Here is a 106,493-nt window from a genome sequence, read left to right as displayed (position 1 = left end):
GTTCAGCCATCCTCTTGCTGAATAAGAAATTATGTAATCTCTTACAGAGTGTTTCAGAGGCCCTTGGCCTAAGTCTGTGCCCCAGCTCCAAATGAAGGGAAACTTACATGAGCAACATTTTCTGTACCAAGTTTCCTTCATAAGTTCAAAATGTACAATCCCCATACAATAGATGAATAAGCTGAGGTACAGAAATGTTAAGGTCACATGTGAGTTTGGTAATTTCTGACAGCAAAGCCCAGGCTCTTCTGTGTCAGTTCTTCACATCTTCCCTCCAGCCCTAAGCGTCCCCAAGGCCACCCATTCTTAGAACTATTGTGGGGGTTGCTATTTACCTTGGATGTGACTTAACTAGTTTCACCTTTCTCCTTTAGTGTTTACAACTGTAGTGTTTACAACTGTGTTCATTCTTGTTCCCCCCAAAAAAGTGAAAGTTAAATTTTTAAAGCATGTGTTGTGTGTGTGTGTGTGTGTGTGTGTTGAGAACCGAAAGTCAGGGCTTTCCTTTGTCCTGATTCTTGTGTGCATGGGGAAGGGCTTTTCTAGATGGAAAAGAGAAGTGAGATGCAAATGGCTTTCAACTCCACCCTGGTGAGATTGAAGAGCAAATGTTTGCTGACAAACTGGTCACTGATAAGACTGTACAGGAGTCCCAAACACAGGATTTGCAGCAGCCCTCTTGAGTAAGGAAGAAATGGCCAGTCCTGGTGTTATCAGGAGTTAGCCAAGCTGGGGAGATTGATTGGGGTTTTTCCTTGGAAGTGATCAGCAAGAGACTTATTTTCTCCTTTGTCTTATCAGGGGCTTCCTTTGTACTTCAAGAGAGTGCAGATTGCACTTACCAGCCATTTATAAAGTTTAAAGAAAGATACACATGCTCATATTCAATCCACAAAGCCAAATACTATAGAACTCATAATAAGACATGGATAGTATGCTCAGACATTGAGTTCCTTCATCATTAAGGAAAAACATTTCTAGGGTACCATCATGGGTTATGTTGGTGGCCCCCAGGCCTCATGCATTTACATTATGCATTTGTGATTGATTCATTATCTAGTGCTTGGATTGATGGTGTCAGTGCTACACCTACATAGGGTGTAGCCAGCATACAATGTAATGGCAGGAAGAAGGGGTATTTCTCTCTCTTGCCGGTTTCTGCCTTGCTGTTTACAGCCGCCATGAACTGCAGTCCCACCATGCCACCCTGCCTTGGAGCCAACTGAGTATGGACTGAAAACTCAAAAAAAAAAAAAAAAAACTGTAAGAAATAAATGTTTCCTTTCCCAACTTTGGGCATCAAGTATTTTGTCTCAGATACGAGTAAAAAATAACTAAGACAGGTATGTTATGCAGAATCCAGTACTGTGAATGCACAAAGTCTCAGGGCATTGTAATAATCAGTAGTCAATGTAGCATGAAGGTCTACCAGGCCGACTCTCCTTGAAAGAGCATTTGTCTCTTCTTTGGCTAAACCTGGCCCTATTTCCATGTATTGATATGTGCAGAGCTGGCTAGAATATTTCTTTATCCCCTCAACTGGCTTTAAGCAATGCAATAGGTCTAGCCCAGGTGCTGATGTGTAGTCTTTAAAGCAACGTGACAAGTCAGTGATGCCCCCACCTACAGCTCCCAAATAGTATGTGTGAGCTAGGCCGAGAGGCTGAGATTGTGTCTTGAGAAAAGAGACTATGATGTCTCTGGGTATGAAAATAACACATCAAACTGAAGGACTGACCCCAAAACATTAGATATTCCCCCAAATTGTGTTAGAACAGATTACTCTTTCTGCATCTCTCTCGCTGTGTGTCTCTCGGTCTCTCTGTCTCTGTCTCTCTCTGCATATTGCAGACAGCTCTCTTGCCTCCAACCTGGCTCAGCTCACAGTGTTCATGTACTTCCCTCCATTTTTACACACTTATCGCTGAGCCATGCCCTTTGTACAAATTAATAAAGCCCAGTTTAGTCTGAGTGGAGCCCTTGGTTCTGGTTAACCATTGTTCTTGCTGGACTTACCACTCTTTTGGCTCCCCACAATTATAAATATGCCTTAGTGTCTTGATTCTCACCATGGACTGCATTGGAAGGAGTAGTTGGAATTACTTATTGAAATTCCGGTAACTTTTCCCTGAGAGTATAACTGTGAATTCTTTGGATCTTGATGAAGTCCAGGAGGGCTTTCTATAATATAGAATAGGAATCCTAGTTCATCCTTGCAAACTCACAGAGCTGATAGAAAACTAGTTCATCTTTCTATAAAGAGCTTTCAACTCACTCATGGAAAGCTTGGCCAAGAATGAAGTGTTTAGACTGTGATTTATGTGTGCATGTCGATCTCTGAAAATACATCTCATCCTGATGTGACACGGAGCCAGAGTGTGGAATCTCACTCTACTTCATGGGTGCTGTGATCACAGGGATTTAATAACCCCGTGTCAGCAGGATCTTGATTTAACACTTGCCCTGCAATCATTACTGCCAGTGAGTGAAAGAAAGAGAATAGCAGGCTACAACTGTATACTGAGATGCTCTGAAGATGAGTAAATCAATACGTTCTTGAAAAGACCTCCTAATTACTTCCTTCGTGATAAAGTTAAAGCCGTCTCTTTGTTTCTTTGACGCTCAAAAGGAGAGCTTTATTTTCATTAATCACCAAATAGCACAATACAAAAAGCTAAGAAATGATCTAACACTTACAAAGCCCAGAAATATGCTGCTATAATTGATGCACTAAACTTCCACAGATGTTTTCTGTGGAAAATATCTACTATGTTCCAGGTACTCTTCTGGACCCAGGAGATACACAGTGAACTGAGGACATAAGGCACCATCCTCTTGCACCTTCCATCCAGGGCAAGGAAGGAACTTGCACTGCTCCTTCATGCACTTGGGAGTTTATTTATCCAGTGGTTCTCAATATATGAGGCACTCTGCTCCAGGCTGGCGAGACCAAGTTGAATTAGAAAATGTTCTTTGCCTCAAAGCATTGGGAACCCTAAAGAAACTAACCCTTCTAGAGGAGTAAAAGCTCCTCTCAGTTGGTGAGGGCACAAAAATAGGTGTTGAATGGATTTTGTCTGTGAGCCAGTCTTTATCACAGACTCTTGACCTACAGCAGATACAGAGTACAGGGCAGCTTATCAGAGAAGGTGACACGGAATGTAGACTTTTAGGTCATAAACATTAAAAAGTCTAATGACAGGGAAGGGCATTTCAGTTGGAGAAAACAGGGCATTATATAAAATGGCTCAAAAATTAGGATTTAACATACAGTAATTATGTAAAAATAGCAATGTGTTTAAAAGTATTTTAGTGGTGGTTTTTCTTCAAAACTAATAACTTTAGTGGGTTAAGAATAGGACTTCTATAAGTTTTGTGTGGCTTTTTCTTGCTACAAAAAGTATTATGAAATAATTTTAAAAATTAGAATATAATATAAATAAAGGAATGTAAAAATACTATTTCCATCTACATGGAAGAACTACCGATAATATAGTATTATATATATATATATCTTCTTAGAATTCTTACTAATGCATATCCTTATTAATACATATATAACTATTTTTCTATAAAAGGGAACTTACATACCAGCATTAACTCACATTTTATTTTAACAATCGTTGAATATTTAGATTACTATGATTAGTCCTCGTGTTTGGTATTTGGGATATTCCAGCTCATTCTTCTTGGTTCCTTTAATCTTTAACTTTTCCCAAGCCCTTAGAAATGATTGGATGAAAATTCACAGCCAAATATCTGACTCCCTGATACAGTTGTGAGGCATCATTGTGGTACACTAAAACTGAAAATTAAGTTTCAACCAAATTGACATGTTTACAAAATTTCTCTCAGCCAAATTATATGCCTATCTGAACTAAAGAGGCAAGAATCAGTAAGTGCACTTCAAAAAGTAGGTAAAATTTTCTGTGTCTGAACAAAGGCTGATGGACTAAAGATCGAGGAACCTGTCCTGAACAAGTGTAAGCTAGGAATGTGCGCTCACCTAGGAACACCGTGAGAAGATCCGAAGGATCGAAGAATCCTAAGAGAGGGAGTGGGAGTGGTTTTAAAAGTATGGCTTGTGTGACTGAGAAAGGGTGGATGCAGTGCGGCCTGGCGTTGGCAGGAAGATCAGCTAGGCCACTCTTGCAGTGATCTAAGAATGAAGCAATGCAGACCTGAATTGAGACGCCGTGTAGGTATGCACAAGTTGGAACCCATAGAACAAGACCAAAAAAGCACGTTGACTCTGCAGTTTACTCAGTACATGGAAGTTGCAAGGGACAGCAAAATATAGGAGTTCATATTGACACCACAGTCATGGTTGTGCCATTTGAGGGGCCCAAAAATTCCAAATTCCATAGGTCATGTAGTAGGTGCCAGTAGTGGAGGAGGAAGAGAGACTTGGGTTTAAAAAAACCTATTGTATCTGAGATACGTTTGCTAGACTGTGTAGGTCTAGAGTCATGAGGATGGGATTGTCCTGAAAGTAAGAATTTTGAGGGACACGTTCCAGGGTTTGGATAAGTTCACCCAGGAAGAATGTGTAGAGCGTGAGCAGAGGAGGGTGGGAGAAATTAGAAGTAAGAAATATTCCAGAGAGCTGATCAGAGATAGTCAATAGCAAAAATGACTGAGGAAGTCTCAAGAGTTTGTTTTCTGAACTGTTGACCTTAGTGAGAGCAAGGTCATAGGAGATTGGAGACGGAAATAAGATTGTGGGTGTAAAGTGGCATGACTCATTACCAAAACGAAGAGTGCAGTATAATGCTTTAAAAAATGAGTATGCTGCTCTAGTTAAACAGTCAGGGGCCCATAGTGTTTCTGGATGGAAAAAAGACATCCTGGTTGTCCTTTAACTTGATATGAGAAAAAAATTTTCACATATACGTGCACACACACACACACACACACACACACACACACACACAGTCAGGCATGATACGCTGATGTTTTGGATAATTAGAGGCCACACATACAGCAGTGATTCCATAAAACTGAATCTCCTGATGTCATAGCTATCTCACTCTGCTGTTCACACAAGAATAAAATTTCCCAGTGATTGCTTTCTCAGGACATGTCCCTGCCCGTGAGCTTTGCATGACTGTCAAGCTTCTTGATCCTCCCTTCCTTCCTTTCCTCATCTCCTTCCATTGCCCTCATTTACCTTCTTTCCTTGCCCCCTCCCTCCCTCCTTTCCTCCCTCCCCTTCCACCACAGGCCCAGTGTAACTGGTCCATATGATCGTGGACTACAACCTCTAAAACCATGAACCAAAATAAATCTTCTCATCTCAGGTGTTTTGTTACAGTAACGTGAAGCTAATACACTAATGTAGCTTTAATGTTTCTTGTCTAGGTTTTGTCAGCGATCCTTTTCCTCTTCCCCAATTCATGCCTTTATCCATTTCTCCACAACTGGTTGTGAGTATACCTTTTATTCCAAACCTGAGAGTGTCAAGGTACCTCAGTAAACTACAACACTGCTAATATCTGCATCAAGTATATTTATTGGCTTTGAAAATCAGACATTTGGGAATTTCTGAAGATTTGGAAGAACATTTCCTTGTGTTTCAGTTCCTCCTTTTGATTCATGAGTTTGCATTAACATTTATTAAACTTGTATGGCTGAAAGTTTTCTGGGAAAAACTAAAAAAAAAAATATTTTGGTTTTCACCATGCCCATCACTATCCTTGGTTCTGTGGAAAATCTTACCAGCATGACAGTTTATCTTTTATTTTGAGATTCTCATGTAAGAGAAATCATGTGATATTTAAGTTCCTGTGTCTGATTTACCCCAATTAACCTTATGGTGTCTATTTCTCTACAAGTGACTTACGTTTATCCTTCATGGCAGAGAAATATATCACTCCATTGTGTGTATCGCATTTTCTTTAACCGTTCAGCTACGAGCTGCTTCCAAGGTTTAGCTATAAAGAATTGCACCACTCCAAACAAAGAGATGCATGTATTCTTATAACATGATGTCTTTTAACTCTTTCAGAAAGATACCTAGGAAATGAATAGCTAGAGCAAATGGAAATTCCTAGTTTTATTTTTTAAGGAATATTCAACCTGATTTCCATGACTGTACTTATTCACATTCTCACCAACAATGTAGAAATTACTCCCCAAACCGTCTCACCAAATGTATTTGATTTCTTGATAATAGCTATTCTTTCTGGATTGATGGTACCTCAGTGTTTTAATTTGCATTTCTGTAATGGCCAGAGCTGTTTAATATTTTTTTAATGTACTAATTGCCCATTTGTTCTTCTGAGAGGTGTCACTTTAGCTGGCCATTTTTTGACTGGAACTTTTATGTTGGGGTGTCTAGTTTTGAGTTTTTGTACATATTCTAGATTTCAGTTATCTTGAGAAATAGCCAGCAATTATTTTCCCCATTCTCACTAATCTTCAAAAAATTATACGCTTTATATATACAAATTTGCTGTTCTGTTGTTTCTTTAGACTTTTACCCCAGTTAAAGGAAGTTGTTTTCAGGACTGTAGCTGCTATAAAGGTTGAATTGTATTTGCCTTACAACCATACAATTGGGATGTAGCCAGTTCTATTTCCTTGTAGTCAACCTGACATATTTTCCTTTCATTTCCTTTCTTCAGCACGATAAATTCTAGACATAAATCTTATTTTTCTGCCACTTTTCTAGTCCAAAGTATATGCAACCAAATAAGACTCTCCCTTCCCTCAACAATAAAACTGAAAGAAGTTGGGTCAAGTGTTGTTTGTCCTTATATTTCTTAGAGGAACTTCATCTTTTAAGTGACAGTGTAGCTGTTTATTAAAAAAAGTCAGAAAAATTAGTATATTCTCAACTTTTCTATTAGACAAGTTGGCTATACTTACAAAATATTTATCTGCAAGTAAAGACAATGTCTATTTACAACTTTTAGAAACTAATGAAAACAATCTGGATGTATAATCAAAAACTCAACCTCACTTAAGCCCAGTATTGAATAGCCCAAGTACCTTGTGATGTCTCAATGCTTGGGCAATGTCTAAATGATGGCCATCACTGAGCAAACATCACCACATGAACCAGAGGCTGACGCCTCAAAGCAAGCTAGCTTTTCTGGGCAGAAATGGGCATAGGATGCTTATTGGCTTTTATCAACCAACCTCAAATGATATGAGAAGAGATGAAACCTGTAGCTATGAACCATTTCAAAATTAACCAGATCTCTGGCTTACTCTAACAAAACAAAACAAAACAAAACAAAAACCAAAAAAAAAAAAAAAAAGTTTATAACAGAATTATAATGCATGGAAGAGAGCAACTGAATTGCCAGGTCTGCCTTCTTTAAAATTCTTTTTGATTTGGTACATGGCAAACCCCAGAACCACTCAAATATAGTAATTTCATCTTTAAAATTAGTGTAGGCTTGATGCAGTCCATAGGACTCTTAACTTGATGGTCTCTAAATTCATTCCAAATTTGAAATAAATATTCTAGATTTAAACAATGTTAAGTGTGGGTGGGGCTTATCTTACCCCATTGTTACACCTTAATGTTTATGTCCCTAGTTCTTAACAATATTGTTTAGGAATCTGGATAGTTATGCTTTAAAAATCCTTATAATTTGTTTTGATAAAAACCTTCACATATCTAGCAATAATCAGAATGCAACTAAATTTGCACCATGATATGTCAACCAATACAGGACAGAAAATGTCTCATCAGGTTCACAGTGCAACTTGGTAATGCTAATAAAATTTTTTTCTTAAATTTTTACTAAGGTTAATGATTTTTACAGTTGTTAATGCATTCAGGAACAACGTCAAATTTACTAGAATTCCCAAATGCACAAATATCTCAGTCATCACCTATAAACTGCTGTTACACTTTACTCAAAACAGTGGTATGGCAAGTCATGAATTTCGCTAAAAAGTACATCTATAGTTAGCACAATCATCTACTCATCTGTCCATCTATCCATCTATATGCATTTATGACAGGTTGTTGTAGACACATTTTTCAGTATGTTCCTCACAGCAATGGAGGATACTATACATGGTATGTGGAAGTAAAGGAGGTTTTACCATTAACTGCAATGTACGTTCTCTATCGTGTCCAAACTGCCACTTTACATCATGTTTCGGTGGTTTCCCCAACAAACTATATAAATATATTATATATATATGAGAATATACACAGTTACATGAGAACAAGAGCTAATGAAAGAACACATGCTTTAGAGGCAAGATGTGAAAGTGTCAATAAAATAAATGTGTGAGGTAAAATTTCTCTAAAGGATTTTCTACTGTACTACAAATAGTCCTTATCTTTATAGTTGTCCTTTAGCAGGTCCATTCCTAAAGCAGAGTTATTTCAGGAATCTCTCCCCTGATTAGATAAATATCATGTGACTACACAACTGTCAGACACCTTTCTCTTTTAAAAAATTCTCCCAAAGTTAAGCTTATTCTCAAGTGATCACATTTGTAAAACAGAAAGAACTTTTTCATAGAATATAATACTCTTGAAATGTTTCTTAAAAGGAATTCTGTAGCATCTCCTACACTATGAATTCCATAACGCAGTTTAATCTTTATACACAAACTTGTGGCAGGGCCACTGAGACAGAAAATTTATTTATCAAAAACTGAGTTTACTGTTTAAAGTGAGCACCCCTGTGACTGGTGTAACATTCTTTTGCTTACTGTGTTTACTTAACAATAGCATAGTCTAACTCTCAGGGGACGCAATCACAAGACACATCCACCATTATCATTTCTTGCAGTGTACCTTTTACTATATGGCTCTATTTCCTCATTTTTTTAAGTCTATTTTATTCTCTTAAGAAATAAAAACACAGTTTTATATGGGTCAAATTAATTTTATTATGTTCCATGATGAATTGCCACCAGTGCAACATCCCTATTCACTATACATTTCAAAAAAATTCACATACTAAAACAAAATCTCAGTTGATAAATGGAAATGAATGATTGAAAATTTTTATGAATCTCATACATACAATATGTGGCTAGCTGAAATTGTCTATCACATAGCATTTAGATATAAAAAGCCTCATGCTAGTTTGTTAAAGGCAAAGGCTACCAGACAATCATTTAGCTGGAGTATACGTGAGAGGTTTTCAGACAATGCACGGGTGGAGCTGCCCACAGTGCAAGACAGTGGAGGACTGAAACATGCAACCTTACACCTTACTTGGTAAAGCAGATTTGATCTTCATGCCTGGACTGAATTCCACAGCTGTTTCAACCAATAGTAATTTAGACTTTGTGCAATAACAATAGAAAGTCTTCTATTTTGTTTGTTTTTTAAGAAAAAATAAACTCAGTTACCTTGGTAAATCATATATCCATCTTACATGCTGTGTTCCTAACTCAAAGAATTGATATCCTCTTCTCAAAGACACTTCTAATATACATTTATCTTACCAAAGTTAATTGGAAAACCTTCAATTCTTTGACCAAAAATTAAGTGGTACCTTAAATTGGCATTATCTCAAAGATATTTGTATAAAACTTAGAATGTTTTTATAATGTCAAGATAAAAATGCTTTATATTACTTAAAATAAGCATACTGTTCTATTCACTGTTTGCACAAATTCTTAATTACACTGGTCAGTATCTGTCCAGTCTTGTCCACACCAGACTCAGTGAGCTATAGCCACAATTAAAATGATAATAAGCAGGAAAAGGTTTCTAGCAGCAAAGGGCACTGTTTTTACAATAAACAAAAGTCTCGAATCTTCCCCATGTGCTTAAATTACTCTTGCAAGGAAGGCAACATTCTCTGAATAACTTAACTATTTTACTGCACCACTTACTGCTTTCAGCAACTAAACCTTTAAATTATTTTTATGACACCTAGATGAGTGATCACTAGAGTATGTGATAAACAGGTTAAAATTCAAGCCACATCTTGCAGGTCCAGCCTGTCAAGATCAAGCCAATACTAGATTTTGGTCGGAACAATTCTAGATAGCATAATTTTTAGTTGGATATTGTGAATATAGTAATGAAATACATTTGGAACTACATTCTGCATATGACTCAATGTGAGAAAATATGTATTTAAATCAAATAATTTTTTACCTAAAATTTAAGGTAGGAATGATAATTAGCACTATAAATATGAAACAAACCCTTTTAGGCAGATTCGTGTACTGTAGAGAGGCAAGGAAACCCTAATTTAACACATCATTTAGTATGCATAACAAATGTGCAGGTTGCAAATTTTTATTAAACAAAAAATATCAAATCAGTTAAATGTTCCAAGAAATGTGACACTGGACCATCAATCTTTTTTAAAAAAACGTAATGCTTCACCTGATGTTTGATATAAACCTTGAGAAATTGCCAAAATAAAAATATACAGCATGATAGATTCAGCATTTCAGTGCATAATTTTGACAGTAATTTGATTTTTTTATGGTTCATACAAAGTAAAAACTTAAAATAATTCCCTACTATTTAAATAATGCTGATTTGAATAGCATTTTAAGGAAATAGTAAAGTGGTTCACGGATAAAATCCCCAAAGCTCCAACTCAAATAATTTTTTAGAATAATGTCAAAGTATCTTTTTAAAAATTTTTGGCTAAAAGAGCCTGCCACATTTGCTACAACATAAAAATAACCTCAGCTGATCGCACGTATGTAAGGGCTCCTTGTGATTTCAGCCTGTGAATAGCACTGCCGTCCCAGGAACAGGTAACAAGGCTAGAAGAGGTGGTTACTGATTTTCCTCATTAGTATCTCTGCAGTGATTCTGTGAAGTGCATATTGCTAAAATCTGAAAACCTGTATCAATGTAGTAGTGTCTACGGAACTGTGCAATGTATCAGCTTCAACATTCTTATGTAACATTGTATTCAAAATGAAGGGGCTAAAGAAACTAAAGTTTATATCACTTAAAAAAGAATGTAGTGCTATACTAGATTTCAATAAGAAAATTTAGGTACAGAAAAAGTAGGGTATGAAAATAGTGTTTTCCTTCTGGCATTATAACTAAATTACATTAAGGATTTTGTCAGTCTCACACATAATATTTAAACTCCCTTGTTGATGGAATGAAATATATTCACAAATCAAGTGAGCATCCTGGTGTAAACCTGCACACAGTCACAGGGAGTAGCTTTGTAGAGTATTACGACAAACCTTTACAGATTAAATGAGGTATTGCACAGATTAATAAAAAAAAGCAAAAAAGGCAACAAAAATATACAGCAAATTGGTAGAACATTTACATGGTAATTTTACAGAATCCATAGACAGAAAGTAGTGTTTAGTATTTCACCTTAAAAATATATATATATATAATATATATATAATATATAGATCAGTCTTCCCATTCATCATCATCCTCAAAATCTTCTTCATCATCTTCATCTTCATCCTCATCTAGAACAATATCAAAATAAAAAATTAAACATGCTAAAATGACATTACAGAAATGTTGGGTGGTTTTTTTTTTTTTTTTCTTAGCTCATGAAGCAGAAACCATTTAATTTCCAGAGAAGGTTAGTTACTAATATAGTCTAACATCCAAAAAGTACATTTAAAAAGTGTGATGGAAAACTGAAGATTAGAACAGGAGTTCCAAGATTCGGCTCTGTCTCTCAGTTGTATGTAACACATTTTTTACCTATTTGTTCTTTCTCATTTTTATTACATTCTATTGTTCTCAGTACTAGAGGTCCCAGGGCCTCATGCATGCTAGATAAGCTCTCTACTACTAAACTATATCCCAAATCTATTTTATGTGTTTCTTTTAATGTGTAAAAAACTACATTTCGGTCAGTCTTTCTGAATTTCAGACTTGCATGTTATGAATTCAATTTTCTTCCTTTACTCTTCACATAGATTTTCAAGCTCAAAACTTATTATTTTCTTCTTAACCTTCTTCCACTGCTTCCATTCTACTTGGCTCTATCTCAGTTATTGGCACCACTAACTTCTCAAGAGATTATGCTAAAACCCTGGAAATTAATAATGATGCCTCAATCAATCAAATCTGCTCCTGTCTACCACTTCCACGGCAACTTTCCAGACCACCATGGTATCTTGCTGAGATTATGGGAACTCTTGCTTAGATTATGGGAACTAGTCCTTTTGTCATAGCAAGCAATGATATTATTTACATTCTAAATTTTTTAAATAATGTGGTTAGTCTTCTAAAGGCTTCCTGTTGTCTAAATAAAACCTGAAGTGACCTCACCTCAAAGGTGTTACATGACTTAGCAAACCACTCTCTCCTCATTTTTTTTTTTCCCTGTTTGCCTTTTGGATTCATGTTTCTACATGAATCCAGAAATATGCCAACCTTACTCATGCATAGGAGATTTTAAACTAGCTGTTTTTCTGTCTGATTGAGCGTTCCCACCATTTGTTTTTACTCAAAAACCATGTCCACAGAGGCTTTTCCTGATCATCGCGTGTGAAGGATAGCCCTTCTCCAGTCAATAGCCTTGATTTCCCTGTACCACTCTGTCTCTAGATGCCTGGTGTTCACAACAGAATACAAACTCTGAAAGCAACACCTTTGCTTGTCATTGTGCCCTCAATATCACGACAGTGCTCTACAAAGGATGATCAGTAAGTGCTTGCTGAATGAATTAGTATTTCAATGTCATCAAATTCTATGAGCAAATACCTACACTTTACTAACTTTTCACAATTGCTAATCTTGCAAATATCTATCTCTATCTACCTATCTATCTCAAACAAAATTCATAAAGGTCAAGTCGGCCAAGTCCATAACAGCTGCATGTGATAGTAAAGAAGGAGCCAGCAAGAAGGTGAGTATGTGAAACAGATGTACAGAGTATGAAGCAACTGTTTCCTTCTGTTTCCCCCTACAAAAAAAAACACTTTTATGGAAAGGTTCTATAAAGAAGTACTTATGCTCTAATATTAGAACACAGAAATTAGCAGAGGCTAGAGAGTGACACAGATACCTTCCTTTGGTCTATAAACTTAAGTTGATTCTTTCACAATAATAATAATAATTTTATTTAACTAATACTAATGATCAGCACAAACTTATTAGAAAATTTACTTGGAAAGGAGTTTAACTGACTCCATGTTAACTTCTATGTTTAGTTTTCTAGCATAAAAAATAATGTGTTACCCAAAACTTCTGCTAAACACGCTTCTAAAATTTACCTGGATGAAAACATCAAGTATACCTAATTATGTATTTATAGACTGTCAAAAGATAGGGGTTTACAAGCTCTCCACTCCTACCCAGTGAAAAAGAGAAGGCAGCTAGTAATTCTATCCTCATATAATACATAGGAAGTATAAAGAAATGAATCCAAAAATAAATAAAAAATTATGAATGCACTGAGATTAGACAAAATAAATGCTTTGTTATGATCACATTTCACAGAAACTTGCCAATTCCTTTTTCCCTGTCACAGGATGAGAATCAAATCTATTTGATCCTAACACCTTTCAAAATTCCTAAGTGGTTTTTATATCTGAATTTTTATTTTTAATTTTCTTTTCATGTTCAGTTTGAACTGCATTATGGCAGTCAACTGAGTTTACTTTCAAAATCTCAATCAGAATGTTTAACTCTTGCCATTTCAAGCTTTTGCCAGAAGGCTCAAAGTTTTCCATGCCTGTTCTCAATAATATTCTCCTGTGTACCAGTTGCTGAATTCATTTTCTGCTATATTGATGAATGACTCATTTTTCCTGCCTTCAAATATTATGAGTGGGACAAAAAAATACTAAGACCACCTACTAATGTCAAATTATTACAGAATGTGTGTGGTAGCAAACATAGGAAAAATTGTTTATAAACAATTATCAATTTTACATAATAACTGATACTATTATATTGACAGTACTTTATAGTTCTGAAAGGACAGCTCAGTTTTTTAGCATAAAATAAATCAGGAAGTCATGTTATTCAAAGGAAAAAGTTGGACACCTGCCGATGACAATAATGTAAGACAGCAGATGAATGTTTTCTTAAATAAGCTTACAGAGAAATAGTAAAATTTAGAAAAACAAAAGACACTTTAATGAGTATCTTTAAAGAACAGGAAGCAAAAATAAAACTGAAATATATATACACGCTTTCTTTTGGGAGGGGGGTAGCTGGGGATTGAACTCACGACACATTTCCCAGGCAGGCACTGTGCTGCTGAGCTATATCCTCAGTCCCAAATTGATGTATTTTACAGCCTTCGACTCCCACTCTAAATCCAAGAGAGAATCATTCTCTCTTGCATCTAGATATTGCACCTATTGCTGAATCTAAAGCACAGTTCCCTCTATTTATTTTTGAACTATCAGAAACATGTGATGCAGTGATTACTGACTCTTTCAAACATCTGCTTCACCTCGATTCTCTGTACTGTATTCTCCAGGCCTCAGATCTCAAGAGACCTTCTCCTCCCTAAATTAACCTACTCTCATCCACTCTAAAACTTCAATACCATGTAATATGCACAACCTACTGACATGCAAATTTACAACATTAGACATCTTTCAGGAATTCTAGATCAATGACCAACTGTACATTTTAATAAGTATATCAAGTTTAATATGTACAAAAGCCAAACGCTTAGTTTTCAAAATGGTATCTGTAAGGAGATTTTACTCTTCTAACTGCTCAGGTTAAAAACCTGTGAGTTATCATTCACTCCTCATACTTTTAAACCTAATTTCCAATCCATCACCGATCCCAGTGATTTAAAATACACTTATGCACTTTTCACTGGTAATGTCAATCTAATTCAAGTCTCCATGGTTTCTTGTTTGAATCATGGCCACCTTGCAGTAGTTTTCCATCACATTTAAACTAAAAATCAGCCCTATCTCACTCCTTTAATTCTTTCTCTTGCCCCAGCCATACTGGCATCTTTATTGTTTTTCAACTTCAAGTCCACTCCACTTGGTGTTCTTGCACCTGACATGCTTCCCCCAGGTTTCTACAGGTTTTACCCCTTGAATTCCTTCTGGTCTTCTCTCAAACATTATTTAGGCTTATTATCCCACTCCAAACTGAACCTCCCTCCCTCAACTTGTAATTAAACTGTAATTAATCCCCTACTGACTTCCTCAGATAAGCTTTTGTCCTTAAAACCTATCGCCATTTAATATAAATTCTCCCGCCCTGCTCCCTTCACACAGACAGGGAATTTTGTTGTTTGGTTAAAATCTTAGTATTATTCCACAACAAATATTTATGGAATGAATTAGTCTAGTGTCTCTCTCTGTAATGTGATATGGGAATAAATATATCCACCTAAGAAAAACAAATGTTGCCAAGTACCTTAACATATCCATGTTCTAACTGTGTAAACTGACACTTGCCTGTAATCACAGCTACCTGGGAGGCTGAGGCAGAAAGATAACCAGTTTGAGGCCTATTTGGAAATACAGCAAGACCAGAAAAATTTTAGAAAGGGTTGGGTATGTAGTTCAATGGTACAATATATGCCTTGTATGCACAAGATCTTGGGTTTAATCCTGAGCACCCTCCCCCTCAAAATACACTGAGGTCTCTAAAGAGAAAAAGAAAGTAACATTTATTGCGTACCTACTGTGTGCTAAGCAACCTCAACATTAAATACTATTTTAATATCACAGTCATATGTGAATTCTCTCCATGTAACAAAAAAATTGAAGTTCACTGAAATTATATTTGTAATAAAAACAAAGATATGATTGTAGCACATCATGCTAGAGCACTGTAGTAGACCCCAATCACTTCAATCAGCCAAATGCATACTACTGCCTTTTTAAAAGAGCAACATTCATCTATATGGTCATATAGGTATGTTTAACAATTTTAAAGTTTATTCAAATAAACCTTTTAAGCAATGATGAAAGGTAGAGGCACAAGAAAGTATTCTTTAGAGAATTCCAAAATCAAAAAATTAGGAGTCACCTAATTTTTCAGCATTAACCTTAAATAGATTAGAAGATCTTATAGAATTTCTTACGTTATCAAAATATCATAGGAGTAAGGTTCAGAAACTTCAAGTCTCTTCTAGAGGTTGCTTGCCAGGAATTCTACTAGCATTTGTCACCACAGGAAACAAAACTATCATTCTTCCAAAATTTTTTCCCTAGTTTTTTGTTATGGCTGTGGTTCCCTGGCATCCATTAAGTTTTACACAGCCTAGACATATAGACAGTAATTGTTTTGAATACTACCTAGAACCTGCCTCAGTAGTAGTACAAAAAGCTTGTAAGACAATTATAAAATGAACAGTAGCAGAATATGCAAGTTTATTTTACACACACACATGTATGCAAAGAAATACCTGAAGAATGAATGGCTTTGCTCCTTTTCTGCATCACTTCCATCAATGCACCCACAATTCCTGAGGTGGGTGCAGGTGTTGGTGGCGTAGATTCTTGACCATCTGACACCTTGGAAAAGAAAAACATGGAAACTCAGCTGTGGGATGGAGCCGTAGCTCAGTGGCATAGCACTTGCCTAGCACGTGCATCATCTTGGGCTCAATTCTCAGTACCACACAGACACACAAAGACACTGCAACATAAATCTTCAGCAAGAGGCTGTCTCCCCAGAATGCCCTATTTTTTAGAATCACTTCTTATTCTAAAAAGAAAAAATACAAGGAAAAAAAAAAAGCAGGGACATCTGCAAGCCCAAGATACAATTAACCAAATTAAGAAGCAAACTACACTTTTAAAGAACTGTTCAAGAAATACTTTCTTTCCTTCACAGTATCATTAATACATATAATATATCACACATTTCAAAAACACAATGACTATACTTACATAATAATTAAACTCTTGCCTGAATAATACTTGCCCCTTGAAACTTGGGTTACTTCTCCTCAACTGAGCACACAAACCCTTAGAAGACAAAATTTAAAACTACTAGCAAGGGACATGAGTCCATGAACCTAGTGTAATATTTAGATTCCTGCACTTATTAGGTGGGGACCACATTAAGACATCTAAGAGCAAGAACAAGAGCAGAAATTCATGTTTTCCAAGAAAAATTCAGTTGTCTATGTTGTAACTATGTTTTATATAGTTATAATTAATAATGTGTATAGAATATTTCAAAATGAACCTCGCTTCTCTTTCAGGAGACTGAGAAGCTATTAAAATACATCCATCTCACAAGTCAATTAACTATCCCTACTAGATCTATAAAATTAAAAAATTATCCCTATTTCCAATATGCATACTGAAGAAGGAAGAACACAGGAAAAATATTCAGGAAGAAATACAATTTTACATACTGCTTAAGTGACTGCCTAAAACAGGGAAGGACTTTTATATTTTCACTTTGTTATATTTGACTGTAATTATTCCATAAATGTATAATATTGGTATAATTAAAGATGAAAAAGTACAGTTGTGCTAAATAATCATATAAAATTTTAAACATATATTTTTATTTATATGAAATTTTAAATTATTTCCTGGAGAAAATCATCTTAAGACAATTCTTCTCCTAAAATACTTTAAAAACTTTTTCGTTTTTTAAAAAAAATACAGGACTTCCAGGAGAACATGGCGGATAGATAACAGCAGCTACAGAGGCTCTCTGAGATACCCAGCTTAGATTCCAGGAATGGTGCTGTGTGGGGAGTCCTAAGCAGGGGGAGATATACCCTGCTGACGCAGGAATGAACTAAGCTGAGAGAAACCAACTGAAAATGCAATCCCGGTGCTACAACTGGAACACCTAAAGTCTCAGTGTCACCACAGGAACCTGCGCCTCTGGAAACCACAGCTTGAATTTCCTGAAGCCACTGCTGCATCTGAATTGGCACAGCAGGGATAGAGATGGGAAAACTCTGAGAGTGGGAATTGGTAAACTGAATTGAGAGCAGAACTGGCGGGGAGCCCTGCATTGACCTGCGGTGAGAGGAACGGGACCCTTCCATAGACTAGGAAGCTCCAACAGAGGACATTCTGGGACTGGGCAGAGTAGCTGGAACAGGACGCTGCAGTCACATATTCATCACTCAAACGGGATTGGTGGGGGACGCTTGCCCTGAGTGACGCCACAGACTGACTCAGTAGGCTAGACCAAACCAGGTCCCTGTGCCTGGCAGCGCACTCTAATGCAGTGAAGCCTTCAGCAGGTTGACTGACCTGGAGGGGCGGGCCCAGCATAGGCTGCACCGATCTGTGTCTCCCTAGTACACTGCAGTGGGTGGGACCACTTAGCCAGCGCAATTCAAACAAACTGTAACCCACAAAGAAAGAAACTGGGCCTCCTACATATGCTTGTATGGAAGGAACAAAAAGTATGGGAAGAGGGAGCAACAAGAAAGGGTCCTCAGTCCCCAATCCTGAGAACACTGATCCAGGAAAGGTAAATGCAAAGGAAAATGAGGACAGAAAACATGTAATATCAGGCATGGCAACAATAGACATAAAGCAGTATCTCTGGGACCTCATAGACAAGTTCAAAAGTGAAATATTTAATCAACTAAAGCAAGATAGAAGTAGAACAGTTAAAGAAATGCTAAGTACCTCCCAAGAAAAGACAGATGGTGGAATGGAAGAACAGAAAAAAAGGGGAGAATTGTTTGATGGAGAAAATAGAGAAAATGTAGAATACATGAAGCACGTTCAAAGAGATTGCCAGGAAACTGAAAACTCTACTGAAAGCTGGCATAACAGTTTGAAAGAAACTAAGGATAGATTATTTGAACTGGAGGGCAGATTTGCAATGTGAGAGCATGAAAGGAAAAACTTCTTAAAAATAGCAAGGAAAGAAGCAGGAACAATTCAAAGGCTAGAAGATGATAAGAGGATCTATAACTTAAGAATTAAGAATGTAAAAGAAGTAACAGGGATACAAACAAATGAACTGCAAAGGCTATTCACAGAAATAGTCCAGAAGAACTTGCCTAATATGGGTAAAGGTAAAGATACTCAGATGTATGAGGCATACAGGAGCCCAGCCACCTACAACCAAACAGAACTACACCCAGGCATATAATGATCAAAATTCCAGAAATCCAATATAAGAACAGAATATTAAAAGCTGTCAGAGACAAGAAACAGATCACTTACAAGGGAACACCCACTAGAATTACAGCAAACTTCTCAGCACAAACCATCAAATCACGAAGAGCGTGGGGGCAAAATAATTCAAGCTTTGAAAGACAATAACCTCCAGCCAGGATTGATATATCCCTAGAAATTAATGGAGAAACAAGGTGCTTCCAGGATAAAGAAGAACAAGGGGAATTTACAACCACCAATTCAACTCTACAGAGAATACTGCAGGACATTCTAAAAAAGAAAAATACCAAGATTCCAGAAACAGTGGCAGAGAAGCCACAATAAATGGAGCAGAAAGCAAAATGAAGAAGACAAACTGACAACTAATGACAGAAAAAGAGCTCAACAGAAATGAGGCAGAGAAGGTTGAATGGTAGGAACAGCTATTTTGGAGAAAACAAGACATCATAATAGCGAGTGCTGATTTAATATCATCTTGTTTTGAAGTCCCATCAAGCTTGTATTCTTCTGTCTCCATCAGTCTTAATATGTTGTATCTTATTGGATTTTATTATATGTGATAATATAAACAAAAATTTTTATAGACAAGGAGATAATACAGAAACCATTGTTCATTTTCTGTTAGTTGGTGCTAAATACCCTGTAATACTGCCATTCTCCTGAATGGTTTTACATTGTCTTGATATGTTTGATGCTACAGTATACAAAGTTATACTCAAAGATTTCAAGGAAAGAGACACTATGGTAACTACTTTTATGTCGGGTATCTTGTGGTGAAACACTATTTTGCTTAAATGGTTATGTTCTGACCTGTGTTGTTTTGTTGTTATGTCCTCTTTTATCTCAATCTTCATTTATTTTTTTATCTTTTTAATTAAGGGAAAAATAAATAAAAAAGTAGCAGGATATATTATAGTAACCCACTTTGATTTCCTATTAACTTGATTTGAAACACTGTATTGCTCTCACCATCTTGTTTTGACTGATTTTACTCTATTCTGTTTTGCTCCATAGTACCAAGTTGAGAGTATAGGCAACAACTGTGAATACAGTAAGATTCACTATGATGCCCATTCTGGTTTGACTATAATCTTCTTTTGAAGTTCTGTAATGTCTCCAATGTTTTGGTTTTATTCTTTACTATATTATTCAATTTTATTATAACTGAGGATATAGGTAATTCTTTTTAAGATAGCAAGAGGCATTATTGTAACCATTGTTGATCACCTTGTATTCTGTTTTTACATTATGTACTATGTCCATCCTTTTGATTTGACTGACTCTGTTTTGTTATGTCACATTTGGTTTTATTCTCTTCAAAAAAAGGTAATAACTATGGGAGTAATAAAACTCAAAATGTGTAATTGTCATTGTAAACAAGAGAGGAAAAGAAAGTGCTCTAAAGGATAAAACTGCATGTATACTTAAGCATATAAGATACATAACCATATGAGTTTTTGGTGGATCATTGAACAGAACTGTTTGCAATCTCACTGTTTGAATGTCCACTTTATATGCTTTAATTTTGTAACTTGAACAACTATTTCTAAGATGACAATATGTAATCTATTAACTAGTGATTTCCTACTGTTTTTTTTTTTTTAATTCTGTATAACTTGTACCCTTTTTCTGGGTTTTTTTTGGTTTTTTTTTTTTTTTTTTTCCTTTTTCTCCTTAAATAAAATTTAAAAAAAATATATACAGGGCTACCTTGGTTTATGAATCTAATTCTACCATTCTGGTTACAAACCAAATTCAGCACTGTAAATATAAGATATATACTCATTTACTATCAATTAGGTTTTAGGTAACTATTATTTTAGAGACAATTAAGCTTTATGTAACTATTATTAGTAAAGAAGCATCAAAAGTTGGAGAAAGTAACAAAGTTTCAGAGCTTTGTAGTTTTTGCAAGAGGCTCTAACACTAGCCAGGGCTACCTTTAAGCATCTGGTAATACAATGCAGAGAGCACAAAGCAAGAACACAATACAATCATCAAACGTAGTTTTTTAGTAGAGTACTTACTTAGACAAGGTTACCTGAGGTACTGTAAACATGAATTCAAAATATATGCTATGTGAATACTTATATGACTCCTGCTAAGCTCTTTAATTACATCTGTAACTTCATGCTAGTCATATTGATAACAAAATGAACTATGATGCTATATATAGAAAATTTAAAGAAATTAGAGGAATTTCAGATCAAATATATAATTTGCCAATAATTTACCAATTATATACTCTATGATAATACACTGGATGTACCCAAAAGGAAAGCGACTGTTTAGGGTAATAATGATTTAGTATTTTACATTTAGAACAGAAAGCATTTTTTTTTCTAAAAGAAACTTAAAAGCCAATTCACAAGCTATTTCTCTTGGGAAAAAGGGTATAATACAAAGAGGTGAGTACAATAAACTATAGCCTAAGGGCATTTTAAGTCTATTCCATCCCATTTTAAAAAAAGAGTTTCAAAGTTAAAAATGACTTTTACATTTTTAAATTGTTGGAAGAAAAAATAAAAGTAACATGTGCAACTTACAGGTAACTCTAATTTTAGTGAAATAAACAAACTTTATGCGTCATGCCCATTCACTCATTATGTACTCTTGGTGGCCCCTTTAGGTGTAGAATAGCACAACTAATAAGCTTCAACAAGTCACATGACCTCCGAGACTATATATTTACTATCTGGTTCTTTATTTACAAAAAGTTTGTCAATTGCTGAAAGATTCAATGACCTAGAGTTAAATGATCATCTTCTCTGATTCAGAAAATCCAAAATTGTCTGCCATCATCACCAGAAACCCCATTAGAAGTATTAATTTTCTGTGCAGGCTGATTCTTTGCTACTCTAAATTTCAGTGTACGAACACTTTAAAAATATAACTTAGTTTCCATAAAGTTACTGATTTGGATTAACGGAGGTGATCTCAAATGGTCTAAAGTAGGGCTGTTTTAAATTATCCATAGTTTAATAAGAATTTCTAAAAGTATTTTTTTACGTAAAAGTAGAGTCCAGAACAATGAATTGCAACATATTACATAATTCCATTTATATGAAGATTTAGAATAGGCAAAATTAATCTATGAATCAGATCAATCATCATTTTCAGAGGAACAAACTTGGAAGACACACAACTTTCTGGGATGACAGACTATTCTATACTTTGATATAAAAATATGAATTACATAGCTCTAAGATTTTATTATCTGAGCTCAAAATTCACTGATTATATACAAAGATTTAAAAGTTCATAGGGCTAAAAATCTGAATATAACTAATAGAAAAGATAAAAGAATAAACTTTTCAAAGATGCTTCATGAATTACTTTAAAATTTCATTCTGTTAGATAATCTAAAATGAAAAGGTCAGATTACTTACAGATTTCAGTTGAATACCCTGTCGTATCTGGTCTAAAAGTGCATCCCTTCCAGAGCAGGACACAGGTCGACTGTTCTGTTCCACTTTTTTTAGCTGAGCACCCTCTCGAATTTGATCTAAAAGAGCTGCTTTGTTTCCTGCTGGCATTGGAACTTGATGATCCCCATCAGAAGGGAGGCCAGGGGGAGGCGGTGGCCCAGGTGGAGGCGGAGGTGGAGGCGGTGGGGGTGGCACCACTGACCCAGCTGTCACTGACAGAGGTGGAGGTGGCGGTGGAGGCCCTGAAGGTGCTGAGGAGGGAAGGGCTGGAGGTGGAGGAGGATGCATCCTGTTTGGCGGTGGCGGTGGGACACTGGCTCCGGGCCTGGAAGGCGGAGGTGGAGGTGCAGCTGTGGGAGCTCTGGATGGTGGTGGGGGAGGAGCCCCCCTTCCCCTGGCAGGGGGAGGAGGAGGGCCCGAGCTGTGTGGAGGAGGAGGAGGTGGAGGTGGCCCTCCCCCTCGTGATGGTGGTGGAGGTGGTGGTGCTGAAATAAAAACAGGAAAACAATATAAAAGCATCCTTTTTTGCCCCCCTAAACACTCTATTAATAAAGTAACTTAACATGCCAAAAAAACCTCCTAAAAAATAAGACCAAGTAAAGCAGCCCTCATCTTTGCATTTTATATACAAACATTGGCTGAGCACTCATATCTTGCAATTTTATTTGGAAATAAATACTAGCTTAAAGATCATCTTCCTTTGTTTCCTGAAAAATATTAGCTAAAACAATAGAATATAATGTTTGGAACTCAGTATCAGTTCTGAAGATAAGAGCAATAGAATTAAACATTTTCTTTCATAAGCATTACTTGACATTTTAATAAAAACTAATGAATATCTTCTAAGAATCAAATACATTTAAGTTTTTTATATAAAATCAATTAAGATTCAAATTTTACAGTGTGGGCATAATCTATTAGAATTTATTCACATTAAATGTCATCCTAAGGAGGTGTGATGGCACATGCCTGTAATCCCAGCACTCAGGAGGCTATAGCAGGAGAATCTGTGAGTTCCTGGGCTACACAGTGAGACCCTATTTCAAAAACCTAAAAATCAATCAATCTCATCCTAAATTTAAATGTAATGCTTTGTTATTTATAAAAATGTAATCCTTTGTCATTTTACATGCTCTTTTATAATAACGATATTCTACATTTCTAAAAATGGTCAGCAATTTTGAAAGTGGTATTAAGGGAGGTAGGCTGTTCAACAGAAATGTTTAATTACTTATTTAGAACATATGAACTGAGTATGGACAAATTAACTGAGAATTTGTATAAAATGCAAAATTAAACTAGTTACCATTACTCTGAGAATAATGATATTTACATTCTTATTCTACTTATGTGAAAACACAATGGGAACACAAACTCAAAAGCACAGCAACATCAGACCATATGAGAAAACATGAATAAAGAAGTTAAATTTTATTTTTATTATGTTTCTGGAGACATGGCTTTTGCCAACAATATGCAAATTTGTCTAATAATTTATCATTTCTCCGTTGAAATAGCTATCAGAAGAATTAAAATTTCAGATGTAGAGATGTATCAGCAACCCTTACCGCTATTTCTATTTACTGATACAGAACATAATGAGGCACTGAGGAATATTCTTACCTCATATATTAAATTAAAATACCTATCTTAATTACAAACATCAACAGGTTCAGATATTCAACAATGCAATGATACCAAAGAGGAAAAACTTTAAAGGAACAGTATCTTCTGATTTCCTTTGGGACAATCATGGGGATGATGCTATTGAAAAATTATAGTCAAACATTTAAAAATACTGAATGAAACATGTGCAAAACTCACAGGGTGTTTTGGGGGACATATACTTTCCAAGCTGCAAATCACAGATAGTTGTAAGCAGAACAGTTATCTTACATACTAGTGGTCACAGTGATAGAATTGGGCGTCTCTTTCAAGTTATACTAAAAGTCAGGGTGTTACAGCTAAGGCTCACCCAATTTTCTAACTGGACTTAAAGAGATTTAAAACTTGCTAACAGCAGAGTTGTTTTCTAACATATTTTCTATTAAAGGAGAAAAACGAGAGAATGGCATATAATATGTGCATCCTGTGTAAGAATGCGTCAGACCTTTTGAGGAAATACTAATTTAATTTTAATCAGTTTTAGATTTATATTTCAAATTGCAGTGATATTTACCTAAATTGGCATAGTTTACAATTTGCTCATCTCTTATTCACAAGGAACGGAATCCAGGTTATTTTACTATTGTATTATCTTACTATAAAGTCTAATTAGATTATACTATACTGTAAAATCTGAATTTGAATTTATTCTACATTTTAAAAACCTAAAAGTACTGGATTATTTATTTTACTATTATATTATCCAGATTTTAAAGTATTAAGTAATCAAATATGTCACATGATTTCATCAAGAAGTTTAGATTAAAGCTCTTTTGAACCTGCAATAAAAGTACACTGATTGGTATAATTTGGAGTCCAGATAACACCATTAAAACAGACATTAAATTACTGCTTAGAAAAAAGAGAATCCTATTATATAGTGAATAAACTATCAGCTGAATCCAGTTGGAGTGTAGTAAAATTTTATTGTCTTGAAAGTAATGGCAAACTTTTCTGTATTTTCTTAATACACTTATTAGTAACTTTGTTTTAGTAGTTTGCACTATATCTACATAAGGAAAGCATATAAAAGTAAAAAAAATATATCTAATGGTAAAAATATAAGAGAATTAAGGCAGAAAAGGATAGACAACACACTGTTAATGAGAATTACATGCATACCTGAACCAAACCCACACACCACTAGGAGAAATCTAATAGGAATTTTTAAGACTTTCAAGTCAGCATACACACTAGACATTGACAATAGGGTTGGAATTTTAAAAAAAGAGAAAGCAACCAAACACACAAAGAGGTAAGAAAGCATGATACAACAAATGAAAACTGCTCTCACTAGCAAATTTTAAACTTTAAACTTAAGACTTCAGCTAATGGGGAAAAAAAGTTGTCTTAATGACACCCTACAAAGAAATACTGATGAACTTCAAAATAATTATTTCAGGTCAATATTAAGATACTGTTAGACAGTTTTCTGGATACTTCTAGAAACTGGAAAGAAATTATAAAATAATTCATGTTTAAAAGAAAAACAGGGGCTTGGGATATAGCTCAGTGGCAGAACACCTGCCTAGCAAGAATGTACAAGGCTTAAGCACCAAACAGCAACAACAATAACAACAGTAACAGGCAGTAAGAAGGAATTCAAAAAATATTTATGAATCAATCTAATGGACTCTCACCAAGGTAATAAAACAGGAAAATTTTACTATAAATTTTAATTTACAGGAATATTATCAATTTTCCTAAGTTTAAAAGCTGTGTGCTTATGTTTAGTTCCCCTCCCAAAATTAAGTAAACATAAAAATATAAATGAATTTCATTCAGGTTAGCAATTAATTAGTAGTAATACAAACAACAGGGGCCTGGTGACAATAGGTATTTTTTTCTTAATATAGAGAACTTCAATAAAATTGTCTAAACTACAGATGAAATATAAGCTGTGGCTCACACAGAAAGAAACTTCTTTTTTTAAAGATTGTCTATGTCCAAACATTAGTTTGAGTATCCGGCAGAAAACTAGACTGAAAGTAGGACATATAAACTCTCATTCCTCTGAAAATCAACACAGCACAACATGCATAACTTAAGAGCACTGGGTAAAATCGTATGTCCCACATACATACCACTCCACTGTGGTGGACCTACAGGAGAGATTATTATCAGTTAATCTACTTCAAACAATTATACACTCTCAAAGAGATATGGTGGAAATTATAAGTCTATTTGTTTTTACAAATTTCATAACATGACTTTATAAAGTAACAGTCAAGAGATGAGATTTGTTTTTCTTTGTTTTGTACCAGGGATCGAACTCATGACCTCATATTTGCCAGGCAGGCGCTTATGCCACTGAGCTAAATCCCCAACCAAGAAGTAAGATTTGATTCAATAGGTTTCACACAGTATATTTTCAGGACAACTTCATTAACTTCTCCCTTTCAGGTCTGTTTTAAACATTAACTTACTTATGCACTCTATGAATACAAGATTTTAATAAATTGTTAATTTGCCTTGTTACTCTTTCTTCAAAACAAAAGTGTTCTACATTAAAATCATTCCACACTGAAAGTTAGGTTCTTGGGGGCTGGAGATTTAGCTCAGCGGCATAAGTGCCTGCCTTGCAAGCAGGCAGTAGTGAGTTCGATCCCGGTACCGATAAAAAGGAAAAAGACCAAAAAAAAAAAGAAAGTTAGGTTCTTGAATACATAATTTCTACACCTTATACTTTGTTCTCAAAGCACACTTGTTAATCCTGTGACTGTTTTTTTCAATTAAAATCTTGCCAAACTATTTCTAAAGATTGCACAATAAAAAGTAATGATAATAATAGTTTTTTAAAACTTCAACCCAGATAATAAAATGAATATTCCATTACAGGTATTCAGGTGAAAGAGTACCTGCCGCGTTGATTCAAGTAACTCAAGAGTACTATATAACATAAATTCAAAGAGCTGAGACACCACAAGCATCACTGCTAGTATACAGTGAAGGTGGGTGCCAAGAGTGGAGAAAAGGCTTTGAGGAACACACCAGGGTTCTCACTACTTCCCACCATCTGTACACCATGACTAAAGCACTGAAGAACAACCAGGATGCTGTACCCACATGTTTTTTTTAAATTCAAAGGATTTGAAAATATAATTTGTCTGCAAGTAAGTTAACATCATGCTAATTTCAGTAGAACTAGCACAGTTATTTACTATGCTATTTTAGTATAAATTGATAGGCTGTATTTATTGTTATAAAAATGTTGTACTGGGCTGCGGATTTAGCTCAATGATGCAGCACTTGCCTGGCAAGTGTGATTTCCTGAGTTTGATTCCCAGAACCCCCAATGTTATATTAAATTTGTATATAAAAAATTATATATTGCGCTTCCACTGTAGACATCTGTGAGGGAAAAAAATCGTATCTTTACATCTAAACAACCTGAGAGCAGTACCAGAAAAGTAATGTTCACTGAATATATGAAAGAGTGAACCAGCACATCAAAGACTGAATAAATACCAACAGTACAAAGACAAAGCTAAGTCAAAAGCTAACTTAAAATATGAAAGCTGCACTGAAAAATGTATTGCATTCTGATATTAAAACTATTCAGATACAACTAAAATGCAAGGTGTTTGAAATATCAGATCATCAGAAGTTGCAAACTGCTCTCAGGAATCGAAAGAAAACTTCGTACTGTTTGAAGAAAACAATTTATGTTTCAAAATCAATCGAAAGGTTTACAACATTTATATTCTGAAAATCTTTATTGATGAAATAGTGATGTTATGTAAATTACTAGTTCTGAATTACAACAAAAACCACCATAATGGTGTGGTAGTTTCTATGATTAAGTCAAATAGGTAACTGTAACTTTCTACTCTAAAACAGAACAACTGGACTTTCACAAAGTTAATATAAATTTCATAATAATAACAGCAATAAATGCAACCTTTCAATTTACACTAAAATAACACAAATAGTATACCAGGTCAAATACCAGGTGAATGTATAGTGCTACCTGTAAATAAAATTGATTTCAGCAAGTTCAGAAGAAAAGAAAAAAAGAGAGACCCATTTACTTAAACAGAATAAATTACCTTGCCTTCGCAGTTCATTTTTAACAGCTTCTACACCTCCTGTTTTTTCAATGAAGTCATATATAACTTTCGATGTTTCTCTGTCTTTAAGTTGTGCCTCTGAGATGCCACACATATCAAAAAGATTCTTCAATTCTGGATCCAAATTATTCAGCTACAATAGACAAAATAACTATCTATTACGATGGTTTAAAAAATAAGCATGATAAAATGTAATACGTATCTGAGTTCTTATGAAATGACTTTAAGTTTATAAATTTTTAAATGGTTATATTACTTAAGTAACTATAAATTCTTAATCACTTAACTGTTTTCTCTGAGCATCCCTACGACAGCATCTTTATGTACTATTTCAAGTGCTGTTTGGGCAAGTGTCATTTCAACCAACTGATTCTGGTATTGAATAAATTTGGTAAAACTGTGATTTTTACAATTCTTGTTACATTATCTTATAAAAATTAATGAAAAATATGCAATTTTTGGTCATTCTGTATTTAAATAAATGGACTGAAAAGTGGTTAATAAAAAACCACTTTCATAACAGTGCAGCAAAATGGATTTTTCACTTTATTCCATCTTTTTACTCTATGGTCAAAAAACGTGTGTCCCATTTAGATTTCTCCTAACATTCATGATTTAGATACCTCTAGTGTTTCTCTATTCTATCTTGTCCTAGATCTAGGAATAATTATGAATAAATACAAAAAAAAGTAAATCGATTTGAAAATTTATGGGCAAAAACCTCTTTGCATCCAAGTCCAACAGTGCCAAGACTAAGAGGTACTCAGTATGTCTGCAGAGTTATCCTCATGGTTATATAACCAAAGGTCTGTTGGTGCCAGTCATAAACAATAATTTCCCTTTAAAATACTTTATAGAAATTTGGTGGATACATTCATGCAAAATTATCAGTCAGCAAAAATAGCTTCTCTTGGCTTTCCAAACACAAGATTTTATTTATTGAGTATATATAAAGTTAGGGAGCACAAAAAACTTTGTCCTAAAACAATCCTGTGGTTTCAAACATTACTGCTTTATGTACTGAAATACAAGCACCTTCAAACAAGCTGAAGAATTCAGAAAGATTGAAAGAACAGAAAGAAAAAAGATAGGCAAAAGAGAATGACAAAGTCTAAAGACAGTCATAATACACTATATATTTTGAATACTAATAAATATGGCTTCAAAAGATACTTACATCAAAGCCTGTATTTGGATCCCACCCAACATGTCCAATGTGCCTAAAGCAGAAAATTAAACAGAAAAATAAAATGCAGAAAGTGTATTTAAAGCATACTATGTTTGAAATCTTATCTATTCTTGAATTTCTGAATTAATATGGAGTTTTCATAGGCATAACCACATTTTGGGAAAAACTATACACAGAGTCAAGAGACCCGAATTCCAGCTCTGGCCCTGCTACTATTGGAAAAAATTTTTAACAGTCTCTCTGAGCATCAATTTCTTTGACTATTTAATTAGTACAAGCGTACAAACACTATACCTATGATAGAAGAAGTATTTTATAATAAACTAATAAAATCAGCATATGAAAAAGCTTGAAATGATATATAAATACTAAAGATTCTTTTTTTTTTTCTTTTTGGCCTCCTGATGTCTATAGGCATTTCCAAGTACAATTTATAGAACAACATGAGAAATTATTTTTGTGTCTAACAGATGAATAAACAGACTGAATTGTTCTTTTCTAATGAGTAAAATGTTTATCTATAGAGCAACTGTCAAAATAAAACTTCCAACAAAACCTATAGCTTTAAAAAAGTATAAGGTAAGCGTCCTCTCTGAAAGAAAATCAAAGGCTCCAAAAATAAAAAATTAAGAGCAGCAATGAATAAACCAAAGTAAGGCTAAAAACAAAAGAACTGCCTTACTGGAAATTGCTTGGTGTTCCAATATCTGCCTTGGTTAATCTCTTCTTTTTAGCTTTTCCTTTCTTCTTTTCTTTGGTATGGGAGATATTGTTGACTTGTGAACCATAAAACCTATTTGTTGTTATTTCTGGATTTTTTATGTCTACTGTAGCCATGGGTAGATTGGGACCTACAAATAAAGTCAAAATAATATGAAAAAGATATAATTTAAGAAAATAATTATACAGAATTCTTATTTTGAAATCATCTTTTTCTAAAGTAGAATCACTTCATCAACATAAATTATAATGTAAGTCTGCATATTGGTATTTTATAAAGTACTGGCTACATTTCTAAAGACAATAATACTTAAAAATTTTACCAAAGATGCATTACTTTAAATTACAGTTGTACTTTTATAAAATTAAACCTCATAAGAACATGAACTTTGATAGAAATTAATTGATCTGATCCTTTCTTAAATTTTGACTATAATTACTTCATAACCAATACACTGCTCATTGGTAAAATGGCCATTTATATAACACATAAAAATAAGGATGAAAGTATAAAAGCACACAGGTTGAAGCTTTTAAAAAACTGGAAATATTCTTGACATATCTTCTGTAAGCTTCAATGATAAAAATATCTCAGGCACTTTTAGATATCATTGGTAGAATTTTCAAGAAGTGATTAAATAATGTAACACAAAACTTGTCTTTTAATTCAGGAAAATGATTTTAAAGGCATGTATATCTGAATACAATGTTTTTGATATAGAAATTTTTTTTTTTTAAAAATCGGTACCAGGGATCCAACTCACAACTGCGCGCTTGCAAGGCAGGCGCTTATGCCCCTGAGCTAAATCCCCAGCCCTGAATTTAGAAATTTCTTAACAAATTTAACAAAAATATAAAATTTCCTGGTTAAATATTCAATTTTAACAAATGTTCTCTGTCCAAATTCCTCTGAGATGATTACATTAACGACAACTTTCAAAATGTGCAAAATATTATCACCATTTATAGAAAAGGAGTTAACACAGCCAGCTGGAGACTACTATTCAGAAAACATCTGTTTGCAAGAGTGGTTAGCTGGCATTGTGGGCACCTGGATTTCGAGAGAGCTCCCACCACTCCCAGATAAGATAGGTCACACTGTGCCTAAGCCTTGTGCTAACAAAGTGGCTTATACTGAACACCTGCTTTCCTTCTGTGAGTGTGAATCATGGTATGTGCTAGGCAGAAGGTACCTATATGATGATCCCTCATTAAAACTCCTGGATATCAAGTCTCTAACAAGCATTTCCTTTAGGTAATATTTCACATACTGTCACAATTCATTACCAGAGGAATGAAACATTGCCAATGATTCCAATAGCTAAAGTCTCAAAAGTTTGTGCATGTTACTACAGACTATTCCCATGTGTTGTTTCCTTTGCTGATTTTGTTTTATTTTCTTATTGCAATAAATATAAATAGTAAGTACACCTATATACTGAGTTCTGTGAATTCCAGTGAGTCATCAACAATAGGGATGACCCCAGCACAATCATAAAATGACATATAAAAGCAATCTACTTATGATGACCTAACTAGTAATGAAGTTTTGTAAACTTAAGTTTAATAGCTTAAATTATTTAAGCTAGTACATTCTAAGAATTAAATTAAAATTTTTATAAGCTTGATATATATGGCTTGATGGCAAAAGTAACTCAGGTATTCCTGAAGAAAGTTTAAAAGTGAAGAGGATAAAAACAAAATATAAAGTGATAAACAGAATAAATAACAATGTTAATTCATAACATGGTCCCACTGTTTCCCCTTCTCTCTTGACTAAAATATCAAGTATGAATATATTATTATGAATCTGAAAAGCAACTACAAAATATGGAATGATCTCTCTGGAGGACTAATAGACAAATTAGTAAGGTTAAAATATTATTTAAGTATACATAGAAAAATCCAATGATAGAGGAGATAAAAGACTAACATAAATGGGAAATTCAGAGTTTTCTTTGCTAAGTTCTTCATTTTATAAATGAAAACAAGGAGAGAAGAGTCAGATGACCTGTATGAAGTCACATAATTAGTGACAGAGGCAAAAGTTTACTATCTTGGTTCCTAGTCCACTACTTTTTCCATTATTATTTTGCTTTTTATATAAAAGTCAAAATGAATGTAAGGCTAGCATTACAAATATCACCATACATTATTTTATTGTTTTTCCAATTTATTAGTTCTCTCAATTTATAGTCCAACAATTCATTATTCAATATAGTAAAAATTCAGAATTCAGAACACAAATATGCTTAGAAAAGAAAGATTCAAAAGATTCGATGAATGGCTGTATCTGTTGGTAACAATAACTTACTTTAGAATTTGAAGATGTTAGAAAATAAGTTTAAAATGGTTCTAAAGCCTAATTTTCTGTTACAAAAGTGACACACTAAAATATATTAACTTGTATAAAGCACAGAATCATTTTTACACATAATTTAAAGAAGATTTAGTAACAGATTCAAGTCATTGCCAAGGAAGTTTCATTGAGCTACTCATGTGTGAAATCACATTTACTCTAAGAACAACTAGTAGATAATGTATAATGGAAGAGGCCATTTTCCCTCTCCTTCAAAAGATATTCAAATGATAAATTACTTCCTAATGTTCAAGGACAATTATCACAGATAAAGGTTTTTCTTCTGAATAGCAGACATTTCTAGTTACTTTTAAATCAAGAGAATACACCCAAGTTTCTCTTAAATTCTATAAGAAGCAGAAAATTCTAACCAAGGTAAGATAATTGAGCAACAAGTGGTCCAGAGGCTTCTGATGTCGGTAGGAAGTGAGAACAAATCATTGGAAAATATTTGTTTTTTTCACTTGCCAATGATTCCAATAGCTGAAGTCTCAAAAGTTTGTGCATGTTACTACAGACACAAAAAGTGAAACTGACTTCAAAAGAAGTAAACGGCTAGTGAGGAACAGATCAGGTTGCACTTTAGGAATTTATGTGACTTCAAATACGGTGTCTTTTTAAAGATTACAACTTGAAAAGACGCATCTGCGACAAAGCTCTTGCATGAATGTTATGGCCCACCGCCACCTAGTGGTGGTACACCAAATGCAGCAGCTCAGCGATTGCTCTGAAATCCTGTAGTAGTTTCCACACAAGATAATGGGGATAGACAGAGCAAGTTGCTCAACTGAAAAATCTTGAAACATTTACTAATAATTATCTGATTATTATGTACACAATGTACTTATATATATTAAAAATCACAAAACTATTAACCATATCTGCTATATAATTTGGTCTTTAAAGAGCCAAAAGGGAGACAAGTCTCTTCTCCTCCCTTATAGGTTATCTTTAAAGACCAAATTATATAACAGATACAGTTAATAGTTGCTTAAGCAAGACTTTAAAAAATAGTATTAAATGAAAAAAGTTTGGGACCACTACATGAGTTAAAAATAAAGATTTAAAACTATCAGGACTCTGGGAGAAAGAGACTATACTTCGTAAGTGACTCTCAAGGAGGGATAATAAAATGGTGAGACGCCACTATTAAAGAACTTTTAAATTCTATTGTAGAGAAAAAACTTCAATGTTGTACCATTGGTACAATGTCTACACACTTTAAACATGTGTTACTTTCTCCAAAGTGTTTAAGATGGCTACCACTAGGAAGCCTTTCCTTTCGTTACTCAGTATGTGCTCACCAAATGCAAAGTAATTTAATAAAGTCACAAAGAGGCAACATTCTGCGTGCACCATCAAGAAAAAAAAATATCTGAATACTGCACTAAAAGTTCGCAAATGAGTAACGTGACTGCACTGCTTTTGCCTATGCTTCTATTTCACACCAGCTATCTTCAAGCAGCTTATTTATCCTCTCTAGGTCTCAGTTTTTCCTTTAAAACCACCTTAGCATAGTAGTTAAAGGGCCAGTACTCAAGGTGGAATCTTTCTCCAAAAGGTACTAGTTATATGATTGTATGCCTTGTGTCTAGGTATCTTCCCAGCGCCTCATACAGTCACACGTGCGGCTTTTTCAGAGGTAGCTGGATCCAAAGTGTGTGATTAACGCTGTGATTAAGGATGTGTGATTGGTAGATTAGTCTGCTGATTGGTTTTGAACAGCTCTGACCATGGATTACTGGAAGGCCCACCCTTGGTGTGAGTGCTATCTGCCCTAAGGCTGTGTAGCCTGGATAAAATGCAAGAGCCAGAGAGAGGGCTTGCTGTTTGTCCTTTGTAACTTGTTACTTTGCTGCTGGCTACCTTCAGTCTGCCCTGATTTGCCAGGTATTGTTTCTCTTTGTCATGCCCCTCTGCCATGCCGCCTCATCCTCATCTTGAAGCCAGCCAATTATGCACTTAAACTTCTGCAAAACATGAGCTACAATCAGTCTTTCCTCCTTTAACTTTGGGTATTAGGCATTTTGTCTTGACAATGAGAAAAAGTAACTAAGATAGTGACCTTGAACAAATTAATTATCTGTGTGTTTCTTCATCTGTAAGACAGATACAACTGGAGCTACTTCAGAAGGTCCTTAAACCGTGCCTGGCAGGTAGTAAATGACTATTAAATAGAAGTTACTATTAGTGTACTTGTTATTATCCTCATTATGATAACTAATTCTTGCTGAGGACTATGCTAAGCAATTTGATTATATCATTTAAGGCTGATAGTAGCCCTATCAAAGTGTATGTTACGGTTGACACACTGTGTGAATTTGAGAAGTTTAGAAGTTCAACTGAGAGACTCTGCAGGGAGCTAGGATCCTTACTTTGTAAATATCCTCATCTTCTGCTGCAGGAGGGCACAGAGATTTTGTGAGTGCTGCCCTGCCTTGGAGGTGGGGGTGGGGTGGTGTGTACAATACAAAGGAGAAGACGCTTGTCTCACTTTTAGCTCTGGCCGCGGCCTTGAAGTGTTGCCATGGTGCCATACCACCCTGCTTTGAAGCTGATTATGGACTGAAACCTCCAAAAACCATAAGGTAAATAAACCTTTCCTTCCTTAATTTTGGGTCCTGGGCATTGTGTCTCAGCATGGTAAACACTACCAAAGGTAGTTAGCCATTTAAATTTTAATAAGGAAAGCCAGAGGGAGAAGAAGAAAGGGGCTAAAAACAAAGTACATGTACCAACTCCCCATGGTGAATGTAATCATAATGTACAAACGTACTGATAAAAAGAAATAAATAAAATAAACAGATAAAAATGTAATACAGCAATATTTGGTGCATGCTTTTATATCAGGAAAAGAAATTTAAGGATAAAACCAGAAAGCAATAGTCTGTTTCAAAGAAAAAACCTTAACAATCACTAATAATCAACATACAGTAAAAACTCTGTATTATGTAGATTTTTCCTTGCATAATCATTCTAAATTCTAAGAGAAAGATTTGAGATACTTAAAAACAAACAAACAAACAAACAAAAAAAAAAAACCCAGCCACATTCCTCATTATAAAGACGGTTACTGGAGCAATGTCTTTCCCTTCACAAGGTCAGGTACACTCACTTTAATCACGATGAAAGCAATAGATCTCTCCAGAAAAAACAATGTAGACAAGGATAAAATGTACTTCATGATTTGTGAGAAGGTGCATAGAATGTAGGATGAGAACATCTGCCTTAGAGATCTGGGAATTTATCTTTTATAACTCAGATATTCAACAGTAAAAATAAATGAATTCATCAAACAGTAAGTGCTCATCATCAAATTAATGAAGGCTGTATGCAGCTAAACTGACATAAGCAGTCTAAACACATACGTAATGTGTTCATTTTTCAATAAGCTTTAATAACTAGCAAAGAATAAAATATCCTGAAATAAGATAAATCTTAAAGTAGGAAATTAATAAATATACTAGATAAAATCTGATGTCTTTGTGAGGATTTTAAGGCAACAATGTATAGTTCCTAAATTTGGGCAACTGTTTTTAGCCCAGAATTAAGTACTCTACCATATGTATTATTCCTTCATGTTAGAATCATAAAAACATAAACAACAACAGTTAAAAAAAAATAGTGTTTCCACAAGTCTCATTGTCATTTATGATTTAAAATAACATTAAATTTCAGTAGTTGATCAAAGACACAAAATACTACTATATGGAACATATTTCTACAAAAATTAAACTATAGGCCAAATTTTTTTAGTCAATAATTATGAAAGGGCTTACCATTTGGAGGGTCTCGTCTTTTCTCTGTTAGAAAATAAATTATAATATCATTAGACTTATATAATACCAACATCAATAAAAAAAATAATTCACTTAAACCCTGCCAAATCACAGGTCAAAGAAGGTTTTTCTGAAGAACTGATACCTAAATAAAGCGAGGAAGGGAACACTATATTCAAAGGCCTAAGAAAGTCAGCACGAGAGAACCTGTAAACATTAAATGTAATAAATATGATCTAAAAATAAGAATAATAACAATAATGAAAATGGGGACAGTGGCTTTAGAGACAGGTAAATGGGAAGAGGAAAGGGAATAAAAGGAATCAAGATGTGTTATGTACATGTACCTATTCTCTAAGATGAATGTAAACTTCACAGACAACAAGCACGTACTAAAAAAGAAAAAAAAATCATTTTTTGCTCATAACGTTTTTATATGTACAACACTGCTAACACTAGATATGTCATAATAAAAATATACGCGAAAAAAAGGCTGGATTGGAGTGCAAGGAGACAACTCAAGAAGGTCAGGACTGGATCACCTAGAGCAGCACAGTACACAGTAAGGACCACAGAATAAGGACCATTTATTCTGAATATGATAGAAAGCTCTGTCATAGGGCAAGCGACATGATCTCATCTGTGTTTACACGGTTACTGTGTAGAAAAGAGATAGCAGGGGGATAGTGTGGCAGCACAGAGCCTAGCCAGGAAACTTGGGTGGTAGGAGAGATGACCCACTGGTAGCCTGGGTGGCAAAGGTGGCAAAAAATGGTCACATTCAGTACGGACATTTTTTAGGGGGTGGGGGTGGCAGGTACTGGGAATCAAACTCAGGACCTTGCCACTTGCCAGGCAGGCCCCCTGCTTTCTTAGGACTGTTTCTGAAGAAAAAGCCAACAGATAGGATTATGAGATTCATTCAGGTGAAGAAAGGCAGTACTAAATAAATAAAACAAAGTGGGAACCTAAGTACAGTGTTTAATCAAGTTCAGAAATATTTTAACATCAGACAGTACTAGTCAGACATATTTAAACACTACATTTTAAAAAACACGTAATACCTACAGTGGATTTGGAGCACAGTACTCAGGATGATATGTCTAAAAACTATCACAGCAACAGTTTAAAACACTGGATCTAGTTAGGTAAAAGAAGAGAAACCATGCAGAGAACATGCTAACTTCCAAAGTTACACAGCTATATGTGAAAAAATAAAAAATAAAACAATCTATTGCCCCACAAGATGGATCCATGTACTTAAATTATAGAATATGAAAATGGAGTTTGATTCAGCATGCAGGACTACAAATGACAACTCAGCTATCTCTCTAATGTTATGATCCTTTTACTACGGAAACACTGTCTAAAGTTTAGGGACATTATAAAACAGAATTACTATGCCAGGTAAAAGACCTTTAACTTATCCACCAATTTCAAAGCCAATTATTTTTATTTTAAATAATATTTTTGTTCTTTTTCACATGTAAACAAAGTATATTTAAAATGTCACATTTTACTGAGAGAAGCCCCAGAGCGCTCTTGAACTAGTATTACAACATGACACTGAAATATGTACTCAACCATAACCATACCCCTAACCATAATTATCCCAAGGTTGAGGTTTCAATAGAGAACATTAAATCCTTTCCCAATCTCTGATCCCCAGAAGAAGCAGATCCCAAATAATTCTACCATTCATCTATTGTACATAGAAAATAATAAGATGACATTAGTGAAGCAACAACTTGATTTACTCTATTTTCATTTTTATCTCACCTTCCTTTTGGGCTTCCCTAGTAATAAAGTTGTGTAAAACAAAATACATGCTTTTACATCTCTTTTTTGCAGATTCGGTCTTCCTTTACTTGGCCCATTCTGTCTTATTGGTAGAGACTGAATACAAAATCTTCACACTAAGTTAAGATGTACCCCAGGAAGTATCACAAGACTTTGGAGAGTAGAAAGGAATGCCTAGTTTTACAGGATCTGTTTACCAGTCTCAACTCTTGAATATTACCCCTCATAAAACTGACCTGCTTAAAACACGACCTTGGAGAACGTCACCTTTCAGGTATTTTATCTTGACAATGAGAGAAAAGTAACTAAAACAGGCGGAAAAATAACCACAGGTAATAATTTGCATTAATTAATATGGCTGAGCTTCAAAAAAATTTCAAGTTTGAAAATAGCCAATGGATGACATTTGTCCCATGAGACTGAAGATTCCTGGCACATTTCAAGTAACTATTAAAAAAAAGGAAAAGGCAAAAATGGAGGTGTTACCAGATTTCCTTTGTCGCCTGCTCAACAGGTCTGTAACTGCTTTTCGGAACTTTTTTGCTTCTTCTTCATTGGCAAAATTAAGAGCAACTTGACAAGTCTGAAACATTTTCATTAGAGAGAATAAACAACAAATGCAAGAAGTCAGCTTTATTTAACAAAAATGATGGCAAAACTAACCTAAGACGGCAGACAAATAACAAACTGCACATTTATCTTTCAAAAAAATAAAATAGTAAATTGAATTAAATCTTTCAACAGGGTTTTGCAAATAATCTGGACTAGAAAAAGCAAGCGATGGAAAATTTCAACATGGTAATAAAAGAAAATGTGACTTACATCTCCAGCAAAAGTATGAAAATATCCTCTAGGACTATTATATACAAAGTTATTGTATAGTTCTTGTTCCCACAAAAGTTTCCCATCCTAGAAAAAAGGAAAAATTCAAGTAAGAGCTACAAAAAACAAAACTCTCCAGGAATGAAAGCATATTAATACAGTTCTTTATGTTAACTTTTATACATTATGACTCATATTTGTAATATGTAGCTGATATCACAATTTGATAATTTCATAATAAAACAGTAAATACTAGATAACATTTTCTTTCAGAAAATCTATATATCAAATGAGTTCAGTTTAGTAAGCTAAAATATTTAATAGGCCAACTTTGAATATAGTTATTTGGTTAAATACATAACTACAATATCTATTAGATTATCAACATCACATTGAATAAACAGGATATACACAGGTTACCAATTCATGGCTACTTCGGTAATATATACATTGTGTATCATCAAGTATTACAGGAATATTTTATATTCTTTTTCTCAATTTTACACATGTGGAACAGTCCAATATACCTTCTCTATACTGCTCACTAACAATTTCAAATTCTTAACTTTTGCAGAATGGTCTTTTAGTTAAATACTGGTACAAGTAATCAAGCTACAGAAACAGACTAATGATTAAAACACATCAAGGTTAAACTATAGATAAGAGAGCCAAAGTTTATTTCTGTATCTAAAGCTATCACATAAGAAATATAAACTGGGTGTGATGGCACACTCCTGAAATCCTAGCACTTGGGAGGCTGAGGCAGGAGGATCATTGCAAGTTTGAAACCATCCTGAGCTACAAAGTGAGCCCAAGGCCAGCCTGAACTGCACAGCAAGATCCTGTGTCAAAAAGCGCCCCAAAGAAAAAGAAAGAAATATATATTTAACTTTCAAAGGACAGGCAGCTAATTATGAAACACTGTGGAATGATTATCTTCAAATAGAAATGTGATTAGAGAAACTAATAACTTCCCTATGTGCAATACAAGGTTCTACTTACAGTCACAATTTTAAAATATGAAATATATACTGTAGACATCTTATGATCACTGTAATAGAACTGTAATCTCAGTGGAGTGGTGTTCTATTTCTATTCTATTTCTATATAATGATGAGGAATGTATCAAAGAATTTATTTAGGACAGTGATGGTGAATCTTTTAGAGCTTTCTCTGATATGGACAGTCCACTGTGGCATCTTTGCCATCAATAACTTCGGGGTTTGTTTCAAACTATGTATGTGTCACCATTGTCCAGAATCACTGCCACAGTAAGCCACTGCTATTACCAGTAACATGCTGCATCTCTCATAGGAATGGGGTATATGGAAATAGATAGCAACAAGCACCAATTTACAAAGTACAGTAACTTAAACACCATTTAATTTTCAAAAGCTGAAAAATCAGAGCTATGAAAAAGGTCCATACTTGATCTTATTAGTGCACAGCCAAATGCCAGTTTTAATTTTCTATAATTAAAATCAATTCTATGATTGCCACACGTAAATGTTAACTATGGAGGCTTGTCTACACAAAAATTTAAAAAGATATAATGGAAATTTCACTTTAGTGAAATGAAAATATTACTTTCATGATAACTGCAAGACATAAATACCTATAAATGATATCCAATCTAAGATAATATAGATTTATAATTAAAACTGAGGAATATAAAGCTATAAAAATCGCAATATCCCTATAAGAAGAGTAAATAAGAAAAACAGGTAGAAAATATCCTTTTTTTTTTGTCTTTTTCTTTTTTATCGGTACTAGGGATTGAACTCACAACCACACACTTGCAAGGCAGGCACTTCTGCCGCTGAGCTAAATCCCCAGCCCCTAGAAAATATACTTTTATGGATATTATATAATGTTATAAACTTGGCCTAAACAGAACACACAAAATTAGTCTTTTATTATTCCTTGAAATGACTATGTATGCTAATCTGTAATGGATAAGATGGAATAATAGATACCATTGGGGGGAAAAAAATAATAATGGAAGGAATGTCCAGGATCAAAGGAGTATTTTTTACAAAACCTTTAATTCATGGTGACAGTGAAGAGATTAAAACAAAAAAAAAAAAAAACCTATAGTAGTTTCTCATTATCCACAGGACATTTCTAATATATTCATTCCATGGATGCTTGAATCCTTTGGTAGTATCTCAAACCAAACACTTTTTAAAAAATTTTTTTTCCTATACACACACACACTTAAAGTTAATTTATGAAGTGAGCACAGTGAGAGATTAACAATTATACTGTAACAGAACTTATGAATTATTTTAGTAATTTTCCATGTAATATTTGGGACTGTGGCTGATTATAACTGAAACCACATACAAAAACAACTCATTTTTGGCTTAGGCTATGATTCCATATGGTCCCAATATCCACATTTCAGTATCTAATAACCAAGCTTTACATTTCTGCTATTATTTTAAGTGCAATTTAAATATTATATACAAGTTAGATAAATAAATCTATTATTAAATTATAATGGGGCACAAATTCATCTACAGTTTAAAGTAAAAGACAAAACTCACTTTAATGTCATATATTCTTAAAAAATAAGATCTCTGTGGATTGTCCTTAACGAGACAAGCAACACCACTGCACTTCTTCGACCACAAACAGTTCCGATCTGCTGCATATAACTGTACCACTGCGGAAGACATGGTCTGCAAAGCATAAAATTTATAGCCATTAGTTTCAAAGTAACACTCAACTGACAACAGTCTCTGCTATTTTAACAGCAGCCTTATGAGACACACCAAACTGGGACCACCAACTAAGGTACTCCTGAACTTCTAGTTCCCCGAAATGAGGAGATAACATATGTTTACACTTATTTTAAGTCACTGCTTTTCAAGATAATAAATATAACAATCATGTAACAAATTATTAAACACCTACTGACAAATGTGTTAGGAAATGTGCTAAACATTTGTAAATAATTGTTATAATAATTTCATTTTGCACCTGAGAAACCTAATACTTAAAATACTTAGTAATTTGCCCAATATAATAGTAAATGGTAGAGATGAAATTCTAGTCCAGGCAATGTATGAGCTCATATTTTATATTCTTACTTTTTGTGTCATTCTGTATCCAAGAAAATAACATTTGATATGGTTCAGTTCTAACAGACCAAAGACTCAAGTGTTCAGAAGTATGACTTTCAGAGAGTACCTGTACTATGGGAGTGCTATCATCATCAATGGATTAATCTGAGTTCATTATTGAATGTGCTGTTAGGAGGTGGACCCAGTAGGAGGGGAAGGTAGGTCCCTGGGGGTGGGCCTCTGGAGAGTGTATTTCTTGCTCTGGCTCTTCCCTCTCTGTTTCCTGCTACCATGAATGAGCAGACTTGTTCCAGTAGGCCCTTCTTTCATAATGTTCCTGATTTACAAACCTTGGACTGAAACCTTTGAAACTGAGCAAAATAAACCATTTCCCCCTTTAAATTGGGTATATCAGGTACTTTGGTCTCAGCAACGACAGCTGATCAATTTTTTAAGAAATTAATTAAACACTTTACTGTGCAGGAACTAAATCGAACGTGAAAGCAAGAATTGTAATTACTAATTATTAGATATTTTATATATATTATCTTTCAGAAGACAGAATAAAATGTATCTTTAAAAAACTGTTAAACTGAGAGGGTAAGGATTTTAAGTGATTTGCACAAATGCCAACAAGTTTTAAAAGCTATATTAAGGATATGAAAAGTTATTTGAGTGACTATTATCTTGATTTCTCCAAAATTAGTACCTAATTAGAGCCCTTATAAATGCACAAGAGAGGGGCTAATTCATTACATACAATGAACATTCTTGGCATAAGGGTTTTCTAGGACTTCTTGTCATCTAGAACAAGTATCATGAAACAATGGAAACTCTCATTTTATTCTAAATTAAGGTTTTTTTTTCTGATAGTCTAGTATGTAACTATTTAAACTGTTTCTATAAAAAGGTATACACCTTGGACTTCTGGGAGAACATGGCAGGTAGATAACAGCAGCTATGGAGGCTCTCTGAGATAGCCAGCTTAGAATCCAGGAATGATGTGGTGTGAGGTGTCCTAAGCAAGGAGAGATATACCCTGTCGACCCAGGAACGAACTAAGCTGAGAGAAACCAACTGGAAATGCAATCCCAATGCTATGACCTGACAGATAAAACTTCAGTGCCCAAGCTGGAACCCACGCCTCTGGAAACTGTGATTTGAAATTCCTGCCACTGCCGCTGCGTCTGAATTGGCATAGCAGGGATAGAGCTGCAAAAGCTCTGAGAGCAGCAAATGGCGAACTGAATTGAGAGCGGAACTGGTGGGGAGCCCTGCATCGACCTGCAGTGAGTGAGAGGAACGGGGACCCTTCCATAGACTAGGAGGCTCCAACAGAAGACATTCTGGGACCAGGCAGACTAGCCGGAAAAGGACGCTGCAGTGACTTTAGTCTCATATTCCTCTCTCAAGCGGGATTGGTGGGGAGTGCCTGACCTCGATGAAGCTGCAGACTAAGACCCAATAAGCTAGCCCAAACCAGGTCCCAGAGCCTGGTTGTGCACCCTAGCAGTAAAGCCTTCAGTAGACTGACTGACCTAGAGGGGCGTGCCCAGCATATACTGCCACAGTCTATGTCTCCCTAGTACACTGCTGTGGGCAGGAACACCTAGCTAGCAGATTCAAACAAACTGTAACCCACAAAGAAAGAAACTGGGCCTCCTAAATACACCTGTATGGAAGGAACAAAAACATATGCGAAGAGGAGGCAACAAGAAAGGGTCCTCGGTCCTCAATCCTGAGAACACTGATCCAGGAAAGTTAAATGCAAAGGAGAATGAGGACAGAAAACATGCAATATCAGACACGGCACCAACAGACATAAAGCGCTATCTCTGGAGCCTAATAGACGAGTTCAAAAGTGAAGTATTTAACGAAGTAAAACAATATATAAGTAGAATTGTTAGAGAAATGCTAAGCACTGCCCAAGAAAAAACAGATGGTGGAATGGAAGAACAGACAAAAAGAGGAAAATTGTTTGATGGAGAAAATAGAGAAAACATTAGAATAATGAGGCAGGTTCAAAGAGATTACCAGGAAACTAAAAACTCTATTGAAAGCTGGCATAACAGCTTGAAAGAAACTTAAGGATAGATTATCTGAACTGGAGGACAGATTTGTCATGTGGGAGCATGAAATGAAAAACTTCTTAAAAATAACAAGAAAACAAACAGCAATAATACAAAGACTACAAGATGATAAGGAAGAAGTAGTGACAAACAAACGAACCACAAAGGCTATTCACAGAAATAGTCCAGGAGAATTTCCCTAATTTAGCAATAGGTAAAGATACTCAGATGTATGAGGCATACAGAAGCCCAGCCACCTACAACCAAACAGAACTACACCCAGGAATATAGTAATCAAAATTCCAAAAATCCAATATAAGAACAGAATATTAAAAGCTGTCAGAGACAAGAAACAGATCACTTACAAGGGAACACCCATCAGAATTACAGCAGACTTCTCGGCACAAACCATCAAATCACGAAGAGCGTGGGGGCAAAATAATTCAAGCTTTGAAAGACAATAACCTCCAGCCAAGATTGATATATCCCTAGAAATTAATGGAGAAACAAGGTGCTTCCAGGATAAGGAGGAACTAGGGGAATTTGCAACCACCAATTCAACTCTACAGAGAATACTGCAGGACATTCTAAAAAAGAAAAATACCAAGATTCCAGAAACAGTGGCAGAGAGGCCACAATGAATGGAGCAGAAAGCAAAATGAAGAAGACAAACTGACAACTAATGACAAAAAAAAAAGAGCTCAACAGAAATGAGGCAGAGAAGGTTGGATGAGGAACAGCTATTTTGGAGAAAACAAGACATCATAATAGCGAGTGCTGATTTAATATCATCTTGTTTTCAAGTCCCATCAAGCTTGTATTCTTCTGTCTCCATCAGTTTTAACATGTTGTATCTTTTTGGATTTTATTATATGTGATAATATAAACAAAAATTTTTATAGACAAGGAGATAATAAAGAAACCATTGTTCGTTTTCTGTTAGTTGGTTCTAAATACCCTGTAATACTGTCATTCTCTTGAGTGGTTTTACGTTGTCTTGGTATGTTTGATGCTACAGTATACGAAGTTATACTCAAAGATTTGAAGGAAAGAGACACTATGGTAACTACTTTTATGTCGGGATATCTTATGGTGAAACACTTTTTGCTTAAATGGTTATGTTCTGACCTGTGCTGTTTTGTTGTTATGTCCTCTTTTATCTCAATCTCCTTTTTTTATTATTTACTTTTTTATTTTTATCTTTTTAATTAAGGGAAAAAATAAAAAATAGCAGGATATATTATAGTAAAAAAAAAAAAGTGTATACACCTTGACTGATATGGCTCTTACTAAGACTCTGCAAATAATAATCATTTTTCTGAGCCAATAATATTCCTAAAATTAAAAATTAAGGAAGTAAATTAGATAAATTAAGAAAATGACTTTAAGTAAAAATATAAAAAGAAAATATTTATTGTGATCATACACTAATCACGATTTAAAAAAAAAACAGGAGTAATTTAAACAATTACAACCAGGAGCTGATAAAATTATGGTACCCCAGTTCAATAAGAATTTGGGCATTGTGGTAATAAACTATTTTAAAATTTAGAGATAACATTTTTAATTCACTGAACTATGTGCAGGGACTGTCCCCTTTGCTAAGAAGATTTCTTTGAGCTACATACACAAATCTTGTATAGTACTAAGATCAGAAATGTTAAGAGTAACATACTGTTGGGCTGGGGATTTAGCTCAGCGGCATAAGCGCCTGCCTTGCAAGCAGGCAGTCGTGAGTTCGATCCTTGGTACCGATAAAAATGAAAAAGACAAAAAAAAAAAAAAAAAAAAGAGTAACATACTGTTAGGGATCAAAAGATCATACAGACTATCACAGATAACAAAGAATAATGCTGTGATTTTAATTTTTACGACCAAACACATCTTTGAATTTTATACCAAACCATGAACAGGACACAAAGCAAAAGGAATATTTACACAAGAGTTGTTAAAAATTATGAAGATAACTTACACTGAAAAATGTATAGAATAATATGCTGAACTTAATCACAGACTGAAGAAAAACTGGGTATACCTTTGACCTGTTTCAGAGCATTTTTCTGCCAGGTGCTCAAATGCAAGATGGTAGCTCATAACCTTCCTGCCTCTAAGACTTTAGCACTGGGAACTTCAGGAAAAAATGGATTTTGAACATAATTAGCTAAAGGAATCAAATACTATGTTCAAGAACTAAAAAACCAGATGAGGAAATCTGTATTCTAATGAAAATTCATATAAATGACTGTGTTTTTTAGTATATAGTTCTCTCCTTTCTGAAAAGAAAAGCATAGTAAGAAACTAGATGCCAAGACAAAGATTTAAAATTCTTTCTACTCTTACTTTTTAATGAGAAATCAAGAAGTAACAGCATCGGAGAGAAAATAAATGTGTCATTTATAGTCTGAAATTTTATTATAAATATACCCTTCCTAAAAAGTCAAATATTAACATTATAAAACATCATCTTTATATAGTAAATGCAAAGTAACAAAAATTAAAAATGTACATTTAAACGTTTACATAAATTTAAAACACAGATTTAAAACATCTGTTTATGAAATAAAACTCTCAACTTTTTTCATAGTGTTTTCACACAGATATGGTTTGGCATTCATTACAAACCACATCCTAATACTAAAAGAAAAGTCAATTATTCATAAGTAATTTTCAGTTATGAGCTTTTAAAAATTTGCTACAATGTTTTTTCTAAGTGTGTCCATTTTACTCTTTATCTTAATATTGCAAAGTATGCCTTGTAAAGTCTTTTATGTTTAATTCAGAGTATAGTAAATGACAAGCAACTTATACACATTAACATTTAATATGTAAATGCCAGATCATACAGAAACAGTAACTATTCCTGTAAACTCCAGATTGACAATATTTTAATTAAGTTTTTAAAAACATTTTTTCTATTCCTTTAAAGTAATTACAACCAATCAACTCCATTGCTTCTTGTCTGTCATAATCAAGAAGATATGAAAAACTACTGGGAGAAGTACTTAGCAGGGGAACACTCTTAATAGCCCAATAATGTTAACACTAAAATCTGATAATTAAACGGGGAAAAGAGGTACTATACTAACTTTTGTAGAAATAGAATCCACTATATCTTAAGCATTCCAAATAGCTCAGTATTGAGTAACTACAATAACATATTCACATTCATGGTCAAGGACAAATTTAAGAGGGTGGAAGTGAGTTCCCTCCCACTGTCCTTTGGCAGAGTCCTTTACTGTCATCCTGGTTTGGCTGTGCATTAACCCATCATTTTCCTGATTCTCGAGCCTGAAATGACTGTTTTTTTTTCATATTCTAGACCATACATTTTTCTGTATCTGTGAATTACCGTTATGCCACAATCTTACTCTACAATTTATTTTTCTGTGTTAATTTCTTATTCATTAAAGACATGCTAATTCTAAGCACCTAAAATAATTTTTTAAATCCATGTTACTTCACCTATGCTTTTTCTCCAACTAAACAAATTTTGATTAAAAACTGCACCTGATAATTTTCATAAGGATGACATGATAGTACATAACAGAATGGCCTTGATTTTAAAATATATAAAGTAATGTAATGGGGCATTTGGCAAATCTGGATGGAAGATATATAGGAATTCTTTGTATGCTACTTGCAAGTTGTCTGTAACTTTGAGATTATTTTAACACAATTTTTAAAAACTTATGAGATTCACAAAAATGAGGGACTCTTCATGTCTTTGCTTAGTCATGGCAATTTTGAGAGAGCAGCTCTCTTTACTATTAACTTGTTAGTACATCTGCCCTCCAAAATGACCCAAACCTGGGAAAACAAGTACTTACTACTTCTTCCAACTGTTTCTATTCACACATCAACTTTGTTAAAAGGATCTCTATTCTAAGACTTAACTCACAAATATATCAAGCATTTCATAGTTAGAATTCTGTTCAGATGTTTGGAATAATGTTACAAACGGGTTAAAAGAAAAATCTTAGAATAGAAAAATAGGTGTTCTTTTTATTACAGAGAGAACCAGGTAATGATTAGAGAAGGACACCCACAAATTCTTATTAATTTTAAACAAACTGCCTATATACCAAATATTAAGATGAAATATTATCTATAAAAACTATTTTAAATATAGTATCTAAAACCAAGTATGAAAAGTTTTATGACTGACTAAAGTTAAGTCTCTCCTATGATCACACTGGCTTAGATTAAGAGTCAAACACTCCAACTTTGATATGCATGCATGTATGTCTGTAACTGTGTACTGGGTCCCAAAATTTAAAAACTAATCTGGAAAAATCCATGTTAAGTTTTTTATTACATAATAACCAAATTTTAAAGGTGCTTATAGTTGCACTCATGATATAGTCACATGAAATAACTCATTCTCATCTTTAACATTTTAGTCTACATGAGGCAAGACAGAATAAAACTAGGTAGAAAGGAGATCAAGAAATCAAGAATTTAAAATTATACTGTTAGGTCTGAGAAGTGGAGGATGGGGAAGGAAGGAAGGAGTGGGGAGGAAGGAATGGAAGGAGAGGAGTGGAAAGAGTGGAGTGGAGTGAAGTGGACAGCCGTGAAAGGAGTGGGCGGCGGTGGCTGCAAAGATAAGAAGTATAAAATATAAGTAACCTTTATTTCAGGAATGCGGGGAGAGACTCCCCCCCCCCCGCCCCCGGGGCGGTCTCTCTGGAACACACTCACACTCACTCTCTCTAACACATGGAGTGAGGCCCATAAGTAGCCTCTGTCTGGGGTGGACCCCAAGGGGCATTAGGGATGCACAGGTAGCCCACTGGCACAGGCGCCAGAGGCAGGTTCTTAGGGATGGGGATATAGGGTTACAGGTAAATCTCTAAGGGGCGGGGGAGGCAGGAGCTCCTTAATTTGGCTGAGGCTTCTCCTGGTTAAAGTGTCTGGTCTGGGCCAGCAACTCTTTCAAAACTTTTAAGAAAAACAGTAGCTTCAAAACAAGCTCTTTTTCTGCTTCTGGAAGTCACCCTAGCTGTGACTCCCTCCCTGAATTCTTACAGAAAATAGTGTTAAATGTGTAAAGGCCCTTTACAATAACGTGTAAATTCTTAGGCCCTATATCCTTTCATCTGCAAATTGCCTTTTCCTCTGCCCCAGAAAGCAGACAGCACTAAATTCTTTTGTCTTGCAAATTGCCTTTTCCCACAGCCCAGAAAGCATATAGATAGATGGTTTGCACTGTATCCTGGCAGAGAGAGAAACTACCCATTTGAGATCACCTGTATTGAAATAGCTTTTAAATGTGCCCTACCCTGGCTTGTTACCTGCATCATTTCCTTGAGCACCCACACTCCACTCTTGACTGTGTCCTGTATCTACCTCTAATAAACCCTTCTCATGCCTCTTCTCCTGACATGTCCTTAAAATTCCTTTTCCATGACAGAAGTCAGCAAACCTGAATACTTATTATAAAGGATTGGGTTAAGTTCCTTATTTCAGCCTTGGGGACTCAGACTCAGCCCATAACATGTATGGTATAAAAGAAGAACAAAAGCAAAGACACACAAGGATTTGTTTGACTTTCTGTAATCAATTTTGCAGGGACTCAAAGATCAATATTCTAAATAATTAAAAGCACGACAACACCTTACTTTGTGTCAGTGTTAAATATACAAAACAGAAACTGGAATTAAAATAAATAAAAACAACACACATAACAGTAAATAACTCCTGAGTGGTCAAAATCAGTAAAAACTAGGAAAAGCAAGCACAAAATTCACCTTGAAAAGGATGAATCTTATTAACTGGTAATTTTTACAGTAAGAAATGGAAAAGAAACCAAAAGAAAATAGTAGTAATCAAAAATACAGTCAAGAAGATTCCATAAGAAATACTTTCTTTTAAAACATGCTAGAGAAATGGAGGACAAAAGCAAAAGTAACAAATAGAATTCCAACAAGAAAAATGGAGCCAGATACAACAACTGCTGTATTCAAGATTATACACAATGACCCTTTTAAATATACGTAAGAAATAAATGTTTCAGACGTATTTGCTAATTATTGAGTATCTACTGATGTATAAAGAAAGGATGGTGATAAATAGGAGTGAAGGGAGGGTTGAAAGTGGATGAATTAGACCTCACCCTTGTGAAACATACAGTTCAGTAAGATATGCTTTATTTAATAACTACTACGAAGGGCAGGGATATAGCTCAGTGGCATAAGTGCCTGCCAGGCAAGTTTAAGATTCCCAAGTTTGATTTCTGGTATCAAAAACAACAACAAAAAACCAAACCAAACAAGCATAAATTATCTACTATACTATAAAGGGAAAATTCAGTATTCACAAGAAATGTAAGCTCTAACAAGAGCTAGAAGGAGAAGTGATGTTAAGATGTGTTATATATATATGTTCTAACTCCCCATGCTGAATATAATCATGATGTACTGCAAACTACATATAAAAGTGAAAATCTAGAGTAAAAATATTTGAGTCAGGTGCAAAAGGATTGGGGAGGGAAAGTGGGGGAGGAAATAGCATTCTATATAGGCACATCAACAAAGCCTATCATGGGATAGTGCTAGGAAACGTGTGGGTTTGGGGATAAGAAAGAAGCACAGTATGGAATGAATTTACAGATCTAATTTTAAAGTAAGAGCAAATGCTGCTCAATTGTGGTTTGGAGGGATAAACAACCATACACACACAGTCTGGGAGCCTTGGACTGGAGATGCAGTACAGTGGTACGTTGTTCCTGTAATGGTCCTGATACCACTCAATACATAAACTCTTATATATACTCCTTTTGTTGGATGTCTTGTAACTTGCTTTGACTAAAAGGCCATCAGCGAATATAAGGAGAAGTTTGCAAAGTACTTGCAAATTGCTGCCAGCCTATTAACAGTTGCTCTAAACCTGAGATCACATGGAAAACAAGGTCCCAAGCCATCTACCTGTCCTTCCAGTGTCCACACACTTGCTGGTTGAATGTAACTTCAGGAGTGAGTCTCAGTGATACCAGCTAACTACCCATTGAATTTACAGATCATGAGAAACTGACATTAACTCACAAAAGCATAAAGTGGTTGACTGTTTAAAACACTGAGACATAATATCTCTAGCAGACAGATTCAGCTTCTTTTATTCTAGTTATAATGGGTATGTACTTGAAATTGCCAGTAATGTTACAAACATTTTAAAATTAAAAACCATAAAACTTCTAAAACTCTGTTTCATTACCAGCACATATTTGGAGAGGAGAGGGGGAATCATTTTAAAACAACTTTATCAGTGTGTTAAGATGTAGGGGCTGGGGATTTAGCTCAGCAGCATAAGCACCTGCCTTGTAAGCAGGCAGTCGTGAGTTCGATCCCCGGTACCGATAAAAAAGGAAAAAGACAAAAAAAAAAAAAAAAAAAAAAAAAAAAAAAAAAAAGATGTAAGCCAGACTCACTAATACACACACAACCACACAACAATATTATATGGTACATGATTTAAATTCATACATTTAAAAAACTAAATGACTACTATATATGGTACAGACTTCTAGTATTACCTGCAAACAGTCAAAATTACAGATGATAAAACTACAAATGGCAAAGTTTAATGTATTCTGCATTTCCTACTTAATGTCGTCACAAAGAGATAAAGGCAGATGGAGACTCCGTTCATTACAGACTGGATCATATTTGCAAACAGATAAGGACACTGTGTTAAATGGGCATGTAGGTATGGTTTGCAAGTGGACCTGCCCAAAGGAATTTTTCTTCTCTCTCGTCTTCCATCATCTTTTCCTCTTCTTTCAAAGTCAAACAGATAATGGTAAACCTAAAGAAAATGAAGGTAGAAAAGAGGTTTCCCAGAATCCCCAACTCAACTCAACATTAGCAGCTAAGATTCATAGTTGCGATAACAAAGAAAAGGGGAAAAAACACATATATAACTGCTAGCACTGCCCTGAGAACCCTCTCAAGAAACAGCCTGGAATGAGAGGATAGAAAAGTAGATAGTTCAGCAGTTAACAAGGATGCAGTTATTCTGGAATTTGAGAGCTAAATACCACCTGATATTTCATTGTAAATTTTATCAAACACATAATTCAATGTCCTAATTTTACAGATACGTATCTGTCATGTCAGGTATTATACAGCTTTATGTGAGTTTTCTAATCAGCTGCTTATTTTATATGCAAGATAAATTACTCAGTAATTCATCCCAGTTCCAAATCTGCCATAGTTTTGCCCTAAGAAGTATAATCCTGAATATAATTTTATTTCTCTACTGTTGCCCTTTGGTTGGGGTGAAATGAGAGGGAGCAAGGTGATGATGGCATTGGAAGGCAGAGGGTTATTGGTACATGAGCACTGTCTTTTTAAAAGAGAAAATCCATAATCTGTATGTGTTAAGTGATAAAGCAGATTTACCCATGAAGCCTATTAAGTTTCAGGGTTCTTTACCTGGAACAAGGCCTGCCTCATTCTCCTTTGGGAACATACAGAGGTAATGGCAACCCCAATCTCAGAGATAAGGGGCTCCTCTCAAGTTATCATTAAAGAAGATCATAGTACTTTCATCAAAGATGCATTATCTCTGCAGCTGTTCAAATAACCAGTCCCTTCCTTCCTCAGCCACCTGATTTACTCAGACATAATCTTTAACCCCAAGTTAAACAAGCCAAATGCTGCCCAAGCTTCTGTTAGGAGCGTCACACTAAGACTAAACTTCATGGACACTTCTAGGGTGGGGAAGTGGTCCAACCAAGGGTGATCTGCAGATCTTTCTGTGCAAAAAACACTCTTTAAGCAACTACCAATAATAAAGAAATTTTGAGAAATGTTAAATAAGGAGAACTTTTCTACAAAGGGGCAGTTAATATTTTAGGTTGTGAGGGCCATAGAGTCACTTTCGATGGAGCCCTTTCAGTGCCCCAAAGTTGCCCCAGATAATATGAAAATACCTGCATTACAATAAAAACTTCAAAATGAGTGGCTGGATTTGATTCACAAGTCATAATTTACCAAGTATAGTGCAAGACGAAAGATTCTTCCTGTAGAAAATATAAAACTATTATTATGTGAAGTGATTCATGGCCAAAATAAGGAAGTATCAAAGTATAACCTATAATAACAAGTTAAAAGCCATTTTTCTGAATTGTGTGGTGTTTATCGCATTTTTAAGTTGTTTTATTTTTTTCTTGTACTGTACATTTATTTTCATACATAGTTTTAGATGTTTTTTAAGGAGAGCCCTTTCAAATTGTGCAAGATTCAGACCACAAAACTTGGGTCAGCCTTGCTTAGAGTGAGAAAATGATGCAATTTGTGCAATAGCATTTTGCATTTTAAGAAAATGAACAACTATCTAAGCCAATATACTCAACTTGCCAAACCACACTTGATGAAATAACCATTTAATGTACAATGATTAATGTACTTAGTCTAAAGCTAAGCAACTTAAAAAAAAAAACACTAAATGAGATAGGTGGGGAATTCTGATGGGTGTAAATGAAGGCAGAGAATTCTTCTGTATTCAACGTAAGACTTCTTCAGGTAACAAGTTATACAGCATTTGCCTAAAGGCTTGCTGTAATGGGGAGCTCACAACCTCAGGAAAAACTGTCTTGTTCAACAGTAAGACTGCCTTACTCTGTGGCAGCTCAATTATGACATTCTGACTACATACTGACCTGAAACATGTTTTCTCAGCAGGCAACAGGTATTTTATTCTTTCACTTAATATCTGTTAAGTATTTTCTACAGGACAGTCCAGTGGTAGCCGTTCATAGCTAGAACACGTAGCTGTACCAACACATACTCTAATTAAAACATGTTTTATTAATGTGAAGTGGTATAACATTTTCTTTTTTAGATCATCTTTTTCTCAGCTAAGCTTTATTTTTGATCATTCATCTGACCTGTTTATAGACCTCTCATCAGTCTGGCCACTAATTCTTATCTCTTCAGAATAGAATATTAACAAATTGATGAGAGAAATGCCTTGTTTCCAATCAATAAAAAAAATGAATATGCAGCCTAATTTTCATCTATCACATATAATGCTAATGATATATGGTACTGTCTCATATCTGAATTCTCCACTTCAAATTATATGCTCCCTAAAGTATAACACCCCTCATCCCTACAGTACGGGACAGAAGTCTATCCAGAGAGGTCCACAGTGTCTAGGCATCTTCACTATGGTAGTCACTGTACTGTAGTCTTTTTACTTAGGTATCCTCATGAGATAGACACGATGTTTAAACCAGGGTCCTGTTATTTCTGTATTGACCTAACACAATGCCAGAAACATGATATGTAGTTACTTAATTACTAAAAATCTATAAAGATAAGCAACATATGCATGTCTAACAAGACATGTTGGTCAGCTTTAAGAATCAGAAATCTGGAGGAGAAAGAAGTACCTCTTTTTACTGAACCTTACCAAAACAAAAACTACAACAATAAAACTAACTTCAAGGGGCTGGGGATTTAGCTCAGTGGCATAAGCGCCTGCCTTGTAAGCAGGCAGTTGTGAGTTAAAAAAAAAAAAAAAAAAAAAAAAAAAACTAACTTCAAAACAGTTAGTGGACTGATGAGGTAACTAACTACGTTGAGTGGTTAGGTTCATTACTTTTATGTAGGTTGAAAATGCTAAGGATTAAGATACAGAATTTTTTTGTCTTTTTCTTTTTTATCGGTACCGGGGATCGAACTCACGACTGCCTGCTTGCAAGACAGGCGTTTATGCCGCTGAGCTAAATCCCCAGCCCCAAGATATAGAATTTTGAAAACCAATAATAATAAGCAGGAATGTGGAAAGACAATTTATTAGGAAAAAAACTGGACAGCAAAAATTATGATCTCTGATAATAGCTAGTAAAAAGATTTTCACATTAGCAGGCATACACACTAACAACACTCAGGGAAGGAAGCCCTACCAAGTGCTTCCTTAACAGTAGAGCTGCTGTAAATCCTCTCCAGACTAACAGAAGATACAGGTAAGCACTATTCGAACAACACTGCTTATATGAAACAGCAACAAATCTACAAACAATGCAGTAAAACTTTCTGGCAATTACCATGAGATACACTAAAGAATCAAAACAGTAAATTCAGAAAACACAGCAGAATAAGACAATGTGCATCCTACAGTAAAAAATATAAGTAAATAAAAATTCTGGTGCAAGGAAATACAGCAAAATAAAATATACAGTACCCAAATATTTAGAGACAATCATCAAATAAAAGTTAAAATAATTTTAGCAAAGTGTTTGGTCTATTTAAACAAAGGTTAAGGGGTAACACATTTTAGAAACATTCCTATTAAAGTCACTGAGGTATTTTAAATCCTACTAGTTTAAATCTTTAGAACCTCAAAATTATGTAAAATTTATTCAAACAATTAGAATTATTTTAGATCAAGAAAATCATCCACTCAATTCATTAAACATAATAGTTTATCATAAAATATGATAGCATACATCTGTTTAGAAAGCAGCTTCAGCTCCTTAAGTAATAATAAAGATGGATAAGATCGATATTATATGAAAAAAGCAATGAAAGAAAAAGTAGAATATGACATTTGTACATAATAACATGAACCAGAATATGCACTTGCTTATGTAAGCATAGTACTGTCTGAAAAAGAGACAAATCTAGTAACAGTACCTAGAGTCTGTATGCATGTTTTGAGAGAAAAGACATGACTGGGTAATTGTAGGATAAACAGAAGAGAAACTTCACTTATATGTATAACTTTATTCTACAGCTATGTAATATTGTACTTTTTCAAAGATTAAATACTGATTTGAAAAATGCAGAGTAGAGAAAGACCTATTCAAGTCACATCATGGTGTAAGTCTAAAAAAGAAAAATCATCTTCTGACCCAGAAACTGTAATCTAGGAATGATTTTTAGAAGCTTTAGAACTTCCTCCTATAATTAAAAGAGAACACTGCTGAATAACATAAGCCTTACAGTAATACAAAACAAAAACTCTGGCTATTATAGCCAAGCCTATGTTCAAAAAAAGGTCAAACCTCATGAATGAGAGAGAGAGAGAGAGAGAGAGAGAGAGAGAGAGAGAAAGAGAGAGAGAGACAGACAGAGAGAGAGAGGGAGAGAAGAGAGAGAAACATACATTACCATATTCTGCCACTCCTCATTATCGTTAAGGCAGTCTCAAGAGATGTATGTACATACATATACAAACACATAAGCACATTTAAATGCTAAACTTTTATATGTACAATCAAGGTGAGGGAAAGACATGCAAAAGCAAGGTTAATATGCGAACAAATGAGCAAAATATGAGAATCTGAAAGTGCAGGGTAAATGGGAGCGCACTTTTTTTTTTTAAATAAGTAACAGGTTACATTTAACATTAAACCTAATTAAGAAGTTTAAGTACATTTGAAACTCTTGCAATGTATTATACATAAGTAGGCATTAAAAAAAAAACAGTAAGTTTTCTGAAGGTTTTTTCCCCTTGATTTACATTTTATTTACAAACTAAGACACTTAAACTTGAAAGGTGAAATAATGAGCTACTCAATTTTCATAATTATTTAATAACTAAGTTTTATACTTCCTCAGAAAGCTTAATGTTGCTAATTTCAAAAGGCAACTTTTATCCAAATACATAGATTGCTAGTCTAAGTCTGGTTATTATTGCTAAATTCAAAGAAGCATAATTATATGTTCAACTGCTATCCTCAAAAGGAAGTGACTATGGAAAAATAAAGGAAAGTGCTGTGAATATAGCTCAGGGATGGAGTGGTAGCCTAGCTGGCCAGACCACAAATAAACAAAAATCAGATCATGGTTCTTTTTTCCTTTTGAAGTACCTTTAGCATTAGCAAATCAGGAACAGACAGGAAGTGCAGAAGAATGTGAAGATTTTATATAATACTACCCTATACTGTATACTATAAAAGCAAAAAAAAAAAAAAGCTTAAGATTTTCAATGTAAACAGAAAGGGAGATTTTTAAATCTCATATATACATTTAATAATTAATTAAGTGTTCAATATTTTTTAAATGCTTCAATTATTTGGAAAATGATTTCACTTTAAGTCAGACCTTTCGCAAGTCAGACTGTTCTCACAAGTAAGCCCCAGAGCAATTTGGCTATAAGTTGGGCAGGGAAGAGGTGTGGGTACTATTAGATTCAGGATTCATTTTTGCTTCCTAGACCTGTACTAATAAAGTAGTAGCCACTACTTACATGTAGGCATCTTAAATTTAGATTTAAAAAACGCACTTTCTTAATTGTGCTAGCCATATTTCAAGTGTTCAATAACTGCAGCTGAATACCCGTATTGCAAAGTATTACAAAGTGAATACCACATTGGAAAGTATCATAAAATCCTATTGGAAAGTAGTATTTTGGAAAGTTCTAGTGAAGATATTTTATGCAAACATCTATCTAAAATAAGATACCGAATTTATAATGTCAAGGAAAAGTCAAAAGTTGGGAACATTTGTATACAAAGAAATACAGAGAAGAAAAAGAATTAGCAAAATCAGATTTATTCATAAAAAGTCTGGGTAACAGACTAAGTTAGAACTGGGTATTAAATGTAACAAATATTTACATAGAGAAAACTGAAAAATACTTAAGAAATGTCATGTCTTCAAGCAGTTAATGACTTAGTGAAGGAAATAAACAAAATATGATCTAAGTACCAAAACGAAAGTAATAAAAGTATTCAAGTAGTGCTGAAAAGGCAACCCTGACCTTAGGACTCAATGCTGGTGGAGAATCAGGATGTCTAGAGGAAGAATACAACCGAAAGCACTGAGTACAGGACAGATTCCACCACCTGGCCATGTGACTTTATACAATTACTGAACTACCTACCCTATCTCTGTGTCCTCATCTGTCAAATGAGGATAATACTAATTTCATTTAGTTTATATATGTAAAGTGCTTCAAATAATTTATTCTCCACTGACATATTAGAAATAAATGGAAAAATACACAGCATGCATTTGGAGCACTGTTTGACAGTGCATTGAATGTGCATTATGATAACAAATTAGTGGTTGCTGTATTTTTAATTAGATCATTTTAAAGGTTCTAGTTAATGGCTTACCAAAAGTAGAAATTAGAAAACTAATATTTCTTATCTTTCCAGCAAGTCAGTCAAGTAAAATAGTAAGAACCCACCTCTAAAATCAAACAACGAGAAAAACCCTTGTACCTTTATTTCCTGCAAATCTGGAATGAGTTGTAACTAAAAAGTATTTCATTACAGTTGAACGTAAACATTTTGAACAATGGCATTAAAAAGCAGGTCTGGTCAGTAAGGCACCAAATTAATAAACATGTACTATATGCTAACTGTATTTTTACTAACGTCTACATATGACAGCCCTTTTGGTAACACCTACCTGACTTGCATTCCCATAATGTAAATGTTAGGGACACACAGTCTCCTGGGATAAGCACCTTTACTAAACACATGTATACTTCATATGTCCCACTCTATTCAAGTTTATTTGCTCAAGAAAATACTTTAACCTTGCTATGTTCCTACATTTTATTTACATATTCAACGAGGCACAGACCATTGAATGATTTGTTTGTTACAGTTCCCCTGTGAGGTCAGCTTCACAGTATTGTATTACCAGTCTTCAATAGATACTTATCTACTGATAAGGTCTATGTACCCTTAGCTACTAAAATTATATGCATTTTGCACTCTGTCATTTGCTGAACTGAATGAGGTGTCTTTCTTAGAACTATACTGATCACTGCTACATTATTAAAGCCATCTTAAATATTTTTCAGTAGGGTAGAGATTGTTAATCTATGTTATTAAAATTGTTTTTAGCAGAATGATAGCAATTTTCATCCTGGGATTTCAATTAATTCTAAACCAAATTAATGCATGCCCATGCTTAATATTTTGAATGCCACAACCTACAAGAATCTGCTTTCACATCAGTTTCTGACACATAAGGGCTACATAAGAATCTGAGGACCAAAAGAACAGAACAAACTCAATACACATTTTTAAAAAGAAATGCCCTTCTCCACTAATTTTCAAAGGACACCAAGGCCAGATGAGTACAGAAGTAGGAAATACTTGCCAGTATGTTCAGTTAACTGAATGACTGAGGTTTTCAAATTATCATTAAAAGTAGTATTTCATCTTTATGCCCTTCTATAGTGTACGTGCCATATATAAATACAATGTTCTTATCAGTTAGTTACCCAATAAATATTAAATTTGCTCATTATTACTGTGCTTAGGAAATACAAAGTGAAAGCTTTTAAATTTAAGGTGCTAATCTTTAAAGGAAAGGGTATAATCTGCTAACTCTACAGACATACAAAGATAACAAACCACATGAAATTTTACATGCAACTTACACCTCTGAAACAATTTCTATTTTAATTTCCACTGATATAATGTTTCTAAACAAAACCTAATCATTTTCTTGAAATATGCCTTTTTCTTCAATAAAACCAAAAATAAAAGATAATAATTTTCAACAATTTAGAAATGAAGAGTAGTGACTTGGTTACTTTCCCATTGCTGAGACACAACATCCAGCATCCACAATTTAAAGGACAAGAGTTTCAGCTCAGTTTGTAGAGTTTTCAGTCCACAGTTGGCCAAGTAGAAGGCAGGATATCAAGACAGAAGAGTCTTACAGAGGAGAAACAGCTCATAGCCTGGTGGCAAAGAGCAGAAAGAGATCAAAGAAAAAAGGAATGAGATATATCATTCCAGATCACGCCCCTACTGACACACCTCTTCCAATTAGGTTTCACCTTCTAACATCACATTTATTTATAAACACATCAGTGGACCAATCCACTGATAAGTGTCAATCACCATGACTCATTTACCTCCCTGAAGCCCCAGCTATGAATGCGTGAGGCTTTGGAGGGGCATCTAGACATAAATCATAAGTTGTATCATGTACACAGTTAATAATTTTACTTATGTTTTCTTACTCAAATTTCAAGCCTAGAAGGAAATAACTTCATACATAAGGACATTAAAACAATTTAGTAACCTACTCGCAGAAGAAACAGCTGATGGAACAGTAAACTCAAAGTGGCCTTGCTGTAGATACTACTGTGTCAAGCACTGCTCCATCTCTGCAGAAAATACTTGAAACAAATGTCCCACTAGGTTTTCAATGAGGAAGAGAAATTTCAATTCCTTTCCTAACCTAAAACTTCCTACTGAACATTAAGTCTGTATGAATTCCTGACAGGTAATTTTGACCACTAGAAACAAAATCAGGTGTCTGAAACATATAATTTCACAATTACGTATTATCTGGAGATCTGAAATAAATAAATAAATAAATCAGCCAGCCAGTCAGTCAGTACAGGGGTTTAAGCCAGGCCCTTCACATGGAATTACACACTCAATGCTTTTTTATTATGCTTACTTAGAGATCAGGTCTGCCAAAGTTGCTAAATTAAGGAGGATGGGCTTGAATTTGCAAACTTCGTGCTTCAGCCTCCCACAGTGCTGAGATTGCAAGTGTGCCAAAGTTAGCATTAACCTTGTTTGTAAAGCCAGGAGAACAAAACAAAAGATATCACAAGAAAACAAAATGGTCCTCATGAATATGTATGCAAAAATAAAAAATATTTACAAATCAGATTTAGAAATCCATAAAAAAATTGTGACCAAGGGAGTTTAACTCAAGAATAGAAGCTTAGCTTAACATTTTTTAAATGAACTCAATTCATCACAGTAAGAGAAGAAAAAAAGAATCGCCATGATGTTTCTAACCTGGAGTCATGGACTGCAACCTTTGAAAACATGAGTCAGATACATTTCTCCTCACCTCCTTGTAAATTTTGAGAGCCAAGCATTTCAGTGACAGCAATAAAAAGCTAATACACTGTAAAAGTATGCATTTCCCCAAAAACGATCAATAGGTCTACAAAATCCTAATACATTTTGGAAATGGAGTTTGAAAATTTTACTTTAAAACATATATGGAAATATAAAGGGCATACAGTGGCTAAAACAATCTTAAAAAGAGACTCATCATACCTGATTTTAAGATTCAGAATAATTTATACTACAAATCAGTATTATACTGGAAAAGGAGAAAAATTTAATGATGCAAGTCAGAATCAAGAAGTACATTCAAACCTATATGGTCAACTAGTTTATAAAAAAGGGTCCAAGTTAATTCAACGATAAAATGTCTAACAAAGAGTGCTCTATCTCAAATGGGCAATTATAGAAAAAATATGGTTAAAAAATTACATGATCATTTTATATATCACTCTTCACTGTGTATGAAATAAATCAGATATGAATCGTAAGCCTAAATATAAAAAAGTCAGAACCATAAAGTTCCTTAGGAGAAAACTCACTCTAACTATGGCATAGTACTAAGAACATTTAATAGTGAAAAGTGTTAAAGCACCAAACACTAATGATATATATTTGACCCAGTATTGTTTCAAAGTTACTAAATAAAGGAGAAAGTCCCTATTAACAATAAATATTAATGAAAACTTTCTACTTCCTTTATTTAGAAATACTATCTCAATTGAAAAGACACACTTAATAAAGCACACTGCTATATAAATCTTGTTCATTTACTTACATTTGAAAAGTGAGGTATCTCTAACAATACCTCAAAAATCACGCTCAATATTCAGCAAAGTCATACTTTATAATTTTGAACATTTAAGCCTGCTGTGGTGGTACATCCCTATAATCTTAGCACCTAGGAGGCTGAGGTAGGAGGGCCATGGGAGTTTAAGGCAAGCCTGGGCTACATAATAAGTTCAAAGTAAAACTACACAGTGAAGGCCAAATAGACTGAAAGATACTATGAACATTTTAATGGAATTAAATTTTTTAAAAATACTGTTATTTGATGTTACATGAGATGTGGGCACTTTTAAGAATTACAATGAATATATCAGATTATCATTATAAGTGGCACAAAAGTGTTTAAAAATGCAATTTGGTAAGGCAAAAGTCAAATTTAAAAAATGCTTACTTTTTTTTAGCTAAACAAACCAACTTCTTGGAAATTATCATTTTAAAAAGTAAGCCAAATCTGGGGAAGTTAAACAGTAGTGTACTTGCCTAGCATGAGCAAGGCCCAAGATCATCTGAACTAAATCGAACTAAATGGTGGAGGGTAATTTAGTGAAGACAAATGGAATGCGACTCCGTGTGTGTGTGTGTGTGTGTGTGTGTGTGTGTGTGTGTGTGTGTATTCTCTACAACGCTGTTGAGGGAGGAGCAGGAGCAACAAAACTGTCCATCCCTAGGGAATAGTTAAGGATATACACAATGTCTGTTGATAATGGTATACTTACTGACATGAAACAATGTCCATAAAACATTAATGTCTATGTGTGTAGGGTATGTTTGAAACTTAAGATTCTTTAGTACCCACAAGTAAATAACGCAAATGAAATAAATTTTAATAAATTTTGTGTAACTGAGTAACTGTTCAGTAACAAGATGTTGCTAGGTGCTATCAGCTACAGTACTGGATGGCACAAGACTAAATCTTTAATACTGAAGATGTTGTTTTTAATGAGAATGAAATGTTATTTAAAAATAAAATAAAATGAGAAGTTATTCTTAAAATAAGTCACTTGACTGCTATCAGAACCTTCTCCAAAGTCTCACAGCTGTTTATTACATAAGTTTTTGGATCACTTCAAATTATTTCCTGTATTCTGAGGAAAATTCTTGTTTTTAGAAATCAAGGTTGGTCTTGCTTATGAAATAGATGGAACAATACAAAAATAAATGTAAGATATAGTACTAAAATGAGTCTTCTGGTATGTATGTGAATATAAAACCAAAATCCATGTTATTTCCATGTATTTTAATAGTAAATTTTTGACAAATTCAATAGTTACTAATTAGGTACATAGTATGAGTACTATTTTGGCTCCTTTTAATATGAGACTATAATCAGTGTATATTTTAATAAAATACTGTAAAATGCTTCTTAAACTTTTCTGAGTATTTCTCAGAAATAGGAAAAACATAATTATATTAGGAACATCAAAAAGGCTCAAAATTTTAATAACTCATTCAGTGTGTCTCAAATAAACCTTAGAATTCATATTGGAGTTTCTGTCTCTTATGGAGAAAATAGGTAAGAACTACACATAGGGAATCATTCCTACACATTAGGAATCATGCCAACAATAACAACTATAGTGAAATATTTATGCTAAAAGAAAAAAAATCCTCCAACACACAATTCTACAAAGAATCAAGGAAAAAATAATCTCCAGGAACTAATAAGTTATTACAGTAACGCTATAAAATACATGGCTAATATAAAAAGTCACTTGCTTTCCTATGTAATAGCAATGAACAACTAAACCTTGAAATTAAAACATACCATTTATATTTGGAAGGAAAGGAAGAGAAGGAGAGGGGGAGGGAGGGAGGAGGCAGGGAGGACAGACAGACAAGACTGGAGGGAGTGGGGACCAAGGTATAAATCTAACAAATATATGCAAGATCTGCAAAGCCACAAAATTCCAATGAAAGAAACCAAAGATATAAAATAAACAATACAAGGACATATCATGTTCATGAATTGGAAAATCACCAGTAAGGTATCAGTCTTTTCTAAAAGGATTTACAGATTCAGTGGTGGAACTTCAATCAAAAACCTTGGTTATTTTAAGAATATCAAGAACTGATTCTAAAGTTTACATAGGAAATAAAAAGACCTAGTACTGTCAACACCATGCTAAAAAACAAGAACAATGTCAAAGGACTGACATTACCTGATTTAAAGATTTACTATTAAACAACAGTTATCAAAAGAGTGCCATACTGTTAAGAGAGCAGACCAAAAAGATCAATGGGGAACAAAACACAAAGCCCAGAAGTAGTGTGGTCCACGTAGCCTACACAGTACATAAATGAACACAAATGTAGTAAATAAGTGAAAAAGATAAATGGGGAAAAAAGATAATCTTCTCAATAAATGATGAAAAATTGTAGAATCTCATGAAAGAAAATTTTTTAAAAATTAAGATACTGACCTTACATCTTACAGAGAAATAACTCAAAATAGATTAAAAATTTAAATGTCAAATGCAAAGCTATAAAACTTTATGGAAGAGAAGATAAAAGAAAATCTAGTCTGGGGGCTGGGGATTTAGCTCAGCGGCATAAGTCCCTGCCTTGCAAGCAGGCAGTCGTGGGTTTGATCCCCGGTACCGATAAAAAGGAAAAAGACAAAAAAAAAAAAAAAAAATCTAGTCTACCTTGAGATGGTGGTGACTTTTTATTTACACCACCAAAAACATGTACCATGAGTAGAAAAAAATACTGTGAAAGATATTAATAAAAAGAATGAAAAGACAAGTCACAAAGGAAAATATATACATAAGACATTTAATAAAAGACTTACTTCTAAAACAGAAAAAGAACTCTTAAAGCTCAACAATGAGAAATGATATAATTTAAAAATGGGTAAAAGATATGAATATCTGACCAAAGAAAATAAACAGATTTTCAGCAGTTATATGAAAAGATCAACAACACAATGACATTACACAACTGCAATGAATTCAAGATATAACATAACACTATAGGCTAAAATCCAAACACTAGCAACACCAAAAGTTGTGAGAATATGAAACAACAAGCAATAGCAAGTCAACCTCTAAACACTATATAACATGCTATGCAACTCCAATCATATGACATTCTTGATAAGGCAAAACTAAAGAGTACATTAGAAAACCAGCGGACCGCAGGGTTTGGTAGGAATGGGGACAGATAAGTAAGGGTATTTTCAAGCAGTTAAATTACTCTCGATGACAACTATAATGGTGGATAGATGGTATGTATTTGGGAAAAACCAAAATCCATCAATCTGTACAATACAAAGAGTTAAGTTTAATGTAAACTAACAGTTAGCAATGTATTATACTAATTTATCAACTGTAACAAATTTACCATACTAATGCAAAATATTAGTAACAGAGTAAACTAGAGGAAGGCAAAGGATAGGAAACATATGGGAACTCTGTACTATCTTATAATTTTTCTATTAGCCTAAAACTGCTCTTTTGGTCTTCTAATAAACAAAAATACAAGCCAGCTACCTCTATGACTTAAGCAGTCCTTCAAGCTTAAATATGGGCTAATAACTAATAGTAAGACAACTGAGGAATACCAGCAACGAAGAGCAAAAGAACTACATAAATACAAAATGCAAGTATTCTGCCAGGACAGGTAAAAGAATCAGTATCTTCAGATTAATGAGCTATTACTGTTTAAAAAAAAGAGGAGGCTACAGGGTGCTAGTAACATACAGTAATAGTAATTATAGCAAAGATTGGATGGGACATAAAAATCCCCTACTACTAAATATTCAAGACAGGTTAAAACAGTCAAAATAAATTTTACAATTTGCCCTTCAATAATAGATTAAGAAACAAACAAACAAAAAACAGGAACCACAGTGAAGACAAAAATAAATCAAGAAAAACTAATAGACAAAGACATTGCAACAATTATACCTTCTTCCCACTGTTACAGAAGCCACAGTAAAGATTGAACATATTGCAGTGAAAGAGTCTATAACAACCAAATTAAACTTCTAGAAACAAGCAAACAAAAAGTCTAAAATGGAAAACACAGTGTATGACAGCATATCAGACACTGCAGACAAAAATACTTGTGAATTTAAAGATAAACTGAGCTGAGGAATATTGATACACACCTATTATTCCAGTAATTCTCAGAGGGACTATGAGTTTGAGGTGGACCTAGAGAATACAGTAAGACCTTTTCACAACAACAAAACAAAACCAAAAACCAGATGTAATAATGTATGGGACAACTTTCAGCAGAGTAATACATGTGTAACTAAAGTCCAGAAGGGTGGGGTGAGAGCTGGATATTTGAAACAAAGTAAGATCTGAAAATTTTCCAAGTTTCATTTAAACAGAAACTCAAAAAACTCTAGCAAAAGAAACAGTAAGAAAACTATACCAGCATACTATGATCAGGTGCCTAAAATGTGTAATAAAGAGAAAAGTCTGAAAAGCCCAGGAAAAAAAGATACATTATGTAAAGACATTACAGAAAAAAATAACAGATTTCCTGTAAGAAATAATGCAACCCAGAAGATACCAGAGCAACATTTTTAAAATACAGAAAAAACCAAAACTTTCAATCTAGTATTCTATATGCAACAAAAATATTTTTCAAGATTCAGGGCAAAATACAGATTTTTTTTTCAGATATATCCGAATTTATCACGCGAATACCTGTACTTACACAGATGGAAGAGAGGAAAAAGGGAGGCAGGGAGAGAAAAAAAAGGAAGAAAACAATTATACTTGTAACTGAAGGAAAACAATACCACAGAGAAATCTTAATCTACAAAGACAAAAAGATAAAAGATACCAGAAATGATTACTGAATACATGAAGTTATTTTTTCTTACTATTTAAATATCTCTACAAGATAATTCCATCTTTAGGGCAAAAGCAATAAAAATATATTGTAGAGTGTATAACATATGTGGAAGTAAATTATATGGCAACCATATAACAGCTTGGAGAGGAGAAATGGAATTATTGCTATTGTTAAATTACTATCCTCAATGTGAAGTGATAAAATGTCTCTTGAAAGTAGTAGTGTGTATTGTTAAAGGTATGTATTATAAACACCAAGTTAAAAAAAAGTTAAAACTAATAAAAGAGGACGTTAAAACAAAATATTAAGGTAATCCAAAGAAAAGAGGAAGAATGAACTGAGAAAACTGTTTCTAGACTCTTCTAGAAAAGAGACTCTATCTAGATGTCCCTCCACATCCTCATGTATTCGTGGGTAAAGCTTTTGGTGTGCAATCGGATCATGGGTGTGTGACACTAGGTTAGTCCACTGATACGTTTATAGATGGGTGTGATGCTGGGAGGTGAAGTATGATGGGACCAGGTGGGTCATTATGGGTGTTGCCTGGAATGGTATATATCCCTCCTCCTTCCTTGATCACTCTGTTTGTTGCTTTCTGTTAAGATTTATGTCCAGGTGTCCTCCAAAGGCCTCATGTGGTCACTAGTATGTGTTTTCAGAGGTGGCTTGATCTGGAGTACGTGATACTAGAGTAAACGTGTGTGACTACTAAATTATTGGTTTGGTACAGTTCTAGGTAGAAGGGTACCTCATCCTGGGTATGAGTACTACCTGCCTAAAGGAGTAAGATACAAGAAACAGAAAGAGGGTCATTGCTGGTTGTTTGTCTCTTACCACTTTCTGCCTTCTGCTTGCCTGCTCACGAAACCCTTCTGCCATGAAGCCAGCTAATGTGAACTGAAAACCTCTATGAACTGTGAGCTAAATTATCTTTTCTCCTTTAACTTTTAATGTTGGGTATTTTGTCTCAGGAACAGGAAAAGTTACTAGGACACTTTCCTTTGAAATCTGGGTGGAAGATTCCACGACCTCAAACTTCTTACATTCTGCATGCCTATACAACTAGCACCACTTGGACTATGCAAGGTTTGCCATATAGTACAGCAGTAACCTGGTCCTCTTGGACTATGGCTGCAGCAGCCTCTGATGGCTACACTCAGGAAATACTTCCTAGAAGGCCCTGAAAGGAAAAGGTGCCCTCAGGCTTTTTTTATCAAAGCAAAATCTTTCAAAGACTTTTTAAACTCCTGAGCCTACAAAGGATAGGGATTAACCAATTCCTGAAATTCCTTCAAACCATCATTGCTATTGCCTTGATGCAAAGCAGATGGCTTTTTAATGGTTATCTTTTTAGCAACTCTTATCCTGAGTTCCAATTGTACCTGACTCTTCTTTTCTGACAGGGCTGCAAGTTTTTTAATTGCTCAACTCCTGATTCTCACTGTAGATCTGGCTAAAAGCAGCCAACAGTACCCATGCCAAAACCTAAACAATGGGATGCCCTGAAATCTCCATCAGATCAATTAGTCTGCCACCTTTAAATTCAGCCTCTTACAAAGTCTTAGGGCATGGGCAATGTATTGATAAATTCCTTGCTAGAATGCAATATGCATCACCTTTAACTCAGAATCCAACAGAACTCTCATTCCCATCTGAAACCTCATGAACTTGGCCTTTCCAGCTCACATTCATAAGAGCACTCTGGTTTCTGGAATTCCCACCAAAATCACCAACCATGCCCTGCTTACAGCCATGCAGGGCTTCACCAGCTGACAACTCCAAACTTTTTCCAAACTCCTCCCATGAACAAATCCCAAAATCTTCTGAATCCCATGGTCAGGTAGTTACAGTCACAACAATGGTCCCACTCCAAGTACCAACTTTCTGTACTATTCCCTTTCCCATCCTTGGGGAAAAAATGACTGACACCTGCAAGGCTTATTTTGACTCACTGCTATTTTATGGTCAGTTGCCTCTAAGGTAGAAGACAGAGCAGAGGAAAGCTGCTTCACTAGTGAGTCAGGAAGCAGAGCAGAGCTAGGGAAAATATATCCTTCCAGTGATCCATCTCCTCTAACAAAGGCCCACCTCCCAACTGAGCATCTGGTTAACAAACACTCAGTAGATCAATTCACTTATGAGTATAGGACCTCAAGATCTGGTTACACTCCTGAAGCGCCATCTCAGAATTTATGAGAATTTTAGAAGACATTTTAGATTTAAACCACAATAATAATGACAAAAGAATCAATTGGTTAATAGGACATAACAACTGTAGACATTTATAAAGCTAACAAAGAAATTTACAATACTTGAAACAACTGATAAACTAGAAGGAGAAATCACTGAAATTACAAAGACTTCAGCATCCCTCTCTCAATGAACATGTACAGAGAAAATCCATATATTTAAAAAACTGAACATTATTAACTTGACATAAAAATGTGCAATAAATGAGATGCCACTAATGCAGAATTTAGGAGGGAAGGTACTAAATACCTCAGAGAAACAAGGTCTCTAATCATTTATCTCAAGAGTTATCACCTTAAAAAAACTAAGAAAAGTGAATTAAAACCATAAGCAAGAGGAATCAAGGGCAAAGTAGAAATCAATAGAAAAGAGAAAAATAATACAAATCAATGAAACTAAAATCTGGTTTTTCTATAAGACCAATAAAATTAATTAACCTCTAGTCAGACTGATAGGAGAAGGGACAAATGATGCCAAGGATTTACTTTAAAACACAGGAAGGAACGTATACAGGTTTACAGATACCTACAGGTAACTCTACTTTGTACATGTTTGTAAGATTCCATAACAAAAGTTTTTTTTTAAAGTATGTGGTATATATATACACACACACACACACACACATATATATATAGTCTTCATATAAACTGCCTAGAATATTATTCCTTATGTATTAACAAGAAAATACTAAAAGATAATGATCAAATTGTATGATAGTTATAAAGCCACACTGAAATTTTGTGTACTGGTCAAGAAATAGACAAATTAAAGAAACAGAAGAGTATTCAAAAACAGATCTAAGTGTATCTGGTAACTTATTCTGTCTTAAAGGTAGCATTTCAAATAGGTAAGAGAAAAAAAAATGCCCAATAAATGGTGTCAGTACACCTAAACAGCATTTATAAAAATATAAAGCTGAATTTCTACTCCATTTGTTTTCCAATGTCATTTCAACAAAGATTAAACACTACATGTTCAAAAATAAAATCATAAATGGCTAGAAAGATGTAGACAAATATAACTAGAAAAGCATTGCATAAAACTGATACAACTGAAAAATTATGTTTACTAATAATACAAATTTAAAACCCACATAATCACTCAAAATATCAAAATACATTTGTTAGGGCCAGGAGTTTAGCACAGAAGCATAAGCACCTGCCTTGCAAGCACGCAGCAGTGAGTTTGATCCCCAGTACTAAAAAAAAAAAAAAACCACTACAATATAAATTATCATCTCTAACAACAGAATTGCTGCAAATTGCAAAAAAAAAAAAAAAAAAAACAACCAAGAGGAAAGAACACAAGAATTGGCAATTCATAATAAACATTAAAGTTGTATCCTTCCACAACTTTATTCCACCAATTGTTTTTGGCTGTCAAAAGCAAGATTTTTAATGTTACTGTTTTTAGTAACAACTGTTTTAGAAGATAATTAGGTAGCACCTATTAATATTTTTGATGCTTGTAGTTTCTGATTTTTTCTTAGAACTTATTCTATAGAAATACTTGGAAAGGAAATATATATCATTGTGCTTATGAAAGTGTAAACCTGGAAAGTCAAAGTCACTGATATAAACTGATTTGTGTACTCCAAAAAGGTATGTTAAAGTAGTAACCCCATAGTTGTAAATGTGACCTGACTTGAAGATGGTCTGTAGATACGTAGTTAAGTCTAAATGAGGTCATTAGAGCTGACTCTAATCCAGTTTGACTGGTGTTGTCATACCATCAGTAATAACATACCCAAAGACCAGAAGAAACCAAAAGTCAAGGAACCTCAAGGATTGCTATCAACTGCAGAAGATTAGGAGAGGGGTATGAGATAGTCTCTTTCAGTTCCTCCAAATCAAAACTTGCCAAAATGTTGAGAGTTTTGGCTATCTAGCCTACAAAACCATCAGAGAATAAATCTGTGTTGTTTTAGTTAATCTTGTTTGATACAGCAACTCTAGGAAACTATTACACCCACTATTAAAATGTCACATATTATAGAAACATAAAATACAATGTAACAGTAAAAAGGAAGCAACAGATATCAATAGACATGGAAACTTACTAGAAATATATTAACAAAAATGAAAAAAAATTGTAGAAAATTACGTATGAAATCATCTTTCTGGTAAACTAAAAAGAACATCTCTCAGTAATATATAATAAATAAAACCAGGTAGAGTGGTGCATACCTGTAACCCTGGTATATGGGAGGCTGAGGCAGGAGGATCACTGTGAACTCCAGCTAGCCTGGGCTAGAGTGAGTTCAAAGACAGCCTAATCCATATAGTGAGACATTGCCTCAAAAAACCCAAAAGTATAAAAAAAAAGAACAGCTCTGCCCTTTTATCATCTTACTGAAGCCCACACTCCTCCAATGCTGGCCAAATCAATAGGCTGTAAAGCAGTTTTTTAAAAAGTTTTAAAAGATACAAACAGCCTGCTGCAGCACATGCCATAGGTCTGCTACCACTGGGCTAGACTCTCTGTTGTCCTGATCATGACATACTGACGGATCTTATTCCACTTCCAATGCTTCAATAATTAGTACTGTATAAAATATTCCTGTAATTCTTAGTATTTGGCCATTTCCATTTGGAGGTTCTGTTGTCACACAGAATATACACAGCCAACTGAATACTGTCATTTTTTGCTTTACCATGTTTCTAGTATTGGGCGTTGGACCAGCAATTAGATTTTACTTTTTGTAAACTTGGACAACTAGTTGTGGCTACCTCTAGCTATATGCAGTGTATTCAGAAGCTGTATCTGGAGTCACTCGGAAAAACTGCTGAAAGTGATTAGCAGTACCTGCCATTCACACATAGGAACTTCTACTCATTACTTTTGTTCCAGATGCTGCTATAACCCTCAGGTGAGGGTCAGGGTTAGCCAGACCAGGTATGCTAAGAGGATGGATAAAAAGTGTTTAGTAAACTTCAAAGCATTATTCAATTTCTTCTACTATGAATAATAATTTTCAATTTTTCCAGTTCCTACTATGTTGACATTTCTTGAACAAAATCTTAGTGCCCTCTATTACTTATGGAACAAAGCTCAACAATAAAGACTGACATTTAGAACTTTCTAAAACCTGGCTTCAACCTGGCCTCAAACCTTGCAAATATGGTCCACTATTTCCCCATGCAAATAACATTCTCAACTGTAGCCAAGCCAGACGTTTTAGAATATCCAAAAACTCCATACACATTCACTACTTCAAACTTTTCCTCATTTCTTTTTATCCCTGAACTGAGCTGCTTCCTTGCTCCTGGCATAAAGTTTATAAACTTTAGGGTCCTCATATTTAAGTCTCACAATGATTGCAGCAAATCTCACAATAGTATTCTATCTCCCCTATTATTCAAACCTGGCTTATAGTATATATATTGGTTTATGATATATATCTTTTATAATAATTTCAGCCTTTCCCAACCATACAGTAAATGATTAAAGAGTACGACTGCGCCTTCCTTACCACTTTTTTGTGCCCCATGATACTGGGAAGGTGCCATGTTCTCAGCAATATTCAATACTTGGTATTTCACTGATGAAGGGAATCATTTGGGTTTCCAACTAGCTTTATGGATTACACACAAATCAACCCACTTCTTTAGTAATATGAAAATTTCATATGCATGTAGGTAACCGCTGATATTTTTTATAACATCAATAATAGTTCACCATACTCGAGGTAACATTTTATTTACTTTTAATTTTGAACTATAGGAATGATAAACAATTTCATCTCAAAAGATTAAGCCTTTTCAAATATAAGATTAAAAGTTTAACTTTGTAATAAAATTTGGAAAAACATTTCACTGTTCTAAAGTTACTGTGATAATTTCAATTTCCTTGTATCATTATTAAGTACATCTTATATTCCTATATATCTTTTATAGTATAGTATTTATAATATAGTTTGTTTCAATCTAGCAGGTATTTAACAAGCATTTCTTTTACAGAGAGAGATTTCTATAGTATATCTTCATGTCAACTTAAAAATAAGTTTAAAAAAGTCACTTCACTAAGGCAAAGGAACACAGGAGCCAAGGATACTGAATTGAAATAAATAGCCATGGTAATTAAAATATCTTTCATTTAATTCTGTTTTCCAAAGAAGATTTTTGTAGATTTAACTCTTCAGTATTACTCCACAGCCAATTATTTTCTCTTACTGTAGAAGAAATCACAATTTACTATAACACAATAACTACAAAGTGAAACTGATATTTTTAAAACTATTATATTGCTATTACAGCTGCATAAACCTCTACAACTTCAGACAATACTGATATGAGATGTAAAAAATAATAGAGCCAGGATTTAGCTCAGCGGCATAAGCACCTGCCTGGCAAGTGCAAGGTCATGAGTTAAAACCCCGGTACCAAAAATAAAATAAAACAAAATAGGGTTATATTTTTGTTAAACTTATTTATGAATGTAATTAAATATATCAAACTTCTAATTGTTTATCAACCAAAAAAAATGTCTATTTATAGTCAACAATGTATACAGTATTACTGTGAACAAGAACATATGCACTTGTTTTGTTTCCAAAATCTTTACAATAAAAGGGGCTTGCATTAATAATCCTGGGATCAAAAAACAAAGCAAACAAACAAAAAAACAAACCCTGGGATCAAAACTATAACTACGCTTAGATAAAATCATGTAACAAAACTCAGTCCTACTTGCTGTTTCAAAATTTCCATTTTCTATTCAAGTTGCCATCATACTTTCAGCAAAATCATTTATTAAAAAAACAAATGAGAGTACTATATGCATGTTTCACTTGAAAACTTATTCTTACTAGTTTTTATACAGACTTTTAAAAATCATGAATCAAAACACTAAAACACTGATGGATGTCACAGAAGTTGCTCACTAGACCTACAAGTAGAACATCGCTCCTCAGTACTTCAGCTCTCTGACTTAAGCAGGCTAAGGTTTTAAGCAATGCAAGGAATTTTGAATGTCTCCTAGTCAAACCTTATTTCTAACAAGAGACTTCGTTTTATTTCTAGATTGATAATACATTATTCAAACATAACATTTTTTACACTGAAAGACAACTTTTAAAAGTTGGATTTTTTTTTTTTTTTAAATAAAATCCTTTACAATGTTCTCCACAGGAAGAAAAACAGGTGGCCAAAGAGTGACAGAAGTTGTGGAAGTAGGAAGGTAAGAGGACTCAGGGCCTTTTCAACCTGCTCTTAGCTTCTACATTTAACTGACTTTAAATAAAAGTACTGCAACTGATTTACCTAACTTGAAGTAAATATGACAAAGAGTTCAAATTTCTTCTAAAATATCCCTGCCAAAAAATAAGATATCTAAGACTAAATAGAACAACAATTTTTATATGCTTCTCAAAATTCCCAGAGTACTTTACATCTGTTAGGCACTCTTAAATGTTTTACATTGTTATTTGAAATCCCTGACTAAGCCCATTTCAGAAGTTTACACACTAAAGGTCACAACAGTTGAGAAATATGCCTGTGTTGAGGCTAACAATACAACTCAGCGGCATAAGTGCCTGCCTGGCAAGCATGAGGCATGAGTCTGATCCCCAGTACCAAAAGAAAAAATAAAAGTCTGCATTAAGAACAATCAGAAATAGGCTTCATAATCTAGAATTGTTGGATTCTTCTGCACCTTTTCCTATGCTTTTTTTTTTTACATTTTTATTTACGGAGAAAAAGAAAAAAAAACAGAGAAAGGGTACAAGAGAAAGGGTACAAGTTATACAGAATTTCAAAAAAAATAAACAGTAGGAAATCACTAGTTAATAGATTACATATTGTCATCTTAGAAATAGTTCTTCAAGTTATAAAATTAAAGCATATAAAGTGGACATTCAAACAGTGAGACTGCAAACAGTTCTGTTCAATGATCCAACAAAAACTCAGTAATATTGTTATCTATCTTATACGCTTAAATATACATGCAGTTTTATCCTTTAGAGCACTTTCTTTTCCTCTCTTTTTTACAATGACAATTACACATTTTGGGTTTTATTACTCCCACAGTTCTTATTACTTATTTTTTCCTATGCTTATAGTCCACCTTTAATTACACGTACTACTGTGCTCATCTTTTTACTCAAGACTAAAAAAGGGTACGCAATTCCAGCAAAATTTAATATTTTTTTTCCCTCCCAAACTACTCAAAGTGAAATACACTCACAACCCTAACTTCCCACCAGTAAGTGTCTTAATTCAGTCTGCCATAAAACCAAAGATTCCTTGAAGGTTTTTAGCAACTTGATTAAGCTATTAGAAATGATAAATATTAGAAATGATGATCAGGCGCCTAAGGAATAAACATGTGAACAATTAAAATTATTCAATCAGTAAATATTCACTATCTGTGGTAGATGTTACAAAAGCCACAGAGAACTACAGACACTAAGGGCCTTCTCCCAGAACTGCATATACTGCAGTGGTGGCAAATCTAGAGCATGTGTGCAGTCTGTCTGTACTGTTAAAAGCTCTGAAAGGTTTGCCATCACTGGTACACAGAGTGACAGCGGGGGGGGGGGGGGGGGGGAGGGGGAGCAACTTAAAACAAGTGTTGAGGAATTAAAAGAAATAAAAGTTAAAGCTAATTAATAAAAAAAAAAAAAAAACCCGGTTCCTTAATTACTAAATCTTAAAAAAACAAAGTAGGTGAGTATGGCCGGGAAAGGTGATAATCACTTATCTATTCAAGTACTATCTAAGTCCTATCTACTCAGACCAGAGATGAATGCTGCAGGCTAAAGGTGTTCTTTACTCCTTAGTTTTCACTTATTCAGGACTGCATCTATTAAGTGCCACGTGGCAAAACAGCACATACTCTCTACAGAAAGTAAACACCACACTAAATGAAATTCAACAAAATTAACTACAAAAAAAAGATCTAGGAATCTTGTTAATAAACCTTTTAAATTTATCTTTCTAATATAAGAAAACACTATCAGATAATGAATGGCATGGGAACTATTCAAGTAAAAATTCCTAACATATGTTTATCTATTACATAACATTAAATGAAAACCTCAATTTCCACAAATTCTGTTTTAAAGGCTATAGCAAAACAGATGTACTGAAAATTCATCTCCTCCATGAATTTAATTACCAATACAGTCTCATTAACATCCATGTGTATTTGCAGTTAAGGAGACACGAATGCCTCACCCTACATGTTCTGCCAGCGTTTATAATGCCTGGTTCTATCGCACTCCCTTTCTTCACCCTTCGTATCTAAGTGAGACGAACTTCTGCAGGAAGTCTTTTTAACTGTTCTTGAACTGTCATACTAAGTACTTAAATTCAGGTTTTCATCATATTTCATGTGGATTTCTATAAATAACTATCTGATCTTTATCTCCATTCTCAAACCTCAGTCCAACTTTTGTATTACTTCCACCTTTCCCCCTGCACATCTAACAGTCAAATCTGATCTGTGGTTTTCCACTAAGTACTGCAATACTTCCTCAATTTATATTGCATTTACAGTGGTAAAATGCACCCTGATATATCTTAACTTGTTTTAATTTAATGTTAGCTCACAAAATACAGACCAAATATTTAAGGAAAATCTATTATTTTCATTGTTTCTTTTCCAATACAACATCCAATGTTTCTTAAGTGTCATTTCCAGGATTATTTGTACGAAAACAGAGGACTTTCAGTTCTCAAACTGTGACATACATAAAAATATTTAGAAAAGCCAGCTAAGAATAGAAATGCCAAGCTCTATCTTGGACTCAAGTGAATTTGTATATTATCTAGGAACTGAAACTAGTCATACGTATTTCCTAATAACCTCATAGTGATTCCAATGCATACCTAAGTCTGAGAACCCCAGGAGAAACTCCCTGCTCCAAATCAGTACACTGTTACATACTGCCCAGCAAACTAGTACCCATTCATCTTACAATAAAAACTAAAAAATTTAGAAAAAAAGCCCTAATCCTTCTAAAAACCTTTTGTTCAGCAACTCTCTCACAGTCCTCTATACTATGAAAGTTTTAATATATTTACATGCAATCTTTCTACTTACACAAGCACTCTATGAGATAATATATATACTTTACAGATGCAAAAACCAACTCTACCACTCCATGAGATGGCATCACTATTTTATGTATCAGAAAACTGACAGGTTATCCAAAATGACCCTGAGTTTGAACTTGAGCTCACATTTGCTGACTACAAAGCTATTATGTTTTCTATGGTGACATAATATCCTCTGACATGTCACTCTTAAGTATTGACTTACTCATGAGTTTACAGGTTTGTTTCCCTTTTTAGCCATACCATGCTCCTCCAGGCCAGGCATCAACCCTGATTTTCAACCTCTTACTCAATATGTTTGTTGAATGAAAGAGGAAAGATTGCTCCACCAGAGCTGGTACTGTAACTTGTTTCATTTCTTGAATTCTTAGAGAGCTCTGACTATATTTCTTGCCTAACACATTTAGTCTGACTTGCAACTTTATTGCTAGATTTATGAGACAGTATAAGTTGGTAGTTTTTAATACTATCAAAACAATCTGCATAGTCAAAAAAGGGAGAAAAGATTATTCTAAACAAATCACCTTATGTTAACCCATTATCGGGTTGGGGACTTCAAATTTTGATCTTCACAATTTTATACCACAAGAGCTGACAACTATAACTGTGGTTTTAAATGAATGAAATTCAAAAGGTAGAATTGATTAATAATAGACGACATAAATTGAGTACTGAATACTTATAGCCTGTTTGTTCAGCAATCCCATTAACGATAACTTGTGAGCAATACTATCCTTCTCTATCACAATAGTCTTCAGCATCTGTCATTTTTTGAAGCTACCAGTAAACGTTATTAATAAACACAGAGCAATTAGTATATTTGTGTATAAAAGTAATGTTCATCTTGCCTAGTTAATGTGCCTGGTATGTAAAACATAGTACAACTACTTCCTTTTTGATACAGATTACATAGCAAAAGTTGTAAGGTAGCAAAGCTGACGTCTTTCCATTTGCAGGTAACATTCTAAGTGGTGGAGATTTTATATTGAAAAATATGCAAAGTTAGCACCTTAAGAATATTACATTTTAATGTATTAGTTTTTGATGAAAAGTGGTTATTCCCTTACCACCATGTTTAAAAATAAACAAGAAAAAACTCCTTTTGAAACAATGTGATGTACAGGAAAGTACAAAGGACTAGGCATCAGGAGTCCTGGCTTTCTAGCTCAGTTACATTACTAAATTTCCAGTGAGACTTAAGCTCACTGGTTGTTTTCTCCTTGGTTTTAAATATTAAGATACAGCAGGCAACGTTTTGGTCGCCTTGAAGTTGTATCCTAAACTTCTCATTTCCTACTTATCCATAAACCTAGTGTTTCTGAAGGTCTGGATTTTTACATTAAAAAACTTTTACATCGAATGGAACAATTCCATGAGAACTGGGTAGCAGAAGACATATAAAGAGTAGACTCTAATATTAAGTTAACAATCTGGTAACTTTCCAGAAATCGGCTAATCTTAACTTCTTAAGCAAGTGCAATCAGACTGGACATCTCTACTATGGAAGGTTATAAAATGGCACTGCTCTGTTGAAACTTCCCTAGGTTCCAGTGGCACATACTCTGCAAGTGCTAGCAAGCAAGTGGAGAGAAAGAGAACTAGCCAGCATTTTAGCAAACTACAGTTCAACCCTGTCACCTCAGTAAGAACAAGGCCTACACCAAGGAGCAGAAGCTCCCCACCCCCAGAGATGCTAGCAGCCAATGTAATGAATGCTTCCGTCAACAAGACACATTCCCCTTCCCACAGAATTGCTTGCTTCCAACCGACCAACCAGGGTAGGAACTGGACGCACAGAAACAATCTAACAATCATTCTAGGTCCCAAAGGCTACCAACTACTGGAGATCGCGATTTTCTCGAGTATGGCTGCGGGGAGAGAAATACTTCCTTCCACCAATGCCAAAAGGAGGAAAGGAAAAAAAAAAAAAAAAAAAAAAACCCAAAAACCCCAGGCCTAGGAGTGACTGTTGGAGAAATGAACCTTCTTTCTCTGCAATGGGGAGGCATTAGTATTTCCTGCACTCGCTCTGATCCGAAAAATGCCCAGGAGCTCGCTTCATTCCCTCCTGGAATCCTGAAGGGGAGATTAAAAACCCGAACTGTTTCCTTCCCCGATCTACCCACACAATCCTCTGGCATTGTTAAGGAAGGTGCCTTCAAATAGCAGGCAGCTAAGCGAGGTCCAGCGCAAGGGTCTGTTTGAGATTAGTTGGCTCTAGCAAGCAGAGAATCCCCTTGTGGGCTGAGAGTAAAGTTTGAGCAGCAGCAAGGGCGCGGACCAGGGCCACGCCAGGCCGGGCTCCAGGGCAGGCCTGCGGAGGTGACACTCCCTTGTTCTCCAGCAGCTGGGGGAGGCGGCGTCCGGCCGGCCCGGCCCGCACCGGGGAGCAGGGCGAGGGCGCCGCGGCGGGCCGGGCCGGGCCGGGCCGGGCCGGGCGGGCTCGCGGGAGGCCTGGCCGCTGCGGGACCCTTGCCGCACTGCTCCCGCCTGCTTCCTCACCCCCACTCCCGGCCCCCAAGCCCAGGCCCGAGAGATAACGTGGGGGTGGCGACGGGGGTCTCGGCCACTGACCACACATTTCTTGCCGAGGAAGGTGAAGAGGGACTCATTCTCCTGCGGGGTGAGCAGCAGGGACCCCACGTTGGTGACCCTCCGTGGAGGCGGTGGCTGCTGGCCAGAGCTCATGGCTTCGCCGGCGGGGCTGGGAGTCCAGGGCCGTGTCCTCGGGCGAGTGGGCCAGCGCCCGTTCCCCTCGCGGTGACAGGGGCGGGAGGAGGGAGTCAGAGACGCAGCATCTCGCAGCACCTCCGACGCGGGAGAAGGACAAGGGAAAGAGGAGCGGACCGCACTCCTAAAAGGAAGCTCCCAGCTCCCGCCCGGCGAGGCTAGCACCGGATGGTCCTTGTCCTCTCACTCCGGCGACTGCACTAAACTCCCAACTCCTCCTCCAATCCTCCGGCGGCGGCGGCGGCGGCGGCCGCACAATCCAACATGGCAGCGGGGGCGGACGAGACCACAGGCCGCAGGATGCGGGGGAGCGCGCCGGAAACGCGCTGCCGCGGCCCGGCCCCGCGAGGATTCCCCCTCCATCTGCGGTGGCCTCGCCGCGCCGGCCAAGGCTCCGCCCCTTCCGGCCAGGCCCGGCTGCCGGGGTTGTCTTGGGGCTGCGATGGCTCTGAGCTGCAGCCGTCAGTTCCCAGCTGTGACTCGAGTCCCGTCCTCCTTCTGCGGATGCACACCTTTGCGGAGCGCCGTTGGCCCCTGCGTGCCTTTTCTCAGGGGAGCAGTGGGACCTCCCGCCGCCTTTCAAGGAGATCTGAAGTCTGGAGCCGGAAACGGCGGGGAGACGCGCGCTCTCCAAGGCGGCTCGCGGGGCGGTGGGTTCGCAGGTGCCTGGGGTTTCTCAGATGTTGTCCAAACTCAGCAGTGGCATGAAGGAGCAAACCAGCCTCGCCCTAGATTACGAGAGAGATCTTGATGGATGTCGCAGAACAGACGCACTTAGAAAAAAGAAAAGACCTCTCTGCCCTTCGCCTGCCCTTCGTGCTATGCGAGTTAAATGTATTTACAGCATTTAAACCCATTTTCTGGAAGACCTTTCTTTTATTGTCTAGTTAACTGAAAAATCTCTCCTTTCCCTACCTCATCTTTATCTCAGACCCTTAGGCCTTGTTTTCTTACATGTGCTAAATCAGGGAAGCCACACAGAAACAAACCTTTTCCACTTTAATCTTTAGAAGTAAAGTTCAATAATTTTTTTTCTAATTTACATGTTTTAGAATTTTAAAAGTTAACCAAAATAACCCCCTTTGGAGAGTATATTAAATACTAAACTGCCCTAAGAGGCAGTTATAGAATATGGAAATAATGACATGGACTGCAGTGACTTATGTGATATGTATGACTTTTGTCCTCATTAAATATATGAGGACATTACCACCGTGTTTATTAATAATTGCTTCTGTAAACGAAAGTTTACATGTTAAATTTAAGACCTCTAAGACAAACTTTCCTAAAATGATTTGATGTCAACATCTCTGATGACACCCAATAGAAATCTCTGATGTACTAAACAGATTGATAAGCCATTATCAGTGCACTTGGAAAGTATTTTGAAAACAATACTTAATGAAATTGTCTGAGCTGAAATCTACAAAGGAAAGTGAGAGTGTATAACCTTGAGAGTTCTCATAATATGGACATATCACAATTAAGCTTTAATAATATTGGGGGAAAAGTAAATTTTAAAAAGTGACAGGTAACATAAGTTTAAGGCGATAATAAAAATGTATACCACTGTATCACAGACTTAAACTTAGCAAATAAATGAGTTTGTCTATTGAAAATGCAGCTCTTACAAATTGGAAACCCAGTTAACAGTAGCATTACAAATTCTTGTGAAGTGATAGTAGTTAGAGCCCTTAACTATATCAACTACACTACCAAAAGCACAGACTTCCAGTTACAGGTTCTAAGTTGAAGTTCCTTATGGCCCTTTAACATAATGAACTTTGAACAAATTACGTCTCTGTAACAGTTTCCTCACCTGTAAAATGAAAATTCTATTTCATAAAGGTGCATAAATCAGGATAATTATACCTATTTAAAGGTTGTAAAAAAAAGTTAGCCATGCGAAGCACCTGATACATATTGGCTAGTGAGGCTTTGTCTTTTACCATCTTTGCCTTTGGTTTCTTCTATTTTCTCTTAGCTGAAGGATCAAGACTTGAACTTGGACATAGTCTCTTTGTTAGAAGAATTTCTGATTAAACTATGTATTATGCCAAATATATATATATATATATATATATATATATATATATATAAAATATCCATTCTAGAATGCCAACATAAAACTTTAAGACTGTAAATTTATAGATAGAATTCTGTCAATTTGTATTTAATAGATGCTGAAGGAGTAGAGGTAGAAACTCATTGGTAGAGTGCATGCTTACTATAAGGAAGAGCCTAGATTCAATCCACAGTACCAAAAAGTCAAAGTTAGCGGATTTGGTTACTTTTGGCTTGGGTTGGACTGAGTTTGTTTTGTTTTTTTATTAGAAATGCAGCCTGGTCTTAGAATTGGTAGACCATGAAATTTAATAAAGAAAAGAGATGCTTGGAAGAGGACTTTCATGCTGATAGATGAAAGGACAGTAGGTATGCAATGAAGAAACTATTTGACACTGAGAAATACGGCATTCTAGTCATTTCTCAGTCCTTTATTAGCCTATACTGTTGTTTGTTTTTTTTTTTCTTTCAAGAACTTTTGTTTTACCCAAATGTAATTTTTATTTGCCTTTGTTTTCTTTAGACTTGATGTTTGAAAATTAATGACCATCATAAATATTTTTCCTCGAGCTCAAACTAAATTTTTTTCCATAAATTTTTAAGAATAGTACCTTGTTTACAAAAATCGCAATTTATGTTATTTTCCACCCTACTTGCTATTCTCTGGGCTTTTTCCAGCCCCGTAGTATACTTAAAATGTGAACATGAACATTTCACCGGAAATACTATTTCCTTTCTCCTTTGAGTGTGTGAATAAGCAATATTCAGGGATAAAAGATGCTTTTTTGCACATTAATCTTGAGATCAAGAAGTACTGGCTGCATTTGTTTCAAAAATTTTAGCAAGTGCTTTCTGCGTTATTCTCTCTTGAGCAGAACACAAGACATCTTTCATTCTGTTTTCTTTGGCAAGTTACATTCTTATCTCAAATTCTTTTTACCGAGTTTGAGAGATTGGATTTGATCCAAGAAATAAGCATTCTGTTTCTTTTCAGCTGAGTTGCTTGAACTGACTAGCTTAAAATGACTAGGGATTTTGTTTTCATATATACATGTAAAATGTATATTTTGTACCAGAATGAATATAACTATAACAAAGAAAAATATAGTTCTTGGATTAAACAACTTTTTTTTTTCTTGCCTTAACTAAAAGTCTATTATAATATTCTTTATTTTATTTCTTTCTTTCTTTGCTACAGTCCTTCAAGGTAAAGCTTTCATTTTAGTAGAAAACATTAGGGTACTTTGCAGAGTAGAGGACGTATTTTCAGATACGTCCTTTTCTGTGATGGTCATATTTTGTACATTTCTATTGCTCTGGCCCTCTGTTACTCTTTTTTCTCTTTCAGAAATGCGATTGATTATGTGCTTTTATAAGTCCTCTGAAATACCTTACTCCTCTTACTAATGTTAATAATTTAGAATGCATTGACATCATTCACTGTGCAGGATGTGGAAGCAGCACACAGGGATCTGTGGCGTTCAGCAGCCATTGTATCCATAATTGTTGTACTAACATACAGAACTGAATTGCAGAGTCAAAGCAGCAGCAAATCTGGATATAGAAGGGGCAATGAATATCATCTGTCTTATGAACTCTTCGTGTGCTTAAAGTGTTCACATTGCAAAAACTACTGCACATTTTTATATAAATGTTTAACATAGCAATGCTTGAGAGAATTTGTCCTATTACATGTTCTCCCAAGTTAAATGTTGAATGTTTTATTTTTCAAGTAAAATCTTGAAAACTTAATTCACAAACTTTTTTTTTTTTTTTTTTTTTTTGGTCTCTCAAGTTCAACTTAAATACAAGCACTTTGGGGGATTACTTTTAAAAAGACAGCTTAATTACAACTCATTTGGATTTTTTATTGCTATTAGTAGAAAACTGAATTCTTAGTCACTAGTGAATTACCAGTGATACGACAACAATCTGGCCTAGTCTCCAGATACCTACTGCATACTTTTATTCAAGAAGTGATTTGAAGAACTAAAGATGTTACTTCACAATAAGCAGTATCTGATTCCAAACAGAAGATCTAAATTTTTTTTTTTTTATTGGTACCGGGGATTAAACTCACAACTGCCTGATTACAAGGCAGGTGCTTATGCCACTGAGCTAAATCCCCAGCCCCAAGATCTAAATATTTTTAATGGACTCTAGAATTGGACACTGCTTACTGTGTTCTGGATGTTACTTTCTAATTTCAGTGAGTATTAGTGATTTTAGTTTAATTATCCCAAATGAGAAAGGAGACACATTGACTGCTTTATTGGAAAGTGTTCAAAGTTTGCCCTCAGGTGAACATAGGAATATACGGGATAATTGGAAGATGCTATATGTCTATTACTCCACTGATAGTGTTGTGCTAAAGATTATGATATCTTGTCATATAATGTTGTTAAAACCAATTTGTATTTTTGTAAAGTGATGACTGCATATAATATTAAAAGACACATAGTACTAAAGCGTTTGTAGCAATGTAAAAGCTTTAAGCTCCCTTCTCTATGCCCATTTGATCTTCTCAGAAACCTACTTTGGGCTGTCTTTTCTGGTATTTATAGCTATATTTCTCAATAATATGCCAAGATGCTACTTATTGATTGATGAATTTAAAATATTATTTGTTAACTTCTAAATATAAATAATATTTCATCTGTCTTAAACTACCACATTCCTATTTCCCTTCCTCCAATTTCTTTGTAGCACAATTTCTGTTTAAATACCTATTACACAGAATAATATTATCATATGAGTCAAGCATTTCACTCGTTATTTTAGATTGTTTTTAAAAATGTGTTCATTTTTGTCCTTTTCAATAATTTCCTCAAATTTCTTCCTAAATTTCTCTTACATTCTTTAACAACTATCGATAACTATAAAATCCCTCTGTATTAACCTGGACTGTAGCCACATGGCTATTGATTGGAATTTTTTTAAAGTTATTTTCCTGGGATTTTTCTGTGTCAGATCTGTTTCTTGGAGCCTGTGTTACCTATTTTGATGTTCTCTAATACTGTTTGTTGTTTAGTGGCTTCCTAAGAAAAACTGTATAGAAGATAAAAATTTTGAGTACTTGTGTACCTGGTAATATCATCTAGAGACTCTCTATTTTGACTGATAGCTTAATGAGATATAGAATTTCAGGTTGAATATCAGTTTTCTTCAGGATTTTAAAGTGATGTTATTTACAGTAAAGTTATTTCATTGATTTCTGACTTTAAACATCATTGTTAACATAATATCCTTTGTTCTATGGTTGCATCTTGAATGTCCCTCAAGGACATGTGTTGAAAGTGTGGTTGCCAGCCTGTGGCACTATTGTAAAATGGGGGCCTTTAGGAAGTGAGGCCTAATGGAAGGTGATTGAAGGATGAGCCCTTGAAGGGAATATTACCTAGGATCACACCCTGTCCTCTTCCTTTCACTTTGCTATCAGACAGTGATTGGCTGTCTTTGCTGTGGTTGATACACTGTGCCATACAGAAAACAACAGGGCCAAGCAGCCAGAGACTGGAGGATATGAAACCAGGAGTCAAAATAAAACGCTTCTCATTAGGATAATTTATCTCAGGCATTTTGTTACAGTAACAGAGAGCTGACTAAAATAGCTTGTATGAGATATTTTATTACCTTTAAAAATGTTTAGATCTTCTTACAGCAGGCTCTTTTTGTAGTCCTTTTGCTGGTTATTCCATTGGTCCTTTTCATCTAAACTCATCCTTTGTTACTGAAGGTGATTTTTGTGTATACTATTTTCTTAAACTTTTCTCCCCTCAAATTTATTTTTGTTCTCTTTCAGGAACGTCTGTTGGTCAAATATCAGACTTCTTTATTCTCTATCCAGCTAGAAACTATATCCAGCTTTCCTTGTGGACTTGCACCCCTAAACTAACAACTTGCCATTTTTGGGCACAGACACTAAATTTAGCCCTCAAGTTGGGAAGAAGAAACTAAAAATCTCTCTTCTGAGCTTCCAAAACCCAGATGCTCTTGCTATCACCTTTGCCAGAATGGATTCCCTGGGCAGCTGCTTTTTTGTTTTATGTTATTTCAAATCACCATGGCCTGTAGGTATGTCTGATTAAGGAAATGCCAAAGATCTATGCCCTTGATGTAAGAGCCTGCACTATCAGGTTCAACTTCAGGAATCTACAGTTTCATAAATCAGAAGTTTTCTGAACATAGAAAAAACATTCAAAAGGTACTCAGTTCATTTAGTCAGTTGCCAGCAGTTAGAACTTCATGACGTTGGCTAAGGAGCAGACCTTTTAAGAACAAAGAAAAAAATATACAACATAAAAACACTTGGTCTCCAATTTTATCAAAATGATGATATAGTGTGCCCTGAATTGCATGCCTGTTACATATATAATAAAATTTTAGCACTCTGTCTCTAAAAAATAAGCAGTCTTACTTCATTTTTTATTCTTATATAAAATCTTTTAGGAGAACTGGCCATTGCTTCTCCCACATTAACTATGTCACTTGTTCTTGGAAGATCAGTAATTCTTTTACCATAATACATTTAGATATTATTTATCTATGAGTAGCTGTTTAACTGATCCATTGAAGAAAATTACGATATTTTTAATATATCATACTGTGTTGTCAAAACCAATGATATACAGATTTATGTATTTGCAAATTAAAATTACTTTTTAAATGTTTGTCTCACATTATCCTGAATGGTCTCTGAATGCTCATCATGCTTCATTCATTTTTAAACTTCTTAACATCAAACCTATACAATATTGAATATATATGTATAGATAAAATGATCATTCTGATTAAAATGAAAATGTTATTTTTAAACTGGTAAAAAAAAACTTAATTACATGGACTCTAAATCACTTCAAGAAAACCTACAGGCTTGTAAAAATTCTTTTCACACAGTTCTAAGGACATAATATTCAAAGAGTGCTAGAGAAAATAAACAGGACCTGCCCACAAATTAGTCACCAAGGCAGGATTGTGACTGTCAGCAAAGTGGAATGGGATGACTCTTCTTGGCCTGAAGATGGCCTAGAAAAATATAGATGAGGAAGTGATTTTTTTCCTGAGTAAATTTAGGTGTCTAGTACCCAGTCTGATAGAAGAAATACAGGTTCGTTGTAACGAATTTCTGGGAATAATGATTTTTAGCATGAGATGATTGCCAAAAAATTTAAGTAAATTGAAGCTTTACTTGGAATTGCAAAGCAACTCTGGGAGTATCTGGAAGCAAGTTCAATTACCAGGAGTATTAGAAATGGGGAAAGCAAGTGTCAGAGTAAGAAATCAGACTGGCATGCCAGGGACTGGGGGAGATAGACAGTAGTTCTGAAAGTGTAGCTTCTCTAGAGGCATTAGCATCTCTTGGGGTCATGTTAGAAATCTGAATTCTTAGGCCCTACTCTTGCCTCAATCAGAAACTCTAGGAAGAAGACTTGTCAATCTGTGTTTCAGTAACAATTCCCCATTCCATATCAACAATTCTGATAGGCCAGCCCCCAGGAAGACATCAAGGAGTTTAAATTTACTACCACTAACAACACCTTTTCCCTCCCCAAGTATAGTATTATGGTAACTATATCTAAATCACATTCCTTTTGCGTGAAGGGAGCTGGTAATGAACCACTGTGATTTATTCTTGTTCTTTTAAGACACAGATAAGGTACTAACTGTAGGAGGAAGGTCTTTATTCATTGACAAAAGATCTGACATGACCAGAAATTAGCTGTTCTAATCTGAGATCTGATAGTAAGTAGCCATGTCATCTTAGTAAGGTGACTTAACCTGTGTATGCTTTCTATTTACCCATCTGTGAAATGAAAGGAATGAATTCATTATTGCTAAGGGAATTGTTAGCTCAAAATTATATAAGCAATCCTGTTACTTGAATTAAAAAACACTGAACACGATTTTTAAAAGATGGTGGGTAAAAGGTGATGCATAAAATGTCATATTTTTACACTTACATTTTTGGCAATATGAAAATGAATATATTGGCCTTATAAGTCTGACAAATAAAGTTCAGAGCAGTAAAATTATTGACTGAACAAAAAATTCTACTTTTAATTACTTCAAGCAGGAAGAAAAGGGGTTAATTACTATGGTTTCATAGAATTACTGAGCTATGATGTGTCATTTACACTCAATTATAATATTATTTTGTTTTGCTTTTTTTAAACAGGTAAGAAAAAATACTGAGTATTCAAATAATTTACCCAGAGTCAGTGATCACATTAGAATAAATTCCTTATCCCTAGTTCCACAGTCTATCTTTATTTAGAAACAGTTGGTTAGAACTGACATGGACCTTAGCAATTATGTATTTCAAACTTGTCATTCACCTATGCTTAAAAATGGAAAATGCAAAAAAAAAATGCAAGAATATGTGGATATATTTGGTTTGTTACGTAGCAACAGTTGTTGATTAAATGTATCTAAAATTTCCTTTGAAAGGTGGCAAAATATAAACATAATACAAACATTTTAGTCAAATGACCTGGGTTAGAGACTAGTTCTATAATGGTCAAATTATGTAATTTCACTGTACCTGTGTTTTCTCATCTGTACCATGGAGATAATAACTATCTCCTGAGATTGTTATAGGAAGTAAAGTTGCAATAATATATAAAAAAGCACCTGCTCCAACTCCGGTGCATAATGGTTGCTCAGTAACTATTAGTACTGAATAAGGCTAAAACTTGAGGGTCACCCACATAAAAGATTTTCAAGAATGTTAAGCTACGCCTCCATATTCATATATACTCTGCACATATAAACACATATAACCTGAAGATGCTCTAGAGAGCAGAACAAGTTTTAAAACTCATTTTCCTACTTTTTGCTCAATCCTGTTGGTTCTGCTGTCTCACCAGAAGTATTTGAATATTAGTTAAGGGTGAATGTTTGAATATCTTTTGAATGTTATTTAAGGTTGGATCCCAAAAGCTTAACACTAGGTTAATAAGTATAACTTAACTGTTGACTATCTTTCTCTAGAAATTATTTGTCCTTCACTAGTATTTGTAAAAGAATCAATATCAGTACTTGTATTGGATTAGATTCTTTAGAAGCAGAATTTGATACAGAGATTCACACATAGTTTATTAAGTAAATATTCCTCAGAAAACACAAGGGAATGAGAAGCTCTTAGGAGGGGAAATGATATGATCTCAAGGGCTTTCTTGCTTTGTAGCCTGATCCACTGAGGATCTTGCTCTGGAGCATAAATCACTCCTCAAGAATGTTGGTCTCTTGAGGTAAGAGTAGCCTTTTGTATGTCATTGATAGGTACACTGCGTTTGTGGGCAAAGGCAGGGACACTTTTAATGGCAGCTCCTGTGAGCTGAAGACAATACCAGATCTCTGCAAGACAGAAACTGTGAGCCGTTCACAGAAAAGACTCCCAGCAGTTGGAAATTGTTACATGGGCTGGTCAAGGAGGAGGAGCAACACCAACAGTGAAGTTTCTTTATCTCAAAGGTTTCTAAATGCATTTCCTTTGTATTCATAGTTTGCCAAATGGCAGTTTCTAGAACTGTGTACAAATATAGTTTATACTCTATTAGCCAATTTGTGTGCCCTGGCACTCAGAGCAGACACTTTATGCTAATTTCCACAAAAGCATTGAATAGGCCAGTGACAACTAAGCTGACAGTACTATGGGCCCAACAACAACTCAGCAGCACAGGGACAGCAATACTAACAATTGTTTAAGAAAAATAATACTGGGATACAAGTTGTCTTTTTCTCTAAGTTACTAATCATTTTTTTTTCTCTGCTTCATCATCACAATCTTGATTTCATCTGTTACTTGGAAATAGCTAAGAAATAGTATGGATTTATTTAGTTAATTATCTCTAAATCACTGGAGGCTTCTTCTCAGTTTGAATTTAGAGTCTGCCTTTACTTCTTTTTCTTATTTAGAGAAAAAAAGGGTAGAAATAACAGAATTTAAAAAAAAAAACAGTAAGAAATCACTGGTCAGTAAATTACATATGACTATCTTGAAGTAGTTGTTCAAGTTACAAAATCAAAGCATAAAAAGTGGACAATCAAACAAATCACACTCAGCTTTGATTCATTAGGGCCAGAGACATTAGAGAAGCTTGGGTATCAAAAACCCTTAATGAGGGGCTGGGGATTTAGCTCAGCAGCGGCGTAAGTGCCTGCCTTGCAAGTGTGTGGTTGTGAGTTCAATCCCTGGTACCGGTAAAAACGAAAAAGACAAAAAAAACAAATAAACAAACAAAAAAAAAACCTTAATGATTGCACTAATGGGGTGCACCGAGATAAAGAATATTTTAAATACTTAAAAAGAATGATTTCAATGCAGGAATTTGTTTTCATAGAGATAATTGTGCTGAAAAACCAGAGACCATGAACGAACCCAGAGATTAGCAATGCAAGAAAACTTTGAAGCCGAACAAACAAAGGGTAAAGCAGAACCAGAATCATCTAGCGGGGGATGGGGGATCAGTGACTTGTTTAATGGCACCATGAAGGAGCAAATAGGCTCAGGGAGAAGAGCAGAAGGTAGATTTCCTACCTGCTCCCTTCCGCCTTTCACCGTCCTACCAGTGTCTCTCCTGGACTTCCCCAGCTGAAAGCCAGCTGATGTGGAAGCTGGCAGAAATGCATTACAGAAGTTAGGGGCCCTGCAATTCAGAACAGATCAGAAGAGGGGTGTGGTGTGTAAAAGCAGTCAAAGGCAGCCGCAATAGTATTTGCTAAAATAATCTTGGAAGACTATATTTGGCCATCTAAATTCCCAGTGATAGTGTATCATTCAGAAGATACAATGTGTCTGTCCTTATTTCAAATTCCTTTCCTCATGACTATATTTTCCCATTCATTTTCTGCTCATTACTTTTAAATTATTCATTGATAAAATTCCATATATGATTTTTATTGTTTTTATATTTTCTTATGATAGACACTTGGTCTTTAAGTCACATATCTATGATCTCTTGCAACAGTGGCCACATTTATATTTTGTGACTCTGCCGGCTGTTCACAGATCTAAATGGGGGTGAAAAAATCTAACCTGAGCCTGACCAATCAATTTTGTCTTCTGGGCTGGAAATCATGCACTCTAATGTTAGTCTCTATAAATTAATTAGATTAGGATAGGTAACTTTGAGGAATTTGGGATGATGATTGTATACTATGAAAGAAAAGAAAGCAATCTTCAAACAGAAAAAAAAGAATGAAGTAAATTTACAGAAAAGGCAGAAGTGGGTGATGTTTTTCCTTCCCCCCATGGAAAGAGGTTTGAGGGAGAGTGACCTGTTACCCTGCTAGTTCTGCAGTTCTTAGTTTAGATTTTGGAAGACCTATTTACATCTCCTACTCTTGGATTCTGGGAAATATTGTGAAGTGAGATTGAAAAAATACAATATTTAAACTAAAGCAATTACTACAGTAAATGCTATATTGCCATTAAAACACTGTCCCTCTCTTCAAATACACTTACCACATAATTCTCTTCACTTTCTGAAGCAGTTCTGGAATCCTTTTTCATATGTGTTTTTAGTTGTGCTGTCACGGATGATGTCCTGAATTGATTCAAATACTCTATATAGTTATTTTCACTTTGAGGAAGAGCCAGAAGTCACACAGTGCCAGTGTCAGTGAATTAAGTGGAAGAGGACACACTGTAATGATTTTATAAGCCTACCCTTCTGTTAGACAGCATTCAGGAGCTGTGTGTACTGTACTTTTGATCACATTTAATAAAGACATGAAAGATTCCAGAACTGCTTCAGAAAGTGTCAAGAGCAATGGGATAAGTGTGCTTAAAGTGAGGGGGAGTATTTTGAAGAGGATTAATTGTGTTTTTAATAAATTTTAAAAATGTAAGCATCCATCCTATTTTTGATCGCTCTTTATAACAATATCCTACATAAAGTCCTTGTTTTGGGGCCTTTCCAAAGGTTTTCTATTAACTACAAGTAAAAGATCCTTACTGAGACAATATTTCAACTAATTTGAACACATAGTTTAAAAATTAAATTATGTGCTTAACTATTTAATACTGAAATGTAATGTGTTTCTAATACAGTGTTAGGCTGGGACTTTGAATTGATGAAGGAAGGAGGGTACACTAAGTGTTTGAACTGAATTGGCATGTTGACTCAGTACCTACGTGATGATGATATCTACACATGTGCACAGTGCAATGCTCTGACACGTACAAGAAAAATGTCACTGTGTCACAATTTCCTGTTTTAATGCAAGGCCATGCAACATTACAGTCTTCCTCAGGTTCTCCAAGCACTGCTGGATTTTATATGTTATCATGAACTACTGACAGACCATTTTGCAGTAGCTTTAACTGACTGAGAGCTGCCTTTTGCTATTGCCTCCATTCCAAGATAGCAGCTTTGTGATAACTGGGCAGGGAATGGAGGGGAGTTGAAACAAAGGGCACACTTGGATCTATTGCTATAGTCCTCCAAATAGGCCCACCAAGCACCATTCCAACTGGAAAGGCATGGAAAGAAGAGTAAATTGTTCTTTATTTTGAAGACGGTTTTGTATGCCTCAGAACATTATCCCTCCCCACCATATTCCTGTGGTACCAAATTTTTGTATTTGATGTGTTTATGTCCTATGTCTCCCTGCCAGTCATTCATAGGAAGAACTTAGTACACTTGCAACTTCCTGCTATAAGTCATTGCATATTGATGTTACTTTATGCAGTGAACTAGTGTGGTATCAAATGGAATAGGAAAATTACCTAAAATGAAAAACGAGCTGACCTGTGAGTTCCATCATTGCCTTCTAATAAATTTCCTTTTACTTTAACTGTATTCAATTTGCTCCTGCTGTTTGCACCTGAAAAGCCTAGGTGATTATGAAATTTGCACCATGAGGGTTGTTGCAGGTAACAGAACTCCAGGACAATTGGGTTGGGGGGAACTGGCTACTGAGCTTTGATGAGGAAAGGAAAAGTACATTCTCGTATTCTAAGATGAGACACTAGCATCAGACAATAGAGAACTGTGTTACTGTCTCTGGCTATTAGGATCTAGAATCTAGTGAGTCTAGAAAGCCTTTAGGTAAGAGTCAACGAACAGTAGGTGTAAGTAGTTGCTACAGAAATCTTACAACCTGCAAAACCTTGTAAAATATTTGCTAACTGGCCCTTTTTAGGAAGTTTGTTGACCCTTAAATTAACAGCATAGTTTTCTCCACCAAACAACAAAGGTGTGAGGAATTGGAGAACTGTGAAGTAGCAGTGGGTAAGTTAACCAGTAAAAATGACAACCTCTTGTCTCAGAGCACAACCTGGAATGTGCGGACATTCTGTGATAATGCTAAAAGAATCTGTATTGAACAGTTGTAGAAATGAGGTAGCCAAAATTAAAACTTATTTAATTCAAGATTGTTGAACTAGTAATTTGTGAATTATAATACTTAAAAGTATTTTGTAATAAGATAGAAGACAGTAATATAACAAAGAAATTCACTGGTTGTCTTGTAAATTGCTTAAAGAAATGGTTGAATTTAGAATTTTGTTTATTTACTTTTCAAAACAGACAGCTGTTTAACTGTGCTGGTTTGACGGTAACAATAAATAGCTCTCAGATATTTCTGAAGAAGGAAAAAAGAGATACACTTAATATGTCCTTTTGGGTTTTTAAACTTAAGTGAGGAAGTAGCTACTTTTTAAAGCAAATTTAAATTACCGAATGCATATTTTCTTAATGGTCATTTGGCATTTGTCCATCATTATGTGATTTTTAAAACTCAGAATGATAAAGTCTGTTATTTATAAATCTTGTGTTCTTAGACCTAAATACTTTGAAAAGATCTGTTTAAATTTTTTTCCAAATAAGTTTTAGTGTGCCTTATATTGAGCAAAAATATGAAAATACTTCTCAATTTGCAAGAACTTTACTTTCAAAATCTCAACAAAGGCAATACAAGTGGATCCAACTGGAAGCATAAACATCATACTGGAATAAGTAAAACTAATCCCCCATTTCTTCTATTATATCTGGGTATTCTTATGGTATCCTGTTCACCTATAACTACTAAAATAAAGGATGGTTTATACCCAAACTCACCTTGCAATTAAACTCTTGAATCAAATTTCAAAAATCAATAAGCCATATTTCAAAGAAATTGTGCTGTATGTTTAATCACATTGCAGTAAAAAACATTTTCTTAATATTTCAATGTATTAGTTTTCTCATTGCTGGGGAAAAAAATACCTGACACCCATAGTTTAAGGAGGGGATATTCATATTGATTTTTAAATATTGAAACAATCTTGTATTCCTGTGATAAACTACAATTGATAATTATATATTGCTTAATTCTGTTTTTAAATATTGTTAGGGACTTTTATGTTCAATGATATTAGTCTAAAGAGTATTATTTTCTAACAATTCGACAAGCCAGAGAATTATTCTGGTTTTGATTTCCTAAATTTCCAAGTACTTTCAATTCCTCCATGCCTTGACATTGTTATTTCATGTGGATGCCTTTGCAGTGATCACTATTCTGAATGATTGTCTCTCGTAATGCCGAATTTGCTCTTGGAACCAAACTTTTCTATACCTAAATCTGTATAAATCACTGGTTTATTCCTAGTGATGAATTTTTTGCCAGTTAGTTCTTAGGCATTTCTTCCCTAACATATCGTAGGTAGCACATTCTGCCTATGTGGAATTTAGAATTGTTTGACAGGTCATGGATTTCTTTGAGTGACAATGAAAGTAACCCAAGCATCTACCCATGGCTGGCATTTCTGTGCTCACTGATTCATAACACTTTGCCCTTCTTAAAGCTTTCTGCTTCGTTAGACTCTAGATTTCCTCTGTCTCCTTGCTCCCCACTGATAGCCCTATTTTTCTTTATATAATTATTTTTCTCCATTGGCTTTTTCTACTGAGTATAAATATGCTCAAATATCTCTTACTTTTCTTAAGGGAGGCAAGCTAAATAAATAAATAAATCTCAGCTGTTTAGTTGCTAACCTGTATTTTTCCTCTCCATACCCAAGTTCTAAAATGACTATCTTCATTGTCTCCAATTTTTCCTTAGTCTTTCATTAATGATGCAATATGAGCTGCTTTCACCTCGGACACCAATAATTTGAGAAACTTTAGTTATGTAACATGTTGGTAGAATTTAATATTTTCTTCTTCTTTGAAGACTCTACCATCATAATCAGGTTATATATTCATCACTTTTATGATAACTTCTCTGAGTATCCTAGAGAAGCTTTACTTTTTCCTTTGTGGCCATGATTCAACTTGAAAGCAAGGTCAATTCCATCAAGTTTAAAGTACAATAAAAGTATTTGTTCTTCATTTGACTTTAATGAGATGGATCCTGTATTTTCACAAGTATATGTCCCAATGTATGTATATTTTTCCTGGATGTGATCCACCTTTGCCTAGCACAGATTCTCAATAAGAATTTTGACTAATTGAAGAAACACATGAGAGAAGATAGTAAAGGGGAAGGAGAGAGAAGGGAAACATTGCTAGAGTTCTAAGAAACTGCTGTGCTCAGATTCCTTAGGGAAGTCCATCTCTTTTTCTGTGAAATAATCTTGAATCTCCCAATCCTAAATATTTAAATCACAGCTGAGGCTTTGAGTCTTTATCTTAGTCTTCATATTTACTTAGCCAACACTATAACTAAAACTATTTTATGCCTAAAAATACCAAATAATATACTCTTTCTGCTTTTTTAATAAAGACAAAACATTGTCCCACTGATGCTTTTTCTCTGAATATGTTCTATCTGTCCTGCTACTTAGATTTCATTGGTTGTCACTTTACTCTTCCTTAAACTATTTTAATTTTCTTCCCAAGAGTTGCCTTTCTCGGCCTACTCATGCTCTTGTTCTTATTTGCCTCTTAGAGTTTTTCTTTTATATTAATTGTTCTCTTTTTTTTCCTGTAAAAACTAGATTCTTATTTTCCCTCCTCCAACTTCTATTCCTACAATTGCTAATTGAAAAGGCAGACTACATTTGGATTTCTCACAATTTATATTCTGTTCTGAGGAACATTATGTTTGTATCATAACATAATATAAAAGGTTCCTAATTGTAGTTGCTGTAGACTTCTTTGAATTAACAAAAAGCTTTTTTCTTTCTGTCATCAATAACAGTTGAATTTTGTTCTCTTGATTTTTCAAAGCATATGCATTTGTTCTCAATTATCCACATAAACACCAGTATTCCAAGACCACCTGAGATAGCACAACCCCTAATAGCTCCTTATTCAGCTACTTTCAAAACCAGTAAGCTATGAAGGATTTACAAAAGGTTTCAATGGAAATGGAAATGATTTCCACTGAAACTCATAGGAAACTTAAATTTATTTTTGATTAAATCAGATCTCTGGAAGGCTGCATGGCTGTACCGTATTAAGTCTTTCATGGAACTGCATAGGCGGTGTTGTTTTTAAAAACTCTTGATGTTAATAGAAGATGGCTAGGAGAAAAAAAAATCAAGAATTCACTTTTATTTTTGTTATTTCACTTGCTTATAAAACTATTGCTGAAGACATTTTAAGTAATACAACTTAATAGTCTCTCCATACAAGTACTAAACAAGGTTTTTTGAATTGAGTTGCAAAGAATAAATAGGCTTTCCAGAATCACTGACATGATTTAATACTTTTTACCTGATATTTATAAAGTACTATATTTATACTCCATTGCCTGCCTCATCAGTAGCTGCTACCATATTCAGAGAAAACTGTGATGCATGAGTGGTCCAACTACGTCAATGCTTTAAAAATTTTGGAATTTTTTTAATGATGTCCCCATATAGCACTTGCCATATCCTCATACAAAAGAACATTTGCGTTTGATATTCCACCTATATTTTAATTACATTACAATAATATTGAACTATTAAAAAGATATTTGCGGACTTTTTAAGAAACGTTTCATTTATATAGGTGAAACTCATCATTAAACTATGCTAAGTTTACTTAGTCCATCTAGATTTGGTTCTTCCTTTCCATTTAATAATATATGATCATATATTAATATGATTTTATTATGTCTTTTAGTCACTCAAAATTTCTTTGCAAAAGAGATTCATAAATGATGTTGGCAGAAATTTATGTGTAAGTAACTTATATTAAAAAAGAAAGTGAGTGAAATAGATTGGTCTCATGACAACGTCCAAGAAAGACATCTTCAGGTATAACTGTATTCAGATCCAATGGTACCAGGAGGACTCAGCCTTTAATTCTTTGCCCTTTAAACATTATCCTGTACAGATGGAATTCCTGGGCAAGCTCTCTCTGTGTGCTGGTACTCTTCAACTCCAGGGTTTTTCAATCAGTTTAGCAAAAGTTTCATGAAAAACAATATAACAAAATGAAACTCTTCTATTCTACAAAAAAAATCTTAAACTTGTCTCAGCTGTGACCAGAGTCCAGTTATTATTACTGACTCAATTACTATGGCATGGTATTTACAATATTGTGATTGATAAAGCTAGGGTCATGTAACTTGGGAGGACAGGTAAGTTCCACACATGTCATTTGAATTTCACATAATATATGATTTTTAACATAAATTACCCTATGCAATATTTTGGGACAGTTTATACTAAAAAATTATTCATTATCCAAAACTTAAATTTAACTGAGTGTTTTGTATTTTATCTGGCAACCTTACAATAAAGTTTCTAAATAATTTCAATTAGAAAAGAAGCAAGATTAAGGTTAATTTTAAAGGAATAGGTATATAAGTAATCTTACACCAGGCAGACACTTAATTCATCTATAATCACAGATGATGGAAGTATTATATTACTACAGTAAAATATTTGTTATTGCACTACCAATGATTGAACCTAGAGCCTTCATGCTGAGCTATATCCCAAGACATTTTTACTTTTTATTTTTAGATGGAATCTCACTAAGTCGTCCATGCTGGGCTTAGACAATATCCTGCTTAAGCTTCCCAGAGTATACTACCTTACCTATCTTGTAATTTAATTTCCATTATCAAAAACAAAAGTTGATCTCAATAATTTAAGCAACTTGCTTTCATTTTATTTTTGCAAGTTGGACTGATAATTTAAGTATGTATGTTTTCTACCCTTTTGGGCTATTCATCTGGATAAGACCTATCAATAAAATATTTTTACTTATTTAGTACTTTTGAATACGTAACTATGTAGGAACTGTGAGTTACATTACATCGGCAGCAGCTGTTGCAACACTTCCTCAATTCCTCTGGAGACCAACAGTCTCAGGATGTTTTTTCCTTATGTCATCTCATGCACTTGTGCAAGGCAGGTGGATTCATCAGTGTGCAGTGTGTGTCAGCACCACCCTGATTTTAGTCATAGTAATACAGTTGTCATCTGAGGAGTACCATCCATCCAGGGATTCTGTCAGTTTTGATCAAGACAGCATGTGGCCCAGGTCAGGACAAGGAAATAATTCTTTCCTACAACTTGAGTTTCAATAGGAGCTACTCTGCAACCAAATCAATCAACCAATCAATAAAAATAAATGAGTAAATAAATAAGAAGAAAAAGGGGGTCAATTCATTCGGATGATGGAGAGCTGAGGAATTTGTCCATGAGTTCCTTTTGGCATGGTCCTAGGCAGATGATGTTGCACTTGTATCTAATATACGTACGTTCTTTGCCTTCCTTCTATTAATTTCTTTCTTATTCTCTTGTCTGTTTCTGATTTTAGAGCCCATAAGCCTTTCTAAGTAGATGTCATATCATTTTGACATTTTAAATTGTATTTCTCATGTCAACTTATAAATTTTAAAAGGACCTTTCAATGCTAAAGTAGAATTTCTATGACAGTGTCACAGTGAAAGAAACATAAGTAATGAGTTTCTAACCTACGTTTGCCTAATACTTCTCTAAGCCAACTCTAACAAGAGAGTCTTCTTCAGTTCATCTGTTTTACTGCATCAAGTATCTATTATGTTCATGATACACTGTCAGTTGCTGAAGATTAAGAAGACAGTTTGGGATTTTACAGCTTCCTAGGAAGTCTACCGTGAGATGGAGTTTAGTAGGTAGGCTGTGTAGGGCAGTAACCACAAGATCTGCACCAGTAGAGGACAAGGGACAAGAGGAATAAGCAAAAGGCAAACTCATGGGGGTGAAACGGAAAGCTCTAGCCCATTTAGTAAAACCTTTGAAGTTAGAGTTGTTCTTCACTGTATTCTCAAGATGGTGTCAATTAGTCGTTGAGGTGAGCAGCCCAGAAGAAGCATGGCCTTGACTGAGGTGGCTGTCTGCAGCGGCAGTGGTCCTCTAGGGGGCTGGCAGCTGAGGGATGTTTGCCCACAGCCCTTCAAACAGCTGGGATAGCAAGTTCTCCAGTAAGCAATATGTGAGTGATGCATCACGGTGTCCACTTCAGTTAACCATCAAGTGCAAGAGATTAGGAAATACAAACATCAGTCTACTGTGTATTTTGTGTGGTCCTTTGACAAATAATCTCACATAATAATTATAGCTGCCTCAAATCCATCAGAAACAAAAACAAAAATTTGACGATTTACTAATCTGAAGAAAAACGTGATAAGAGATGAAGATTTTTAGAAATAAAAACAATGTAGTCACTAAAGGGTCAGTTTCTTTTAAAATACTGAAACTTAGGTTGAACATAATATCTATAAAATAGATAAATATACCTTATGAAACATTCATTACATTGTTCTTATTTATATTATTTTGTCATGATCAGGGAGACATGCCACTAATAGTTTTTCTGTGGATTGGCATTTGGAAATCATTGGGATATGTGGGATATTAAAAAAAATAGCTCCTGTGGATTTCCAGGAACGATTTCGCAGGTGACATTAATACTGGACAGCTAGTTCTGGGAACTGATAGCAAAATGCATCAGAAACTAGGTTTCTGGCAGAGTACTAATTGCGGGCAAAGGCACAGACTGAGACTACCAGGGTGTGATCACACAAAGAGCTATCAACCTGCTCAGGAGGGGCATTAGTCACATAGAGAACACTGGTGACTAATTGAGGATTGAAACTAAAGTTCAACGGGGTTAGATTATTCAGCAGACAATGGAGAAGAAATACAGGTTTGTGAGCAAGAGTTTACATGATTAGAACTGTACTCTAATCAAAGTAAGTTATTAGGAAACAGGTTTTATTTATTACTTGTGCTGAAAATAGATTACATGGCAAGGATTCTGCATTTCCTATTGTTAAAGTCTGTGAACAGTAAAAGGAAGACATGCATTAGTGATATGGCATTAAGAATACGCAGGAAGAGAGAGAGATGGTAGATACAGTTAGGAACAGAATCACTGGGATTTGGCAATTTATTGGGCTGCTGTGTGACACAAGGGAAGGAATTTAAAGGGAAAAAACAGAAAAGATAGTGTTAGTTTTATCAATAGAGAAGACTAAGTAAGAGAGATATTGTAAAGAAGACAAAAAGTCCAGTTATAGGCACCATGCATTAAAATATTTTGCCTTGAAGAGAGTAGACTGAAGGGAAGTTTTATCTCTAAAACACCCTTTGTTTTTCTTGCTTTTCTAACACAGAGAGTTCATCTTTAACTGAGTCAAGTAAAGACATGCTCCCCTTTTTCGTGGGGTCCTGTTTACTGAATCTCGTCCTTTTCTCATCATTGAAATCAAATTTCCGTCAATACTCTGGGATGCAAAATGGGGTGCTCCTCTATGTAGAATCAAGTTTTTTGTACTTTAGAGCTATTAATATTTTGGTGCATATTTTCTTTTTCTTTTTTCTTTTCTATGTCTTGTAAAATATTCAGTAACAACCCTGGTCGGTATCTTCTGGAGGCCAGTAGTATCTCTATTGTAACCAACAGAAATGTCCCCAGAAATTGTCAAATGTCACTTTAGCTGGCAAAATACCTTGACAGTGGTAGATAAATCTCCTTACTATGATACATGTTTGTGGTTAATGATGAAATGACCATTTGATGGTATTCTGACAACTCTATGATCAACATTTCTGTTCTTATTTATATAAACATGATCCTTTGTTGTATGGCCACTGGTGAAATTTTATTTTTGTTCTTGTTTATCTTTACCTTATAGAGTCAGTTCTGTTAAGAAATCATCTTTAATTTCAGGGAGAAATGTCAATTGCAAATCTCTAGCATAATCTTATAGCTATTACTTGCATTTTAGGTTGTATATAATTTCAGTTCAGTAAGCTTGCTCTTTTCTTCAGTTCACCATTCATATGTATTGGTATTCCTATATATTTTTTCATATATGCTCAAGTGCTGGATCTGTGCTAATCATGTTTCATCTCAGTATTAGAATACTGGTTGCAATTTAGAGTTCTTTGGTTGCTGTATTTGACTTTTGTGCTATGGTACTTTACAAATGATACCAACTCTTGGTTTGCTGATTATGTTTATGTATCAACTTGGTTGATCACAGGGTAACCTTGTTAAACATTATTTCAGAGAATGTCTATGATAGTGTTTTTGGATGAGATTAGATTTGTTTTCTATGCTTTAATTTTGGGACTTGAACAACTATTTCTAAGATGACAATATGTAATTTATCAACTAGTGATTCCTTAGCGTTAATTTATTTTGAAATTCTGTGTTAATTCTACCCTTTATCTGTTCTGCTTTTTTTTTTAATAAAAAAAGATTAGATTTGAATTGCTGGACGCAGTAAAGTGAATCATTGTCCTCATCCTGGATGGGCAGGAGTTGATCTTTTGACAGCCTAAAAAGCATGAAAGACAGAGGAAGGAATGTTTAGCCCCTTTTGCTTTGTATGTACCTTCTTGAATTAGGACATCTCATTTCACCTTTAGCCACCAGCTTCTCTGCTTCTCAGGCCTTCAGACTACAGCTAACTTAGAACACTGGCTTTCCTGAGCCACCAGTTTTCAAACAGCAAAATATGGGACTTGTTAGTATCCATAATTGAGCCAATTGTTTTTATATAAAAAGCTAGAGTTGAACCACAACTTAAATTCAAAGCCTGGTATATGTCTATATTTCCTACTGGCTGTTTTTCTGAAGAATCTTTAACTACTATACTTCTATTTGGAGAGAAGTCTCTAAGACTGGAAGTAAAGAGCTCATTGGATAGAATCCATAGGTGGCGTCAACACCAGGCAGGATTCAGTCATGTCCAGTGGGCATGAAGTGCAGGATTTAAAAGTGGGGCATCTCAATGGGTGGAAAGAACATCATGGGTATCTGACATGTGATGCTTTGACATTTAGAGATCTCAAACCCACAGAAGGAAAACCTCAAACCCAAAGAACAAAATTAAAAAAAAACCTAGTTCCTCATCTCAGTGGTGGTAATGAGTGATGAGGCAAAAAATGGAGAAGGAAACCAAGAGTTAGAGACAATGCAGCAGTTCACTTATTTGATCCATGTCATGTAGCAAATGTGACTTGTGAAATAGTAAACAAAATCACTAGTAAAGAAGATTTGTTACATAATAATACAAAATCAGTGTAATACCAAGCTCTGCCTGATGAAAGCTGCTTGAGCCCTTTCTGCCTCAAATCAGAAGCAACTGCAGTAGGATGGACAGATCAAAGCCGATCTGACCCGTGAAAGGCAATGATACTGAGAGCTGATGTTACAGCAAATGCTCCACATCTGCTGATGGGCCAGAACACATGCATGAAGAACCACCCTTGGTCCCGACTATTGGTGACGTATGCCAAAACACACTTGTATTGATTTGGTAACTTCATTTTCTACGCCATTAGAACTTATACCCTGCTGTAGAGGGTTTTTAATGATAGTATAGTGTGTTCTTGTTTAGGAAGCTATTGGGAGTCTTTGGTAGTTTTTCCCCATGATTCTGGTTCTTCACATCATTGACTTTATTGTCAATTAACAAATTTTTGCTATTCATGCAAGAGATGGCCTGTGTTTTCTTCTTGAATATATACTTGTCTGTGTACTCACATAGAAAAGAATCATATGAACTCTGATTTATCAGATTTGAGCCTGGTTTTACATATTTGATATTTGTGGCTTCCTATCCTTACCTATTCTCACATAATATTTGATATTATTCTTTTTAATTCATTGTCTCTTTCTTATGGAACATTATGTAAAAATTTATCAGTGCCTGAAATTATATTATTGGTTTTTAAATTTTGAATAATGTTTTTTCTGATTCAATTTTGAACTCTTTCAAAAAAGAATGAACATAGTGCACTTAGATACTTTTGGGATAAATTTTATCGCACAGAGTGATTTTTAGCATGGATTCTGATGTGATATTAGCTTCCAGCAATTCAGTTTGGTTTGAGGTGGTTTGTGTGCACATGTGTATGTACATTTTCTTTACAGCAACAAACTCTTTGCTTGAGTCAGAACTTTACTGTTTCTTTTACTTAAATCCTTCAAATTGACAATTACAATTCAAAGAAATCAAAACCCAGATAGGAATTTTTAGGGCTAAACTAAGTTTTTATCTTCCTGTGCAATGCCATTCTTTGTTTTAATCTCCCCCTTCAAACTTCCTGCTGTTGTTTTATTTTGTTTTATATTTTGGTTTGAGACAAATCTGGCTATGTTGCCCAGGCTACTCTTGAACTTGTGAACTCAATCAATCCTTGCACCTGTGCCTCCCAAGTAGCTGGGGATACAAGCGTAGATCACCATTTATGGCCTAGTTCTCTGGCTTTTGATTAGTGAATTCATTGATGCAATCAGTCAGTCAATCAATCAAAAAATTCAATTCAACCTTCCATTTATCAAAAATGGAAGAGAGCCCAGACACTCTCTAGCTTGACTTCAGTCGTCAAATCCTATTAATTTTGCCTCTTCTTCCTACTCAGTCTGTCCCTGCTGCAATATTTTTCTCCTAAATCAGATGCCTAACTTCTATCATGGCAATAACTAAAACTGCTAGTTTATGAATCTCTCTTCTTCTGTGATTCACAATCAAGACTTTAGTCATAGGTGCTCTCTGAAATGCAAATCAGATGTCACAAGCTACATATTAGTGTCTCCCACTCCCTCATGATGAGGTCCAGATTGATGACATTCCTTTAGGCTTTTCCTGATGGGTCATGGGTACGTCACTTGCCTCTTCTCTGTACTTCCTCTCTGGATTTGTTCAGTCCCTTAGACATGTATTCTCTCATTTGTGGGAGTTCTGAGTAGCTTTCCTTTCTGATTTGGCACTCCTACATTATTTGTCCCCCTTCCTTATTTTTCTAGCTAATTCCAGTTTGTTCTTAATATCTTACCTGTGTTCTCACTAATCCAGGAAGCCTCTCTGGGTTAATTTCCTTTTGTGCACTTTAAGGATGGACAATTTTGAAACTGTTTCTCTTTTGCCTAGTTTAGCATTTGTTACATTGTACGTGCCAATTAAGTAGTGGATGAATAAATGAATGGGTGAGTGAGAAAAAAACATATTATTTATTAAAAATACTTATAAATTGTTTTAAAAAACTATGAAAATTTGTCTTCTATTGCACAGCACAACTATCAATAAAAAATAAGCAATGATTTTTTTAGTCCTCACAGACATTTATAAAAAGACAACATACAGTGGATTCACTATTCTTGTGTAATATATAAACTATAGCAAGGGCTAACAGTACTTTAAGCACCTGAAGAAATGAAAAATAAAAACAAAGGATCTATCCTGAAGGGTTTTTGTTTTGTTTTGTTTTGTCTTTTTTGAGACAAGTTTTCACTAGATATTTCCCTCTGGCCTTGAACTCACTTTGTAGCCCAGGCTGGCCTCAAACTCGCAGCAATCCTCCTGCCTCAGCCTCCTGCGTGTTAGGATTATAGGAGTGAGCCACCACAGCTTGCGCTCAAAACCAAGCCTTTCACCAAACATAGATGAGAAATCAGTTGGAGAGGTGCAATATTGCTGCCAATCTCTCAGTGACACAGGTAATTTTTGTTTTACACATGGCTTTTTTTTTTCTAGTGATGAAATGAAAGTTATGAGAATTTTCATGAGAATACAAGAGCAATAGTGTTATCTCAAATATTACATCACTAGTACATAACTTTTTTTGCCATTTTGGTGATGTCTATTTGGTTGAAGTAAAGTTTATTATGTTTCTGTAATGTAAAATGTGCATTTTTCTTCTGCAATTAATAAATAATCAATAGACAGATCCTTCACTAAACACTTATTCCTTTCAAAACTATTGTCCATATTTTTAGGTTAACTTCATAATGTTTCCCGAGTTAATTACACTACTTTATGTTTTTTTAGCCAAAAGAATATATTCCAGGAGAGTCAATGCAGTACATATGGCAATACAAATGGATTCTGGCAAATGGGGAAATGAAATAAAATGTGAAACAATTATATTTTTTTGTAAAAATAAAGCTATTTACATACAAATATGTTATTTACAAGAATATACAACTGATTTATATGAGGTTCCAGATTTCAATGAAATTATGTTATGTTAAAATGAATTGATAAGTATTTTGAAAAATAGGCAAGGATTTTCTGAACAGGATACTAGTTCTACAGGAAATAGCTCCGAGAATCAACAAATGGAATCATATTAAATTAAAAAGTTTCTGCACAATAATAAAAACAATAGAATGAAAAGACAATCTATAAAATGATAAAAAAAAACTTACCAGTAATTTTTCAGGCAGAGAATTCATGTGTACAATACATAAAGCATTAAAAGAAAAAATTAGGCCCCTACAACAAAAGACCCAATCAAAACTGGGCAAGTGAAATACATGAGCACTTTACAGAAGAACTACAAATGGTCAATAAATACGTGGAGTGTTCAGCATCACTGACCTTTGGAGAAAGGCAAATTAAAACAACACTGAGATTCCATTTTATCCCCGAAAGAATAGCCATCCTCAAGAAACTGAATAATGAGAGTGTTGAAGGGGCTGGTGGAGAGAGCAGGAAACCCTGTATGCTGTTGGAATGTACAACCACTGTGGAAATCAGCATGGAGAGTCTTCAAAAGCAAAAATTAGAAATTTCAATTGACTCAGCGATTCACCTTCTAGGTATTTTTCTAAAAGAATTAAAGACCTCATGTTACAGAGATACCTGCATAGTCATGTTTATAGTAGCACAAATAATAAGAGCTGAATTCAGAAGCAGCCCATCTATCTATCTATAGATGAATGGGTAAAGAAAATGTGATATTTACACACCATGGAGTACTATTCTGCCATAAAGGTAGATAAACCTGAGACATTTTGTAGGGAAGAGAGCACACATTAAGAGCACAACGTTGCTGGGAACAGCCAGACCTAAGCCTCTCCCCATGAGTAAGTACCATTTGCAGACTGTGGGGAGAGAGAACAAAGCCACACCAAGAAGCAAGCCCAATTTGGGTACCAGTGCCATATGCAGGCCACTGCCAGACTGGGAACAGCCAGACCCCAGCCCCTTCCATCACGTGGGTTGACAAACAAGCAGTACCAATCTCCCCCCGCCCACCCCATAAGCCACTGGCTTATCCGGAGAAACACAGGCTATGATGATAGCTGTTGAGGTGAAATGTAAGTGGATGCCTGTGGCATTTTGGTGTTTCACTAACACTGTAGGTCTAGGGCTAGTGGTCTGATCATAGGTTAAGTGGATAGCAGTGTGCACACAGTGTGGCGTCTAGGGGGAACATTATTCTGAGAGTTGTAGCCATTGTTGATGCCCTATGGTCTTATTTTGAAGTTCTATATTGTTTCTATGGTTCTGTTAGGTTGGGTTTTATTCTCTTTCATTTTGTTTGATTATGTTAAATCTGATGGCAGGAGCAGCTATTTCAAAGATAGCAAGATATATTATGGTTGCAATTTTGGATTTATTATTGGTTTGTTTTGAAGCCCTTTATTGCATTCATTATTTAATTTTTCTTGTTTCTATTCTATTCTGTTCTGTTAGATTTTTTACTATGTCTGAAGTAATCTGCAGCTATTTTGAAGATATCAATAGGCATTATGGTAAATATTGTTGATTTTATGTTTTGAAGCCCTGTATCTCTTACACTGACTGGTTTGTTTTTATTGGCTTTATTCTATTCTATCCTTTTTAAAATAAAATAAAATAAAAAGACCACAATGTTAGGTGAATAA

The 106,493-nt window shown here is 34.9% G+C and overlaps 1 protein-coding gene across 1 annotated transcript; it reads right to left on the bottom strand.

The window, feature by feature from the left end:
- Nucleotides 1–8,840: 8,840 nt before the first annotated feature.
- Nucleotides 8,841–79,620, bottom strand: Wasl (WASP like actin nucleation promoting factor). Its single transcript, XM_003475156.4, has 11 exons — nucleotides 79,234–79,620; nucleotides 41,369–41,503; nucleotides 38,820–38,906; nucleotides 38,484–38,580; nucleotides 36,198–36,221; nucleotides 30,022–30,190; nucleotides 29,328–29,370; nucleotides 28,130–28,283; nucleotides 22,377–22,900; nucleotides 16,284–16,392; nucleotides 8,841–11,397 (listed from the first exon to the last, which is right to left on the bottom strand). The coding sequence occupies exons 1-11, from the start codon at nucleotides 79,345–79,347 to the stop codon at nucleotides 11,336–11,338; spliced, it is 1,518 nt and encodes a 505-aa protein (XP_003475204.1). The 5' UTR covers nucleotides 79,348–79,620; the 3' UTR covers nucleotides 8,841–11,335.
- Nucleotides 79,621–106,493: the final 26,873 nt, after the last annotated feature.

The sequence above is a fragment of the Cavia porcellus genome, unplaced genomic scaffold (genome assembly GCF_034190915.1).
Source record: "Cavia porcellus strain 051 isolate PalLab524CR breed Dunkin Hartley unplaced genomic scaffold, mCavPor4.1 scaffold_2, whole genome shotgun sequence".
Classification (NCBI taxonomy): Eukaryota; Metazoa; Chordata; class Mammalia; order Rodentia; family Caviidae; genus Cavia; species Cavia porcellus.
Note: the sequence above shows the minus strand (reverse complement) of the source record. Positions and strands in the feature narration are given on the sequence as shown.

What these genes read in the sequence shown, in the direction of transcription:
- Wasl (XM_003475156.4), bottom strand. Translation starts at nt 79,347, where the DNA reads ATGAGCTCTGGCCAGCAGCCACCGCCTCCACGGAGGGTCACCAACGTG. An exon ending in GGAACACCAAGCAATTTCCA is followed by an intron (nt 29,371 to 30,021) that starts GTAAGGCAGTTC and finishes TTTCTGCTTTAG; the next exon opens with GCACATTGGACATGTTGGGT. An exon ending in AAATGAACTGCGAAGGCAAG is followed by an intron (nt 22,901 to 28,129) that starts GTAATTTATTCT and finishes TTTTTATTTCAG; the next exon opens with CACCACCACCTCCACCACCA.